The sequence below is a fragment of the Sceloporus occidentalis genome, unplaced genomic scaffold, assembly GCF_023333645.1.
Source record: "Sceloporus occidentalis isolate IW3139 unplaced genomic scaffold, rSceOcc1.0.p SCAF_1, whole genome shotgun sequence".
In the NCBI taxonomy this organism is placed as follows: Eukaryota; Metazoa; Chordata; class Lepidosauria; order Squamata; family Phrynosomatidae; genus Sceloporus; species Sceloporus occidentalis.
Genome location: NW_028316981.1, coordinates 222,977,285 through 223,121,463, shown reverse-complemented (window position 1 = coordinate 223,121,463; position 144,179 = coordinate 222,977,285). Strand labels below are relative to the sequence as shown.

At 41.4% G+C, this 144,179-nt stretch overlaps 2 protein-coding genes across 2 annotated transcripts; both read left to right on the top strand.

The window, feature by feature from the left end:
* Positions 1–6,632: 6,632 nt before the first annotated feature.
* LOC149323541 (C-type lectin domain family 1 member A-like) lies at positions 6,633–18,618 on the top strand. The gene is made up of 5 exons (XM_089478712.1): positions 6,633–6,720; positions 14,862–15,011; positions 15,296–15,447; positions 16,212–16,324; positions 18,441–18,618. The coding sequence occupies exons 1-5, from the start codon at positions 6,633–6,635 to the stop codon at positions 18,616–18,618; spliced, it is 681 nt and encodes a 226-aa protein (XP_089334838.1).
* Positions 18,619–70,580: 51,962 nt separating this feature from the next.
* On the top strand, positions 70,581–125,800 carry LOC149323540 (ovostatin-like). The gene is made up of 36 exons (XM_089511471.1): positions 70,581–71,155; positions 78,644–78,827; positions 81,569–81,725; positions 85,368–85,420; positions 85,533–85,553; positions 86,763–86,931; positions 88,995–89,079; positions 90,421–90,538; positions 90,865–90,994; positions 91,152–91,261; positions 93,180–93,338; positions 93,600–93,830; positions 96,407–96,461; positions 97,431–97,579; positions 101,762–101,911; positions 103,795–103,965; positions 105,893–106,007; positions 106,645–106,741; positions 107,313–107,541; positions 107,974–108,100; positions 108,842–108,933; positions 109,229–109,280; positions 110,442–110,525; positions 111,499–111,675; positions 115,233–115,314; positions 115,442–115,598; positions 116,395–116,469; positions 117,137–117,302; positions 119,465–119,685; positions 121,248–121,463; positions 121,579–121,703; positions 122,410–122,500; positions 123,531–123,593; positions 123,705–123,807; positions 124,474–124,543; positions 125,624–125,800. Exons 1-35 carry the CDS (start codon positions 70,947–70,949, stop codon positions 124,518–124,520), a joined length of 4,470 nt encoding a protein of 1,489 aa, XP_089367597.1. The 5' UTR covers positions 70,581–70,946; the 3' UTR covers positions 124,521–124,543; positions 125,624–125,800.
* The last annotated feature ends 18,379 nt before the right edge of the window (positions 125,801–144,179 follow it).

Genomic DNA, 144,179 nt, shown 5'->3' with positions numbered 1-144,179 from the left:
TTTCCTGCTTAAAATAATCTTTCCATTCCTGGAGCTGCCATTTTCTCTGCATAAAATACCCACTACAGATAGCAAACAAGCTGTGCTTCAAATGGAGTGGGGACCCTTTTCTTTTTAGGCAAAACTAAAACCATCCTACGCCTTCTCATGGTATTTGGCTGGTTTGCATAGTCTGAACTGAATCTCTGTCACTGTCTTCACATACACATGCACACGCGCACACACACTTTGAACATTATAAAGAGATAGCTGTATGTTTTCCCCTACACACCGTGAAGTCAGAGATTTTGACTGAACAGCCAATGTGAGGGCAAAGAACAGGAAAGCCCACCAACCTCCTTCCAGTATTGCAGTTTTAGTGTGATTCCGTACTGATTCTCCCACTTCCAGCTGGTACTGACAAATGTGGAAGATCTGTTTCGAGTCCCCAAGTCTGAGCTTTTAGAAACTGAACAGATGGTGCGACTACAGTTGGGAGAGCTTTATTGAAGGAACTTAGCCAAGGTATGATCTCAAACTTTGACTTTTCTCTATGGAGTTTACTGCATTGGCTTTGCTCCCACAATAGACACAGGATGTAATTTTAAGAAGGTGGATTTTATCGCAGTTCCCTGTCGCTGGGGAGTATGTAGCCTGTTTGCAACCGGGGCTTTTGCCACATCTTTTCAAGAACGGGAAAATCCAATTCTTGGAAAAGATGTGGGAGGAGCCTCAAGAAGCCCATCTTGCATACAGGCTGTGTACTCTGGCAACTGGGAAATGCAATAAAACCTGCCTTCTTAAAGTTACATCCCACATCTATCACAGGAGCAAAGCCAATGCGATAAACTCCACAGATTACATTTTTAACTGCATCCAGAAATTACCTTTTAAAAATGTTTTTAGACATTTTTAGTAGTTGCTGGATGAAGATGATGTGGGGAAAGATTTCCAGCTTGGTGTTGTTATTGTTGTTGGGGTTCTGGGGAACTATGGAGTGCAAAAAACACAATTTTGTCTGGTCCAAAGATTAATTAACCTAGGGGATGTTCCCACTTAAGATTTGAAACGATTTAAAATATAACGTTTTTAATAGATCCGATTCAAAATAACCCTGGTCTTATCCCGCGTTCCGAATCGCTTTTATTCTTCGTTCCCATCTGGTTTTTTAAATCGAAGTTTTTACCTGCAAGCGTTACTTGGCATGAAATCGGTGTTTAAATAAAGCGATTCTTCTCCTCCATACCTTATTTGGAGCTGTCAATCAATAGTACGTCAGAATGACGTAACGTTAATCCAGAATATTTGGAAGCGATTTATCTTTTGGCATCGTTTCCATTTCATTGACTGTTTGTGAATTTAGCGAATTTAGGAAAGCGAATTTAGGAAACTCAAGCTCTTTCCAGAGGAACTATGGAATAGGTTTTCCATGACAGCATCCCCTCTTCATGTCTCCCAAGACAGCCAGGGAGAATCCCTTCAGAGAGCACAGAGATCAATGGGGGAGGCTTCTGGCAAAGCGAATTTAGGAAACCCAAGCTCTTTCCAGAGGAACTATGGGATAGGTTTTCCATGACAGCATCCCCTCTTCATGTCTCCCAAAAGACAGCCAGGGAGAATCCCTTCAGAGAGCCCAGAGATCAATGAAGGAGGCTGCTGGAAAAGCAGGGAGGGAGCACTCTTCCCAAAGATTCTCTTTCCAGGGTTGGAGGAGAAGGCAGATTCCATTTGAGAAAGGGAGGGAGAAAGGCTCTATTCCCCCCCCCCCCCATTGATCAGGGCCCTTCCCTGCCTGGGCGAGATCAGATGCCTCCTCGCGAGGAGCCTTCCCTTCCCTGTCTGGGCGAGATCAGTGCCCAAGCGGGCAGGGAATGTCTCCTCGCGAGGAGCCATCCCTTCCCTGCCTCTCCTCCGTTAGAAATGGGCTCTCCCCACACAGAGGGGAGGTTGCAATCCACCGGGGGAAGCCTTGTACTCCTTTGGCAGATGCAGGCGCTTGAGCAGCCGGGACTTCAGGCACTTAAAGCGCTGAAGAGATTAAGCGCCTTTAAACCATTAAAATAAAAAATAAAAATAATCCTTATCTCTTATTGAAAGACCACTGCGGACAAAGGGGTGAGGGAAGCAAAAATGGCGACAGCCAGACGGATGGGGACAGAAAGGGCAACTCCCCCAAGGACAGCCCCATCGCACTCCGCTTCTCCCATTCATCTAACGCTTTCAAAGGCTGTCGTTCCTATTTAAATGCTCCGGTTCCTAAATCGAATCAATGGAAAAACGTAGGTCAGACCCTAGTGTTTTTTTAACACGTGTTAAATGAGGAAAACTCGAATCAAAATTTTATCCCGCTCTACGATTCGATTTGTAGTGGGGACGATTGCGGGTTGCTCTAGAACCATTCTAGGTTTAAATCGGATCCTAATAGGAACGCCACTCCTTGGATTCGATTCAGAACGCGGGGTTTCACCTAATGGGAACATCCCCCTAGCCTTGCAATGGATGAGACTGACAGGAAGGGCTCTTGCTCTTCATCATTGTACAGTAAACCCTCAGGCTGCAGGATTTTTACAGCTTCATATCAGTATTCATTAACTATTCCTAAAAGCAGAAAAGCATTTGCTATTATCAGCATATTAGGAGGACAATTTAATAAGATCCCAGTTAATGAGCTAATATGTCTATGTGGAGTGGAAACCCAGCAATCACTTGAGCATGTTCTTCTGGACTGTGTTCTGTATAAAAACTGCAGAGAACAGTTAAATCATTCTCAGCCAACAGCCTTTTCTAGATACTTTTTTGCAAATTTAGGCCTGTTACAGACTGCCAAAATAAAGCTGCTTCGGGTCTCTTTGGAGGTATGCTATTTAAATGATGCATGGGTCCTAAGAGTCCGGAGGTCGCGCCAAAGCCACACTCCATTCCTAAGCACTGGAGGGCAGCTTCGGTGCAGCTTCCAGATTCTTAGGTTGCATGCATCATTTAAATAACATACCTCCAAAGAGACCCCAAGCAGCTTTATTTTGGCAGTCTGTAACAGGCCATAGTTTCCTGTTGCCTGAGAGGGTTGTTGTTGTTGTTGCTGCTGCTGCTGTATGCCTTCAAATCATTTCTGTCTTATGATGACCTAAGGTGAAGCTATCATGGAGTTTTCATAGCAAGATTTGCTCAGAGGTTTGCCATTGCCATCCTCTGAGGCTGAGAGCATGTGACTTGCTCAAAGTCACCAGTGGGTTTCATGGCCATGCTAGAAATTGAACCCTGGTCTCCAGAATCATAGTCCAATGCTCAAACCACTACAAGGTTTACTACTCTACAGTTCTGAAAGAGAGGCCATTTTTTTCTCAATTTTTAATTGAGTTTAAGCATAGGAAAAATAAAGAGCTCAATGTTTAAATAAGTATGCAATTGTATAATTGTAATTTTTCTTGCTTTTTGTTCCTTTCCAAATTTTGTATTTAGTTCTAGGTCACTGACTGAAATGTTGTTGTCATTGTCTTAAACTTTTTTCTCAGGGCTGTAGTAAGGATTAAAAGGCAGAAAGAGTTTTCACAACAAAGAGAACTTCACACATCACTTATTTGGAGGAGCTGCAAAAAAAAAAAAAGTAATAAAGTTGAGCTGCTCATTCTTGCTGACTGTAACCCTAACTTTTTGGTTATCAATCTATCTTTTTGATCAAACTTGACAACAGTAGCTGTCTTCTCAGTAGCTGTCAAATGGAAATTGCCAATCTGTGTGTGGGTTTCCTCAGCTGTGGGGCTTTGGGCTTGGAAATGCTGCAGCACTAGAGAGACTATTACATTTCTTCATTCTTGTGGAAATGATCCCTGTCAGAATCCAAATAATGCCACTCAAACGCCACGAAAAACCCACAAAAAAACCAAAACAATGCCACTCAACTTTTCCAAGTTATCTTTTCCAACCGACATATCTCAGTAAATATTCTACACATTGGACCTGACTCAGAAAAGTGCTACCCACTAACATTCATCATTCTCCTTCCCTCTTCTCAGCTGCCAGTTTCTGCTCTGTACTAGGGATGGTCCAGGCTGACATTTTTCAATTTCATCCACATTTTTTCAATCCCCCATGTCTTTTAAAATCTGAATTATTTACACACATCTGTACAGAATTTGGCCTGTCTATACACAGTATGTGATGTAGGAATTTGGGTAAAGTCCTCAAAAGTGAAATAAAATTGTACTGCATGAGTAGCTGAATTTGTACTAACAATTTGTAATTCTAGCATGGAGAATAATTCTAGCATGGAGAATACTGTACATCCGCCCTCCGCATACACGGAAGATCCGTTCCAAACTCCTCCCTGTATGGGGAAAAGAGCATATGCTCAAGCTCCATAGAAATTAATGAGGTGTGTGCTCGCAGTGGCACGAGTACATGCCCATTATTTCTGCTGGGGCTTGCCTTCCCATAAGCTCAAAGCCGTGGAAGGAAAGCCCACCTATAAGGAGGGCTTACTGTATTGTAACTATTGGCCATATGAGATTACAGTTCAGCATTCAGCTTAATATACAGATTTGAACCCTTAATTTTAAGAGTTAAGAACTCAGAACAGTGAGCCTGATTGAATGAATCTGTAAATTCTGATTTCACTCCATATTTTTATTTTCCAAAATGTCATGTTGTTTCCCATTCCAGTTATTAAGAAATTGGTGCATTTTGGTAAGCCCTGAATCTGATCTGAGCTACAGTTAAGATGTCAGATCTGGCTACAATGACACATGCCTTGATTACATCCAGTTTGGATAACTGTAATGCACTCTACATGGGGCTGCCTTTGGAAATGGAACAGAAACGTATAAATAAATATAACAACAGCTTCAGCAAATTCAAAATGCCGTAGCCAAAATGTTGCTGACTCAGGAATAGCAATGGCATTGCTGCTTATCAGTGAACTCAGCACTCTCTCAGCAATCTGTAAGTCAATTGCCCCCAACAAACTGGGTGCCCATTTTACTGACCTACAAAAGTCAGCCTTGAGTTCAATGGGGAGTTCAATTGAGTTCAATGGGGAAATTAATTTAGCTCAATAGGAAGCAGCAAAAACTCTTCAGTAATGAAAAATCAGGATCTTGGCCTGTGTATATTTGTTTCAAACCCAGAGAACTCCAGAGGCAGGTTCTAAATCAGTTTAGTTTATTTTTCGTTTAAAAACAAACAAACAAACAAAGAAAGAAACAAAGAGACTACACACTCACAAGCACATTCTCTCACTCACACACAGAAGAACTCACGATGCAAAGACAGTAGGTAATAGCAAGTTGCAACGTGGCTAAGTGGTAATACTATACCGATCTGGATGTATAAATCCAATTGCAGGGTTACCAGAATGAGGATGGCTCAGTAGCCACTGTAACACAGGAGATGACTGGCTACTGAGGTGCAAAGCTGAAATCAAACAGAGGTTCCGTCTGGCTTCAAACTACACAAGTGTGCTACTGTATTTATAGCAAGAAATGGGTCCTGAGGGCAGTGTTTCAGGAGTTAAATGGTTTTTCCAAGTGTTACATGGCTTTCCCAGAGGAGAAGAATGGAATGAAATGTGCAAGAACATCTGGACAATCAGTGTGAATATCCTCAGACAGAAAGAGTTTCATTCCAGAATGAATGTTGTATGCAGACAATTTCCAAGTCCAGCTCTCCCTCATCAGTCATCTCAGAGAAGGGACTATGCTGATTTCTAGCTTGAGCAATCTCCGCTAACTGCCTTCAGCTTCTCCCATGCTGAGCCATCTGGATATCTTAATATGGTATGCTGTTTTTATGTGCTGGTGATCCCCCTAGTGGTCAGCCACTGGCAACCTCCCTTCTGATATTAATTTGATGTCAAATGGGGTGATTGAGGGCTGGATCCTGGGGTAACAAGTCCATGCTCTAAGGTCTCCTGGAGAAGGCTTTCTCTTGTTTCTGCCACCATCCCAGGCACGTCTGGTGAAGACATGAGAAAGAGCTTTCTCAGTGGCTGCTCCCAAGTTGTGGAACTCCCTTCCCTGGGAGGTCCAGTTGGCCCCCTCCCTGCTACCTTTCTGCCTGAAGGTAAGGATCTTTTAAGGATGCATTTGGTGGCAGCAACAGAATTTTTAATGGGGAGAGGCACTGCGTTTTTATTTTATTATGTTTAAAATATATTCTTAATCCTGTTTTAGCTTCTCTGTTTAATTTGTGTATGTGTGTTTTAAAATCAAGGTTAGCTTAATTATATTTTAACTTCTGTATTGAGACGTTTTGTTAAAAAAAAAATCTGTTCCGCTTTTTCCCAAGAAAACCCTATGATAGGTTCCCCTTAGGGTTGTTATATGTCAAAAATGGCTTTGAGGCATACAACAACAACAACAACAACAACAACAAGAATCCAATACCAGTTCCTTGATCCCCTGCCCAACTCTTTGTACATGAATGGGTGTGTGATGAGACATCTTGTAGTGTTAATCCCTATTTAAAGCCCTCCTCTAATTCTGCATAGTGGAACACACACACAGTCTTTGCCATCACTCTTTCTTTATCTCCAGTCTTTGGGAGGATATGAGTGTCTCATACAAATCACAGATCTTGCATCTGCATCATTCTCTCATGACTATAAAACACCAGTCTGGCTCAATCCCTGGTGAGTTTACTTAGAAATCATGCTAGAGATGGCTGAAGAAGTGACTTATGCTGACCTGAAGTTCATTACACTGGCAAAGAACAAGAATGAGGAGTTCCAGCAAACCAAAAGCAAAGGTAATGAATGTGTGGCAAGTTGTCAAATTCAGCTGTTTTGACACAGATCTGATACATCTGAAGTTTTATCTGCATGTGATTTGTAGGTCTATTTTCACACCTGGAAGTTTTTCTCTTTCGGATAGAGCATTCTAGGGTCCTTTCACTCTGATTCCACATTAAGTGCCATGCCTCAAGTATATGAAATTTTCGGATTTTGGGGAGGACTTGCACACATTTTCTTCTCTCCCCCCTCGTTCTTCATTTTCTCCCTCCTAGGCCAACATTATTTCCTCAGCCCACCCTCTACGCCAGTACAAAACTGTGCAATTTTTCAAGCTGAAAGGCCATGTTCAATTCACTAGCAGAGTCTTCTTTTAATTTTAAAAATCATTAGGGGATGTTCTAGACAGTTACTTTGAAAAACGTAAGCCTATATTTATGGCGAATTGGCAGGCTTCAAGATTAATGTAAGTAAAACAGCGATTATAACCAAAAATATGTCAGAAACAGAAGAGAAAGAATTAAGCAATATTTCAGGATTTAAAGTGGTTAAAAAAGCTAAATATTTGGGTGTATATCTCACAAAAAGGAATATAGATCTCTACTCTAATAATTATGAAAAAGTATGGAATGAGATCAAGAGAGACATGATGAAATGGTCAAAACTGAATCTTTCCTTGTTGGGAAGAATGGAAATTTTGAAGATGAACGTGTTGCCGAGACTCATTTTCCTATTTCAAAATCTACCCATCCTGTGTAAAGAAAAATATTTTGAAAAATGGCAAAAAACCCTTATCAATTTTGTGTGGCAGGGAAAGAAAGCAAGGATTGGGTGGAAGTTGTTAACAGAAGATAAAAAGAAAGGAGGTTGTAATTTACCAAACTTGAAAATATAATACTATGCAGCTTGCCTACAATGGCTTGAAGAATGGGTTTTTTTAAGAAATGAGGAGTTGTTAGAACTAGAGAGTACGAAAATGAGATTTGGGTTTCACGCATTTCTTTGGTATGGAAAACTAAATGCGAACTCCGACTTTTCCCATCATTTTATAAGAAATTCATTATTTAAGATTTGGTTAAAAATTAAAAAAATGTTCTATAATCAATGGCCATTATGGATCTCAGCCCAAGAGGCGTTTTATAAAAGAACTAAACAAAAAAAAACCCAATGTTGGTTAACATATAAAGATCTATTAAATAATGAAAAAGGAAAACTAGTAATGAAACCCAGTGATGAAATAGAAAAGTTGACTAACAGGAATTGGCTATTGCAAAGACAACTAATGGAAAAATTTAGAATTGATAAAAAAGAACATGAACTAACAACTGAAAAGAACGAAATTGATAGCATTATATTTGATGGGAAAAAAGGTCATATATCCAAATATTATAAAATACTAAAACAAAGAGATTTGGAATCTGAAACTGTAAAGAAAAGTATGATAAAGTGGTCACAGGATATAGGCGAAACAATTGAAATGCATTTATGGGAAAAATCATGGCGAGATTCACATTCCTTCACTTTATGTCAGAACTATAAAGAAAATTATATCAAAATCCAACACCGATGGTATTTATCTCCAAATAGATTAAATAAAATGTACAAAGTCGGGAGTGGTATGTGTTGGAAATGTGAAAAGAAAAGAGGTACTTTTTATCATTTATGGTGGGAATGTGAAGAGGCCAAAAATTATTGGGGGAAAATACAGAAATCCATGTCAAGAATATTAGATACTGCAATACCATTAAACCCCTTGTTGTTTCTTTTAAACATGACGGGTATATTAGAGAAAAAAATGGAAAAAAAATTTAGAAGACTAATATTATACATGATCACAATAGCAAGAATTACTTTTGCCAGATATTGGAGATCACGAATGACCCCTGCTATAGAGGAATGGCTAGAAAATCTAACAGAGGCAATGGAAATGGACATACTTACAGCACGTATGAGTGATCTGAAAATGGAAGAAAGAGAGAAAGAATGGGAATGTTTAAAAAGATTTAAAAAATTGGACTTGGATTAAAAAATTAAAGAGTATATGATATATAGAAAAGGATTCGTGATTGGAATCAAGAAGAAATAAGAATTACAGTGGTGCCTCGGGTTACGAAATTAATTCGTTCCGCGGCCGCTTTCGTAACCCGAAAAGCCTTCGTAAGCCGAATTGCCATAGGCGCTAATGGGGAAAAGCCGCGATTCCGTGCGAAAAAGCCGAAAAAAGCACCAAAAGTTTTTTCGTAACCCGAAAAAACATTCGTAACCCGGAACAATAATTCCCTATGGGATTTTTTCGTATCCCGAAAATTTCGTAACCTGGGTATTTCGTATCCCGAGGTACCACTGTATTATGAAAAAAAAACTTATGAGGCATGTTAAAGAGAGGATTTAAATACAAAGCTTTGAGGAAGTCTTTTGTTAGAAGTTAAATGAAAATTAGATATAATTGTGTTTTATGTTTTATGTTTTTGGAAGAATGTATTGTTTTGTTAATTTTGTCCTTTTTTTGGATTATGTGATTTGTATTTTGTATGTCTATTATTATTATAATAATAAAAATTAAAAAGAAAAAGAAAAACGTAAGCCACCATCGTTGCGTCTATATACTTTAAATTATGTTTCAATATTAGTATTATTTAATTATTATTTTTAACTTTTGCAATTAATGTGTTAGTTCTGTCTTTTTAAATTATTTAAGCTGCCTTGAACCCCATTTTGGGAGAGCGGCAGGATATAAATCCCACAATTAAATAAAAAAATAAAATGTAATTTGTCAAAATATTTTAGGTTGTTTTTGTTTTTTTGTTTTTTTAGTTTTTAGGCTTTTTCAAACCAGTCCAAAAAAAGGGAAGCATCTCATGACTTACATTTACTTTAGCCAGCCCAAATAAATGATTGTGCAACTGATTCTTTTTTTTTTAAATGGTCGATTAATGATTTATGTATTTTTTACTGTATTTAAGAACCTCGGTGGTTCCTCCTTAAGGTGGTCTTATCCACTTATGTATGGTCCAAATCAATATTTTTTTTATACCAAAGCTAGACTTTAGTCATTTTTATTGTTATTATCTTAAGACAGTGGTGGCGAACCTATGGCACGCATGCCAGAGGTGGCACTCAGCGCCTTCTCTGTGGGCACACATGCTGTCGCCCCAGCACAGAGTTTGCCAGAGTTCATTACTAGAAAGCCAGAGGGATGTGTCACTTTGCAATAAATAAGTGGGGTTTGCCTGCTTTGTCCTGAAATCAAATTACAAAGGGATCCAATTTATATTTCTTGCTTTAATTCAGCATCTTCCACAGTAAAGCACCATTGGCGATCTGTAGCAGTCTCTCTTGGGATATTATGCTTGGTTCTGCTTGGAGCAGCTGGGACTATGGGATTCAAGGGTAAGTATCCGATGCCCCTAAGGAAGTGAGCAAAAATGGTTGCATGGCTTCCTCTAGGGTTTTTTATAACAACAGCAGCAGCAACAATAGCAACAAATATCATATATTTTACCCAGTCTGGGATTCAAGAAGGCTTGTTGTTGTTCTTGTTAATAATAATAATAATTTGTTTTATTTATATACCGCTATTCCAAAGATCATAGCGGTAAACAGCAAGTAAGCTAATTAGCAAGTAAGCTAATTTGCCCCCAACAGTCTGGGTACTCATTTTAGCAACCTCGGAAGGATGCAAGCCTGAGTCGAGCTTGTTCTTGTTGTTGTTAATTGATCTTGAGTCAACCCTGAGTCATGGCAACCCTGTAGATGAGACATCTCCAAGACCTCTGTCCTCCACCTCTCTGCTCAGGCCCTGCAAATTCATGCCTGTGACCTCTCCTATTGAATCTATCCATCTGATATGTGCTCTTCCTTTCTTTCTACTGCCTTCTATCTTTCCCAGCCTCATTGTGTTTTCTAATGACTCTTGGCTGCTCATGATGTAACCAAAGTCTAATAGCTTCAGTTTCATCATCTTGGTTTCCAGGAAGATTTCCATTTTGGTCTGATCAAGGACCCATTTGTTTGACTTTTTGGCTGTCTATGGTAACCTCAGCACTCTTCTCCAGCACCACATCTCAAATGAACTGATTTTCTTCCTATCTGCTTTCTTCACTGTCCAGCTCTCACATCTGTACAAAGTGATGGGGAATACAATGGTTTGAATGATTCTAATTTTAGTGCTTAGTTGCATGTCTTGACTCCTTAGAATTTTTTCCAGTTCTTTCATAGCTGTTCTCCCCATTCCTGGTTTTCTATTCCTTAGCTGCAGTTGCCATCCTGATCAATGTATGATCCTAGCTAAGGCAAAACAAACATCATTAAAAATTCATAGCCCAAAAATTAAAAAGTAATTCAACCACCATATAATTAAAACCATTTAAAATGCTGCTACGGAAGATTATGCCCAAGTTTTACCTACAGTCTAACACTCTGAACTTTAAAGATGCGGTTTGTAGTGATGAAAATATCATGGAAGCAGAGGTCTATATTTTGGAGAGCTTAAATCTGGGGGGGAAAGCCCAAAGTGGATTCCCTGTCCCGCTCACAGCAGAGTTACAAACTAGTAGCAATTTCATCACCTTTTATTTTATGTTTATTTTGGATTACTGTATATACACATGTCTAAATCTAGAAATTTTATTCAAAAAATTGACCCCCAAAAGCTGGGCCAACTTATCTATGGGTCAATGTAAGTACTATATTTTAACTCATTCCCATCTCTGAGTAGAGTTACAAAAGGTAAGAGCTTAGTCCATCCCAGGAGCACCCAAAAAGAGTACCAACCCCCTCTACTCTTTCCAGCACAATGCCATTTCTGGGCTTTTTGAATGCTTGGGTGGGAAAATGGCAATGGTGGCACCTCTGAATAAAGATATGAATATACATTTATGTATGAAGACAATAAACTTCATGCTTTACATCCTTTGCTACATGCCCCTAAGTTTTATCCTCATCTTATCCATGAGTCATATCAACATTCATAATTTTGGCCCCAAAACCTGTCCTCAACTTATACATGAGGTCAACTTATAGTCAAGTATATACGGCATGCTTTTAACCAGTTGGAATGGGAATAGAAAATCTGTTAATTCTGAAAAGGAAGCAACAGTAGTCAAGAGCAAGGTTGTTTTTAGCTTTTGGACCTGAAGGTCTCCTTCATTCTAATGTTGGGAAGCCATTTCCAGTCTAGGCTGAGAGCTTAGGTTGCCCAATGCAGGAACAATATCTTATCAATCAACCAGTACTCCAGAATATAAGAATAAAGTTGCCTTATAACAGATATATGGAGCACGGTGTTATCAGTATGCTGATGACACCCAGATCTACCTCTCCATGTCTCCGACTGATACAGTGACTAAGGATGGCATCTCTCCTCTGGACGCCTGCCTGGGGTCAGTAATGGGCTGGATGAGGGAAAACAAACTCAAGCTGAATCCAGAGAAAACAGAGGTACTCATAATAGGTACCCCAAGTCCAGACAGGGAAATTTGTCATCCTATCCTTGACGGGGTTACGCTCCCCCTAAAGGATAAAGTCCGCAGTTTGGGAGTACTCCTGGACTCATCTCTGCAGTTATCATCTCAAGTAGATGCGATGGCCAGGAGTGCTTAGTACCAGCTTTGTCTGATACGCCAGCTATGTCCCTGTCTGGACCGAAAGGACCTTGAAACAGTAGTACACGCACTGGTAACCTCTCGCTTGGATTTCTGTAATGCACTCTACATGGGGCTACCTTTGTACCAGGTATGGAAGCTTCAACTGGTCCAAAATGCTGCAGCCAGATTGGTCGTGGGAACTTCAAGATCCGACCATATAACACCTGTACTAAAATCTCTCCACTGGCTGCCAATTAGCTTCCGGGCGCAATACAAAGTGTTGGTCATTACCTATAAAGCCCTATATGGCTTGGGCCCGAGTTACTTGAAGGAACGCTTCTCCCTACATAATCCACCCCGCACTCTCAAAACAACGGGGAAATATTTGCTCGAATACCCCAGAGTGAGATTGACATCAACTCACCAGAGAGCCTACAAGGCAATAGCTCCACCCCATTGGAATGCACTCCCGGAAGAGATCAGACTCAGCCCCACATCGGAAGCCTTTAAAAAGGCACTGAAAACCCATCTTTTTCAGTTAGCATATCCTTTTAACTCTATATAATATTACACCCCAATAAGACCAGGGTGCCTAGCCAAAACTGATAGCGTGACTGTTTGGTGTATTGTTTTTAAGGTTTTTAATCTGTATAAAATTTTTGACGTATTGTACTGTATTGTTAATATGTTACAGCTATGATATGTGAACCGCTTAGATCTGGAGGAAAGGCGGTATACAAATAAAAAGTTTATTATTATTATTATTATTATTATTATTATTATATTAAAATAAACAGGTTCAGCCATGTTAATCAGTGGATGACCTTGGCCAGGTCACATGTTCTCAGCCTTAGAGGATGGCAGTGGCAAACCCCCTCTGAAGAAATTTGCCAAGAAAACCTGATGATAGGGTCACCATAAGTTGGGAAGAAATAAAGGCACACAACAACAACATAAACAGGCTGCAATTTTCAAGTGTGTCCATTTCATGTTTCCTCTTTTTTTCTCTTTATACTTCAGGCTTCATGTATCTCCCCACTTCATTGACTTCCCTCTTGGGACAAGGACTCATAGCATGATAATGTGTCACATCACATCATCTCACATTTTCAGCAGCCCTAAAAGACTGGCTCCCGACAGAATTCTGGAAAGCTGCACCCCCATTATCACCATATGTTCCCTACCTCCTGCAAAATAGCGGGCTCAACTAGTTATTTTCATTGAGAGGAAAGTTTAGAACTTGGAAAAAACTTGCTCCTGTTATTTGTTATTAGTAACCTGTAGCTTCCAAGTTTTTGGAAAGCTCCTGTTAGGTCCAATATCTTCAGGAAACATTTCTCTATCTCCTCATGTCCTCTTTCATTTTTCAAATTTCCCTCTCACCATCTTGTCTCGTCATCCCTCATCTCATCAAAGTAAGGCCTTTGACAAGGTTCCCCATGAAGCAAACAAGCTTGTAAAATGTGGGCTAGGCAAGGCAATTCTTATATGAATTTGTAATTGGTTGACCAGCCGAACAAAAAGGGTGCTCAACAATGGCTTCTTTTCATCCTGGAGAGAAGTGGCCAGTGGGGTCCCACAGGGCTCTGTCCTGGGCCCAGTGCTATTCAATATCTTTATCAATGACTTGGATGAAAGAATAGAGGGCATGCTTATCAAATTTGCAGATGACACCAAATTAGGAGGAGTAGCTAATACCCCAGAGGACAGGTTCTAAATTCAAAATGACCTCAATAGATTAAAAAGGTAGGCCAAAGCTAACAAAATGAATTTCAGCATGGAGAAATGCAAGATACTGGCACTTAGGCTGGAAAAATGAAATGCATAGATATAGGATGGGGGACTTAAGGAGACTACATATGAGGACAGCTAAAACGGTGAAGGGTCTGGAAACCATGCCCTATGAGGAACAACTGGATATGTTTAGCCCGGAGAAGGGATGGTTAAGAGGTGATATGATAGCCCTGTTTAAGTATTTGAAGGGATGTCATGTTGAGGATGGAGCAAGCTTGTTTTCTGCTGCTCCAGAGAATAGGACCCGGAACAATCGATGGAAGCGACAGGTAAAGAGATTCCACTGAATATTAGGAGGAACTTCCTGATAGTAAGAGCTGTTCAACAGTAGAATACATTCCCTTGGAATGTGGTGGGGTCTCCTTCTCTAAAGGTTTTTAAACAGAGGCTGGATGGTCATCCCCATTTGTTGGGTGTGTGTGTGCTTTGATTGTGAGTTCTTGCATGTCAGGGGGTTGGACCGGATGGCCCTGTGGTCTCTTCCAACTCTATGGCTCTATGATTCTGTGATCATCACCAGTCTCTTTTTTCTCCTCCCTCCCTCCTAGTCTGTCAGGAGGTAAAAGAGAAGGAGGAGAGTCAAGCAGGGTTTGTTTGTATTTTCTTGGGAGGAGCAGTTGCAGAGGATGGAAATGCTTTCATGTTGCTAATTTTTGCTGCCTGGACATGCAAGTCACCTTGGTAGCCTTCAGAAATTAGATGCACACCTGTATTCTTGTGTGGCTCAGCAAGCTACTGCTCTATGGGGGAATTAATTTTAACTTTGTTGTGGTTTGAAGCTATGAAGGCATTCCAGAAAATGAGCAGTCAGAATGACAACCTGACCCTGCAGAAGGAGATGCTAGAAAACCTTCTCACAAAGCTGGATGTTCTCCAGGCCAAGAATCAAAACCTTTCAGAGACTCTGCAGCAACTGTCAAACCACAGAGGTAAACAACAATGGAACTTGGGTTTAAGGTATAATTGTGTGAGCATTACTGCACTCTATAAAATAAAATCAGAACAAGTAAGATAGTTGTGCATTAACTGGCTGAACCTATCTAAATACACAATCTCAACCAAATCTCAACCAAATGAGTTAATGCCAGTAGATATGTTTTGGCCAACTCTGTTCTCTCGTGCTCTCCCATTAAACTTGCAAGAGAATTGTGACGACTGCTGTTGCTGTGTCTGGAGAAATGTCCACAGTCTTTCATTTCATTTTATTTCACAGGTCGCCAATGCAGCCCTTGCCCAGAAAAGTGGCTGCAGCGTGGAGAGAATTGCTATTTCCTTTCAGCCAAGTGGAACACATGGGAAGAAAGCAAAACTCAGTGCATTACCCTTAACTCCAGGCTTCTTAAAATAGAGACTAAGGAAGAGCTGGTAAAGAATGTATATCTCCCTCCCCCCCCTGCAATACACAAATGAACAGTTAAAGTGGAATCATAGTGCTATAATTGTTTAGGTTAAATGGTGGTTAAATACCTGTACTACAGCCACTCACTTACAAACCATAAGGTTGTGAGTTCAATACCAGCCCAGGGGCTCAATCTCGACTCAGGTTTCCATCCTTCTGAGGTCGCTAAAATGAGTACCCAGATTGTTGGGGGCAATTAGCTTACACTTTGTAAACCGCTCAGGGGGTGCACTGATAAGTTGTATAGAAATGTACATGCTACTTGCTACTACAGTATGAAAGGGCCTTGGTTATATAAATTGCTGAGCAGCACCTCGCAGAGTCTAAAGATGGGCATAATTACTCACCAAAAGCAGTGTGGATGCAAAAGGTAAACATGACTTGCATAGTTTCTCTAAGATATTTCATAGACATTGACCATGCTAATGATTAGTGCAGCTTATACTGCCCTGCAGAGATATTTACACAGTTCTAACTTTTCCATATTTTTTTCTGTGTTATTACCTGGAATTGGAATCAAATTAATTGGCATTATCACCAGATGTATGTAAGGTGCTCAACAGTGTGAAGGTAAAAGATATTGTGACACAAAACTAAACAAAAATAATGTGGTCCTAGTTGCTTTTTATGAGAACGGATGAAGATGTTTGTATCCTTCTATTTGCTAGTTGCGTCTCCCTCCCCTGCCTCCTAGAAATGTAATTTGGGCCCTTCTTGTGTTTCCATCCAGGAGTTCATACTTGAGTCAGCCCAGTCCTACAATTCTTATTGGATCGGTTTATTCCGCAGCAGAGCTGGTGGGCCTTGGTTATGGGAGGACAACAGTACCTTCATTACTGACTTGTAAGTTCTTTGTACTTGAAAAAAGCAATTCAGAAGTACTAAATGAAATTTGAATAATTCTGATTTTTACTATGACTTTGATGCTTCTAGTAGTGACATCACTACAGTGGGCATCACCCAATGCAGAAATTTATGGTGTCACCCACCCACCCATCCCCACCCCCCACCCCAGACCTTCTCCTATACCACACCATACAAAATCCTTAGTTATGTTTTTTGTACTATAATTATAATTCCCACATGTCACTGAATGTAATGATAACAGTTGTGACTTATTTATTTATTTATTTCATTTTTATGCCACCTTTCTCCCGGAAAGGGACCCAAGGCAGCTCACAAGTTAAAAACATTTTTTTAAAAAAAAACGTTACAGTGAAAATTTTAAAAACAGTTAAAATCATCTATTTAAAACAGTATAAAATTAACATTAAAAACATACAAAAATTAAAACATAACTAAAACACACACCCCATATAAAACTACCCTGTCACGATTTTTATGTTAAAAAGCCTGCCTTAATTAAAATGGTTTTTGCTTTTCGGCGAAAGGCAAACAGGGAGGGGACAGCTTAGCCTCCCATGGAAGGAGGTTCCAGAGGTTGGAAGCAGCCACCAAGAAGGCTATCTCTCGTGACCTCACCAAGCAAGCCTGGAATGGTGGTGGGATCGAGAGAAAGCCTTTCCCTGAATATCACAGGGCTATAACAGGTTTATAAAAACAACCAGCAAAATTAAAAGTATGCCTTTAGATTACAATATTATACACATCACCGAAATGTATTGACATGTACATATAGTGGGACCTCATCATCTCCGGGCTTATCATCTGTGGATTTCAACATCCACAGGCATTGTCCCAAATCGTGGCATGTACATGCAGCCGTGACAGTGGCTGCATGCACAGCGTGGCATCATTATACACAATGGGACATGAGATGCTGCATTTTTTCATATCCGTGTGGGGATCTAGAATGGATTCCCCACAGGTATGAAGGTCTGAATGTAGTTTCATGTGGTTAAAGTGAAAATTTGATAAGATGTGATGGTTTAAAGAAAATATTATATGAATTTAATTTTTGAAAAGGGAGGAGAAAGGGCCTCTTCTTACTTCTCCCAGTGAGCCTTGCCCCACTCACACCGTCACTTCAGCATTTTAAAGGGATGCAAGTGAACATCACAGCCCATATCTGCCAAGGGGCAGACGTTTGGGGAGCAGCGGTATCACCCCACTTACGGCGCCACCTGGTGTGGACTGCACACTCTGTACAACCGTAGTGACTCCCCTGGCTTCTAGCCTCTTCAGCTGTCATTGGCAACTCTTGTGGCCCACCAGAAGTTCCCATCAGTCCCCATAGTGAGGAGACATAGTGAGTTTCAATCCAAGAACAACTGAAAGCCATACATTCTCCATGCTTTATCAGCATACAATATGAAAGATAAAAATACTGGGAATTCCCTATCCCTGGCATGCAACATTTTAAAACATTAGAAAAAAAAATCACCTGCAGCAGTGGGTCTTTGTAATTTATTATTACATAAAATGTTATAAAGTAATTGACAGATGTTGCATCCATGAACATAATCTAATTTTACACAATTTTAGGCACTTGTTGGAACACAGTTGCCTTCAAATTTTGCCAAGTGGCAGCTCCCAGCATCCCTCATCACACACTATGATGACTAAGGATGCTGAGGGTTGCCGTTCAGCAACATTTTCAGCCCATATTATTTTGTATGCCAGGTTGTATGTGGGCATGGTGCTTCAGAGATCTGTTTGGGCCTTTAATCCAGCTTTCTGGCCCATTCGGATGCCTGAACGTTGTCTTCTATAAACTATTCCTGTTGAAGCGCCAATGAAATTCATAAGAATTATATGAGCCATATTTTGAAAAAATATTCCATGTTCCAGCATGATGACCTCATGTGTTGGGTGGGGTGATGGGCTTTGTATTCCAAAACAGGGAATCAGGTTGGGGCAAGCTACTGATGATAATGTCAAAACTTGCCCCAGTTCAACAGGGTTAGATGACCTTGAAAGTGCTTTTTCCCTCTCAATATGGATCTGAAATTCTAATGCAACATATTTAGTATATACTAATAATAACTTTCTCTTGTAGGTTTAACATTCCTGATACTGGATCCAGCAATTATCCCATCTGTGTATCTATTCAGGGTGGGAATCTAATTGCTTCAGATTGTCTGGGATACCGGTTTTGCATCTGTGAGAAAATGGCAAACCAACTTAAACCTGGCCATAAATTAGATGATAACCTCAGCCACAATGCTCTTCATTGATTCCAGTCTGGGGACTTTGATCAGAAATAGTGTTTGTATGTATGCACATGTAATTATACCTGTGTGTGCACACACATACATACAAAGATATGTGTGTGTGTGTTATATATAGTTCCTTACATTTATTGAATGAATACATGAACAGGGCCAATAATCTGTGTTAATAATCTGTGTTATAATTAAAAAAAACCAGTTGGAACCTGATAAAACAGTTCAAGAGTATTTGTCAAATATAAAGGATATAACTTATGAGCTGAGGAATATAAAATTGACATTGGATGAGCAATTAATCAATCCATCCGTTTTTAAGGGATTATCAAAAAAGGTTGACACTTTGGTGATGACTTTGAAAGCTCAGTTTCAGAAAATGCAATAAGATATGCAATCATATGCAATTAGATATGATGTCTTAGATGTGCAAATATGCAATCGTTACTGATCAGTCAAAAATGCCAAGTTACAAGATTATGTGCCATCAGTGAGCAATAAATTTAACAGAAAGTCACACATTGTCAGAACAGTAAATAATGGCAAATTCACAGGAAGCTTAATAAATGACTTCATAAGAAAGCAAGGCATTAAACATGAGACAACTGTCCCTTATTTCCCAGAACAGAATGGAGTGGCAAAAAGGAAAAGTCGCACTCTAACTGAAATGGCAAGATGCTCAATTCTAGATTCAAGACTGCCAATAAGACTTTGGGGAGAGGCAGCAGTAACAGAGACCTACCTGCAAGACTGATTACTAACTTAAACTAAAAGGGTCATACCTTTTGAGTTATGGAATGGACAGAAGCCAAATGTGGGACATCTGAGAGTGTTCAGGTCCAAGACCTATGTATATAACCCAGAAGAGAAAAGAAGCAAATTTGACAACAAAAAAGAAGTCAATATATTTGTGGGATATGCACCAGGAAATAAAGGCTACAGATGCCCAAATTATGAAAAGAGTGTCATAGCAAGAGTAGTGTACTTTGATGAGAGTGAGAGAAAGAAAGAGAGAGACCAAGCACAGAAGTAGTGATAGATGGCAAAATCTCTACTCCAGTTCTTGATTATAAAGAGTAAGAACCCAGCGTAACATTGAAGATTACCAATAAAGCAGTCAAAGCACCTAACAGATAAAAAGGGAGTGCAGAAGTGCAACTCAGATATTAACATAGACCTAATACAGGAAAACCACCCAAACATCTTTCTTACCTTGCAAAACTGGAAGAAGCACCAGATGGCACTATATGGGCTGAATTAGATAAAATTCCAGTAGATGAAAGAGACAAATGGAGAAAAGCTGCAGCAGAAGTAATTGAGTTTCTATGCAAGAACAAAACTTGGACCTTTACAGAACTTCCACAGGAAAAGAATACTGTAGGATGTAAGTTGGACTTCAACATCAAACATGATGCACAAGAAGAAATTCAGAGATACAAAACTATATTGTTTGTCATAGTCTTCTCCAAACAAGAGTTGGGAGAAGACTATGATCAGACCTTTGTACCAGTTGTAAAACACACTACCATGAGAATGCTCTTATACATTACAGTAGGAAAAAGGTTGTACACTCAGTTGTACATATCCACAGATTTTGCATCCATGGATTCAACCAACTGTTACATGGATTTGTAACTGGTTGACCGGCCAAACCCAAAGGGTGCTCAACAATGGCTCCTTTTCATCCTGGAGAGAAGTGACCAGTGGGGTTCTGTCCTGGGGCCAGTGCTGTTCAACATCTTTATCAATGACTTGGAGGACAAAATTGGGGGCATACTCATCAAATCTGCAGATGACACCAAATTAGAAGGAGTAGCTCAGAGGACAGGATCAAAATTCAAAGTGACCTGAATAGACTAGAAAGCTGGGACAAAGCTAACAAAATGAAATTCAACACGGAGAAATGTAAGGTACTGCACTTAGGGCAGAAAAATGAAATGCACAGATATAGGATGGTGGACACCTTGTTGAATGAAACTACATGTGAAAGGGAACTGGGAGTCCAAGTAGACCACAAATTGAACATGAGTCAACAGTGCGATGTGGCAGCTAAAAAGGCCAGTGCAATTTTAGGCTGCATCAATAAAGGTATAGTGTCTAGAGCAAGAGAAGTAATAGTGCCACTCTATTCTGCTTTGGTCAGACCCCACCTGGAATATTGTGTCCAGTGTGGGCACCACAATTTTAAAAGGATATTGAGAAACTGGAGCGTGTCCAAAGGAGGGTGACTAAAATGGTGAAGAGTCTGGAAACCTTGCCCTATGAGGAATGACTTAGGGAGCTGGGGATGTTTAGCCTGGAGAAGAGAAAGTTAAGAGGTGATATGATAGCCCTGTTTAAATATTTGAAGGGATGTCAGGTTGAGGAGGGAGCAAGCTTGTTTTCTGCTGCTCCAGAGAACAAGACCAGGAACAATGGATCCAAGCTGCAGGAAAAGAGATTCCAGCTCAACATTAGGAGGAACTTCCTGACAGTGAGGGCTGTTTGACAGTGGAAGACACTCCCTCAGAGTGTAGTGGAGTCTCTCTCCTTGAAGGTCTCTAAGCAGAGGCTGGATGGCCATCTGTCGGGTATGCCTTTGACTGAGAGTTCCTGGTTGGACTGGATGGCCCTTGTGGTCTCTTCCAACTCTACAATTCTATGATTCTATGACTTGAAAATATTTACAAAAAAGTTGCAAAAAGCAAACATTGATTTTGCCATTTTATATCAGAGACACAATTTAACTATGCCACTGTATATAATGGCACTTGAGCATCCATGAATTTTGGTATCCATGAGGGGTTCTGGAACCAATCCTAGTAGATTCCAGGGGCCCACTGTTTGTTGAACATTTAGACATAAAGATTGCCTTTCTTCATGGAGAATTAGGAGATGACATTTACATGGAGCAACCTCCTGGATTTGAAGTTAAAAAAATAATAATCAGAAAATCATTTATGGATTAAAACATGCTGCCAGAACATGGAATAAGAAATAGAATAAGAGACTCCTTGAGAAGGGATTCATCCCAGGAAAGGCTAATAGAAGCCTGTAATCAAGATACAAAAACAGCAAGCAGCTATTTATTATGACCTATATTGATGATCTGATTGTTTGTTGTGAGGAAAGGGAAGGCAGTGGGAAAGTCATAGATCATTTATGCAAGGAAGTGAAACAGCTAGGAGACATCTTGGAATACAGATTGAAAGAAAATATAATTGAAGTTATTTTCTTAACTGAGTAATTTTCCTGTCTCAGAGTGTACTTCTTATAATAAAGCTTTTAGTTTGTTTCTTCAAGCCATTGGTGGCTTTCCTCCTTAGTCAGGATCCATCAGGATCTCTAAAGGCTGGACAAACTCTCTATCACAATGTAATTAAAAAGGAAATAAAAGCTACTTTTTTGGAGTCTTATTATTTGTGCGTGTATACTATTTACAGGGGGCTTCTATGCCCCAAGGCCCTCAAAGTGATATCCAACATTAAAGATCAGCAGTACAATTTTGACCTCAGTACTGCTCATTTTTCTTGGACTAAGCCTTGCCAAACAAAGAGTATTAGACTTCGGAACAAGCAGGCAGACCATCAAGCTGTTAAGTGACAACAAATACATTGTCCAAATAGATGCAAGTTCAGTGGGCCCTTCCTTACTGTTATTAATCAGCAATAACATGTCAATAAGGGAACACTATGCTTGCAGATGTGACTTCTCCTTCTTAGGCCAGTTCAATGCCTGCCTTTTCACATATCCACTGATATTTTTTATCACATGTTTCAACGTACATGGCCCGATAGCTGTAGAGATAGGCACATTCTTCTGTGTTTTCAGTGTTCCAGACCTTAAGCCTAGGGAGGAAGAACAAGGTTTATCTAATAAGGTTTTGCATATGTAGTACATACTCTGCAAAAACATTTTTTATTGTTTAATACAACAACCAAGTGAACCAAAGCCTATTGAAAACACAAGTAAAAATTTTGAACCTTGCTGATGATGGAGTTACTTGCACAGAATTGTAAGGGCTGTGCCAGGAGGGCTCTGCAATGGAACCCTGTACAATAGTGCTGCAGGAATGCTTGGGAGCCTGTATGGGCACACACTTGTGGCCTTCTCTCTTTGCCGGTTGAGGACAGGATTTTTTAATCAGTTAATGCAGATGAAGTGGGTTGCAAATTTCTGGGAGCTAGGAAGTGGAAGGAAAGCACCAGAATTTAATGGTTTCACCAAACAGCCATCCAGGTGACTCACTATGTGGACAGGCCTTTCTCGTATACACAAAAATCCAGTCTACATAGTGAGCCACATAGCCAGTTATGTCAATACAATTCTGATGGTTTCTCTCCACTTCCTTTTTAACACAATCTCTCAGTGGTATGGGGCCAACACTTATTCAACTAAGGCATTGTTGGGACGTGGGCCTCCCCTGTCCAGATACATTAGAATTCTTTCTCCTGTCTAGCAAATTGTCCAAACCTTTAAGTTTCATTTTCTTCAGCTGCTCATGGTTCTTTTTAACGCCAAGGCATTGCTGCTTTTTTAAATTCAGAATTCAGATATCAGAATTCAGACCACGAGAGTTCTACTGTGAGAATTAAACTGCAGATTGGTAAACTTTAAAAGGACCCAAACTTACCCTTTGGGTAGTTCTGCAATATGTGTTCCATTGGCCCAGATCCACTGGCCACTTTTATCCTCATGTATTCCAATCCAACTATTTGTGTTGAGTCCATTTTTTTGAAGAGTTTTCTTCATTGTGGTTGAAGGAGGTGAGAATGGAAAGAGCAACAAAGTAAGCTTCAAATGATTTTCATGTACATAATTTCCCCAAAAAAGGGAAACAAAATCAAAGCAAATGGCTGGAGGAAGTGGATGCCCAAAACGAGAGGAGGAAGTCAAAAAGGAAAAGGGGAACTGAGAAGAACAGTGTGACACAAAGGAGGGGGCAAGTACCTCTGCAAGCAGTTAGTGGTTTACATTTAAGCAAAGTATGGGGAGAAAACATAGAATTGGTGATGACAAGAAACAAACAGAGCAGGGGAAATGAATGGAGTGGGTCAAAAGTCCTTTGCATGTTCAGAGCTCTGACCAAAGAGTACTGGTAGTAATCTGTTTGTCCACAAAAAGAAAACCACCATAATCCCCTAGTGACAACAACAAATACTAAACAGAAACAGATGTACACTATAGGATAATATGTGTTAGTGTAAAGTTACATTCGATTATAACAAGATCACAATGAAATCATATCAAAGAATGTATAGCCATATTCATCCATTATATATGACAGGAACAATTGGCATAAACCATGATATAATATAACATAGCTGTAGCAATACATAGAGCTAATACTCCATAGGATCCATTGGGAAAGGTTCCCAACTGAAATGCCAAGTTTTATTTTTTATTTTATTTTTCAAATATCATGGGGAAGTCCTGAGGCTTTCATATCAAACGTTGATTTTTAGAGAGCCATAAATCCCCCACTGATGGAAAAACATCAAGTTCCTGAATAATAAACATTCCATAAAGTGGATAAGGAGTGATGATAAGATGAATAGTAGAGTAAGACAGAAGACCCCGGGGATTATAGTCTCCATTTCATCCTTGAAGATTTCATCAGCTACATCCTTATAGTAATTCAAAATGCCAACACTACTATGGTCAAGACTCAAACAGATGTTGCCCTGCCCATTTCTGGCTCCAGTCCTATCAGTTCCCACTTATTATTATTATTTTATTAATTTCTTATTCACCTCTCCCCATGGATTGTGCTGGTGAACAACAACAATTAACAGATATGCCACATCAGTTAAAACATATCAGTTTAAAAGAATAAATAAGCTATATACATATTAAAACAATCCACATTTAAAATTCATCATTTAAAAATCACAATTTAAGATAATTTGTATAAGCCTAGAATCCTAGAATCATAGAGCTGCAGGAGACCACTAGGGCCATCCAGTCAAGCCCCATTCTGCCATGCAGGAACTCTCAGTCAAAGCATCCCCATTCACAGATGGCCATCCAGCCTCTGTTTAAAGACCTCTAAGGAAGGAGACTCCACTACACTCAGAGGAAGGAGTGTGTTCCTCTATTGAACAGCCCTTACTGTCAGGAAGTTCCTCCTCATGTTGAGGTGGAATCTCTTTTCCTGCAGCTTGGATCCATTGCTCTGGGTCCTGTTCTCTGGAGCAGCAGAAAACAAGCTTGCTCCCTCCTCAATATAAGATCCCTTCAAATATTTAAACAGGGCTATCATATCACCCCTTAACCTTCTCTTCTCGGGGTTAAACATCCCCAGCTCCTTAAGTCGTTCCTCATAGGGCATGGTTTTCAGGCCCTTCACCATTTTAGTCACCCTTCTTTGGACACGCTCCAGTTTCTCAATGTCCTTTTTGAATTGTGGTGCCCAGAACTGGACACAATATTGCAGGTGGGGCCTGACCAGAGCAGAATACAGTGGCACTATTACTTCTCTTGATCTAAACACCATACTTTTATTGATGCAGCCTAAAATTGCATTGGCCTTTTTAGCTGTCATATCGCGCTGCTGACTCATATTCAACTTGTGGTCTACTTGGACTCCCAGATCCCTTTCACACATAATCTCGTTCAGCCAATTGTCCCCCATCCTATATCTGTGCATTTCATTTTCCCACCCTAAGTGCAGTACCTTACATTTCTCCATGTTGAAACAACTAATTGAACATCTAAATGAAATTTCTATAGACAAAATCAAGAGCCAGAGTGGTGTATTGGTTTGAGTGTTGAACTAGGGCTCTGGAGAGAAAGGTTTGAATCCGCACTTGGCCATGGAAACCAACTTGGTGACTCTATGTGATTCACACTCTCTCAGCCTCAGAGGGAGACAAATACCCCCTCTGAACAAATTCTGTCAAGAAATTTCCAATGTGAAGTCAAAGGCTTTCATGGCCGGCATCCATAGTTTTTTGTGGGTTTTTGGGCTGTGTGGCCATGTTCTAGAAGAGTTTCTTCCTGATGTTTTGCCAGCATCTGTGGTTGGCATCTTCAGAGAATACTGGAATGGAAGTATTCTCTGAAGATGCCAGCCACAGATGCTGGCAAAACATCAGGAAGAAACTCTTCTAGAAAATGGCCACATAGCCCAAAAAATCCCAAAAATCTCTGTTAAGAAAACTCCAAGATAGATTTGCCTTTGTGTTACCATAAATCAGAAATAACTTGACAACAAGTAAATATCATCTGTACCAAAAATATTAGACTATTTATCATGTTATTAGTTTATGTAGCAAGACTGCGTGGGCTAAATATAAGAAATGTCATGATGAAATGGCTGCAGTGGGACTGTGCAAAACATATAAATTACGATTTGCAAAGAACTATAATTGAAAAAAGTTGTTCAAACTGCTAAACTATTAGAGAATGCCAAACATAACTGTGAGAAAAAGAACATTTGGATTATCAACTGGACACAGAAAACAAAGAGAGGAAAATGACCTACAGTTGGAAGGCCAGCAGCTTAGGAAAAAGTGGGGGGAAACTAATGATGGTGAGTGCTATGGTGATGGGTGCAATTCCACACAAACTTGCAAAACATCTGAATGAAATTGCTATAGACAAGATAACAGCAGCACTGCAAAAAGTGACATTACGTGGAGTATAAACATTATTTAATGATATTCGATTCTTGGGTAGACTCTGAATCATTGATTGTCCAAATTTCTCTGAAACCAATAATAACAATAACAACAATAATTTTGTAAAATACAATAACATTCGAAATCCACAAAAGAGTGATACTTTTATTGGCCAGCCAAAATGCACTAAATACATGTTGCAAGTTTTGGACACTCCATTGGCTTCAAATACTATTCTCACTAGCATTATTATTGTTCTCCGTGTCCTCTTTTTTCTTGATAAGGCCCCCATAGATTGGAAACATGCAGTTAAAACCTCTTTTAAACAGAGAACCAGTGAGTGAGGGAAGGCCTGACTTTCCTTGTAAAATATCTGCTTGTAAGTTTCCACCCAGCTCCTAAATGCACACATGTTCTGAGCTTTGAGTAAAAGCAGCCCACTTTTCTAAAGATTTCTCTGCAGGCAAAAGAGCTGGAGACCACTTTAAAATAAGTAATAAAACAAATGAGAGAGGCTTACCAATATTTTGTCCTCATTTATGATAAGAAGAGTGGAATTCCTTGAATCACAAAACCGCTTACTTTCATGCCAAGACTTAAGGCCTCTTGAAATGTAGTAGCAGGTAACACCAATCAAATGCCAGGTTGTGGGACACAACATGCACCTTGGGTCTAGAAGAAGAGAAAAATAGGATCATTTTGTTTAACAGGAACAGTCTGCCATGTGTTTGGGACTGCTTTATAATAAGAGCGGGTGATCCACTTGTGCCAATATAACGTCTATGTTGTTTGTTGTTTGTTTTATAAATCCCCTATAATAATGGAATTAAGTTATAGAAATTCATTATGGAAATTTACAGCTTAAGCCCTATCCTATGGTACTGCCAGTATGCTTTGGGACCCTGGCTACTTAGCTGTGAATAAAAGAAAGAACTACTAAACTAAACTGCTTGCTACATATTTTGGCCATGTAATTTTGCTCTTAAGGACTAAGGGGTAGGAGACTGAGCTATGGATCAGGAATTTCCCTGGTTTCAAACCTTGTCTCTTCCAAAGACACATTGGATGGACTCTCACTCAGCCCCAGTCCTCCCAAGCACATTATGGGGAACAATATTATTCACAGAATCATAGAGTTGGAAGAGACCACAAGGACCATCCAGTCCAACCCCCTGCCATGGAGGAAATCACAATCAAATCACTCCCAACAGATGTGGACGGCTGTCCAGCCTCTTTTTAAAGGCCTCCAAAGAAGGAGACTCCATCACTCTCCGAGGGAGTGTGTTCCTCTGTCGAACATCTCTTACTGTCAGGAAGTTCCTCCTAATGTTGAGGTGGAATCTCTTTTCCTGGAGCTTGCACCCATTGTCTCTGGTCCTAATCTCTGGAGCAGCAGATATGACATCCCTTTAAGTATTTAAACAGGGCTATCATATCACCTCTTAACCTTCTCTTTTCCAGACTAAACATCCCCATCTCTCAAAGTCCCCATCTCCCCATCATAGGACATGGTTTCCAGGCCCTTCACTATTTTGGTCGCCCTCCTTTGGACACGCTCCAGTTTTTCCATATCCTTTTTGAATTGTGGGACCCAGAACTGGACACAGTATTCCAGGTGGGGCCTGACCAGAGCAGAATAGAGGGGCACTATTACTTCCCTTAATCTAGATACTATACCTCTATTGATGCAGCCTAAAAAAGCATTGTCCTTTTTAGCTGCCATGTTGCGCTGTTGACTCATGTTCACCTTTTGCTGTACTAGGACTCCTAGATCCCTTTCACACGTAGGCGGGGTACATACCGCCGCTTTGCGGCGGTCTGCCGCCGCCGCCAGTAGGTCCGCGGGGGAGCCGGAGCCTTCAGACGGCCCGACTCCCGCGCGGACCGAAAAAGAAGCTCCAAAATGGAGCTTCTTTTACCGTCGCGTTTGCGACGTAGCGAGGCGCCAGGGGCGCGCTCGCTACGTCACAAGCGGCGCGACGCGTACGGACGCTCAGCGTCCGATACGCAAAGATGGCGGCGCCCATGTGGAAGGGGCGCCGCCATCTTGTCCGTATAGAATACGTACTAGGGTTAGGGGGGTGCGGAAGCACCGCCCCTTCCTAACCCTAGTACGTATTCTATACGTACTAAATGGCGGTGTGTATCCCGCCATAGTCTCATTCTTGACTGGCTGCTTCCTTGTCTGGAGGACCCAATGAATTCTAAGGTCTTTTGTGAGAGGTTGCAGTTATATGTTCAGATAGAGCAGTCAACAGACATCCTTGATAGCCCTTTTCAGAAAACATTTTTGTAAAGGGAAAAAATGGATGTAAGGGCAAAAAGAGGGAGAAAGACCCCTGGTGATAATGATCTATGTTGTGTAGGCAACAGCACTTCATCTCTGACAACCAAGGAAACTCATTCTAGTCTTCTGAACGCTAAAAAAGGCAATGAAGAAAAGTCTGCTATCTTAAATCCATGGCAGCTATTGTCATAGCATAGTGACGTGGGATGAGAATGTATGAAGTACAATCTTAGAGATTTGGAAAAGTTACTTTTTGAATCATATTCCCTCAAATTCCTCAGAGCAAGAAATCTAAGTTACTCCCTTTAAACTACAAATCTCTACAAAAAGATACTGTACGATGGAGATATGACAGATAAAGTGGATTCAAACTGCTCCAACCGTGTAGTCTAGATACATTCTTATCATTTACCTTCTTGGCCTAAATTCAATTGTTAGCTCCAACTAAAATCGACCCATTGAGTATATGGAATTTATATACATTTCTCATTCATTCTATGGCTTTGTTCTATTCCACCTGGGACTAACTAACCACTGGAATTAGGCTCCTGTGTTTGACATAGGGAAGACTGACATAAAAAAGCCATCCTCTCACCAGTCTGCATGTTCTGTTCTTCACCTTTCAAACACAAATGTTTTTTCAGGTTTAATATTCTCATTGATGAATTTGTTCTCAAATCTTCCATCATTGACTTGAGATCTCCATATTCTTTCTGGAAACGTGTGGAACCCTGCAAATCTGAGGTCAGGCAAAACATAGATTAGCTGTGTTACAGATCAAAACTGGTGCCATTTTAGGACCTTTTATGCTAAAATAAGAAACCTCAGAACTGGAACTCATTATTTCTACCCTGTTCTTTTGAAATAAGACAAATGCGACATTACTGTTTTCATTTTATTTTGTATGGTAACATGGGTAAATTTATTTCAAATATGTTCTTCAAACAGAAGTAATTCAGTGTTGCTTCTTTCAATTGCTAAGATACTGTTTTTCTTTTGATCCCATATTCACTTAGAGCAATCTTCCATTATTGTCCTAAATCTCTTTTCTTTGACCTAAATGAAAATATTTTAAGGAATTCATTAGACAAGATTTCTAGTCATTGCTACACTCATACGGTAACAACCAAAATATCTTTCTTAAGAAAAACAAATAATTTTATATAGTCATAATACCAGGAATCATAGATAGTTTGAGACGATGAGTGCATCTGCACTGCAGAAATAATCCAGGTTGAGACCGCTTTAACTGCTATTGCTCAACGCTGCAGCATTCTGGGAATTGTAGTTTCGTGAGACATTTGGCGTCCTCTATCAGAGAGCTTTGGTGCTGCAATAAACTACAATTCCCAGAATTCCATAGCATTTAGCTATTTAGAAGGGAAGAGAGGCTGAGCAGTGTGCTGCCATCATGTAAGAAGTCAGGGGGAGCATTGTGAGGATGTGAAGAGAAGCAATAGAGGAAGTGGGGGAAAGGAAGTGTGATTGCCTTATCGCTAGTGAGGTAGACTCAAGTTGATTGATTCAGACTCAAGTTACTTCAATGACTTGACTCAGACTCGATGTGGCAGTAAATGATGCACTGACTTAACTAGACTTGTGACTTGAACATTTTTAGTGACCGGCTTGCTGGCTTAACTCCATCCAGAAACATCAAATATGTTAGGCAATGGAGTTTAGGCAGCGGTTCAGATCTACTCAGCAGCCTATCCTTGATGCACATTGGAGGTAGGGTTGCCATAGCTGAGGACCTCCAAACCGGGACAAATGTAGGACAAGGTTCAAAAATGTAGGCCCTTTTTTTTTATTTCCTGGCCAGGAAATTAAAAAAAAAAAAGGTCCCACATTTTTTAACCTTGTCCTCCTTCTCCTTCCCGGCTTGGGAGGAAGCCTCGGGCTGCTCCCAGGCCGGGAAGGAGCGTGGGGGCCGCCTGTCATCACGGCCATCGCCGCGGTGGCAAGCGGCCTCCTCCTCGGCCTCGCAGAGGCCTTGGAGGACCCCACAGCCGGAGCTCCGACCGCGGAGCCACTTCCAGGGCCTCCAAAGGGGCCTGGGGAGAGCTTCTCCCAAGCCCCAGAGGCCTTGGAGGAGTGCTCCGCGATCGCAGAGCCGCTTCCAAGGCCTCCCTGGGGCCTGGGGACAGCTTCTCCCAAGCCCCAGCCTCCAGGCCCTCGCTGGGAGGGGGGTGTCCCAGGGGCGGGGCCAAACCGTGGCAGGACCGTGTGGACCCGCCCCAAACCGGGAAAGTCCCGCCCCTAGGTGGGATATGGCAAGCCTAATTGGAGGAGCCTTCTAAAGCTTTTCAAAAGCTTTAGCAGGACCCTTCTGCCTCATGTCCATTAACTAATGTGTTTGCTATTCGACTCTGAGGTTTTTTTAACCTAAATTTGTGCACATGTTCTTGATTTTCCAGTTATTGAAACTCCACTCCTGCCCCATACACATCCCATCACCACCACCTTCTTTGCTGTAAAAGTTGGCTTTCCAGACTTGAGAATTGACTTGAAAGTACCTTGCAAGGACTTGTGACTCGACTTGAGACTTGAAGGTAGAGACCTGAGACTTGACTTGAGACTTGGAGTAAAAGACATGAATACAACACTGTTTGTCACATTACAAAAAAAAAAGAGGAGAGGCAGCAAAACAGAAGCGACTAGTTCTGGCTTACTTTCCCTCACAATGTCGTAGTATTTATGTTCTCCCTACAGAGGGAGCCGGCCATAAACATGTCACTTTTGCCAAACAGATTTTGCCAACAGGACAAAACGCACGCATTTATGATCTCCCTTGACAGTAGAGTGGAAATGTTTCTTGAGCATGCAGGAAGATAAAGTTAAAGCCAGTTCTATCTTGCTGCCTCTCCTCTTTCTTTTGCCATGCAATAAGGCCTTAAGTGGTGTGAGTGACAGAGTACAAAGAGCAAAGGGGCTTTAGGGCAGGTTTTCTGAGATGTAGTGATCATAGAATCATAAAATCACAGAAACATAGAGTTAAAAGAGACCACAAGGGCTATCTAGTCCAACCCCTTGCCATGCAGGAAATCACAATCAAAACACCCCTGACAGATGGCCATCCAGCCTCTGTTTAAAGTCCTCCAAGGAAGGAGACTCCACCACACTCTGCGGCAGTGTGTTCCACTGTCTAACAGCTCTTACTGTTAGGAAGTTCTTCCTAATGTTGAGGTGCAATCTCTTTTCCTGTAGCCTGAATCCATGGTTCCGGGTCCTGTTCTCTGGAGCTGCAGAAAACAAACTTGCTCCCTCCACAATATGACATCCCTTCAAATTTTTAAACAGGGCTATCATAGAATCAAAGAATCATAGAGACCACAGTGGCCATCCAGTCCAACCCCCTGCCATGCAGGAAATCTCAATCAAAGTATCCCTAACAGATGGCCATCCAGCCTCTGCTTAAATTAACCGTCTCTTCTCCAGGCTAAACAATCTCAGCTCCTTAAAACCTTTCTGTTGTGATGGCCCAAGGTCACAGGGTGGACACCATGACCTGGTAGAAATTTGGATGTGTTCCAAGTTCAACACTTTGACTATTAGCTTGTACAGTGGACCTTTGTTATACACTGAGGTTTGGTTCCAAGATCCCCCGTGGATAACAAAATCCGTGAATGCTCAAGTCCCATTAAATATAATGACGTAGCAAAATGGTGTCCTTTATAAAAAATAGAAAATCAAAGTTTGATAGTTGAAATTTATACTTTTTTTGAACATTTTCAAATCATGGATGCTTGAATCCATGTATAAGTAGGACCGACTGTACTGGTTCGCTCAGATTGGTTGTAACTGTTAAAAAATGGCGTGAAGATTGAAAGACAGTGAAGCAAAAAACATGCAACAATCGGTGTGCATTATTTACATAATATGCAGACTATTTCCCCAGAAATGGAATATGGTAACTCTATTGTTAGTGCTATGCTTATGTCTTAAAAATCCTGGGATGTGCAGTTTAGAGCGAGACATTTAGAATTCTGAGCAAGGGAATGTCTCTGTTGTCTCTGACTAAACTACAAATCCCAGGATTTGATAGGAATCAAAGGCCCGTTCCGGACGGGCATAAAGTACGTGCCAAGCTCTACTAGGGTTAGGAAGGGGCATCCTTTCCAGACGCCCCTAACCCTAGTACACGCTTGGTGCGTACAAAATGGCGGTGCCCGTTCTACATGGGGGCCGCCATCTTGACGTCGCAGCCGCCTAGCGTTCGCACGCCACGCGGCGGAAGTGACACCACAAGTGCACGACTAGCGACTCACGGCGCCACTTCTGGGGCGCAAAAAGAAGCCGCTTTGTGCAGCTTCTTTTTGTTGCGTCCAGGAACCACGCGGTTTGTCTGCTGTGGTTCCCGGACGCAACAACCGGCGGCGCCGGCAGACCACCATTTTCAGGTAGTCTGTAACGCGCCTTAGAGAACTTAGAGATTCAACAGGATGTTGCCATGGCAGTTAAAGTGAAATCACAATGCCATAATTGTTTCAGGTGTAAGAGCCATCAGTTTTAGGATAAAGTTCTATTAATATTTCTGTCTGTTTGCCTTCTGTTGTGAATTGTTTTCCTGTTCTGGAATCTGTAACCTGTTCTTATAACCTGCTTCATTAAAATTTAATACTTGAGTCTCTTATGTTGAGTCCCAATACTGGTGAAAAAGTTGGATATAAATGAAATAAGAATAATAAAAATAAATATTCTCCATTTGTGGTCAGTGTGTATGCTCTTTTGATGTCCACAGCACAGTTCTTATCCAAATGTAAATATAAATAATTAACTAAATGCAATTTAAGAACATTTATCAAAGCTTCAATTCACATTCATTCCATGGGTTTTGTTGAGCTTATTGTACAAATCAACCCAATCTCAGGAACAGATTCCTTCCAGTACCAGATTCCACCACAAGGGGGAAGCAGTTCCTAGTTGTTTGATTGGTTGTTGTGTGCCTTCATTTAGGACTTATGGCGACTCAGGATAAAATGTAGGTTGAATCTTTGTTGTTCACATGCATTTCAAATGACCTGAGTAAATTTGAAAACAAAGGGCCTGAACAGGTAGGCCAAAATAAAGCTGCTTCAGGTCATTTTGGAGGTATGGTGTTTAAATGACACACACATCTTAAGAGGCCAGAAGCTGCACCGAAGCTGCGCTCCAGTCCTTAGGACTTGGCTTCTGGCCTCTTAGAATGCATGCATCATTTAAACAGCATACCTCCAAAGTGACCCAAAGTAGCTTTATTTTAGCCTGTCTGTTCAGTCCCAGAGCTGCCAAAAAAAAAAAACCCACTTTACCTGGGATAATTGATCTTGGGTTTTTTCCAAGTTTTCCTAAAAGATTTACATTGTCAGCTGTGTGAATAACCGATGCAAATAGACACGGGATAAACCGGGATAAAACTATGCATGCCTTGAATGTGTTTCAAATACATTCACATAGTCAACTCCGTCTTTATTCAAGTGCTGATATGTGTGAGGAACCGAACTTGCAGAGAAGCACAGAGATGAGGTTCTAATAAAAATAAGTAAATAGTGTGAACAACAAAACTGGAATGTGTGAGTGAGATTATTCAGGTAGTCGCACTAGAAAAAGGAAACATCTCAATAACCTCTAAAACGACCCTATCACGGAGTTTTCTTGGCAAGATTTGTTCTGGGTCTTCAATTGAGGCTGAGAGAATGTGACTCGCCCAAGGTCATCCAGTGGGTTTCCATGGGTTTCCAGTGAGGATTCAAACCTTGTATCACAGTCCATCACTCAAACCACTGCAACATACAGGCTTTTAAGAGTGACATATTCCTTACTTAACTGGATTTACTACTTCATTTCCTTAGACAAAGGATTTTGAATCTGAATTGACATTCTCACATACCAATAGCATATATATGTCTGTCCCTGGTTTCCATTCCACCAAAAGCATCTGAGGAAGTAGACTGAAGTCTACGAAAACTCATGCTGCCAACTTCTTTATTTCAGTTAGTTTCAAAGGTGCTACAAAATCTCTCTACGTACTGACTCTACAGACTAACACAGCTATATCTTTGAATATTCCTTACACTTGAAGTTGCAGTGCAACCCCATACATATTTCCGTAGCAGTAAGTCCTACTAGACTCAATGGGGCTTATTTCTGAGCAGACCATATATACCAATATATCAGCCAAAGAGTGTCATATTTGTTGTATATACCAATATATCAGCCAAAGAGTGTCATATTGGTTTTTACTTACATATAAAACCGAGAATTAGGAGGCTTATTGTCAAAAGTAGACACAGAGATAATGAAACCAAGGCACAAAAACGCCATCTAGAGGATGATACCGGAATATCTGGAATATAAGAACAACGCATGAAGTAATTAATCCTGCTTGCAAGTTCTTCAGACTTCTTATTAGTTGTTGTCATATATTTGGTATCAGGGACATAGCCAAGGGGGGGGGGGGTTCTTGGGGTCCGGACCCCCCCCCCTTCCATTAGAAAAATGAATGGTGTGTGCTGCTGCGCCGCCACGGCCAAGCCCCATTATAATGGTGGCACTTAGTCTGGACCCCCCCTTCCTAAAATCCTGGCTACGTCCCTGTTGGTATCACTTCCTATCAGTTGCTAATCGGTTTATGCACAGGAGAGTGTGATTAAAGTTATAGTTTTCTTTACACAGGCAATCTTCCAAGGAGCTTGGGTAGTATGAAGACTTCTGTGTGCCCCTGTTTGCACTCTGAAGTGGAGTGGTCCATCTTAGCTCCTAGAATCGTAGAATTATAGAGCTGGAAGAGACCTCAAGGGCCATCCAATCCAACCCTCTTTGGTCATGCAGGAACACACAATCCAAGCATTCCCAATAGATTACCACCCAGCCTCTATTTAAAAACATCCAAAGAAGGAGACTACACCACTGTCCAAGGCTGCATATTTCATTGTCGAACAGCTCTTACTATCAATATATTCCTCCTAATGTTTAGGTGGAATCTCTTATCCTGTAGTTTGCATCCATTGCTCCATGTGCTAGTGCCGTGATAAAGAACCTATGGCATGCGTTCCAGAGAATTCCCCCCAGCATGCAGTGGGGAGAGGAGGAGGAAGAGGCGTGCGCTTGTTCTTCCTCCTTCCCAACCCTTCCCAGCCTCCAGTTGCCTCTCCAGAGGCAGCTGGAGACCAGGAACAGCACAGGGAGAGGAGGAGAAAGAGGTGCATGCCTGGCAAATTAGGCCTGTTACAGACTGCCAAAATAAAGCTGCTTTGGGTCTCTTTGGAGGTATGCTGTTTAAATGATGCATGCATCCTAAGAATCCAGAAGCTGCACCAACGCTGCACTCCAGTGCTTAGGAATGGAGTGTGGCTTTGGCGCGACCTCCAGACTCTTAGGACCCATGCATCATTTAAATAGCATGCTTCCAAAGAGAGCCGAAGCAGCTTTATTTTGGCAGTCTGTAACAGGCCTATAAGAGACAAAATGTAGCACCACAAAGATACAGAATAGAGGATCTTTCCCTGCATGAATCTACTCAGTTATTAAGATCTTTCTTGGCAGCCCTTCCCTTGACTTCTGCAGGTATTGCCAAAAGAAAGGACCTCTTCTGTTTTTTGCTCTCCAGTTATGAAGTGCTTTGCCCAGGAAAGTCACCTTGCTCCATGTTCAGTAACAGATGAAGATTTTGAAAAATTGTCCATGCTTTTTAGTCTTCATTCTATCCCGAAGTTAGTCTTTTCACTCAGTTGTGATGCTTCTATTACTATATGTATTTTTTCTAAAACATCTCCCCACCCCACTATATACAGTTGGCTGTCCATGTTCATGGGGAATCCATTCCAGAACGCACACCTGAGCAAAAATGGACACTCACGCATATTCTAGACCCCTAGGCCTGAATGGGCACGTGCCCCATTGAAAATAGCAGAGGTCGCCCCTCCGTGGATTTTCGAGGTTGGAGATCTCAGATCCATGAGTTAGGAGGGGCGACTGTATATATCATTTTAAAACTGCAAGATGTTTTGGAAGTTTTGGGCAAGTGGAGTAGAACAAAAATAATATTAACAAACAGACTTATTAACAAATAGTCATCGCAGCATGATGCCAATGGTGTACTGAAGATCATCTGCATGACTTGAATGTTTTCAAATGTCCTACATGGGTTTTTTAATTTGAATTAATAAATCCCCTATATATATTTTAAATAACACCGGAAAGAGAGCATGGTTGCCTTATTGCCCTGATGTCGCACAAAATTTACTCCAATATCTAGGCAAGAATACACTGGTGTACATAGCTCATTGGTCTGGTCAATTTACTGTATGTTGTCCCTTCTTAGATTTTATAAACTGTGTGTTCATGTATTGTGTCTGTGCACTCATACACATTCAAGTTGCTTGTCATGGCAACCCTATGACTTTCATAGTGTTTTTTTAGGCAAGGGATATTCAGAAGTGGTTTTGCCAGTTCCTTCCTTTAAATTTAACCTACCTCACCTAGTATTCATCGGCCGTCTCCAAAACAAGTATTAACCAGGGTTGGCCACACTTAGATTCCAAGATCATATGGATCTGAAACCATTACGGTATTTAAGCCCTCTTTATAAACTTTAATGGCATATAATTAGAATCACTTCTTGTAATCATGAGTGTACAAAATGCAGTCTGCTTCGAATGCAAGAATGAACAAACTGAACATGCAGACAAGGTGATTATCAAGGGCACAGTATATTAAGGATTAGCTGATTCATTTCAATGTCTGATACAGCCCCATTCTCACCATCATATCTCACTAATTTATATCCATGAGAACGTAAAACGTCATACCTTTATGCTTCACTGTGTAACCTTTGGGAATATTTTCTTGCTCTTTGAAAGATTTTTGAAAATTCAGCTCCGCATATGCTATTTCCTCCGTCATCGTTGCTCAAGTGAAAAACTGTATCCTTTTAAAGGAGACTTCAGTTCTAATAGATGTTCTATGAAACACCCAACAGAGAAAAGGTTACCCTTTTAACCAGTTAAGAGAGATGTAGATGTGATATGCTGTGGCCAAACGTTATTTCCTGAACACGCTTTTAAGAGTGGTGACATCCTCTTTAGAAAAAGGGAACTTCTCTCATGGTTAAGGTCTGTTTTTCTGTCCCCGGTCCACATATTCATAGGCAAGTATGCACTACATGTGGATCATAATAGAGTTGTAGGCGCCTTACACACGGGCCTAAGCGGTGCCGTCATTGCGCCAGGAATACGTGCGAGGGGCGGTGCTTCCGGGCGCGCCTTGCCCCTCGTGCGTATTCCGTACGGCAAGATGGCGGCGCCCTATACAGACGGGCGGCGCCATCTTGACGTAACGGACGCACAGCGTCCAGACGTCTAAACCCGGAAGAGCCGTCTTCTGGGTTGCCGGAAGGAGTGCGATTTCTGCACTCCTTTTTTGCAGCGCGGAGGAGTCGCGCGGTTTGGCTGCTGCGGCTCCTCCGCACTGCAACCGGCAGCGGCCCAAGACTGCCCCTTTTGGGCGGTCTGTAACAGGCCGTAGTTATGCTTTTCAAGAGCTTTGTTGGTGAAAGATCTTCCAGTTTAAAGGTAATTCACAGGGTTTTTTTTAAGTTCCTTATTTTTTTTGGAGCAGTACTCTTCGACTCTTCCAGCTGTCATGGCTGTGGGGGTTCTTGAAACTATAGTACCCAAAAGAGAAACTTTCCAGGCTCTAGAAGTTCCAATCCGTGCTATCGGATTGCTATGCATAACACTATCTATCTTTCTTTCTTTCTTTCTTTCTTTCTTTCTTTCCTTTTTTCTTTCTTTTGGTATAGGAATTTCTAACACGCATAAAAGGAACATAAAATGTGTGACATTCTTAAATACATACATGTGGCATCTTTACATTCTTACAGACACTGAAACCTGCTTCTTCCTTACAGCCTCCCTTTCCCCCTTTAAAAGAACCAAAAATATATGTATTTTAAAAATACACATGCACAAAAAAGCAAACAAAAACTCAGAATCATAGAATCATAAAATCATAGAATTGTAGAGTTGGAAAAGACCACAAGGGCCATCCAGTCCAACCCCCTGCCATGCAGGAACTCTCAATCAAAGCATCCCCAACAGATGGCCATCTAGCTTCTGCTTAAAGACCTCCAAGGAAGGAGACTCCACTACACGCCGAGGGAGTCAGGAAGTTCCTCCTAATGTTGAGGTGGCATCTCTCTTCCATTGTTCTGGGTCCTGTTCCCTAGAGCAGCAGAAAACAAGCTAGCTCCCTCCTCAATATGGTATCTCTTCAAGTATTTAAACAGGGCTATCGTATCACCTCTTAACCTTCTCTTCTCCAGGCTAAACATCCCCAGCTCTCTAAGTCGTTCCTCATAGGATGTGGTTTCCAGACCCTTCACCATTTTAGTCGCCCTCCTTTGGACACACTCCAGTTTCTCAATGTCCTTTTTGAATTTTGGTGCCCAGATCTGAAAAGAGTGGCACTATTACTTCTCTTGATCTAAACACTATACTTTTATTGATGCAGCCTAAAATTGCATTGGCCTTTTTAGCTGCCGCATCACACTGTTGACTCATGTTCAATTTGTGGTCTACTTGGACTCCTAGATCCCTTTCACACATAGTCTTGTTCAGCCAGGTGTCCCCCATGATCCTATATCTGTGCATTTTATTTTTCTGCCCTAAGTGCAGTACCGTACATTTTTCCGTATTGAATTTCATTTTGTTAGCTTTGGCCCAGCTTTCTAGTCTATTCAGGTAATTTTGAATTTTGATCCTGTCCTCTGGAGTATTAGCTATTCCTCCTAATTTGGTGTCATCTGCAAATTTGATGAGTATGCCCCCAATTCTGTCATCCAGGTCATTGATAAAGATGTTGAATAGCACTGGGCCCAGGACAGAGCCCTATGGGACCCCACTGGTCACTTCTATCCAGGATGAAAAGGAGCCATTGTTGAGCAACCTTTGGGTTCGGCCAGTCAATCAGTTACAAATCTAGCCCACATTTTACAAGCTTGTTTGCAAGAATGTCATGGGAAACCTTGTCAAAGGCCTTACTGGAATCAAGCTATACTATATCCACAGCATTCCCTTCCCACTTCTCTCAGAATGTACCTTTATATATTACTTCTAAATGCCCTTTTGGTATGAAATAGAAACCAATTTCTTACTTTTTGATAATATAAAATGGCTGGCTACCCATGTAAACCTATGCACCATTATTAACCTTCATTAACACCATTATTGGGTTTCAATCCCATTTTTAACTGTTGTAAGGTACTGTATATACTCATGCATAAGTCTAGAAATTTTAGTCAAAAAATTGACCCCAGAAACCTGGGTCAACTTATCCATGGGCCAATGCACATACTGTAGGAACCATCCCCTTCTCTGTGGTTGCATCTACACTGTAGAAATAATCCAGTTTGACCCCACTATAACTGCCATGGCTGTCAAAATGACCTGAATAGACTAGAAAGCTGGGCCAAAGCTATGCTATGAAACTCTGGGAACAAACTACGGTTTCCAGAATTCCATAGCACTGAGCCATGGCAGTTAAAGTGAGGTCGTACCAGATTATTTCTCCAGTGTGGATGCAACCTTAGTTTTGTAGCAAAAGATGAGAGTTTAGTCTGATCGAGGATAACCTAAAAGAACTTCTGACCCCCCCTCTACTCTCTCTGTTGTGGCACTGCTTCTGGCCTTTTCGGATGCCTTGGTGGAAAATGGCAATGGTAGTTAGTTCTCTCTTCATCCATCCAGCCTTTATGCTGTGCACAAACAGTTAATGCCTTTTCAGAATTTTGTAAGTTCTTTGGCATTGTTTCCCTTTGCTTCATGCTTTACATCCTTTGTTACTTTTCCCTAAGTTTTACCTTCAACCTATCTATGGGCCATTCTTAATTTTGTCCATAAAAACTGCCCTTGACTTATACCTGAGGCTGACTTATCGTCGACTATATGTGGTACTTGCCTCACCCTCTAAACCTCAAATTCATAAGTAGAATCCTCCTTCAAGACATCTATAAAGGGTCCCCAGGTTTTTGAAACATTCTCTACTGATTTTTCTTTAATTACATTGATTAATTTCTCCATTTTCGTGAATCCCCCTAATTTTCCTAAAAGGCGATTCTTTTAAGATTCAGAGGCAATGAGTGAAAAGAATGACCAAATTATTGGACAGACAGCAAAATGTACAGATATTAAATTAAGTAAAATTATCCGAACAAAGGCATACAGATTAACTTCTGTTTCCAGTCAACTCTTGGAAGCCCTTGTGAAGCAATAATGAAGACATCTCAGGCTGGTGACATACAATACCTTGCCAGCATGTCTGGTCTTCACTGAGCTTTCTAAGGCCAATTCTATAGGGGCTTTCATAGACAGAAATCCTTCTGCACTGCATGTACTGTTGCATTCCTTGTCAAGAATACCTGTTGTCTGCTGGACATGTGCTTCCAAATAATGGCACCTGCATCTGATATCTGTGTCTAGATAAGTTAGGCAGGATACAGACCACCAAAAAGAGGCGCCTCCTCGGTGCCTCCCTCTGCTGTGCAGGAGCGCTGCAGCATATAAATTGTGCGGCCCTGCTGTTCAGCAAAGAAGGAGCTCCCAAAAGCAGCTCCTGTTTGCGGTGCCACAAAGTGCCAAAGAAAGCGCGGTTACATCGCAGCTGCACAGCGCCATTTAGAGGCGGTGCAGCTGCGACGTAATCATTGCACGCGCTGTATGTATGGCACGTTGCAACTGCGGCGCATGCATGACGTGCTAGGGTTGTGGTGCGTGTGCATGCGCTGCCCCAAGGCAACCCTAGCACATCGTGGACACGCCACAAAGGGCCCTTCTGGACAGGGCCTTAGAAAGCCAATATGGCATACTGGTTTGAGCATTCGATTATAACTCTGGAGATCACATTTTGCATCCTGGTTCAGTCATGTAAACCCACTGGGTCACCTTGGGCAAGTCACTGTCTGTCAGCCTCAGTTAATGGCAATGGCAAACCCCCTCTGAAAAAAACTGCCAAGGAAACCCCATGATAGGTTCACCTTAGGGTCATCATAAGAAATTACTTGAAGGCACACAAAACACACACAGAGAAGCTAATTAATATTTGCTAAATGTCCAAGCCACTGCATTTCCCCATCACCATGTAGAGATGTGAAAGCTGGACAGTGAGCAAAGCCAACAGAAAAAAAATCAACTCATTTGAGATGTGCTGCTGGAAAAGCGTGCTGAGGATACCAGGACAGCTAAAATGTCAAACAAATGGGTCCTTGAACAGATCGGGCCTGAAATCTTCCTGGAAATTAAGATGACAAAACTGAGGCTGTTGTACTTTGGTCACATCATGAGAAGACATGACTCACTGGAAAAAAATAATGCTAGGAAAGGTGGAGGGAAGTAGAAAGAGAGGAAGGCAGCATGCTAGATGGATGGAGTCTATTAGGGAGGTCATGGGGATGGATTTGCAGGAACTAAGCAGAACAGTGGAGGATAGGGTTTCTGGAGAAGTCTCATCCACAGGGTTGCTATGAGTCAGGGCCGATTCGAGCAACAACAAATGTCCCATTATTCTAAAAACTAGTTAGGAAAGTATCTTAACAGATTGGCTGGTACAAATTCCTCCTTATAGACCAAGGCCATGTCAAGCATGTGGTAATGGCAACCATTTGGTGAGGTGTCAAGGTTATCTAAGTTTAACCTCAGTGAAAGCCAAAAGCTAGCATCAGCTGGAGCTGCAGAGGCTTCTGGGACTAATAAGCTAAGAAAGTTAGTATAATGGGCCAAGAAAGTTGATATAACGGGACAAATTATTATTGTTGTTGTTGTTGTTGTTTCTATTCCACCTTTTCCCAATAGGGAATCAAGGCGGAATATAACAAGTATTAAAACATCAAACAGTTAAAATTATAATCATGATTTAAAAAGAAATAGCATATCCCAACCCTCCCCCCCAATCATAAAGAATCAAAATAAAAACCAGACCCAAAATAAAAACTTAGCATATGTTATCCTAATCTTCCCTGTACAATGCTCTTCTGGTTTCCGTTGGTTGCAGAAAATGCAGATATTTACCTTTGAAAATGATCTGGCATAGACAGAAGGGGCATGAAGTTCCTTAATTTGCTGACCACATGGATTTTATGTGGCCAGCAAATTCCTAGAAGTAAAAGATCGATAGTCTTGCTTTTATAATTGTTTGTTGGCCTTGGCTAAAGACTGCATGACTTAGAGATATAATTACCTGAGACCACTTGGTTCAATTAATGGAACTCACAGACATTTAAATCAATTTCAGACTCAAAAAAAGAAACCATTTTAAAAGCAGTACACCATTGACACTACTGTCCTGCACAGATGTCAAAGACTGACAAAGATATAAGTCTAAAATATTAGTAAAGCTGGGGAGGGGGAGTGGCACATTGAGGCATTTGTGGCTAGAATGCCCATAAGCAAAGGATGCCCATAAGCAAAGGAGCTCTGGAATCAAGTAATAGATTTTATCTTATGCATGACAAATCAGACAATTGCTCTTTCTTGCCAGGGAGAACTATTATTGCTTTCCGTGTGGGTGGGGGAGAGAAAATATAGAATTATGCCATAAGGAGCTAACTGGGATGCTTTCCACAGTAACAATAGCTGTCAAATAGGTATTGGGCTATTTTGAAAATAGAAAAAAAAATTGAACAAACTCTTTCACAACAAGACTGGTTAAATAGAAGTTGGTCTTTAGCTCTCCAAGACGTTGGCCCACAGGCCGAAATATAATAAAGAAGAAAAAGTATCAAGATAGTTTTGAAATTATCTGATTTTAGTTTATTTGATTTATTAAAGAAACTTGTATTGCAAACAGACCTCCATTCACCCAGAGGAATCTGTGGATGCATGCACTCAGAGGATGAAATGCAGAAACACACCTGTGGCAAAAAAGAAGAAAAGAATAAACGTGGGACCCGAGATTCACTGAACCAACTGAGCACACCTTTTGTGGTGAATTTGTACCGGAGCCTCCAACTTCCTACTAATATTATAAATGGGAGATTTTAAATAGTTTTCTTTTAGTCTTTGCATTTATATTATTTCATTATTTAGTTTGATTGGGATATAATTGTTTTAGCAATGATTAATCATATCAATTTTAAAATAAAGGTTCTCTCTTGAATCTATCCTATGCTGTCCCTATACACAGTATTTGTATTCACCAAGGGGTGAATAGTTTTTCATTTATAGCATGAGAACATATTGCACCCCCAACAAATAACTATCATGCTGAATAATGGCATATTTTTCTTCTTTGTGCAAATGCAATAAAACCAACACACATGTGATAAATCAAATGTATATTGTGCCAAAGTAAGTTCATTCCCACGGGTTCTGCTTAATTTTTTCATGAGTTTCCCAACCCAGCTGAATCCAGGGATATATGACATAATAATTAAGAAAACACTGTACAGAACCCAAAGCGAACCTCCTCTGTTACAAAGAGGGGGAAAAGCAACCCTTTATCCAAATGTCAGTTGCTCTGAGACAGCAGAGGAAAGTTTGCTCCAGTCACCAGGCACATTTTTTGTATTGTTCTCATGAGTGGTAGATAGTGGGTATATAGTGTTACTAGAGGAAGGCCACCTGATACTGGAGGAAGTCCACTTGATACAGGAGGAAGTTCACCCAGTGCAGACCGAACACACAACTCTCAGACTGATGCACAGGTCTTTATCACACCATGCTGTTATACACCTTGCTTTTAATCTTATTTTAGTCTAGCTTTGTCTCAGCCTTATCACACGATGTTGTGGTCCTCCCAGTGTTATTGTATTGTACAGTCATTGGGAATGTGATTTTTTTTCCAGGCTGAAAATAATTCATTAATAGCCTCCTTTCCTACTATGATTCAGTTTGAGTGTGGATGCCTCATTCCACTTCACTGTGAGAACCATCAGCTAGTCTGTGGTGTGTGGGTGTGAGTGTGATCTGGTGGTCCCTCCCTTGGGATTTCCAAGGAAATCTTCAGCAGGGACACCTCAGACTACTTCTGGTGCTTGGGTGAGGAGGACAAAACCTCCAAAGAGTATAGTTGTGTTTTCTGTGCTCTATACTCCTTTATCATCCTTTTATAGAAAAGTTTTGTTGTTACAGTGCATTAAAGCTTAGATCCTGGCCTGTTAACCCTTTAAAGTCTCTATTCAGATGCTTTGACTGCTTGGGGGTGTTTTCCAAAGATTTCTTCACTGATTTCTGTGGTACCATTCACCACAATGTTGCTAATATATATATATATATATATATATATATATATATATATATATATATATATTTTAACAATGTAATAATTTATGAAGTTATGCCACAATGGCATTATTAGAGCATAATGAGTACAAATGAAGTACATTTTTTTTAAAACAGGACAACAATGAATTAGCATGATAAACACTTTTGCTTTTCACAGGAGAAAGGCAGCAAAATGTCAGGGGTGGTTTGGTCTCTTTCTCTTCCAGTGCTCCTGTCACAATTTGGGCAGTGAAGCATGTACCATAATGATGTTGTGCCATAATAGCATTATTACAGCTTTATTTTAATACTGAGAGAGAGAAAGAGAGAGACTACTCACAAAGCACATGGTGAGGTAAATGGGGTGGGGACAACAGCATTGTTGTTGTTGTTAACTGCCTTCGAGTTGACAATGACTCATAGGCCTGGTACAGATGGGCGACAAGTGCAGTTCTGCTGGCAGGGTGAGGGCTGAGTGTCCCCACACTCAAAGTCCTCATCTCGCTGCCTGGGCACCATCATAGCATGTGCCTGTCCATATGGGGCATGCAATGATGATGTCCGTGCAGCGCAGCACCCAAACAGCATCATGTCGCATGGACATCATCATGGCACATGACTGCAGCAATGGTGCCCTGCATGCAGGCTAAAAAGAACCCACTTTGGGGCGGGTTCTTTTTAGGCCTCCCAGAGGCCGTGGCATTTGGTTGCCGCAGTCTCCATCCAGGAAAGTGTCTCGCTGCCCCTTTCTATCAATCTGTTTGGCTCCATGGTGATCCTGTGGATGAGACATCTCCAAGATGCCCTGTGCTTCACTGCTTTGCTCAAGTCCTGCAGATTTATGCCCATGACCTCCCTTATTGATTCTATCCATCTAGCATGCGACTTTCCTCTTTTCCTACTTCCCACCACTTCTCTTACCATTATTGTCTTTTCTAATGAGTTTTGCTTTATCATGATATGGCTAAAGAATGACAGTCTCAATTTGGTCATCTTGGCTTCCAGGAGAGTTCAGGTTTGATCTGTTCAAGGACCTGTTTCTTTGTCCTCTTGGACATTCACAGTGTCCTTAGCACTCTTCTCCAGCACCACATCTCAAATGAATTGATGCTCTTTCTGTCAGCTTTTTTCACTGTCCAGCTCTCACAACCATACATGGTGATAGAGATTACAGTGCCTTGCATGATTCTGAGTTTAGTGCTTAGTTGTATATCTTTGCATTTTAATCCCAGGTATGAAAACTCTTTTACTATTTCTATTGCTTCATTGTCCAGTTCAAATTTGTATGGCTTCTCTGTGGTCATTATTTTTATATTCTTTATATTCACACACAAAAAGACTTTCCAGATAACCAAATAATTATTTGTATAAGATTGCTGGGGGGAACAGGTTCAAAAATCTGCAATTTTGCACACACAAAAATGCTACTTGAAAACAGAATATTTTGCATGTGAAAAAATGTGTACAAAACATGACAGTCACCTTTTTAGGTGAAAACAGAGAAAAGGCTAGTGCCAATATTGTATTATGTTTGTCTTCCCAATCCCAGAAGCAAATAGCAATGTGTGTGTGAATGCACACACTTATTTCTGTATGGAATTAGGTGTTTATATGGTTATTTAAATTGGGAAAACAGAAACGCTAGAAGCTTTCTATCTCTTGTGTGAATTTTAAAGCACTCCCCCCAAGAACCACGGCCGTCATCCAAATCCCCCAGCTGCTTTTCAAATATTAAGTAAAGCAAAAGATAACACAATATCCAGGTACATATTTGCCACACTACGTCACTTACTGGCTATGGTCTTAAAAAGTGATTTTTCAGAGCTCTGAGTTGAGCTCTGAATGCTGGATTTATCTAACATCCTTGCCTCAAAGATAATGCGGACGTCAATTCTGCCTTTCTCAATAAGATGCTGTTTTACAATCCACTCTGACGTTTCTTCACAAATGAGGAAATTGCAGAACTGTGAAACTGAAAAGCACATGGTTGTACGACAGTTACATTCCAGGACTGTGTCATTTATCGAAAGTGGTTATTTGGGTCAAAGAGTATGCATGACAAGCACACTCTGAATGTCACCTTTTCCTTCCTACGTTATCACATAGTCTTCCTTACAACATAGTAAAGAATACTTAGTGGAGAGTGATGTATGGGCCCAGAACGGCATACTCTGGATGTGCAATAAAAGATCTTTGGACTCCTTTATTGTTCATATGCCATTCTGGGCACATATATCATAGCCCATCAAGTATATTTTTCTGCAGGGTCCCAGAAATGCTTTGAATGGGGAAGATGGGGGTCATGAGGAGGCTGACCATATGTGCCCAAATGGGATGGCAAAAATGGGTCTGAACTATGTAATATTCCATATTAATTAAAAAGTAAGACAATAACTAAAGTTTTAGTACACAAACCTATTGAGCTAACAATTATTCTCCAGCGACAGAACTCATACAAAAATTTAGGTAGACATAGAAGGAGACTGTATGTCACCACGATCATCCTATGAATATTTCTCTCATGAAGTAATCATACACAGCAAATTTTGGTCTTTTAACACCTTATCATAAAACTTTTTACACTCCATGACACATTTTTTTTTCTTTTTTGACAACCACAATTTCAAACAGGGATCTTCAAACCATTTTCACAACATAACAGGGCATTATTCTTGAAAATGAAACAAAATTGACATTTATCTTAAAATGATGGGACAGTCTGGAAATATATTTTTTAAAAAACAACAGTATTGACCCATTTAAAATGATACATATGGTCAGCCTAGTCAGGAGACCCAAGGTGGTCAGGAGGACATGATAACTGTCAAGCTCTTCCAGACTGATCTAAAGAAGCATTGCACTATACCTCCTTTAGTTTTGCTGGTTGGTGTCAATTCCATACTCATTCATTCCATTCTTTGGTTTAGTGATGATTGTACTGCAGTATGGCTGTCTCCCAATTTTTTTTAAAGGGCTTGGTTTGCTGGGGTGATTCTATGGCTTGAATGGCAAGTTTTCTAAACTCCAAATTCTTAGAGTTACACTGCTATACCGTTGGCCCTCCATATCCATTGATATTTTTTTTTATCCATGGATTCAGGCACCCATGGATTGAAAATATTCCACAAAATATAAATTCCAAAAAGCAAACCTTGATTTTGCCATTTTATATAAGGGACATCATGTTACTGTCATCATTTTAATGGGACTTGAGCGTCCATGGATTTTGGCATCCTGGAACAAATCTCCAGCAGATACCAAGGGTCAATTGTAGTACAGTCGGCCCTTCTTATACACGGATTTTTTATACACGGATTCAAGCATACACGGTTTGAAAATGTTCCAAAACAGTATAAATTTACCTTGATTTTCCATTTTTTATAAGGGACACCATTTTGCTATGCCATTATATTTAATGGGACTTGAGCATACACGGATTTTGTTATACACGGGGGATCTTGGAACCAAACCCCAGCGTATAACAAGGGTCCACTGTACAAAAGTGTAATTTAATGGCTGTACTATAGCACTATAACTCTAAAAAGCGAGAGGGGGGAGACAGAGAAGGAGAAAGGAGACTTTTTTTTGTTGCAGCGTGTCTCAGAATTAAAAGGAAACACAACCTGAGAATGGGAATAAAATGTTGCAGCTGGTGCTGGTTATTGCCCACAAACTGTCGAGGACAACAGAAACATCATTTGGATTTGAAATAAAACACAAAAATAAAATACAACAGCAAACACCACAATTTCACAACCAATTTGTGCTGTCTTGAGGAGCCCATTGCCTCCTCAGGAGCATTCTCATATTCACACACACAGGCAAATTAAAAAGTTACTAGTTTTTCCCCAACATTGTTCTGAAAGGACACACATAACCCCCGGATCTTTCCCTACCAATTTATATATCTATAAATACTAAAGTTAACTTGTTTGCAAAAATGGAACTTTACCATTTTATCTATAATGCAGTATTATGTATTAAAGAACTCTATTAGAACCAATGAGATATGATGATTGAGTAATAATAATAATAATAATAATAATAATAATAATAATGTGAAATAAACCCATAGATCTGAGGAGAAATGGTTTTGTGACATAACTCTGCTCCACAACTAGTTTTTGTTGATTTTTGGTCACATTTACTTAGGAGTAAGTCCCATGGAACTCAGTGGGGCTTACCACTGATTATAAATGCTTAGGAATAGACTGCCGATCTCTTATTTTACCACCATGGTGCATCATAGTGTCATGCTTTGAGTGTTAGACTATGAATATGGGACACCAGGGTTCAAATCCACACTCAGCCGTGGAAACTAACTGGGTGACATTGGGCAAGTCCCATTCTCCCAGCCTCAAAGGAAGGCCATGGCAAAACTCTGAATAAATCTTGGCTATCTTCAGTCAGCATAGTCAACTCGAAGGTTCAAAATAACAATTTGTTTTAATCAATGTACTTGAACATTGGTTTTAATTCATCTGTTTTTCAATTGTGCTATAACATCACACTGTTGTTGCCGGTGGCCATAGTATCCAAACACACCAGATCCCTTCTAGGGAAAAGGTGGTCTATAAATCAAACAAACAAGAAAGAAAAGAAAAGAAAAATTTAGGCTTATGGATCTGAGGGCTGAGGAAATGGTGTTAATCAGCCAAATTGATGCAGAGTAGAAAAGGTCGGTGATTTATATTGGAACAGCTCTGTTGTTGTCATCTAATGGTACTGAGAATCTAAGCAGATATACCAAGACATGCTGATTGCTAGGAATGAACCAGGGCCACTGGTTAAGAATCATAGAATCAAAGAGTTAGAAGAGACCACAAGGGCCATCCAGTCCAATTCCATTCTGTCATGCAGGAAAACAGAATCAAAGCACCTCCGACAAATGGCCCTCCAACCTCTGTTTAAAAACCTTTAAAGAAGGCGACCCCACCACACTCCAAGGGAATGTATTCTACTGTTGAATAGCTCTTACTATCAGGAAGTTCCTCCTAATGTTTGGTGGAATCTCTTTACCTGCCGCTTCCATCCATTGATCCAGGTCCAATTCTCTGGAGCAGCAGAAAACAAGCTTGCTCCCTCCTCAATATGATATCCTTCAAATACTTAAACAGGGCTATCATATCATCTCTCAACCTTCCCTTCTCCAGGCTTAACACACTGAACTCCCTACGTCTCTCCTTATAGGGCATGCTTTCCATATCCTTCACCTTTTTGATTGTCCTCTTCTGGGCACACTCTAGTTTGTCAACATCCTAAGAGGAGCAAAGAGTACATTGCGAGACTAGGACAAATGTGTTATGCATTAAGGAACAAAATGACTTGCAGAATCTTAATACAAACAAGCTAGAGCAGAGCGAAGAAGCCAATGCTTTTGAGAAAGAGAATTGATCAATGCTCTGGAGGTTATGAGGAAGGAACAAGGTGCAGAACATAAGCAGTGCTGATGGAGATCAGAAGATGTCCAGATAAGAGAAAATTCTGCACCAGAGGTTACAGACATAGCAGTCAAGCTTGTGCAAATGCCCAAGGCAGCTTGGCGGGGGCAGGGGGGTCTGTCTAAAGCTAGAGACTGGAAGAGGAAGTTGGGGAGAGGAAGCTGTTGAGTCAGAGAATTTACCAGACAATAAATCAAAATCACCAAGCTTGGAGATTTGCCAGAGAGAAAAGTGGGCCTGGCTTCAATGTTCAAGAGCAAGGGTGAAAGAACAGCTATATTCAAATGTAGTGTTTTAGAGATGCTCAGTTGCAACAGCTTTACATAAATATGTTGCTTGCATCTTGCTTTTATATTGAGGCTAGCCATCAGTGGACTGGAGCTGCCACAGAATGGCTCACCCCATATTAGAGAGTGATGTGGACACTCTCACACTGCTGCCCATTGATTAATATGGGCTTCAGCTCCCACGTTCTGCTTTGGTCAGGCCTCACTTGGAATACTGTGCCCAGTTCTGGGCACCACAATTCAAAAGGGATGTTGAGAAGCTGGAGCTTGTCTAGAGGGGGGACTCCAAAATGTTAAAGGGTCTGGCAAGCACAAAGCCCTATGAGGAGTGACTTAGGGAGCTGGGTCTGTTTAACCTGGAGAAGAGAACATTAAGAGGTGATATGATAGGCCTGTTTAAATATTTGAAGGAATGTCATATTGAGAATGGAACTAGCTTGTCTTTGCCTGTAAGAATTAAATAATCAAGGACTGATGTTTCCTACCGCTCTGCCAACTCTCAAGCTGCCAGGAGCTGGCAGGGCAGGTTTTTCTACTGGGAGAGTTGGCAACTGCTGCCATCCCCACCCACATGTCCTGTTGTTGTAGCACCCAGAGCCATATTCTGGCAGGCCTTTCATGAATGAATTCCAAGCCACTAAAATATGGAAATCTAGCTATGTCTCGCTATGACCACTGTCCACTGTTTACTGTTGTTTATTGTTGTTATAATAATAATATTTTAACATGTTTTAATTGTTAACTGTTTAATTGTATTTTAAGGGGGGATGCGATTGAATTACTTGACTATGTATATTTTAAATGTTGTAAGCCGCCCCTATTGCATTTCGTAGAGGGGCACAGGATATAAATTATTATTATTATTATTATTTTAAGCTCTGTGACCTCTCCACCTCCTCCAGTGGCATAGTTGCATTGGCCAAAAGGACTGTAGCCTATGAGCTATTGGCAAATGGTGCCATGAGTGAGTGATAGTTCATGGCACTGGAATGGAAATGGGAAAAGGATCTGGGTGGGAAAACATGGGACTCAGATAGTTTTTACTGAGCGCACTGGAAAATTGCCTGTTGGATTACAGCACCCAGCCTCCCCAGCCAACATGGACTGATGTATATTGAGATACTCATACAGAAGTCTACCATTGACCATGATTATACCAGGAGCCCTACTCAAAAGCAGGAGATCTATGCATAAACATGAGTGCCAGAGCTTTGAAGGAATCACTTTCTTGCCCCACCGCAACCAGCATGGCCAATGCATTATTACACTTACAGAGCAACAATCACCCTTTGAAACATGGAAAATAGGATGTTGGGGTCCCCAGACACATCAGTGAGGAAGACAGCCCCACAATTACACTGCATGTACTTCCAGCACATGGAGAGGTTTGTGTGAAGCCTTGTTTTTTCTTCGCCTTTGCTGCCATCTTTAGGGAGAGAGGGAGATTTTGGACCAGCTTTTACATCATGTGAGCAGAATGCAATGTTCCTCCTACAGAGTTCCATGAGATCCAGGAGGGTGACTTCAGAAGTCTCCTTCCAGCAATTTCCATCCTATTTGATAAATGCTGTGGCAGTGCACTTCTACACTTGGGATCTGGAAGTGGGGGAATGAACACTGCAGAACAAGGTTTTAAAGACCTTCTATGCAACATCTGAAATTGGTCGTAAACATCTTAGCATCAACAGGATTCTGACCAAGGAACCAGGCATGCTATTTCCACATGGGTTTCTGACTCATGCCTTGCTTTATGTGAAAGATGCTGGAAGCAATGACAGCTGATGGCTCCAGTGTCAATAGGGTGCATGGATTTTAGTCCCCATATCAACAGAACCAAGAAAGGGGCTTAATCTATCTTGAGAATAGAGTTCAGCACCTTGGATAGCAATGTTAAAATCTGTGATAAAACACGGAGTGGACTCATCATCCCAGTGACCTTTACAGCACCAGTCACCACTGGAAAGCAGACTAGCTTGTTTAGTGAAAGAACAATAGGTCTCCAGTGAGCTAGACTGAAAAGCTTGGATGTCTGAAGGGCTGTCTGAAGAAGCCTTTTCACTCTTTTGGGATGCCCCAAAAGCCCACATTCAACCCATATATTTCCTGCTTCCCTTGAACTAACAAACTCATGTAGCCTGCTCCCATATTTTGCCCAGCTGGTGTTCCAATTTGCTATCATTGCTGTGATTTCCATTATACTCCTTTGGGCTCACAGTTTACAATGCCCAAAGTTAGCAGTGCCATGTAGGCGTACTATGGCTATAGAGTCACCTATCGTCTATGGCCTGAAAAACAGGCCAAAATAAGGCTGCTTCGGGTCAGCGTTGGAAGGACAGTGGACACTTGTAATACACTGGGGTTTGGTTCCAAGATCCCCCATGTATAACAAAATGCGTGTATGCTCAAGTCCTATTAAATATAGACCTAATACAGACCACCCAAAAAGGGCCCAGTTTTGCTCCAGACTGCGGACTTCCCCATGGAGCAAAAAGGACCCCGCAAAAAGTGGGTTCTTTTTGCGGTGCGTTATAATAAATAATAATTTGTTTTATTTATATACCGTTATTCCAAAGATCATAGCGGTGAACAGCAAGTAAGCTAATTAGCAATTAAGCTAATTTGCCCCCAACAGTCTGGGTACTCATTTTAGTGACCTCAGAAGGATGCAAGCCTGAGTCGAGCTTGGGCCCTTTTGCTGGTCTTGAACTCGCAACCTTGTGGTTTTGAGTGAATGGCTGCAGTACAGGCATTTAACCACTGCGCCGCCAGGGCTCCATGGCACACTAGAGACATCATAATGGCGCCATGACATGCGGACGCTAGGCATCCTGCACGTAACAATGGCAGTGCCCATCTGTACAGGGTGCTGCCATTGTTACACCCTCATCACGTGCTAGGGCCATAATGACATAGCAAAATGATGTCCCATATAAAAAATGGAAAATCAAGGTTTGATATTTGAAATATATATTTTTTTCGAACATTTTCAAACCGTGTATGCTTGAATCCGTGTATAAAAAATCAGTGTATAAGAAGGGCTGACTGTATGCTGTTTAAATGACACACACATCGTAAGAGACCAGAAGCTGCGGCCAAGCTGTGCTCCAATCCTTAGGACTGGTGTGTGGCTTTGGCACAGCTTCCGGCCTCTTAGGATGCATGCAGCATTTAAACAGCATATCTCCAAAGTGACCTGAAGCAGCTTTATTTTGGCCTGTCTGTTTGGGCCCTATGTTTCTGGAACTGACCAGTAAATACAGTGGGCCCTTCCCTTATGCAGGGGACCCATTCCAGGCCCCCTGGGTAAGAGGAATTCCGTGTATGCTCAAGCCCCATTGAAAATAATGGGGCTCCTGCATGAGGTGGTGGCGTGTGCACCATTATCCCTTCCGGAGGCACCAAGGCTTCTTCCAGCACAGGCTTCCAGTGTATACTGGTGTCCACCTAAGTCACGTCCGTGTATAATGTGGGCACACTGTATATATTTGTTAGCATTTAAAAACATCTAAGACACAAATTCAGAATTCTGCTCACTAATTTCAAAAAGAGGAAATATAGCTGAACATGCAAAGAAAAAGAAACAGTCTAGAGGTTAATAATAAATACTAAAACAGAATTGCCTACTGAGAAACTGGTACATGGTAAAAAGGAACAAACTGTAATACATATTCTCTTGGCCTGTTCCTCTGGTCCAAAGCTTTATGCATATTTCAGGATGGGAAAAATAATGATATCCCCAAAGTGTTTTGTTTGCCCAAGAAAACAATAGAGTCAAACTCAGACTAATAGAAACAATTGAAATTTCAGCCCCCCCCCGCCCCCGCCCCAGGAACCATTTATTTCCAGAGTGCCAACTCACTAATGATGCCCTAAGTGATTTCTCTCTTCTCTGCTCTGTTATGGAATAACCTACCCAATGGGGAAATGATGCAGTATTTAGCTTTGTTTTCCTTGGCCTCTAAATACTCAAACCTCAATGCAGTAACATCCTTAACATTATTTGAATAACATCCAAACAATGATACCATTACTGGGACAGTCAAAATGCACAGTTACATGTTGCAAGCTTTCAGAGTCACACTGGCTTCTTCATCAGGCAAACAGGAGGAAGAAATTGAAGATGTTAGTCATAGGCCTGAATTTTCTGTTTCTGGTCAGTTCAAATTATAGGGAGGGCTATCTGCAGGCTGGCACCTCCCCCTTTGGCCAAGTGGTCACTGGTAGATTTTCAAATTCAAGGAAATTTAATGTCCATTTGCAATTCAAAGAAGCTCTTAGCAAAGCTTGCCAAGAATACTCCATGATTACCATAAGTCAGAAATAACTTGAAGGTACACAACACACACTCCTTCCCCCTAGCATCAGATGTGTGCTTCCTTGTGATTGGGCGGGCTATAAATAAAATCTATTATTATTATTATTATTATTATTATTATTATTATTATTAAGGGAAGGCAGGGAGGGATTTTCCTCGTGCCTTGCAGCATCAAAGAAAATTTCCTGCACCTGCTGTTTAGCAGAAAACAGAAGTCTGCACTTGCACCAAAGCCCATACTTTCTTCCCAGCACCTTCACTGGGATTCTAATGCAAGTACAAAGGATTGTCAAACCATCTGTATGCTCCAGGACTTTGTAGTTCCTATGTGTGGCTAAAAATAACAACAGAAGACACCACCGCAAAAGTTATATTTCATATCACATGTTGTCTGGCCCTTCGTATATCTGAAAAGCAACCTAGATTTTTTCCAGACAGACAGCACAAGCAGCCAATAGACATTTGGGAGCATTCATCCTACCTTCCCTAATGGATCACTTAAGGTAAAAAAGAATGTACAAGAAACACAGAACAATTATAAATGGGAACCAAAATCATCTGGAAAATTCTATGTTTAAGACTAAGCAAGTGCATCATAAAAGCTTTTTTGGCTATGTCACTAACTTGACATAATGATCTGAAATATTGCACTGCTTCTATGAGCCTCTAGATGCTGCTCATTCTCTGTAAGCCCAAATACCATGATAGCAACTGAAGAGATTTCGAACTTTGAAGAATACCATCAGTATAATGAAAGCACCTGGATAATTTTTAGTCATCGTAGGAGTTTAAGTGGTGTTTTACATGTGAGAAAGTAACTATTCCATAGAAGACTGTTGCCTTCATCATCCAACCAATGTTAAATGTATTTGGGTGTCAGAGCTTGGGAAAGATTTTTACAGTACAAGTCCTAGGATACACAACATGGCATGGCTGGTGAATTTTGGAAGTTGAAATCCCAAACTGGCCATGTCTTTATGTGAATGCATTTCCACAGGAGAGATGGATCCAAGTTTATCTCCCAAAGAAATCAGTTGGAATTCAAAGTGCTTAACTTCAGCTGAATTATACCCATCAAGTGAACATTTACGATGGAGTTATAGGCCAAAACAAAAATAGAACCAAACCACCTTCCAAGGAAAACAGCATAATGCACACATTACATTAGAATGGCTTCTAAATATATACAGGCACACCTCACTTATCAAAGTCTCTGACCAAAAAAAAGTCTTTTTACAATGTCTTTTTATCTCTCCCCAGCCTCCCTTTTCTTCCTTGTCCTCTGCCTAGCTGGAAAGACTTTTTAGCAGCATTTGCACTGAGAGGATGTTGATGGAGAGATAAAGAAATACAGACTTTCAGTGCTGGGTGGCAGCAGCATGCCTGTAGAAAATAATGCAATCATAGACTCATAGAATTAGAGAGTTGGAAGAGACCACACGAGCCATCCAGTCCAACCCCATTCTGCCATGCAGGAACTCTCATGCAAAGCATCCCTGACAGATGGCCATCCAGTCTCTGCTTAAAGACCTCCAAGGAAGCAGACTCCACTACACTCTGAGGGAATGTGTTCTACTGTTGAACAGCCCTTACTGTCAGGAAGTTCCTCCTAATGTTGAGGTGGAATCTCTTTTCCTGGAGCTTGTATCCATTGCTCCTGGTCTTGTTCTCTGGAGCAGAAGAAAACAAGCTAGCTCCCTCCTCAATATGACACCCCTTCAAATACTTAAACAGGGCTATAGTATCACCTCTTAACCTTTTCTTCTCCAGACTAAACATCCCCAGCTTCCCAAGTCGTTCCTCATAGGGCATGGTTTCCAGGCCCTTCACCATTTTAGTCGTCCTCCTTTGGACACGTTCCAGATTCACAACATCTTTTTTTAATTGTGGTGCCCAGAGCTGGATGCAATATTACAAGTAGGGCCTGACCAAAGCAGAATAGAGTGGTACAGTGAAGTTTGATCTGGGAAAGAATGATATTCTCCTCTATTTAGTTCCATCATGTCTATTTTGTATCTGCTTACACCAGGCATGGTAAACAGCAGCTGCTTCCAGAAACCTTTACTGAGCATGTGTGAGCACCAACAGAGAGAGAAATGGAAAATCAGATAAGCCTAAACCCCTAGCTTCTTACATTGGATCTGCTTTTTACTAGACTTTGTGTAAGAGGTGTTTCAGAGGAAAGAACTGGCAAAACCACCTCTGAGAATTCCTTGCCTAATAAAACCCAAAGAAATTCATGGGGATCAAACGTCTTGGAGGTACACAGACATTTTAAATATTTCTTATTGCTCTTTTAAACTTTCTTATTTTTTTCTTTTGTTTGCCTGTCTTTTTACAAGAGGACTTTGTACAACAAGAGGAGCCAGAAGGCTCATAAATTTTTCCTGTTGTGAAACATCGCTTTACAATAAGAGTTAGTAGGCTGTGGCATTAGGAGAGGAAGAACAAATAAATTCCTTAGCCACTGTGCTGAACTGCAGATCTGGCAAACATTTTATCTCAGGAAAACCACTGAGTCTGAGGGGTCATTCAAATTTTTTTTTTTTACTGGAACGATGTGAATCACCTCACATTCTGAGTTTCTTATTCACACCATGGAAACGCATCTCTCCGCAATCCACATCAATGCACATTTTTGTGAGTTTGGTTGCTCACATGTGCATGCACCCTTTCCTTGTTCCCACACTCACTGGCACCTCTCAGCTGGGCAGAGGCTTCTCCTTCCACCACTCAAGGGGGTCGGCATTCCTTTTTCTCTTCCCCCTTTTCCTCTCTCTTTCCTCTCCCCCCCCCCCCCAGTAGCTGCTGTTCTGTTGGGAAGGGGTGATGCTTTGTGGGCCATGCAGTCAACCGATGATGTGAATACATTCAAAATCCATTCAGAGCAATGGAAAGTTTTCTACCAAGTCTACTCGGGTTTATTTGGATTGTTATTCACAGTCAATAATGCAGATCTTGTTTAAAAACTCAGGGGAAAGCCAGATATCGATTATCCTGGGGTAAGTGTTTTTTTTTTTTTTAAGGAACACCCTCCCCCCTAAAAAAAAACTTAATTGAGTGCATTCAGGATGTATGTGAAGAACAGTTATTCAACCCAAATTCATCCTGAATTATTTTCATTGAGTGAATATCCCCTGAGAAACTTCTTGGCCAATCATTACAGCAAATTCCAAAATATCAGCTCACAGCGAGGTTTGGTCAATAAACCCCTTTTCCTCCATTACTGTAGGTATGCTCCATTCAGGATTCAAGGACCACTCTAAGGTGTTTTCACAATTAACAGTTCACATATTTTGTACAGAAAATGTGATTGTTAAAATAGTAGTAGTAGTAGCAGTAGCAGTAATGATAATAATTTCTTTCCTACTTCTCCCTGTGGATCAAGGCAGGGAACAACAGTTTAAAATTCAGTAATAAATAGACATATAACACAGTTAGAAACATGAATGCTAATTAAAAATGCACGATCAGTTGAAAGAAAAGAGTATAACATTAGTTTAAAAAGCATACATATTAAAAACAATAAATTTACAATTTAAAACTCATCCAATGCGCCCGTGCCATATGCGAGTGCAGTATACACGGCTTTCAGCTTACACTGAAGCTGCACGGCAATAGAATGAATGGCATGCGCTGCCGTACTGCAGCACCTAAGCCCCATTATATTGAATGGGGCTCAAGCATTCATGGGTTTTGGCTTACATGGGGGTGGGTGGGTCAGGAACGGATCCCCTGTGTAAGATAAGGCTCCACAGCTGGAAGAGATGGTTCTTTAATGCTATTTTAAACTCGAGACAACATATGCAGATTAAAGTTGGACTAAAGGCCACTCATAACCCCCCTGGCGTGGTGGACCTATTAAAATGGTCTGCCCTCGAAGGCTAATGGAACCCAAAAGGTTCCAGGAAGTGCTAGAGGGTGCAATGGCTGGTAATGTCGGCGAATCTGTCGAAGTCTTGGTGTCCACCTGGAACAACGATCTCACCAAGGCTATTGACACAATTGCTCCCAAGCATCCTTTTCAACCCGCTTCGAATAGAAATCCTTGGTATACTGAAGATCTTAGAAGGATGAAGCGGGCTGTACAACAACTAGAGCACCGCTGGAGAAAGACTCAATCCCTATCCGACAAGACATGTGATAGGACTTCACTTAAAGCCTTTCGAGTGACAATAAATGCATCAAAGAAATCTTTCTTTTCTGCATCTATTGCATCTTCAAAGTCTCGCCCGGCAGAGCTTTTCAAGGTGGTTAGGAAGCTAACTGAGACTCCTTCCACCTTGAATCTGTTATTACAACCCATGGAGGCCTGCTGTGATATTTTTAACGACTATTTCGCAGATAAAATCTCTCCGATAAGGGCCGACTTAGACGCCAGCCTTAACACAGAAACAACTAGAGAGGTGTCCAGCAATTCTGTTAATGAGATTAATTTGGATCAATTTCAGTCTTTGAGTACTGATGACGTAGACATGCTGCTTGCTAAAGTCAAAAAGGCCACCTGCCCTCTTGACCCCTGCCCTTCATGGCTGGCCATCCAGGAAGGCAAGGCAACTATGAGTTTGTTAAGATCTAAAATTAATTCCTCCCTCAGAGAAGGCAGCTTTCCAGCCAGTTTAAAACTGGCTGTGGTTAAACCTATTCTTAAAAAGCCTTCCCTTGATCCCCTGGAGAAATCTAATTATCGGACGGTATCTCTTCTTCCGTTTTTGGGCAAGGTGACCGAGAGGGCAGTTGCCAACCAATTCCAAGCAGTCTTGGATGACAGCAATTATCCTGATCCATTTCAAACTGGCTTCAGTTTGGGATACGGAGTCGAGACCGCCATGGTCGCCTTGGTCGATGATCTCCGTCTGTGCATCAACAGGGGAAGTGTGGCCCGGTTGGTGCTCTTGGACCTCTCAGCGGCCTTTGATACCATAGACCATGATATCCTTCTGGAATGCCTGAGAGGGTTAGGAATCGGGGCACTGCTCGGCAGTGGTTTCTTGGGCAGATTTCAGATGGTGTCACTTGGTGACAGTTGTTTGGCCAAGAAGGAGCTCAAATCGGATGTCCCTCAAGGCGTGATACTATTTAACATCTACATGAAGCCGCTGAGCGAGATCATCTGGAGATATGGGGCGGGGTGTTATCAGTATGCTGATGACACCAAAATTTGCTTCTCCATGTCTCAGACTGCTTCGGTGACCAAGGATGGCATCTCCCCTCTGAATGACTGTCTGAGGTCAGTAGTGGATTGGATGAGGAAAAATAGACTTAAACTGATTCCAAATAAAACGGAGGTAGTCGCTATATCCTAATCTGGGAATGGTGATAAACTCTCCAGTTCTGGATGGAGTCACACTTCCCCTAAAGGACTGTGTTCGTAGCTTGGGGGTACTCCTGGACTCATCGCTTCAGGTATCATCTCAGGTGGATGTGATGGCCAGGAGTGCCTGTTATCAGCTTCAACTGATATGCCAGCTATGCCCTTTCCTGGAATGGGAAAACCTAGAAATGGTTGTACATTCACTGGTAAGCTCTCGTCTCGATTTCTGCAATGCGCTCTACATGGGGCAACCCTTGTGCCTCAGTCGGAAGCTGCAACTGGTCCAAAATATGGCAGCCAGATTGGTTACAGGGAGTTCTAAATTTGACTCTATCACACCTATTTTAAAATCCCCACACTGGTTGCCTATTAGCTTCCGGGCACAGTATAAGGTGTTGATCATTACCTATAAAGCCAAACATGGCTTGGGTCCAGCTTACCTGAGGGAAGGCCTCCTCCCATACAATCCTTCCCACACTCTCAGGTCCTCTGGGAAGAATCTCTTGCAGTCTAAGAAAACCAGATTGGTAATGACTTCCCAGAGGACGTTTTCTGTTGCCGCTCCAAAAATCTGGAATGACCTGCCGGAGGAGATCCGCCATATAACATCTTTGGAGGCCTTTAAGAAGGCAATAAAAATGGATCTCTTCCGGCAGGCCTTCTCAAACTGACCTCCTCAGAATGTTCACTCTCCAATGGCATAGCTGTTCCCAATGGACTGTGATCGTGACTGATTTTATTGATCTTATTGGGAGTATTTTATTGGGAATTGCTGTTTTAACTATTTCAGGGTGGGAGAGAGTTTTAGGATGTTTTGCTATGTTTTTACTTGAGGGTTGTTGTGTAGCGTTTTTATTTTTCTCTTGTTTGTTGTTATTCACCTCAATCCAATACAGGGAGAGGCGGGATACAAATTATTATTATTATTATTATTATTATTATTAGAAAACAAGGAAATTGAAATAGTCAAAGAGATCCCATATCTTGTATCAAACATTGATCAGAATGGAGAATCCAGTCAAGAAATTTGAAGACAATTAGGATTGGGAAGGACAGCTATGAAAAAACTGGAAAAGATTATAAAGTGTAAAGACATAACTCTGAACACTAACATGAGGATAGTCCAAGCCATTGCATTCCCAATAACTATGCATACATGTGAGTGCTGAACAGTGATGAAAGCCGATGGAAAGAAAATCAACTCATTTGAGATGTGATGGAGAAGAATGCTGAAAATAGTATAGATGCAGGACCTGAGCAAAGGAGTGGAGGACAGGGGCTTTTGGAGATGTCTCATTCATGGGGTCACCATTAGTCAGGCAGTTAACAACAACAATGATCCTCTTTATGTTCAACTTCTACAAATGACAAAGCACAAGTTTTCAGGGTACTTTCTCATATTTGGTAGGTTGCAAATAATAATAATAATAATAATGTTTATTTATAACACCCTTTCCACCATAGAGTGGTACATCAAAACATATACAATAAAAAGTGAACAATAAAACACCACACCATAAAATACTAAAATAATATACTAATATACTAAAGCCAAAACAAACAAAATCTTCTTCAGTCATCTCCCATCTCAGCCACCTTAGACATGCTCAGCAACTTAATCCAGCAAATCAAAGAGGAAAGTCTTCAACCCTTTATGAAAGTGGATCAGATCCTTCTCCACAAACATGGAGCCAAATCCTGAAAGGTTTGTTGCTGGAACTGCTAATAATCCTTTGTCTGCAGATCTTAAATTTCTAGATGGTACATACCATGCTAGCCAATCTGCCAAATATGGGGGGGAGCTTAAACTACAGGGCCTTAAAGGCTAGGGCCAAAAGCTTATAATGATCCCTAGTCTGAACTGGAAGCCAGGGGAGGGATCTACGAGAAGAGACATATGAGTATTTAGGGATATTTAAAACGACCTAGACAGCATTGTTCTGGATTAAAACCAGTGAGAGTGTATGACTTGCTCAAGATCATCCAGTGGGGTTCCAAGGCTGAGCAGGGATTTGAATCCTGATCTTCCAGAGTCCTGCAATAAACTAAGGGGAACTTTCACAAGGACCAACTCTTTATGTTCTCTTCCCTTGTGGCCCATGTCCTATCTCTGCCATGCCCGTGATACCCTTTTATGTATTAACACAGTACAAGAATAGCACAGAAAGAAGAATCACTGGACAAAAAAAATGCTCTTTTACAAGAACCAAATTCACTGAAAAAAGGAGGTTCCACAGCATGTTCATTGAAGGATGGGGAATGATGTCCCTTGTGATATGTATGGAGATATTATTACTTCTTCAGTGATGCAATATCCAGGACATCACCTTACAGCTCCACAGTTATGGATGGCTTGAGAATATTATTATATTCATTTTTCTCAAAAGTACCTTTTCATACAAATCAAATCCAATACCATAAAGTGATCTTTTCAGGACAAGATCATAAAGAGATTTTGTACAGTGATCCAAAAGGCCCTGTCCTAAGTCCCTAAAAAGCATAAGTGTTGAAAACAAGAGGACTCAGAGCAAAATCTCCTTTGCCAGTCTCAGAAGACAGGAAGGAATGGAAGAAAGCTATTCCCACAAGATGCACAAGCTAACTGGCAGCCATTGTACATGAGCCGAACAAATGTGGCATGTGGAACCTGCAATAACATGTGGTGGTATATTCTCAGTCCCCTGCAAAGATGCCCTGTTTAGGATTCCTGAGAACACAACAGCCAGCCATTCCTGTAAACTTTAATGATCTCAAATAGGGCATTCCAATCTTCTCCTCCTAGTTTTTGTTTTCCTCTTCTCTTAATACTCTATATTCTTGGCTACTGAGCATGCTAACTTCTGATTTCACATTTGGGAGACTTGCCATGATATTGAAAATGGGAAGGATTGGTACTTTTCATATTCTGCAAAGCACTCCAATACCTTCTTCTTGGTAAACTTGTTTTGGGTTGCCATTTCAATCACAGTAACAGTTGATACAAGCCAGCATGGTGTGGGCAAGTCACATAATCTCACCCTTAGAGGAAGTTAATGGCAAATTTCCTTCAAATAATTTGTGGTAAGGAAACCCTATGATGGGGTAGTCATATGTTGGAGATGAGTTGAAGATACATAGCAACAAACAGTTGACCAATATTTTTAAGAGCCCCTCCTTGTAGGATGTAAGGTCTGATTCTGGAAGGAAGCGCTGCAATAACTCATCCAAGGATGATGGACCCAGAGACCTGTCCTCTGCCACCACTTGTGAGTCAAGCATCAGGGCAGGATCCAGGACCACACCCCAAACATGAGCCTGATCTACCAAGGGAAGTATGATTCCATCTCAAGCAGGAGTGACTGAAGTGCCAAAGGTCTTGTATATACCAGTGCAGACTAGTAAGAAAATGCTATTGCAAAATCCCTAGAAGCAGTAAAGAAATGGAACCAAGTTTTGCAATGGCATTGTCTCACTGACTTCCACTAGTATAAACAGGGTTTTCCTTCTGCTGTAGTTATCCAATCAAAAGGTCAAAGCTTGTAATTGTCTATTTAGCAATGTTTTTACAAAGTTGCACTAAAACTATCCTTCTGACCTCACAGAAATACATTTTAAGGTAAGTGTGGGGAGACTGCCAGAGAGATTTCATACCCTATAAATTTCCAATTTTGCATCTGCATGTTATACCCGCCTATACTTAAGTTGAACCTCATCATTTTAATAATGTCCCTCAACTACCTCATTCTCTGAACAGTCAGGCAATTTTGGGTGTCTTGTACCTATATGAGTGTAATATTTTCACCCACTGGCATATTGAACTTTTAACTAAGGCGGGTTACAAACCGCTATTAAAGTACGCGCAGAGCGCGTACTAGGGTTAGGGAGGTGCGGTGCTTCCGCACCTCAATAACCCTAATACGCGCTCTGCGCGTAAAAAATGACGGCGGCCGTTCCAGAAGGCCGCCATCATGAGGACGTCACGGCCACGCCGCCTCTACATGGGGCGGTGCGGATGTGATGTCCTCACTCCACGCCAGGGCGCCTAGGGCGCCCTTTCCACGGACCAGGAAGGAACTCCGTTTCTCAGCTCCTTCCTGGTTTGCGGCAGCGCTTTGCTTCGCTGGGCGCAGCCTTCAGACGGCTGCACCCAGCGAAGCAATAGAGAAAGGGGCCAAGCGGCCCCTTTCTCCCCCTCCCTGCCACCGTGGGGTGTCCTTGGGGCTTGAAGCCCCAAGGACACTCCTTTTCAGGCTGCAGGGAAGCGGCGTTTTGCCGCTTCCCCGCAGCCTGAAAAGCGGCGGATCGGGGCCTCAGCAGCTGCCATTCTGGCCGCTGAGGCCCCGATACACCAGGGGAAGGGGCCGGTGCAGACCGCCCCAAATGGGCGGTCTATAACCCACCCAACTTTGCAGTAACCTAAGCAAGCCAGGGGAAAGTGGGAGAAGGAGACAGAGAGAGATTGGGGCGCTTAAAAAGGAGCTGAGCAACTGAGACAACAGAGGATTAATTGAGACCATCCCTGCTAATGAACTACGTATTTGTTGCACCAGATATACCAAGTATTTCCAGTGCTTGGTGCACTGGGTGAATGGGTCTGAACCTCCATGGAAAACACTCTCACTGCAGCCACAGTGTAGAGGATTCCCCTCTCCAACCCCCATTTTCAGCTGGACCAAGACTGTAGCGTACTCCTTAACATAAAAAGTGTTTCAGAAACAATTGCAATGTTCGCCATAATGAGTATTACATTATTCTTTATCACTGTAACTGTAAAGCCGTTGCTCATATCTATTCCAGTGAAGTACAGGAGTCAAGTGCTAAAAAGCAGCAAAAGGTCTATTTATGTTACTCGCAGGGCAAATCCTGCAATTAGGTGGAAGCCTGAGTTAACATCCTAGGGGGGGGGGGGGGGGGGAATTTGGGATATAATGTTGTAAATGTGGATATTTTAATATATTGTGAGCCACTTTGATTTTTACAGTAAAGCGGGATAAAAATAAAAGTTATATTATATTATTATTATTAGGTATCTTTAAAAAAAACCACACACCACAAAAATGAAATAAAAAGAAAACCGCAATCCTAGATTTTGTTGAAGCCAACGAGAAGTTATTATTCTGAAACAGAATCAATGGAATTCATCACGTTATCGAATCTTCACTATCAAAACAACAGTTTCCATATGGCCAAAGCAGGAAAAACAATATTTTCTTACTTAGAAAGATTTCACAGCCTTCTAAGATGTTTTAGAATGGAAGTTAAGTGTGGACAGATTTAACTTGTTTCATCTCCATCAATTCTTGAATCTTTTCAAATTAATCTTTCTCCTGGAAATGTTGCATGCTGAAAATAACATTTGGAATGTCTTTGTCTGAAAAGGTAGGTGCATTTTTAAGCTGTTGCCTTACATTGCAATGTTTACACAGGGAGCCTTAGCAGCATGTATTAAAACAATGTCCTACTAGTAAGATGCAGAATGGCCTTTTCATGAAAGGAAAGCATATTATGTTTGACTCTTAATCCTCTTATGCTTAGCATGGCTGTTGTCCTCAAACCATTTCTTTGTTTAATTCTAAGAAAACTATTTTTGTTGTTGGGTTGATAGCTCTGCAACTCCATTGAAAAACACATTCCCTGAAAAGGTGTGTCTGGGAACTGGGTAATTCCTAGATTTCATTACAATATGGAAATCGTACACATCAGTGCCCTTCAAACCTGCTCTGCAAGGTATTGGCTGAAAAAAACACCTTTTGCTCTGCTCATGCATCTCGAAAATATTTCTTCAGTGGTTGTGTCTCTGCTTCCTTTGGATAGTGACCTTCTCAGAAGATTCATCAGACCAGCAGCAACTTATTATTTCCAGTTGCACAAAATAGCTTGCCCAGGCATGGAACGATGTTAGCAGAAACATAATGCCTTGTCATGTTCTTCTGAAAGGAATTGTGTGAGGAACTGGGCCCCCAAATTAGGTTTCTTTCATTCCTGCAGAAACAGTACAGGGAAACACATGAGGATATGTCTAATGGTACAGATGCAGCAAAAGGCACTGAAGCATTTTCCAGCAGGCAAGCTATTCAAAGCTCCAAAGTTTTCACAACCAACTCCCAGAGCTTGGAATTAACTAGCCCCTTCTTATTAGTTACTTATACCCTCTGTGTAGAGATGATTTTACAGTCCCTCTAAAGAAGTATGAACACAGCCTCCAGAGGAGCAATCCCCCAAGGAACCAGCATCACAGGGATCCTGGCAAAGAACAAAAGCAACTACCCAGGTGAGCCCGGGAATGTTAAAAAGATCATTAAGCCAGTTTGTCGGCAATGCCAAACTCCTACAAATCAGTTATGAGGAACAGATGTGAATTTGATTCATTCAAGGCAGCCTAATTACTCATAAAGTTCCTGATCGCACTTTCTTTTATATTCATTAGAAGCATTAATTAGAAACCTGATCCATTTAATTTCCATCTGTTACACACCTACAAAATTTTCTGTTCTGGGAGGTTCTCCCTAACCATTTGCTGTTTACAGCTTAAGACGTCATGCCTTAGCATTCCTATGTGGAAAGTATTTTTCTCTCTCTCCCACAGGGGTTATTGCTAGCTGAAGTGCTTTACGCAGGCCCAGAGAGAATTCTCCACCACCCCACAAGGAATCTATGGTGCTTTCTGTTTCTTTTCTCATGTTTTCTAGCTAAATTATAACTGGATCTTCTATGGCCAACATTCAACAAAGGTCCATGGAAACCACCTATTTTTAACCTCAGGAATCCCATCAGCCGTATCTCAGAGGGTCTGCTCTTGTTTTCCTCCCTTCTTTCTGTCTTTGGGATCTTATCAGCACTGCCTCTGAGATCGTTCTCCTGTTTTCCAGCCCTTCAAATCATTATTCATTGAATTATAGGTGGGTTACAAACCGCCATAAAATACGTATTGACTACGTATTAGGGTTAGGAAGGGGTGGTGCGTCCGCACCCCCCTAACCCTAATACGTAGTCAATACGGAGAATATGGCGGCAGCCGTTCCACACGGCCGCCGCCATATTGACATAGCGGACGCTGTGCGTCCGCACATCGTGCGGCGCTTATGATGTCACGAGTGTGCCATTGGCGCCTCGCGGCGTCATAACTGCGCCGCAGGAAGAAGCTCCATTTTGGAGCTTCTTTTTTGCTCCGCGAGGGAGTCGCGCAGTTTGGCTGCTGCGACTCCCTCGCGGAGCAAACAGCAGCGCCGGGAGACCACCGCAAAGCGGCGGTTTGTAACCCACCATTGTACCCACCACTTTTTTTTACTTCTAGAAAGCCCTTTGTTTGGAATGTCAAGTTGCAGCTGTGCGCTGCAACATAGCTGACAAACAAAACCATTGTGACAGATTCCGAGTCATCTACCATGATGTCCTGATGGGTTTTGTGATTTTCAATGATCAGGAATCAATAGCTTAGAAATAAGGGCTGTAAACAGATTGTAAGCAGGTCACAGCACTAGCTTCAGCTGACACCAGGTCTATAGCTCTTTTAGGGAACCTGCAGCAAAAGTCTTGTCCCAGCTATGTTTTAAAGGGGAAACATACTATTCCTCATGTATTTTGGGCCTGCAAGGGACCTGCAGTTAACACTGTGAGCTAGCATGGAAGCTTATTGCACTCATTTCCCTCCCTGTTACAGGAACGGGACAATCGGAGCCACGCGTCACTGAGAAAAAACAGATTTTATGGCACACCAAAGTATCCCCGAAATGGCCCCATTCCATTCCCCGGCCCCAAGCCGTCCCCATTCGGTGCTGAGGGGCACCATTTTGCTCATCTGGAAGACTTCCAACCCGAACATTTAACATCCCTCAGCACTCAGTGGGGTCAGATTGGGGCCGGGGAACACAATGGGGCCATTTGAGGACACTTTGGTGTGCGGTAAAATCTGTTTTTTCTTGGTGATGCATGGCCCCGAGTGTCCCGTTCCCGTAACAGGGAAAATGAGTCCAGCAAGCTTCCTAAAAGGCTCCACGGAAAAGCTTTGTGCTATGACATAAAAGTCAAAAGGTTATTGCTAGGCAAGTGATTGTTTTCTCAGTAAATGTGATTGATCAAAAGGGATTTGAGGAAAGCCTTGGAGCTTCTCTGTTAAGATTATAACCTGAAAATGCTTTGCTTGATGGTTTGAGCTCCTCCTGTTGAAATTGTTCTCCACATACAGGTGTTTTTTTTTAAAGGGGAATCCTTGCTTCAAAGACAGTTTCATTTTCAGTCGACTTTGAAATGACAGCTATGGCTGTCAAAGAGAGACATTATTTTATTACTGTAGATGGGGAACAAAAAAGGGTGTATAGAAGAACTGTACTCAGAAAACAGTACTTCTTCCTCCAGCTTCTCTTACACCAATGTGCTGCCTCTACGTATATTACTTTATTGCACAGAATACAGAAATATAGCCCCCAAATGTTATATTTCGCAGTATTTCCCCCCCCCTTTTTTTTTTTTTTCAAATGCAAAGGGATAGCATTCCCAAGTTCTGGTGAGAGATTTATGTTCAAGTAAGCATGCATAGGATTGCACCCTTAGTCCCAAAAGCATCACCAAGAGCAGCCCTCTAAACCAGTCCTTATACCCAAGGAGCTTCCTAGGAGCTCTACCTCTTCCAGTTTCACTGTCGGCCCTCACTCAGAGCAATCTGTAGGGAGAAACTGGTTCAGAATCATAGAGTTGGAAGAGACACCAAGGGCCATCTATTCCAAATCCCATACTGCCATGCAGAAAGTCACAATCCAAGCACCTCTGACAGATGGCCATCTAGCCTCTGTTTAAAGACTTCCAAACAGAGAGACTCCACTACTTTCTGGAGGGAGTGTGTTCCACTGCCAAACAGCTCTTACTGTCAGAAAGTTCTTCCTAATGTTCAAGTGAATATCTTTTCCTGTAGCTTGAATCCATTGCTCGGTGTCCTACTCTCTGAGACTGGAGAAAACAGGCTCAATATGATACCCCTTTCTAGACCTTTCACCATTTTTGTTGCTCTCCTCTGTTGACACTTCAGCTTTTCAACATCATTTTTGAACTGTGGTGCCCAGAACTGGACAGAATACTCTACGTTAAGTCTGACCAAAGCAGAATAGAATGTTACAATTACGTCCCCCGAGCTATACACTATGGTCCTATTGATGCAGCCTAGAATTGTATTGGCTTTTTTAGCTGCTGCATCACAATGTTGACTCATGTGCAACTTGTGGTCTACTAGGACTCCTAGATCCCTTTCACATGTACCGTTGTCAAGCCAGGTGTCCCCATCCTATATCTGTGCATTACATTCCCCCCCCCCCCCCCAAGAAGATGTGTGCCATCATGACTCTCAGCTTTCCAAAGAGCTGTTAGGGAGGTGCTCATACTTCACCTGGTAGGAGAGGTTATGGGACACCACCTAGGAGGAGGAAATAGTTTTGTCATTTTGGACACAAAGCATCGTTGATAATGTTGAAACTTGTCATTCTTGACTCAGAAATATGACTCCTGAGCTCACCTGAAATGTGAGGTGAACCTGGTAGCCCTTAATTTTTCTCCATCCCGGACATTAATCCAATCAGACAATAATTTTGCATATGCCTAGAGGGTTGTTTCAAAACTTTGGTCCTTCAACTATTGTGGGCTTCAACTCCCAGAGTTCTTGCATGTAGGCCATGTTGGTTGGGCCATCTGGGATATGAGCTCCAAAACACTTGGAGGACCAAGGTTTTGGAACCACTGACCTAGAGTGTCAGAGCAATGGTGGGAGGACAGGAGACACTGCTCTTTCACAACCACCACAGCCTTTAGCAGAACTAGAAGCTTTCTACCATGATGGATATGAAACAACAAAATCTAATTTGCCTCAAAGTCAGACCTGAGTTTCACGTGTTTGAGTTTTACATGTTTGTATGTGTGTTGTTTGCCTTCAAGTCATTTCCAGCTTAAGCTGATCCTAAGGGGTCCTTATCATGGGGTTTTCCTGGCAAACTTTGTTCAGAGGAGCATTGCCATTGCTTCCCCTTGAGGCTGAGAGCATGTGACTCACTCACGATTACCAAGCAGGTTTCATGGCTGAGCGAGTAATAGCATCCCAGTCTCCAGAGTTGTAGTCTAACACCCAGACCACTTCTCCATGCTCTTCTCTTGAGCTTTCCGCACATAAATCCAACTATTTTCCAAGGTGTGCAAGACGATTTGGTTTTCTGGAACAAAATATTGTCTCTTATATTTTGCTTCCTGTTACTTCATAACATGTGCCTGCAGGCAAAGGCTTTCTGTTTTCAGGTTTTTAAATTCTTCTAGAAAGCCTAGCCATTTTATCTTTAGACAGCATGCCTGGAGGCAGGGCCCATGTTATTTCTAATTCTTCTGCAAGGCCTAGCAATTTTGAGTGCCTTATAAATAAGCAATTGTTATAACTATGAGTGGGTGAGGACAAGGTCACCATATTACTTTCACAAATCCTGGCTCAGAGGCATTATAAGAAATGGTTTACCTCTCTAACCTCACAATGTTAGAGTAACACAAGCTGCCTAGACTGGAAAAGGCATTGTACTCCGAAGGGGGGGAAAGTTGATTAAAATGTAACAGGGCCTTTGGAACGGTATTCCTTTTATCCCTTGTGGAATTATCTTCTGTCTTAATTGTCCTCCAGGAAAAGAGGCACACCATGTTTTATGTAACTTGGCTTTTCTGCTGTGCTTGTCTCAAACATCAGCCAAACAAAAGTTGGACAGGTGAGTCACTGGAGCACTCAGCTGTTGAGAAATCTTTTGGCAAAGAAGGCAGATATATAAGTATGACGTATGTGGGAGAGAAAGCAATGCAGGAATCTTCAGAACCCAATGCAAGGAGCAGCAGCAGAGGAACCTAGAGAGTCAGGAAAAGCATGGTAGTATGCAAATCTTCTTCCTGACTCCAGCCACCTGGATTTTAAAAAAAGAGCAGGTGGAAGAGGAAGAGGAGGAGCAAGTGGTTATGAGCAGCATAAAAGAAAGGGAACTCCTTCTCTTCCTTCACTTTTCCCACACCACAGCCAAGATGGGCTTCTGGATTTTCCTTGGGTTCTTCCTTTTGCATCTAAGTACTGCGCAGCCTCCACCGCCGTAAGTAATCACATTTATGTATGTGTATTTGCTTGTTTGGGATTCAAAAGCCTAGTAGTGACAATAGCTCAAAACCTATTGGTGGTTCATTGGTGCATTTATGGGAAAATGTTTGTGTGATAAAGGATCTGGTGGCTCAAGCTGCGAGTCCTTAATGTTCACACATGAATTTATGGTATGTCTGAGAGTCCAAGAAAGCTTGTCTCTAAGGAGTATGCAATCTAAAAACACAACACAAGGAAAATAACTAATTCAATGGGTAGACTTATGGAAGGTTAACACTATATATACTCATGTATAAGTCTAGAAATTTAGGTTAAAAAAATGGACCCAAAAAACCTGAGTCGACTTATCCACGGGTCAATATAAGTACAGTATTTTAATTCTTATTTAAAAGAAGGAATCATCTCCTGGTGAAAAGCAGGGGTATAATCTGTCCTGGAAGCAGTGACCTTCTCTACTCTATCATCTATCCAGCCTTAAGAGTAAGCACAAAGAGTTATGTCTGCTGGAATTTTGCAAGTTCTTTGATATTGTTTTGCTTTGCTTCATCCTTTAAATCCATTGCTATATGCCCCTATGTTTTACCCTTGACTTATCCACGAGTCATGGCAAAATCCATAATTTTGGCCCCAAAACATGCCCTCGATTTATACATGAGGTCAACTTATAGTCGAGTATATATGGTATGTTTTCATCTTCCTGCTTTATCGCTAAAGTGTCCAAGGGTGTTTGTATGCTTATAATACAAAACAATTGCATTTTTATAAAAACAACCACCCAACCTTTGTTGTTATAAACTGGCTTGGATCCCAGCCTGGGAGAAAGATAGCATATAAATAAAGTTGGTAAATAAATAAAAATCATTTTTGTTATAAATGAAGGCCTAAATCTCAAGTGCTTATTCCAGATGGACTAGCTGTATTGAATCAGTTGCTGAATGGTAAGCCAACCCCTTTGTAAAAACCCATTGATTCAGGAGCCTCTGCTAAATAGGGACAACACTGCAGAATTTCAAGTTATGGGAAAAAGTAGCCCAAAAAGGAAGCTCCTATATAAGACGCTGACTCTGTGTATTACAAGATTGGCAGGGTGGCATTTCAAGGTCCAGGTGCCACGTGGTGGGGTGAGCTCCCAATACTAGTCCCAGCTTCTGCCAATCTAGCAGTTTGAAAGCATGCGAATGCAAGTAGATAAATAGATACCACTCCAGTGGGAAGGTAAACAGCATTCTGTGCATCATGTTGGCCCCATAATCATAGAGTAGTCTCTGACAATACTGGCTCTCTGACATGACTTGACAACTTTCTCAGTGGGGAGTACCTTTACTCTTACTTTTATAAGATAATTAGAGGAACTTACTTGTAAGTCAACTTAGGTTGGAAATGTGAGCTCATTTGACCCAACCAGAGTAGGCCTATTTAATCAATGGCAATCTAGTCAGTCAGCACTTATGTGAACTCCATAGGTTCAGTGAATCTGTTTTCATTGCATCTACAGTGCAGAATTAATGCAGTTTGACACCACTTTAACTGCCATGGCTCAATGCTATCGCATTCTAGGATTTGTAGTTTTGTGAGCTATTTAGCCTTCTCTCTCAGAGAGCTCTGGTGCCATAACAAACTACAGACGCCAGGATTCCATAAAATGCAGCCATGGCAGTTAAAGTGGTGTCAAACTGCATTAATTCTGCAGTGTGGCAGCAGCCCTAGTTGGAACTAACAACTGGGTTTAGGTTATAGTTAGGGTTCAGTTTAGAGACCTGCAATGTCATCGCTACAAAGAAAAGAAATATCTTAGTATCCACCCAGGGAGGTTCAAAGGAACAAACAATGTAACGATATGAATTGTTTAATTTGCCAATTACTTGAGCAGGAGCAAACAGTTTAAACTGTGAAGCAGAACTCAGAGGGAGCAGAGCTGCAACGAAAATGGATGTTACCACCAGTTTATGTCCTCTCTAATGTCAATCTTGGGCAACAAATTAAACAAGTGAACAATCATATAAAAACAAAGTCACATTTTAAAAGCAGGATGGAGAGATGGTGTAGAAAGAATGAAGGGATCTGTTCAGTTAACAGCAACTAGGAAAATGGGACTAAAATGGACATGAAACCCAGTCTTAACCATGTTTACTCAAGAACATCCTAGTGATTTTGGTAGAGCTTACCCAAGCAGCTGTGTGTTTAGGATTGTAGCCAAATATACAACCAAGAGTGTACAAGGAAATAAAGGTAACTTGTGTTATGCTAGTCCACCGTGCTTTCAGCAGGTAGATCAAACCTGGAGACTAGCTGTTGTGAAAGAGACAAAATGCAACAGCAATGACCTACCACGCCTAGACTGTGCACGCTTGACCCACTCCCAACATCTCTATTTGCAAAGAAATGAGTTTCAAACCTTTGGAAATTGTGTATACTGTCGTAACAGAGGGTCACTGAACATACTCTGAAAGCAATAAGCCAAGCATCCCTAGAATGCGAGTTGTAAGACCTTCAGACCTCCACAGTGAAAGCATGAAGGTTGAGAGGCATCATATTTAGTACATGTAACTCTACTCCCCTTCTCCTGTTCGTTGAAAGTAAGTTCACAAATGTCAGGTAAGGATCCCAGTTTGTATAGAATGGTGCTTAAAAGTCGAAGGGCCAGAACTCCATGGTAATCCATGTCTGTCTCTGACATTATTCCAAGATCATGAAAAACTCAACACCTAGAATTTGGCATGCATACTAGCAGAACCTTATAGGCCTTTATCCCAAGGTTAATAATATTAATTTAGTGTTCTGGGCTACAGGTGGATTTAAATAGATCTTCAGTCACTAACAGAAAAGAAAAGAAACTGCTGTCAGATCTGACCAATGTGCCCACCCATCCATCACTGGGAGAAAAGGGCCCTATCTAACTTCTTTCATAGGGAGGCTATATCCCAGGGGCCTTGGTCAAAATATGTAGAATTTCACTGGTGTAGGACAGATGTGGCTACTCAGATTGGACCATCCCTTTAGGAGACACTTTGGCCTGTTACAGACTGCCAAAATAAAGCTGCTTCGGGTCTCTTTGGAGGTATGCTATGTAAATGATGCATGGGTCCTAAGAGTCCGGCGGTCGAGCCAAAGCCACACTCCGTTCCTAAGCACTGGAGTGCAGCTTTGGTACAGCTTCCAGATTCTTAGGGTGCATGCATCATTTAAACAGCATACCTCCAAAGAGACCCGAAGCAGCTTTATTTTGGCAATCTGTAACAGGCCTTTGTGTTTACTGGTTTTCAATGAAAATGTAGTTGGCCCGAACATTGTACTGTGGGCAGTACAGCATTGCTTCTTTTCCCTGCCCTGCAGTAAAGGATTGCTTCTTCCTGCTGGAAGTAGTTCCTCTGCCAGTACCTTTGCTACAGTACATGGGGCTACTGTTTGTCTTCCAGGTTGCATAAGCTGGAGGGGGTAGATGGTGGAAAGAATGTGTTGCTGGATAGACACACCTTTGGAAGGAGTTGAACCTGGTGGTCTTCCTCTCTGGAGACAAAGAACTGTAGTTCCCTATCTTAAGTCTTAAGTCACAGAAACAAGCAACAGTGCCTAGTGGAACTGATATTGGTTAGATCAGTGGTTCCCAAATTTAGGTCGTCCAGATGTTTTGGACTTCAGTTCGCAGAATTCCTGACTGATGGCCAAGCTGGCTGGGGCTTCTAGGAGCTGGAAGACCAAAGTTGGGGAATGACTGGGTTAGATGGAAAGAGGACCAAAGTTTGGGAATCAAGTAAAATCAATAGAAAAAGGTGTGTCTCAAGATGTTAAAAAGATGATCTTTATTGGCTAAGAAGTATGATGTGAGGGAGATACTTGATAGATTGACAGAATCATTGAGTTGGAAGGGGACCCATAGGTCACTGAGTCCAACCCTCCCTTATGGTGAATCTCCAGCTCTGTTTTCCAAACTTTGGTCCTCCAGATGTTTTGGACTTCAACCTCCAGAGGCCCTAACTGGTTTGAACAATAATTAGGAATTCAGGGAGCTGAAGTCCAAAACATCTGGAGGACCAAAGTTTGGGAATCACTGAACTAGAGCTTTTCCAGTGGATAGCTGTCTAGCATCTTTTTGAAGATGTTGAAAGAATTAGACTCCCCCCCCCCCCCAATCACTTCTCTAGGCAATTGGGATTTCCTTCTAATGTTCAATCAAAATTTACTCTCCTGTAACTTCAGAGCATTAGATCTGGTCCTATTCTCTGAGATATTGCAGAACAGGCCTACCCACTCCTTTCTGTGACAGTCCTTGAGACCCAACTCTAAATTCTTCCTTGTATGTTTTGTTCTCCATACCTCTTATCATCCTTGTTGTCCTTCTGTGAACCCACTCCAAATTGTTTCTGTCCTTCCTAAAATGGGGTGCCCAGAACTGAACACAGTACTCAAGATCTGACTAGGGCAGATATAGTGGGAGCATTACTTTTCTTGTCTTGGAAACTATGGTTCTATTAATGCAGGCTAAAATATTGTTTGCTTTCCTTGATGCAGCATCATATTGGGTCATGTTCCCCTTCAGTTCAAAGCTGTAGAAATTTCTGAGTGAGGACATCCAAAATGACTTACAAACAAAATGAAAGCTTGCAACTTTGATTTGCAGTGTGCTTCCCCTGAAGCAAGTTTAAATAGCATTCATAGGCAGAATTTTGTCAGGCTTCTTAGCAAAGACCAACCTTTTAACCTTCTGAGAAGTGTCTCCTTTTGGAGTCAATGGGACTACCCTGGATTTTTAAACTTAAAAAAACCTATCCAGACTGCTGGTCACTGCCCCTAAAATAAATATAGCACCCTAGATTGCTCCTGGACTGATCATTCCATTGACATTGGAGGTACCAGTTGCCACTGGGGGGGAAATTAAAACCATTAGGGTGAAATTACACAGCACATTGCATAGTCAGTGTGAGTCTCTACAGACTGTTGTTTCTTAGTCAAAACTGTGAGTTTTTGAGTATTCATTTGGAGATCATAACTTTTGGGGAAGGTTTATTTCTTCCATTCCATTGTGCAACCAGACCCAAAATTAATCTCTCCTACATGCCAAGTAGTGAAAAGGGAAGACAAACCCTTTGAGTTGTCAATGGGAGGGTTGTTTCTAGTCACTCTTTACTGTGTAGCCAAGGGTCCGTTCAGGGGAATTTTATTATTGTTGTTATTAGCTCAACTATTGCAAGAGGGGGTCGGCTACGACAACCCTAAGAAATTGCCCTCCCGATATTTATACCAAGAGACCATGGTGTTCCAATAAATAGAGCTGAGACGGATTTTAATAACTAGATATCTAATTTATTGAAATAGGGGAAACACATTCGCTGCACATACACACACACACACACACATGCATTCAAGACTCAGGAAAATCAGGGTTGAGGTTTGGAAGAGGTTTCAGGCTTTGCTAATGGTGATACATACCAGAATGTAGACTTCCTCCGGGAAGCAAATGGGATGTGGGATTGTGGGACATGTCTGCTCCGCAACCTGGGTTTGAGCAGAAATGCCGGCAACCAAAGCAGAGGTCTGACTGACATGGAGTAAGTAGACATTTAGAATGGTGCGCCGACTAGCCAAAGCCTGGACTCTTTATAGGGCGAAACCTCACCTGAGGCAAAGATGTTTGATGGCCGAAACAAAGGTGTTTGATTACTTTCTTTTCATCTAGGTGTCTGTCTGATTGTCTTAAGCTGCTTGGACAACACACTCGAGAAGGGGGCGATAGCTTCGGGGAAGGCAGACATTTACTCTTCCTGGTCTAAGGATAATCCTCTTATGCGACTCCCTATCTAGAATGTTAATGAAGGAATTTCCCCACTGGGGTGGTGTACATGTCCCCTTGCTTTGCTGGCAATGGCAGACAGGCTACTAGAGTTCATCTAGGGTTCATTAAGGTCTATCATTTATACCAAAATTTATATGGAGCAGCCAGGGTAACACAAGAGTTATCTGGTGTCAGGGATATTTTGACTGGGAAACATAAGATAAAAGCTACCCACTCTGCAAATTGTCTTCCCAGTTTAAATTGACTTACCACCACTTAATTTCTTTATTTTGTTTTTGAATGGAGTTGCACATTATATATTTAATGTGACCCCTCTTTCATTCTGCAAAGTTTTCCAATCTGCTGATTGTTGCTGCTTTCCAACTACAGTTCTTGGCACCAGGAAGAGCCTTCTCCCTGGGGGTACATTCCATGTATTTGCTCCAACGTTTCTTCCTTTGATGTAATCTTGGTACAACAAACTCTCTGTCTTTTAACAGGTGTATGTATTTCATCTGTGAAAGAACACTCTTCTCTTGTTTATTTTCTCTTTCTACTTCTCTGTTCCTTCCCAGTCTAAATCTTCTTTTGAGCACTTCAAGTTGAAACTAACTGGATATATAATTTTGTAATGTTTCGAAGCTGTGGATGCTTGAATCCATGGATAAAGAATCCATGGATATGGAGGGCTGATGTGTATACACACACACACAAACAAGATTTCCCTAGAACTGCTTGTTTTGGTTTGTGGGGAGGAAGCTAAGGGTGGTAGGTGACATAGCCTTTTTCAATGGTCTTTGTGCTTGGTCATGATGACTTCCTGATAGACCTGACTCCAGAGAAGCAAACAAGAAAGCACTTGTATGTTGACAGGTGATAGGTGAGGCCAAGAAGGAGATTTACAAAAATAATCGCTCAAGTCATCATCTGGTAATCTCTTCTGTTCTCTTGCAACTCCTGTCATGGAGTTGACTGCCAACTCACTCTATGTACCACCCAACTCAAACAACTGTCTGTAATACAATCTTATGAAGGAATGAACAGTCTGAATTGACCCATTGTGAATCTGACTAAATAGAGAAGTAGAGTGGGTAGATACTCCATAAGGTTTAGTAGAAATTATATTGCTATATCAGTGTGTCAGCAAGTGTTCATTCACAACTAAGCTCCTAGATTACTCCTGGTGTCAGTCCAGGAGTGTGCTGATGCCTGTCATGCTGCTCTACATTATTTCTCTCATTGTGAGCTTTCTGACCTGTTTGACCAGAGGTAAAAATTCAAATAAATGCAAAATCTTTCAGTCATTAATGTCTACCCAGAGTGAGGAAGTATCAACTTGCCCTTATTCTGACTCAAACCATGCCCTCATAATCCATCTGAAGAACAGATAGGGTGGGTATACATTCTTAAAATACAAATATCTACGGGCCTGAACAGACAGACCAAAATAAAGCTGCTTCAGGTCACTTTGGAGGTATCCTGTTTAAATGACACCTGCATCTTAAGAGGCCAGAAGGTGCACCAAAGCTGCATGGCTTCCAGCCTCTTAGGATGCATGCAGCATTTGAACAGCATACCTCCAAAGTGACCCGAAGCAGCTTTATTTTGGCCTGTCTGTTCAGGCCCTACATTTCTGTAGAGTCTGTCCTAATTAGCTTGGTTGTTTTGACACGATGTGTTTCAGTGCTGACTTGGGATCTTCTCTCTTCACAGCCAATATGCCCTGATTGTGCCTGCAGTGGTGGAGAACAGCATTTCCAATAAGGCCTACCTGCACCTCGAGAATCTGGAGGAGACAGTCTCTGTGAATGTGACACTGGAGTACAACACGGAAAGCTATCTTTTATGGGAGGGCACTGTGACAAACAGTCACTTCTCCCACTGTTTCAATTTCACGGTACATAATCTTTCATCTTCCTTATATTGCACTTCCTACATTTCCCTGAAGAGAAAGGAGGACTTGTAAAAAAAAGACGGAAGAAGAATTTATAATTTGAAATTATTTCGGTTCCACTTGGACTAAACTGGGGTGGACAAAATGTGGCCCTCCAGGTGTTGCACTCCAGTTCCCAGCATTACTTACAGTTGACCATGCTGGCTAGAGCTGATGGGAGCTGCAGCTGAACAACACAACACATGGAAGGCTTTTTTTTTTCCACCACACCCATGCTAAATTGTGCATTTGTGCCATTTAGACTAGGCCCACTAAACTCATTCAGTTAAAACCCATTTATTCTCAGCATGGCACTAACTTTCTGTGGTGGTGGAATTGCCTTCTCCAATGAGGAAAGAGGCCATGCTGATGTTAAGCAGTGCTGCTGGTAGGCTCTCTCATGTCAGACAGGCTTTTGCTGAGGAGCCAGATTCAATATGCCAAACAGCTAATGGGCAGCAGCAGTAGTGGCGAGGTGGCATTGAAAGAGGATATCTCAGACAGCAGCAGTGGCACCATAGCTAACACTTGTTAGGACTGTACAGGAGGAGGCATAGTAAACCCCCTTTGAATGCCTTTTACCATGACAAACCGTGGTGAGATGATCAAAAATGAAGCAAGAGATAGTGCCAGAGCATGCAGTGTGGACAGCAAGAATTGGGGGAAGCTAGACACAATAAAATAAGAAAGGAAATGTATACACATTGCAATACTTGGGGTGAGCAAGCTAAAGTAGACAGGAGTGGGACATTTTCATTTAAGTAATTACACAATGTTTTACTCATAAAATGAAAATCTATTTTTAAAAAATGTGGTGGCCTTAATGGTGAAGAGAGATGCAGCAAAAGCAGTCCAAGGATACAATGCAAAATATGACTGAATAATATCAACAAGACTTCAAGAAATACCCATTATATTATCATGATCTGTATTTAAGCTCCCGCTACAGAGGCAGAAGAAGATGAAATTGAGAGTCTATGCTGGAGTCCAGGAGGAAACTGATCACAAACAAAAACTGGACTTGTTGTTAATCATAGGTAATTGGAAATGCACAAACAAGAAACAGAGCAGAATCAAAGATTGTAGGAAAATGTGGACTAGGATCAAGAAATGAAGCAGGAAACAACTAACTGAATTTTGTGAAACCACCAGTTTGTTCACTGCAAACACCTATTTCCATCAATCCAATAAGTAACTGTATAAATGGACATCACCTGATGGCCAATATAGAAATCAGTTAGACTACATAATTGGAAGCAGAAGCTAGAAAAGCTCCTTTCTGTCTGTGAAGTCGAAGGCTTTCATGACTGGCACCCATAGTTTTTTGTGGGTTTTTGGGGCTATGTGGCCAAGAAAATATTCTAGAACATGGCCACATAGCCCAAAAAACTATCCATTCTGTTTGCTGAAACAAGCGCATGAGCAGATTGTGGCACAGACCATGAACTGCTGATATCAACAATTAGTGTAAAACTAAAGAACACTAAACCAACCATTGTGCCAAAGTACAACCAGAAGATCATCCCTGTGCAATTTAAAGGTATCAAGCCTAATTGACTGGGAGCCACAGACACTGTCATGAAGGAATGAAACAGACATTATCTGTAACCAAAAAGAAAGCGAATCCTCAGCTGATGACAGATGAAACTATTCAAACAGTTAAGGATAAAGAGAAGCAAAAACAAAAAGTGACACAAATAAGGTTAGAACCCTGAATGCAGTGGTTCAGTGACTTGTGTGTACAAACAAAAAGAACTACTATAATAATCAGTGCAGACTTTAGAAGATGACAAAAGAAGAAGAGACTTCTTCTACAAGATTTGAGAAATGAAAGGGAAATGTAAACCAAGAATGGGGATGCTCAATGGGTTGACTCTTAGTCTAACTCTGGATTTAGATCAGTTTTCACTCGGCACCAGGTTTACTGTTAAGGATGGGTGTCACTATCTTTTCTGATGCCCATTATCCTAAACTCCCATTTACATATTTCTCTTATGGAAGTGGGGTGGTGGTGGTGAATTAACTACACAAATTTTGACACACACACCCAGGAAAAGATCAAGGGGAGGCCAACTGCACATAAATCAGAAAAGTCACCTAAAGATTGACTCTTTTCATGAATAAAAGAACCAATCCAAAATCATTTTATCTACATTTTTAATGAGGAAAAGATTCAGTGATGTTTTGAACTTTGCTCCAGAAAATGAAAAATAATGGCAGGATTAGCATATCCATCAAATTTCTCCCAATTTCCTTTGCCAGGAATAAGATGAATGACAAAAGGTTGTTTTACAAGTTATTCTTTCGGCACATGCTGGCACAATGTTTTACTCTGTCTGAAAGCTTAGCCTTTTGTACTAGCAACCCTCTTGCTAGCTTTCTTTAAGTAAATAGGAATGTTAAAATTAATATACCAGAAGGAATCTATCCTTGTTGATAATGTCTATTCTTCCTTTGCTCAGTTTCACTCCTTCCTTGGTTGGAAACAATCCAATCATCACCAAGCTTCTTCAAGGATGTTAAAACATTAGGTGCACGGCTTTCCTATGATTCCATCAGAAATAATAGATTTGTCTGCTTATCAAATGACAAATAAAAAGGCCTGTAAACCTGACTGATGAAAACCAGTTTGTGTTCATTTTCAGGAGCAATAGGGTTCCTTTTTTACTATTAAGTTTCTTACATGTGTTTTTCTCCATACACAGGTCCCCCCAGCTGGTTCTAGTGCATTAGCATTCATACATCTTTCTGCCAAAGGCTCCTCTGTCAGCTTCTACAAAAGGAAGGCAGTGGCTGTACGAAACATAACTTCAGCTGTATTTGCCCAGACAGATAAGCCTGTCTACAAACCTGGCCAGAAAGGTAAGTGAAGAATGCCTTGTGAAACCTTGTGAAGGCTCAGGGCTCAAAGCAAACAATACAGGAACCCTTGGGTGAGACAATTGGTTTAGGTCAGTGAGTGCCAGGTTTCAGAAAACTCATCTCTTGCTAAAAACAAAACAAACAGAAAACCTATTTTTTCTTGGCCTGTAAGTATTTTGGCCACTTGTCAGGGGTGCTTTGATTGTGAATTCCTGCATGGCAGGGGGTTGGACTGGATGGTCCTTGTATTCTTTTCCAACTCTATGAATCTATGATTCTATTTACTGAAATTCTCAAAATCAAAGAACTGAAGCTGTTAGGTGATTTGGGGTAATTGCCTCTGCATTTTTGAAAGGCATTATCACAAATCCTGCAGCTGGGTACTACATCTCATGATATAGTTGGTGTCTGCATGCAGAATTTCAGTGGACAGTCAATCAATTCCATGTTTTATATCTCAGCTTTATATGAGCTATCCAAGTTGATATAGTTGGCATCTGCATGCATATATAAGAGATTATCACAATGGGTAAGGAAGGATTGCTACCGCCTTACCCCATCCTTATCACGTCCACACTTATCCTGTCCTTCTCCCGTCAGTGGCACCCATAGTATTAACGGGAATTTCCATTAATACACAGTGACGGGGCCATGCCACTTCAGTGATGGGAGAAGCATGACGTCATTTGAAAATGTTATCACAATTACATGATAAGAACTACTGAAGGATGAGATAAGGATATGGACAGACAGCATCTGATAATCTTCGTGCAATTGCACCAAAAGGATGAGTTAAGGACAGGAGTGTTCTGTCCTTTACCTCACGTGATAATCTTCATAACTGGTGCCTGCAAGCAGAATTTCAGTGGAGCAGTCAATCTATTCCATGCTTTAATTTCAGCTTTAAATAAGCTATCCAAGTTGTGCAACCTGTGTTGGGAACAGAATTACACAACCTGGATAGATCCTTTAAAACTTGGGTTAAAATCTGAAGCCAATTCCCTGTCCCACTGATATGAAAGCTGCCACTGCTGTGATTGCAAAAATAGGTTCAGGGAGAGATCAGGTTCAGTATGTAAATACAGTGGGCCCTTGGTGTCTGCTGAGGTTTGGTGCCAGAATCCTCCATGAATACCAAAATCCATGAATGTTTGAGTCCCATTAAATACAATGGATGGGAAAATGGAGTCCCTTATATGAAATAACAAAATCAAGATTTCTTTATGGTTTTAAAAAAATATTTTCAAGCTATGAATGATTGAATCTGTGGATAAAGAATCTGTGGATACAGAGGACTGACTGTACTAGCAGCACCTGAGAGCTGGCACAAGAATATTTTTCTAACACCACAACCCCCTGAAACAACTAAAAAAAGCTGTTGCAGGCTATCTCGATATGGCCCTCACACTTCCTCAGAATTTTGGACAAGCATAAAGAACAAGTTGTCAGGAAACAGGGTGGTGAATGAGTCTGGAGGGATGCAAATGGCCTACATCTCAATTCCCTTCAGTCTGGGCTGGGGCCAAAACCAAATCTTTGCAAAATCCTTTTAAAAATATGTACAGGATCATGTAGCCTGCCAGATGCTGTCAGACTGCAGTTATTTCCAGTCCTGGCAAGCAGAGCCAGGGGTAAGGGATTCCACAGTTCGAGTCCAGCAACATCTGGACAGCCATACATTCTTTATCCCTGTTTTATAATATGAGCAGAATGAGTCAGTTGAAAGAGGCCAAGGACAGGAGAGGAAATGGCCTGAGGAGCAGCCCCCGTCCCAAGGATTATTCAAACACTGTTGTTTTTAGCACAACTATGCAAATAATCTCACACATTTCAGTTTTGCTGTTCACACTATTTTTTTCTAATCAGAACCACACCTGTGTGCATCTCTGCAAGTTCTGTTGCTCACACATGTCAGCATTGTAAATATGGAGTCGATTATGCAAATGTATTTGAAACATATTCAAGGCATGTTGTTTTATCCTAGTTTATCCCAGGTATACTCACATCAGTTATCCCCACAGCTGAGAATGTGAATCTTTTAGGAAAACTTGGGGGGAAACGCCGAGATCAGTTATCCTGAGTTAAGTGAGACCCCCCCCCCCCGAAAAATAATCTGATGCATTTGAAATTAACATGAAAACAAAGGGCCCATTCCCACTATGAAATAGAGAGCAAATTGCCAATTGCTGTAAATGATCCTTGTTCCCATTTGAAACCAGTTGCTGTCACAATGTGACCGAATCCAGTCGTAATAAAGTGAGGAAAAGGCAAAAACACTTGGTTTTTCCTGAGAGTAATCTCCATGCAGTTCTTTTTAGAAGAACCAGTTCTGAAGCGAGTTCAATAAGTGGGATGACAGATCAGAATCTATTCATTCTGGAGGAGAGGGACAAATGGCAGTGGGGTGTTTACCATTCCTCCTCAGTTTTTGACAGATCTACCATTCCCCTCCCTGTCTGCCAGTGCCTCCTTTGTGCTTGTTGTGCAACCGATGGGTGCATGTTTGTTTGTTTGTTTTAATTAAATTCATAGAAAATTTGATTCACTGATGTTGCAACTACTTGCAAAATCAATAAATCAAATTTTCCATGAATTAATTTTTTTTAAAAGACCCCTGCCATGCTTGGATCGTGGGGGTACCCCTCCCTCCTTCCAAGCTTGGATTGGGCAATCCAAGGATGGCAGGGGTCTGGATGGGACCCGCTTACATCACTGATGATGCACAGATGATTGACATACATTTTGAAGAAGTGCAAACAAGTGAGGATGACAATCTTACAAAAAAAAAGCAATTCCACAGGAATAATGAAAAGATCCATTTTTATAGTGGAAACAAAGGACCTTTTGGAATTGATAAACAGCACAGAGCAAAGCCAAATCAGAAATCAGATTAAACTGCAAGTAGGAATGAGCCCAAAGCTTCAGCCCACATTCTACCAGGATTATTTTCACCATCCAAAACCCTTCCCAGTCTCTTCAGTGAATAGCTTCAGGCAGGGGAAGGAACAGGCTTCCCACATTAGACACACTTCACTTTTCTTGGCCAATATACCTCAAGATCAAGGTGACCAGATGCCCTAACTACAAAAGAGGACAAGGCACTGCAAAATGTAGGACTTTCAAGAAAAAAGGACATGACCAAATAAAAGCTAGAAACACTCATATAAATATAAATTCAAGTTTCTTAGTTGTGCTCAAAATGAAGGACATGTTGTAATTCCCCCTGGACAGAAGGCTGAAATGTAGGCCATTCCTGGAAAAGGAAGATATCTGGTCATCTTCTTCAGGAGGTTTCAGTGCAATGCGTTATGGGAAGAGCGCTGTTGGCCATCCCCTGAGCTCAAACCAAGTCCTTTGGATGCCTGTAAGGACCTGCCTCTCCCTCTTTACTTTAACGGCTGGAAAGCTGCCTTTCCTAGAAAGAGCAGAGATTATTTGAATATTCCCAAAGCCATTTCCATGGAATTGATTATTCAGATCCAGTTAAGAAGATGAATATGTGGATGAACACATTGACATCCACACCCTGGAAGCATTACAACTGCTACCAGTTAAATCTCTATAGAAATGAAATAATTGAAACTATTGTATTAAATTAATATAAAATAAGTTACATTTTCCCCCCTCTCCTTTTCTTTCTAGTGTTGTTTAGAGTCATTACTTTGGACACAGATTTAAAGCCAAAGAATCGCGTGGTGAGTGAAACTGGGTGCTTATAGATGTCGAAGCAACTGAGATTTTAAAAGCATAATGATCTTTTCTGGTTTTGTCTTTCAAATCTGATTTTTTCTTTCTTTTACTTTCCAGTATCCATTGATCTACATCCAGGTAAGAGAAGAATAACAGATTAAATCATTATTAAAAAACACTTACATTAATGCTTCCATGACAAAAAAGGAAGCGTAGCGCCATCTGCGATCCCACCAGGAGGCTCCCATCGCAGATCGGTGACGTTTACACAAGGGGAGCATGGCAGAACGTAAGGCGTCTGATAAACTTCATAGATCATATTGTTGGAAGAGGCCCTCTGGGCCATCCAGGTCCAACCTTCTCTTCAGTACAAGATCTCCTGTTAGAGTACCCCAGCAGATAACCTCCAGCCTCTTTCTGAAGACATCTTGAGTAGATGAGTAGAGCAGACCATCTCTCTAGGCAATTGCTTCCATTGCCAAACCATTCTTATTATCCAGAACTTCCTTCTAATGTTCAGTCAAAATCTACTCTCCTGTAACTTAAAGCCATTAGACCTGGTCCTACTCTCTGGACAGCACAGAACAAACCTGCTCCTTCCCCTCTGTGGCAGCCCTTGAGGTGTTTACAGAGTGCAGTCATATCTTCTCTTCACCAGGATGAACATGCCCAGCTCCTTCAACCTTTCATCATATCTTCCTTCTTGTTCATATCTTCATATCTCTTACCATCCTTGTTGCCTTTCTCTGAACCTCAAATCCCCACTCAGCATGAAAACCTACTGGATGTCCTTTGAAAAATCACCTCTCTCAAACTAAGAGGAAGGCAAAAGCAAACTTCTCCTGGACACATTTTCCCAAGAAAATCTCATAGCTTTCTTGGAATTGTTGTAAGTCAGAAATGACTTGAAGGCACACAATCACAACAACCTGAAAGAATGGACAGAAGATTAATTCCTGTGCAACCCTCTCATACGCAAAATATTGGGCACATGAGCTCTGATATTAACATAGGAAAGGAAATCTAAGCATTGTCTCTTTTAAGCTTTCTGCTTATTTCTTCAAATCACACTGTAGAACTTCCATTCCTCTTCTAGAGGGAGATGGTCATAAAAGCATGGCTCTTGCCAAACAGATTTTCCCAGAATGACAAAAGATACACTTTCATGACCATCTCTCTCAGGAAGAGAACAGAAGTGCTTCAAGGACTTGCAAAGAGGTAAGCAGAAAGCCACTTCTCTCTTGCTGTGTATCAACTTACTTTTGTAATGTAATAAGGTTCTAGGTTTTGCAATATACTGTACTGTAAATACAACACCATATGATTTTACCTCCCCCTGCCCTGCAGGATCCTCAAGGAAATCGTGTTGCTCAGTGGTTGAATCAGTCTGCTACCCATGGCATTCTCCAAAATGAGTTCCAGACAGTCCAAGACACAACCCTGGGAACCTATCAGCTTGTAGTGGACAATAAACCAAGCTATAACACTTATCACTGGTTCAGCATGGAAGAATATGGTGAGCATCACTATGACATTCACTTGTGAAGCTGATATCATACCAATATTTTGTTTCATTAAAAAGTACGTTCTCTTCAATATTCTCACGTCACTATCCTACAAAACCTGAGCATGTCTTTAATAAATATGTTTATTAAATATATATGTTAGTTTAATAAATATATTTAGACTCTGTGCATAAGAGAAACTGGAAAAATTGACATAAACTAAAATAAATCTGGAGTCCTAAGAAATTTCACTGGAGTAAATAAACTGAGCAGTATCCCTAGTCAGATTTCACAATGCCAGGGAAGGTGGGAACCTGAATCACATGTGATAGGGAATCCTGGAAAAGTAGGGTCATCACCATCATGTGAAAGACTCCTGAGTGCACATCCAGTTGTCACACTAAGAAAGTTGTGAACATCAGTGTCACTCTGATTCTCTCTTCCTCACATTAATGTGGGATTGAGAAATGGGGTGATACACTGGCTTCATGTGCCCTTGCTGACATTTTTATGGTCCTGCTTCCATTCCCCACAGGATAGAATCATAGCATTGGAAGAGACCGCAAGGGCCATCCAGTCCAACCCCTGCCATGCAGGAAGTCTAAATCAAAGCTTCCCCTACAGACAGCCATCCAGTCTCTATTTAAAAACCTCCAAAGAAGGAGATTCCACTATACTCCGAGGGCATTTGATCCACTGTTGAACAGCCCTTACTGTCAGGAAGTTCCTTCTAATGTTGAGGTGGAATCTCTTTTCCTGGAGCTTGCATCCATTGTTCCGGGTCCTAGTCTCTGGAGCAGCAAAAAACAAGCTTGCTCCCTCCTCAATATGACATCCCCTTCAAGTATTTAAACAGAACTATAATATCACCTCTTAACCTTCTCTTCGCCAAGCTGTAGGATGGACAGCTCCGATCCTTGAATATTACAAATATATCTGAATAGCTCAAATATATTATAAAACTAGAAGCCAATATCATTAATCTGATTTGATTATGTTACTCTTTATGAATTATATTTTTGTGTTACCAGAATTAGGGATGGAAAAATATTCACCGTTATTCATTTTTTGGTTGAAAGTTGGGTTTTCCGGCACTAATAGTAGCAAAAACTGCAATTTTCTCCTAGTATTTACACATCCCAAAGGACATTATTCTGTGCAGAAATACACATGGGTTTTGTCTGAGAGAACTGTGAGGGTTAACATGTGTACGCCCATGGTTTCCATTAGAGTGTGCATGTGTTTGTGTATGCAAGATTGTTTTATTTTGTGCAAAAGAAGCACAGAATAAACAAAAATGTATACTGAAAAGAGCAATCTTGTACAAAATGAGAGAGAGATATTGGTCTGTTGTGAAGGGTGCTGTATTCTGTCTAAAATGTTTCTTGTGCAACATTGCTGTTTTCTATCCCAGAAAACAACATTCTTGCACAAAAAGTACATATGGCTACCTGGAAACAATGAGCACAAAATCCCACAATTCCTATGCAAAAACAGGGTACATGTACAGTGGTACCCCGGGATACGAATTGATCGCGTTACGAAATTTCCGGGGTACGAAAAAGTTAGATTGGAAAAAACTGTTCCGGGTAACGAAAGATTTTTCGGGTTACGAAATTCATTTCGGCGCGTTTCGGCGCGAAATTCAAATGCGAAGCGCGGCTAGCGGCTTTCCAGCGCTAACGGAAAGCCTTTTCGGGTTGCAAAATGTATCGGGTTACGAACGGCGCCGCGGAACGAATTAATTTCGTAACCCGAGGTAGCACTGTATTTCTGGGCAGACTAATGTCCAAAAACTCTTCAAGAGGCTTAAATACTGGGTGAGAACTACACAGAAATATTTGTTTTCTGTACAGCGGAGAAAAAAATTGTGGAAATCATTCGCCCTCATTTGTGAGAATAAAACAATTGAATTAGGTTTCAGTAAATTATTCATTTTCTCTGTGTCATTTTTCCCACCCAATAATCATCATGGTGGAAGTATTTCCTCCAAGTAGAGCTCCGTTTCCTGTTGCACTTCCAATCTGCTATTTGACCAAGCTAAATGATTTTAACATTTGACATTTCCCCCCAGTGTTGCCAACATTTGAGGTGAACCTCAAAGCACCACAGAGGGTCTCTGCCTTTGATGAAGAATTAAAAGTAGAAATGTGTGCTCGGTAAGTCTTGAAGCCAGGTAAAATGCCTGTGGTAACATCTTTTTAACACCTAAATTTCAAAAAAGTGATAAGGTTTTGTCCCACTAACACAGTGGAAATGGGGAAATGTAATTGCAAAGGTGTTCTTGTTGTAAAGTTGGGGAACTGAGGCTGGACAATGTTTTCTGATCTAGAAATTATTCTAACTTGTACCTTAGATGGAATGTAGGAAGAAACATTGGGAGTTAGTTGGGGAGGAAACATTGTCAGATCATGACCCCACTGTTTTGATGTGAATGTCAACTTGTTCCCCAAAAATGACTTGAAGAAGTCTCTTAAAGCACCCTGGAGATATTCCTGAGCCACATTCCTGGGCCATGTTTCACTCTATCTCAGAGGATCCCCAAAACAAAATAAGCACAGGTCTCTTTGATAATGGTCCAAAACACACTGCAGAAATAATCCTGGGAACTGTAGTTTTGTGAGACGTTTAGCCTTCTCTGTCAGAGAGCTCTGGTGCCACAACAAACTACAGTTCCCAGGTGGTCTCAAACTGGATTATTTCTGCAGTGTGTTTTGGACCAATGTCTTGAATGAATTTTGGACTCTTGACTTCTGCAGGTAGGAGTATAGCTACTGGGTGGTGGTGGTGGGGGAAATAAGAGCATTGCCCCAGTAAGAAACCTGCCTCCCAATGACATTTTCAATCCCCAAATTGCTTACATCATAGTAATTTAAAATAGCAGATGAGCAGTTAGAAATAGAGTGGAGAAAGCCAAAGAAAAAAGGCCAGCAGTGACCAAACGAATGCAAACTTAGTGAATTGCAATGTTCTAGGTATGAATGGTTTTCATCACCTCGCTCTCTGCAATGCTAGAACATTGGGACTGATGGAAAGTTTCACAGGTGGGCAGAATTCCTATTTGGGGTGGCAATGTTCTTAATTCACCACCATTAACCTCACCTCCCACCCCGACATATTACACAACCGTTACAGGGAAAGTATGGATCCATTCTAAGCATTGTCAGATCTTTGTGGAGCAGAACCTCCTGGACTTTCATAATCTCTAGGGTCGCCTGAGCCTTCTAGGGCTGTGTCCACACTGCAGAGATATTCCAGGTTGACACCACTTTAAATGCTCAATGCTATGCAGTTTTAGGAATTGCAGTTTGGTGGGGCAGAAGGCTAAATGCCTCCCAAAATGAAAGTTCTCAGAATCCCATAGCATTGATCCATAGTAGTAAAAGTAATGTCTACCTTGATTATTTCTGTAGTGTGAATGCAGCTGTATGTGACTTGAAAGCTGCTCTGAATTTTTCCATCCCTCAATTAATTTAGTTTGTTTGTTGCTATCTTCTCAGGTATACCTATGGCCAACCTGTCCAGGGAAAAGCCCAGCTCAGAGTGTGTAGACAACGCTATTTCCATCCAAGGTGTGATGGAGATTCCAATGGGATTTGTGAGGTTGTTAATGCAGAGGTATGACTGTGAAAGAGGAACTATTTTTTTCTCCTATAACTTTGGTAATCGGAACAGCTGTAGAGGTTCTGAGTGAGAAAAAGTAAAACAAGCTGGTCTGCCTTCTAAGTCTTATCTGAAACCTTCCACTCAACCTCTGTCCCTCCTATTTTTGCACAGAGAAACACAGACACATGCAAGCATGCAGACCTCTGAGATAATAATTTCATGCATTTTATGAAGAGACTTTCGCCCATAAAGGCTGAGGTCACGATAATGTATTTTGGGGTAGGGTGTTGGCTGGTTTTACTACAACAGACTTATCACAGTTCTCTTTCCCTTTTCAGCTGGGCAAAGATGGTTGCGTTTCTGAAATGATCAGTACCAAAGCCTTCCTCCTTTATACAAACCTGGGTGTGACTCGCCATTTCTTCGTGTCCCTCCAGGTAGAAGGAGTTGTCACAGAGAAAGGAACAGGTACTCATTATATCGCCAGGAAATACTTATAACATACTGCTGGCCTGAAAACAAGTCCCTCAGAGTGTTTTCTGCAGCACTACAGGACTCTTCATGACTGGGGTGGTTTTTTAAACATATAAATGGATTTTTACAGGTGCTTCTGTTTATTTCACAGGTGTCCAGATTTCCAGCTCTAGCTATATCTCTGTTTACCAAGCAACAAAATCTGTAGCCTTTGAGAACGTTGCTCAATACTATAGAAGACAGATTCCTTTCACTGGAACGGTAGGAAATGGGAATACATACTCTGGGGCTATACAGACTGCCCCTAAGAGGCTGGATAGGGGCTGCAGCAACCTCATGCCGTGGCTGTGACCTGGGCTTTGGAGGGTGCCATATCTGTGGCAGCGCAGCTATATGGTGCCCCTTCAGCACTGCGTCATCTGGATGCAGCACCAGAGATGCATCATGATGTCGTGAGCCATCTGGAGCAATGCACGGCATCTTGGCATCCTAGGGGGGCTGAGTCGGGCGAGCGTTGTCAGGATGCTCTGCCCCCAGGCTGGCACTTTGTGCCAGTCTGTACAGGGCCTTACTAAAGAATGAAACCTTGCAGATGTCCTATTCTGGAAACACTCATGACACAGAGAAGTAGCACCTAAAATAACAGTAGAAATGTTGTTCATTGTATGAAGAAATAGATATCCTATACACCATCAGCCTGATATAATTTACCAGGTTTGGACAGTACATGTTTTTTTATTTCTTCATCCCTGAACCCATTTTTATTTCTCAGTTGTGTATTATGTGGTCCTCTTTCTTGCTTCCCCTCCTTTCCCTTCTCTGTCTCTTCATTCTTTTGTTAGTTCCCCTTCCTTTCCATTTCTTTACTTCCATACTTTTCCTATTTGCCTGCCTGCCTGCCTGCCTGTCTCCTTTACAGCTGTTATTGTTATCACTTGACCTTTGTATGAAAGACCAAAAGACAACCAGTTTTACTCTCCACAGAGCAGGCCTGATCCTTTTGGAGTGGCATATTGGAGCGGCAGGCATGCGACCCAAGTTGGTAGATTGCTGCTGCTGACATGGCACTGTCTAGGATGGTTCTAATTCTATTGAATGGATAGTTGGTAGGCAACTATGTGGCTGCTGTAATCAGGCAGTGCATCAATGCAAGCTGGCCCTTGTTTCACAATGTCCATCTAACCATATTGCCATGCCTGCTCCTCCCAACTCCCTTTCCCTCAGCAATCTCCTCTTCCTTTTCAGCTAAACTTACTTGGGCCCAAGTCAATACCTGGCCTTCCAGTGTAGCTTTATGTAAAAAATGCTTGACGAATTCTATCTCGGTGAATTCTGTTATGAATTGACCTGCATAGACCTTAGTTGCCCCCTGGCTTTTGCAATTTTTCTGATGGAGTTCTTGACCCCCAAAACACTCAAAGTTCATTTTAAAAAGAGATGTTTGAGAGAAAATACATTGTGTGTGATACTGGGTTTTTTGTTTTGGGGGGTGGGGAGGGCACAATGAAGCAGATTGTTACCCAAATGCCATGGTCCCAGAAGGGCACTCACAATTATTATTCAATGGGTGAATTTTAGTAGATCAGTTGAAAGCAGCATGAGGGCTCAGGTAACTTCAAGTGAGGATCTAGCTTGTGTATACCAGCTCTGAAAAGTAGAACTCCAGAGTGCAATATTCAAAGGACTATCACTCCCAGAGGGAAGTATTTTTGGATTTCTGTTCACTTGTAAGGAAAAGGTCCCTTGCTTCAATCAGGGATTGCTCCAATCAGGGATTAAGGAATTATGGAGATTCTGATCTTGTTTAATCCATGCTTAGCTACATGCTCTTGTGCATCCTCATGCTGAGCCTCCCTGATCCCCAAACATGGACCCAGATCTCCTTATATGGTATATCTGTTTTCCACACTGGGGATGCCCTCACAGCTACATGCCTTAAGACAATCTTTTTATATCAACTTAATATCAGAAAAGTCTGTGGGTTTTTTTTTAAAGGTGGATGGATCTTGGGATAAAATAATAGAGATTGACAAGAGAGTATATGTAAATGTGACATTGACTGAAACAGACTGATCCATCCACAAGGGCCTTTTGCAAAGTCCTTCCGATCCCAATGCCAAGCACTGTCTCTGAATATATTTCCTTAATGTTTTTGCTTTTCCCCACTTCTTTTTCTTAGCTGAAACTGAGAGATGAGGATGGCTTGCCGCTTGCCAATGGACTTCTCTTTCTAGAATTCGATGGGGTGGTTGTAGCTAACTACACCACAGATGAGAATGGTACTGCTCTGTTTTCCATCGACACCTCTGATCTCTTCGAGCCTCGCTACAAGTTGAGAGTAAGTCCCAAAACTTGAAAAAAGGGAGTAGCCAAGGTGAATAGAGATATGATCAAGGAAACATCTTTCTTTGTTTGGTATCTTATCAGGGTCAGACCCCCCCATGCCTGGTACTGTTATTCCTCATAGGCTGTACACCACAGCCCTGTCATGGAAACACCTGAGGGTATGATCAAGCCGCTTATTTTGAAAAATGATTTGTCTACCTGCCTCATTCACTAACCTCTAGGATATTTTTCCTTTCCACCCTTCTCTTAACAGGCATACTATCAACCAGATCAGTGCACTGACTATGGCTGGTTGGAAACAAACCAGCCAGAAGCCATTTACCACATCCAGCGCTTCTTCTCCCGGAGTGGCAGCTTTGTGAAAATAGAGCCTGTGCTGGAAGAACTGCCATGTAGCCAGCAAAGGCCAGTCACTGTGCACTTTATCCTGAGCAAAGATCAATATGAGGATGTCCAGACTACCAATGTTAACTTCCATTATATTGTAAGTATAAGAAGGCAATATATTGTTAATGTTTTAAGCCTTATTAAATATCGTATAAGTAATAAATTCCTGTAGCTTTAAAAATCCAGTCAGTGCTTTACAAAGGACTGGGAGCTTGAGGAGTGTGCAAGAACAGACTAACTCTTGTATAATTAATAATGTGTTGTTGTTGTTTGCCTTCAAGTCATTTCTGATTTATGGTGACTCTAGGGCAAACCTATTACGGGGTTTTCTTGGCATGTTTCTTCAGAGGGGCATTGCCATTGTCATCCTCTGAGGCTGAGAGAGTGTGACTTGGCCAGTGTCACCCAGTGAGTTTTAATGGCTGACCTGGGATTCAAACCCTGGTCTCCTGAGTCATAGTCCAGTGCTTAAACCACTACACTACACTGGATTATAATCTATAATACCAAGTAATATACAGTCGGCCCTCCTGATCCACAGATTTTTTATGCAGAGTCTCAAGCATCCATGGTTTGGAAATTTTCCAGAAAGATATAAATTCCAAAAAGCAAACCCACTGTATTTAATGGCACTTCAGTATCCACAGAGTTTGGTATCCACGGGGGATCCTGGAACCAAACCCCAGTGGATAACAAGGGCCCACTGTATTAAGCTCGCATATTTATTAGTATTGTACACACAATAATATGCTATGCTTGTAAGAATCACTTAGAATTTAACAGATCCAAGCTAAAAGAAAGGTGAGGCAGGAGAAGGAAAATTCAGGTAAATTGAAGTTACAAAATGGCCAAGCACATTGGCCATTGACAGAGTTATTGCTAGGAAGGGAAGAGCCTTATATTTGCTTTGTCTCGGTCAGGTTGATGGAGACTTGCTTTCAAGCAGAAAGTCAGAGTACAAATACTTTAAATGAACTAGTGAAAGGAAGGGAGATTGCCCTTGGGGTGTCTAAATATTCCCAGTGCTGTACTGGAGACATAACTACTAGCTGCGAGCATACTGAGCAGGACTTAAATGCATTTGCACTGCTGGGTGGAAAGATGTGGCTAGAATACTGGGAGTGTCATGTTGCAAAACATCAGAGGGGAGCATGGGCAGTGCTCTGTGACATCCTGAGACACAAGATGTCTAAGTAGGAAAGAGAGGACCCCAGGCTGAGAATCTGTTCCTGAATGTGTCTACGATTCACAACTGCTTTGTGACCATAACATATTCTCCAAAATGTAGGATTTTAGCATTCATATGCAACAATATGTATGAATTTGAGAGCTGGACAGTTAAGAAAGCAGATAAGAAGGGAAACAATTCATTTGAGATGTGGTGCTGGAGATGAGTGCTAAGGATACCCTGGACAGCCAAGAAGTCAAACAAATGAGTCCTAGAACAGATCAAACCAGAAATCTTCCTGGAAACCAAGATGATGAAACTGAGGCTGTCATACTTTGGTCACATCATGAGAAGGCATGGCTCACTAGAAAAAACAATAATGCTAGGAAAGATGGAGGGAAGTAGAAAGAGAGGAAGACCACATACTAGATTTTTATTTATTTAATTTGTATGCCACCTTTATCCCAGAAGGGACCATCTATCTATGGACAGACTCTATTAAAGAAGTCATGGGTATGAATTTATAGGACCTAAGCAGAGCAGTGGAAAATAAGTAATCTTGGAGATGTCTCATCCACAGGATTGCTGTGGATTGAGATCAACTTGAGAACAGTTGACAATGACAAATGTTGAGTTGATGTAATGGGCTCTCCTGCTTTTGAGTAGAAGAGTGAACTCCCAAAGACTATCTAGCTGCCAGTGCCACCTCCACTACTTCATCCCACATGATTCAGTAACCAAATGGGAGTAACTGAGGGGTTTAACTTGCTTTTTTTCACCTCTGACTCTGCAGAGACTTTGACTCCCACTCCTATGTGAGATGAAAATCCTGTATGCATATGCATGCATACACCGAGCAAAGGCATATGAAGAGAACACAAAAAAGAGAAAATCATTAAAGAAAAGCTTTTGTTTTAAGCAAGCAATCTTACATTAGCAAAAGAGTATCTTGTACATGTCCTTCATGTATTACTTAGGAGCAGTTCCAAAACCCGTTTAAGTCATATTCTGCTGAGGTTAGCGTAAATATAAGTCACAATCCAACTAGTTGAACTTTCCTATTCTATTCACGATACAGATGGTAGGTCTTGGACAGTAATGGGAAGCTGGACCCCTTGGTCCACCCTACGACCAAGCTTCACTAGGGAAGGTGAGGCCGGCAGCACCCCCCACATCTCCCCATCAGTCCCAAAGTCTTAGTCTCCTTGTCTCTCTCTTCATGCCTTGTGGCACCTTGAGTTTTATAATCTCTTTCTTGGAAGCATCTTGAAGCTTCCACACTTCTCACCAAGGTTTTCATCCTCTAGGGCAGTTGTCTCATGATCTCTGTTGCTCCCCTATGATGTTGATCTCATCATTGACCCTTTGTTTACCTGGAGAAGAGAATATACCCCTTAGCTGTGTGGTCCAGATGGGACAGCCCATTATCACACATGGCAAAACAAACAATTTACTTTTAGCTACTACATGTCTATGTTTGTTTTTCTTTCTTTCTTTACATGCAGCTGATGAACAAAGGCAAAATTATTGATTGCAACACACAGCAAGTGAGAATTACACGTAAGTGTTTTGGTTTCTGTGCTAGAGAATGGTAAAATGAAGGAGTAAATTGCTCAGTATAAGCAATATACTATTGGTGACCACAGTGATTCAGTGGTTAAGACATTGATTCTGTCAATTGCAATAGTGGCAGGTTGGCAGGTCAAGGACCAAGTGCCACGTGAGATTGTCGCTAGTCCCAGCTTCTGCCAACCTAGCAGTTTGAAAGCATGTAAAAGTGGAAGTAGATAAATAGGTGGGAAGATAACAGTGTCCTGGGCAGTAATGCTGGCCACATAACCCACAGAGTAGTCTTTCCCAAAGCTGGTTCTTCAGCTTAGTAATGGAGATGAGCATCACCCCCTATAGTTGGACATGACTTGACAACCTGGTCAATGGGGAAACCTTTACCTTTATATTCTTCAAAGAAAAAGCAACCACCAGGCTTGAAAGTCACCTTTATCTTGCTAAATTCAAGTCACAGAGTAACTATTTGTTATGTAACCTAGCTCTAAGAATGAAGTTAAGAATTAGAGATACCATTCATTTTGAACTTGAATCAAAATTTCAGAGTGAATTCAGGGACATGTCCTCCTTGGGTAGAGCAATTTACAAGGAAAGACAGGGTTTTAGTAAGACTAATTTGTCTCCTGCACATTCATCATTATAACAGTTATAAATTGATTTTCATAGCATACTGTATATTCAGTTTTTGCTGTAGTGTGAAAGGCAGGATTTTGTTATGTGGGTATCTTTGCTGATAAGGAAATTTGTGGTTTTGAAGGACCATCCAAGTTTCAAATAATCTTGCATATCAGTTGGTCCCTTCTGAGGCTGGGGCACAAAAACTGAGGTCCATAGTCACATATATATCATCTCAGGCTGGCTTCAGCTTTATTTTCTCCTAGGCAATGACTTTACTAGCTAATTAGATTTGCTTGATGAATTCTGTTGTCTCCACCCTTTAATTCCACATTTTTCCCCACACAGCTGGGAAATATAGCACATTCTCAATCACACTGAATGTTGATCAGAGGCTGGCCCCAAGAGCTAGACTCCTGGTTTACTCCTTGCAGCCCAATGGTGACCTGATTGCTGATAGTATTTCTTTGGAAGTTGAAAAGTGTTTCAAAAATAAGGTAAGAGCTGGTCAGCACATGACTCTGAATGAAGCATGTTGCTCTTCATAATTTCATGCTCAAAGTGGCTCACAATGATAAGGAGCTGTTACCTAAATTGAAAGGGGTCCCAAGAGGGCCACTCATATATTCAATGAGGAACTTAATTTAGCTCAATAATTTAGCGGTGAGAGGGCCAGGATAACTGTAGCCGGGACAGAAGCCTATTTTTACCAATTCAAAAGAAACTAGAACTCCAGAGTACTCAGTTTTATTATTTGAACAGTAAGAGGGATGTCAACATTCACACGAAGCACTTACACACACACACACACACACACACGGACTAAGAAATAAAAGGTAGGAGTGGACAGCAAATTAAAGGATTGCAATGGGCAAGTCTTATCAGTTCCAGAAGCCAAGATCCAATCTCAGGGAAGGCTGGGAGTTGAAAGTAACTCAGACTCCTTGCCATGTGGCACAGACAGCAGTAGTGAATGATCAAGCTTGAATCTGACATAATTTCTGCCTTATTCTAAATGGGACAAAACTGGGAGTGCCTAATCAGGGGTGTTTATGGGTCAATTTGACTCGAGGCCGTTTGAGTTGATTTTCCAAGAATCCCAAAAACTATGAGACTCCCATCTGGTTGGTGGTTTTAATGTCAGAATTACAAAAGGAATGGATCTCGTCCGGCACGCCATTTCATAAAGTGGGAGCGGCTGCAGAAAATGCTAATACTCCAGAGGACAGGATCAAAATTCAAAATGACCTGAATAGACTAGAAAGCTGGGCCAAAGCTAACAAAATGAAATTTATCACGGAGAAATGTAAGGTACTGTACTTAGGATGGAAAAATGAAATGCACAGATATAGGATGGGGGACACTTGGCTGAACAAGACTGCGTGTGAAAGGGATCTGGGAGTCCAAGTAGACCACAAGTTGAACATGAGTCAACAGTGTAATGCGGCAGCTAAAAAGGCCAATGCAACTTTAGACTGCATCAATAAAAGTATAAGTATAGTGTCTAGAACAGTGATGGCAAACCTATGGCACGCGCACCAGAGGTGGCACTCAGGGCTCTCTCTGTGGGAACACATGCTGTTGCCCTAGCGCAGAGTGTGCCAGAGTTTCTTACTAGAAAGCCAGAGGGACGTGGCACTTTGCAATAAATGAGTGGGGTCTGGGTTGCAGTTTGGGCACTCGGTCTGTAAAAGGTTCACCATCACTGGTCTAGAAGTAATAGTGCCACTGTATTCTGCTTTGGTCAGGCCCCACCTAGAATATTGTATCCAGTCCTGGGCACCCTAATTCAAAAAGGACATTGAGAAACTGGAGTGTGTCCAAAGGAGGGCGACTAAAATGGTGAAGGGTCTGGAAACCATGTCCTATGAAGAATGACTTAGGGAGCTGAGGATGTTTAGCCTGGAGAAGAGAAGGTTAAGAGGTGATATGATAGCCCTGTTTAAGTATTTGAAGAGATGTCTCATTGAGGAGGGAGCAAGCTTGTTTTCTGCTGCTCCAGAGAACAGGACCCGGAACAATGGATGCAAGCTGCAGGAAAAGAGATTCCAACTCAACATTAGGAGGAACTTCCTGACAGTAAGAGATGTTCGACAGTGGAAGACACTTCCTCAGATTGTAGTGGAGTCTCCTTCTTTAGAGGTCTTCATGCAGGGGCTGGATGGACATCTGTCAGGGATTCTTGGATTTAGATTTCCTTCATGGCAGAGGGTTGGACTGGATGGTCCTTGAGGTCTCTTCCAACTCTAGGAGTCTATGATTCTATGTCCTCTGGGATGCTACCATTAATCTGGTCTTTAAGGGCTGTAGTAAATTTCTCCCAGAGGACCTGAGTGTACGAGGTGGATTATATGGAAGCAGGTGATCCCTTAGATAGGTTGGGTTCAAGCCATGTAGGTCTTTAAAGGTGATAACCAACACCTTGTACTGTGCCCAAGAGATTGGCTTGCTGCTTTAGGCTAACATACTTCTTTGTCTTTGACTTTCAAGAGGAATGAATATGGCAGGGGGTTGGGAAGCAGCAATCCTCACAGCCATTATGTGATATGGGCTCTCAGGTCTATGCGAGCAGTAATCAGAAATTCATTTAAAGGTTATCATGACCTTTCTAGGTTCGTGCTTTTTGGCTTTCTGTAACTGCTATTATAACAAAATATTTGTACCTCAAAATAATGCAGAGTATGCAGGGTGTGGTAACAGAGCATAAACAGAATGCTAATAATGACTTCTTGAAAATAGGATGAATGAATGGTAGTGCTTGAGAAGATAATATGAGTTTATCCTGTGATCTGATCATGAAAGCCTGGGAAACTACCAAATACTACAGAAATTGTGTTGCTTTTAATCTGCATATCATCACATGCTTAAGGACTTTGAGTCAGGCTTTGACAGGGATTGGTTGTGCTTGGTGTCACAGAACAGGAGAGTTATAAGGGCCCAGGCAGAAAAATATAGTTGTCTGGCAAAGGAGACAGCAGAGGAGTGAGAAATTGCAAGTGAAGGTGAAATGGTAAGTCTAGGAAATGAATTGGGGTAAAGTCCAAAGAGAAATATGTCAATCCTGAGAGTAGAACAAAAGCTAGGAGACAGCGGGAGGAAAGAGGTGCATGTGGCCACCAGCTAGACAGCTGAAGAAGTCCAGAGTTCATCCACACTAATTTGAAATGTACGATAACATCCAAAGTCCTCAAAACAGTGGAGTAGTCATGTTGGCCATATAGCAAAGTATACATTGGCCATATAGCAAAGTATACATAACAAGGTACAATAACATCTAAAATCCTCAGAACAGTGATACCTTTAATCTGAAAACCAATATACACAAAATACATGTAGCAAGCTATTGAATGTTCAATGGCTTCTTCATCAGGCAAAGCTGTTAAGAATCATGCAAGAAAAAAGAATTATAAAATAATGGTGTTAGTCACAGGATTGCATTTTCTCAAGGTGTTGTTGGTGTTCACTGGAGAGGTATCTATGCAAGCAGGTCCCTCCTCCTTCTGACCATGTGGCACTGGGAACAATGCATTCCAAAGTCCAAGAGATAAATGCTGCTTCTGAATATGTTTCATTAATCTGAAACATGTGTCTTTCTGTGTGTGTACCTTCAGGTCATTTGTTGACTTATGGTGACCCCATGAATGTTATGGATTTTCTGAAGAGTTTATCACACGAGGGATAAATGGAAGTATAAACGGTGATTAACCTGTGATAATACTGCAATTGCATTAATGGTTTTAACATGGCAAGGTCATGTTCAAAGCACTATTATCTCATGAATAATGCATGATAATCCCACAATTGCACAAATGGTTTTCACAGAACGTCAAGATGAAACATGATTAAAATGCCATTATCCCGTGAATAACAAGACAAGAAACAGCAGCAAATCATTCATGGATTACTTTTTGCTGTTTATTGCCTGTTATTCACGGCATAATGGTTCTTGTGTTAATCTCATTTTAATCACATTTTAATGTCAATTGCACGATTTTCATGGGTTAATCACTGTTTGAACTCCTTAGGCAAGGAGGTGCTTGCTAATTCCTTCATCTCAAGTATTGCAAGTTTCTTCCTCCAAAATATAGCCTGCAGCACCTGGTATTTGTTGGCAGTCTCCCATCCAGGTACTAATGAGAGCTGACCCTGCTTAGCTTCCAAGTTCAGGCAGGATCCAGTGCCTTTAGGATATCCAGTCAAATATTTGGCTGTAGGTCTAACTTGCTCTTCATGGTTTTTGATACAGGATTCAAAATTTTCAGTTTCCGAAGGGCATTACGCATTCCTTTAAAGAACCAGAAATTTATTATTTCAAAGAAAAGAAGCTATTAAATGATTTGGGTGATCTGCTTATCTTTGCATAGTTTAAAATTCTTTTCAGACAAATGTGCTATTAGTGGGGTCCATTCACTACCCCCCCCCCAAAAAAAAACCTCCTTTATAGGGAGTAAAATCCCACTACGTAGTGAACTATGATAGTACTTGTGGAGGTGTTATATAAGCTTTACAGTAGCTGCTGTTTTCCTGAGATTAAGCAGAGTGCTGGAGAAAAGAAACTATGTAATACTTATCATCCCATAGTAGACTGAACAGCTATGTGTGAGGACTCTACAAATGAGAAACGAGTCCTTCTGAGATGGTTTTGTGGAAAGAGATTTGAAATCTCTGTTCAATTCCAGGTCAGCCTGCAGTTCTCTGAGAAAGAGGCATTGCCAGCTTCGAGTGTCAGCCTCTTCCTTGAAGCTACCAGCAATTCCTTCTGTGCCTTGCGAGCCGTGGATAAGAGTGTGTTGCTTCTGAGGCCTGGAGAAGATCTGTCTCCTGACCGTGTAAGTCTTAAAATATTCACTGTCCCTTGAACCCAGAGCCATGCAGATGGAACTATGACAGTTAAAGTGGAATCATAGTGCTATAACTGTATAATGGGAAAGGGCCCTTTGATGGTACAGTGGATAGAACAGGAGGAAAGCCACAAGGAGCAAGAGGAGGTCTATTGCTTCCTTCAACTATATCAAAAGAAGAAGAAACTAGATTAATTCTGGATCCACAGATGCAACTGCAAATCCCCCCATCTTACTCACGGTCAATGAAGGGCAAGAGAATTTATCAGACAAACAATTCCATTTTGAGGGGATAAAACTTGGGCCCCATCCAGACAGGCCAAAATAAAGCTGCTTCAGTCACTTTGGAGGTATGCTGTTTAAATGATGCATGTGTCCTAAGAGTCCAGAAACCACGCCAAAGCCACACTCCAGTCCTAAGGATTGGAGCACAGCTTTAGCACAGCTTCCAGACTCTTAGGATGCATGCATCATTTAAACAGCATACCTCCAAAGTGACCCGAAGCTGCTTTATTTTGGCCTGTCTGTATGGGGCCTTGGTATTTAAAGAAAGATTCAACAGTGCAATACCATTAGCACAGTGGCAAAACAATCACAAATTTTCAAAATGTAATAATTTAAAAGAAAATTACTTTAAAACATTTTCCAGGTGGTATATAACACCTACAAAATTGGCAAAGATCCGGAAGAGAAGGGGGGAAACTCTTGAAAATGTAAGGGAAAATTAGGCATACTATATCAAACGTGGTGTCAGTGTAAGGTAGCAAATAAGTTCTGGAAAGATATACACGGAATAATGAAGAACATAATGCAAAAGAATCTATCTTTAGTTCCAGTTATTCCTGTTAAATATAACAGATGCTGTAAACGACAATTTAAACCAGGAAGAGAAAAATATATTAATATATACGATAACAGCTGCACGCATTGTATATGCAAGAACTGGAAAAGTAAAAAAAACAACAACCTACAATTGATGAATGGAGAATAAAACTACATGAATTAACAATTATGGATAACCTTTCTATGATGGCTAATGGGAAAGCATTACAACAGTCCGAAAAGAAATGGGGGGAAATATCAAAGTTATGGCTTAATGAAGGAGAAGAGACATAAAAAAGCCTTGACTACCAGGTTATGTGTCCTTCTCCTTATTTTATTGGATAAAAAATAAATAAATACAGGTTACATAAACACATAAAACAAAGCTAAGGAAATTAGTATTATAAGAGGACTCAACAGATATGTAAAATATAAGTTAATTTAAAGAAGTTATATGTGGTCAAAAGAGTTAAATGTTTGTTAAAGAAGAAATAAAACTTAGGCCTGTTACAGACTGTCAAAATAAAGCTGCTTCGGGTCTCTTTGGAGGTATGCTATTTAAATGATTCATGGGTCCTAAGAATCCGGAAGCTGCACCAAAGCTGCACTCCAGTGCTTAGGAATGGAATGTGGCTTCGGTGCGACCTCCGGACTCTTAGGACCCATGCATCATTTAAATAGCATACCTCCAAAGAGACCCGAAGCAGCTTTATTTTGGCAGTCTGTAACAGACCATTGAGAAGTTGAAAGATATAGTCCCAACCAAACTGTGAACTAAGTGTTGATTTATATGAGGTATTCTGGCTCAGTTAGATACTGATTAAAAAAAAAAGATTTATGTATTTTCAACTAAATTTTTTGAAAAAATAATAAACAGGAAAAAGGGGGGAAAAGAAACATTCTGCCTTTTATGTTCCTCTGAACAGAGTTACTGTATATCCATCTTGAAATATAAATGTAGCATGACCTTTATAGTATAACATACATATTTATAACTCTTCAGTGTCTTCCCATTTTTTCAAGTAGTGCATTGTCCCCCTTTTCAACAGGTGTACAACCAGATGCCTTATCTAGAACTTTTTGGTTATTATTACATGGGACTGGACCTTGAAGATGACTCTAAAGAACCATGCATTGAGCTGAAAAATACATTTTTTGATGGCATGTACTATGTCCCTGTGAATGTTACCAATGATGGAAATGCCTATGATGTTTTCCAGGTATGTTTGTCTACCTACATGGGGCCTGACACTATGGCACCTTCTTTTTGTTTCCTTTGTGAACAGCATGTTTGCTGTCAGAAGCCCTAATGAAACATAGGAAGCAGAGTGAGAATGTTTTCTCATTTGCATGTTACTAAAATAACGACTGCGGAGAACTTACATAAATTCAAAATAGACAATGAGGGCATAGAAATAGTAAAAGAGTTCCTATACCTTGGATCAAACATTAATCAGAATGGGGACTGCAGTCAAGCAATCAGAAGAAGACTAAGAATGGGAGGACAGCTTTGAAAGAAAAAGATGAAAGCATGAAAGTTAGAATAGTAGTAGGAATTGTATTCACTGTTATCATGTATGGATGTGAGAGTTAAGAAAATGGACAAAAGGAAAATACTGTGGACAGCAAAAAGAACAAACAAATGGGTCCTAGAGCAGATCAACACTGAAATTTCCTCGGAGGCAAAGATGACTGAACTGAGGCTGTCATACTTTGGCCGCATCATGAGAAGGCATGACTCATTAGAAAAGACCACCATGTTGGGAAAGGTGGAGGGAAGTAGAAAGAGAGAAAGCCCACATGCTAGATGGATGGACTCAATTAAGGAGGTCAGGAGTATGAATCTGCTAGAGCTTAGAAGAATAGTGGATGATAGGGAGTCTTGAAGATTTCTCATCCACATCAGTTGAAATCAACTTGAGGGTGGTTAATAACAAAAGGGACCACAGCTAACAAAAAAGGTTCTGTGATATGGCTATTAACCAAATTAGGGTGGAATATGTTGGTGAGCAGTCAGCTTCTATTTCACATATATACATAAGGTTTTAATGGTTTTTAATAGAAAAAAATGGTTAAGCTTTGTTGTTCAGCTTGTCATGTAAATTTATTGTTCATGGCCATGGGCCATTACAGTTCACTGCACAGAGATATAAAACACAAAGCACATCTAATAGCATAAATTAGCACACAAGAATCCGGAAGCTGTACCAAAAGCTGCACTCCGGTGCTTAGGAATGGAGTGTGGCTTTGGTGTGAACTCTGGACTCTTAGGACCCATGCATCATTTAAACAGCATACCTCCAAAGAGACCCGAAGCAGCTTTATTTTGGCAGTCTGTAACAGGCCTAAGTCATTTATTCAAAGGCATAGCCATGCTAGTCTGGAAAATCCATTTGCAAAGGGATGTTGCAGCACCTTTGAGACTAACTGAAAGAGAAGTTGGTAGCATGAGCTTTCGAAGACTTAAGCCTACTTCCTCAGATGTCATTATGATCATCTACCAACAACCAATAGTTGGTAGATACATTAAGTAAATACCAAGTATTCTCAGTAAAATTATGTTGAAGGAGTGAATGGATCTGGAAAGTGCAATAGTGAAGTAGGGGAGTGTTGTTTTGAAATGGAGTTCTAGCAGGAGATGTGTTCTTATAACACCAATGGATACCGCAAGACCTGGTTGAACATGTGAGGGTAGGAATATCTGGAACCAAAGGGGATGCAGCCAGTGACATAGCTGGTGGAAAGGAGAAGACAGAGCTGCTTGAAGGAAGCCTCTTCCTTCCAACCTAAGTCTTTTGCAGTCTCTGTAGCCCAGCTTGCACCTCCCTTTTCCACCCGCCCCGCCCCCAAATTGTTCACTGTGCACTTTCTCAATTAGTTATGAATGCTATTTTGTATGGCGTATGTCTTTTGTTTCTTAAGAGCAATTTATCATAGTCACTAATTTAAGATCCACTGAGAGGTTGCATAAAATCTTGTGCTACTCCTGAAAAATAATTTATGTGTAACTGGAAAAGAAGGAGTGTCTGACCTCCCTAAATGCCTAGTCAGAATGCAAGAAGGTGTGCCAAATCAGGTAGCTAACCATTTCTTGCGAAGTTTGTGTCTGCCAGTAAAGAAAAAAACATTTTATCTATCCATTTGCAGAGCATGGGTCTCAAGGTTTTCATCAACTCCACACTACAGAAGCCGGTTGTATGCCAAAGTGACTTTGAATGCAAGAAAATTTCCTCTGATGATGAGCCTGGTGTTGGTGGTCTTGGTAGGTATCAAGGTGATGAGTTAATTAGAATTGACTAAAGATGGCAAGAATAGGAGCAGCATAGCACCCAAACAGGTATATTCCTTTAGCAATAGAATAGAATAGATGGCTAAGCTGGGTTACACAGGTCTACCTGGAACTCCCAACACAGCATTTCTAGAACACATCAAGCAAGATCAACCACAGGAGGCCCCTTGTTGATGGTTTTAACAGTTGAGGGCAATTTTAACATCTGGAGAAGCTGAAGATCTCAGCTGGAGATCTCTTCAGTAGAAGAGCTGAACTGAAGATCCCTTCAGTTGATTTCCTATACTGATGTAAAAAGCACACTTAGGCCTCCTAAGGACTGGAGTGTGGCTTTAGCCCGGCTTCCAGACTCTTAGGATACATGCATCAAACAGAATACTTACAAAGTGACCTGAAGCAGCTTTATTTTGGCCTGTCTGTATGGGCTATTTGTTTCCAAAAGGAAACAGCTGGCAATAGGTTTTACAACATTCATGCTTGATGCAGTTTAATGCAACACTCCGTACATTCTGGGCTTAGCATTCAGTGTTCTTGAGTAAATATTAACCTTTTCCAATTGCACTTCTTGAGTTTACAGGCTTTATTATGACTTTGCTCTGCTTTCCTATAGCAAAGGAAGTTGCTTATGCCGGATCTGCTGACAGCGTGGTGGAGACCATGAGATCCAACTTCCCTGAAACCTGGATATGGGATATTCTTCCAGTCGAGTGAGTCTTTCACCTGCTGTTCATTACTTTTAGTATCCCATTCAAGGAATACCTATTTTGCTTCCTGTCTCCACAAAAACCATGCAAAGGATTGTATGTACAGTGCTGTGTAAATTTACAGCGCTTTATAAATAAAAGTTAATGATAATAATAATATCAACAACAAAACTGTTTTTATTGTTAATATTGTCTCTCAGTCTTATTTACCTGGAAAATTAGTTTTACAGCAATAACTTCCTTATTATTTTTATTTGCTAGTTTTATTTTTATGTATTTATGGGACTTGTTAAGAAAAATCCTCAAATGCCTAGACTTTTCTTAAGTGCTATTCTAGAATTAATAAAGTTAAATCAAATAAACTTGAAAGTGCTGGTCATAGCAGTAGTGGCTTTCAGGGGCAAATCCATTCAACATATTTTATTTTGAGAGATATGTTGCAATATCATTACTAGGGGGCTCTTATCCTATCTCCTCTGATATATGGTTAAATGGATGATCTTTGTAATACAGTTCAACCCTGGGAGCAAATGGCCTCAGAAGACCTCTACATTTACCTTCTTTTCTGTTTTAGTTCTAGTGGGAAGGCCACTCTCTCATACACTGTACCTGACACTATCACTGAATGGGAAGCCAGTGTGTTTTGTCTGGAAGAAAAGGATGGCTTTGGCATGTCAAGGCCTGCCTCTCTGAGAGCTTTCCAGCCATTCTTTGTTGGTGTGACACTACCCTACTCCACTATCCAAAAGGAAGAGTTCCTTCTTAAAGCCAATGTCTACAATTACCTGAACTACTGCATTGAGGTACAGTATGTTCTACTATCTCCAGCTGCCACTGTTACAACACACATATTGTATTATTACTATATTTTATGACTTACAAGTAGGGTTCCGAGGTGTCCCATTTTCTAGAGGATATCCCATATTGAAATCTAGCCCTTGTACTGGGCCATATGGGATGCCACAAATCCCATATTTCTTGATATGTTTAAGGTAGGCAACAACTGCATTCACCTCTGCTCTGGTGCCACAACAAACTACAATTCCCAGAATTCCATAGCATTGAGCCATGGCAGTAAAAATGGTGTCAAACCAAATTATTTTTGCAGAGTGGATGCATCCTAGGAAAGGTAACAAAGACCTAATCCTAGTCAAGCTAGCAGTACTAGAGCAGAGGTATGAATTGGCATTGTGGCACTACCTTACTTACATTCCTCTTGGTCCTTTGCCTCTCAGGTAACTGTTGCGCTAGAAGAGTCTGCGGATTTCAAAGCAGAAAGTCTGTCATCAGAGAACAATCTCACAAGCCTGTGTGCAAATGAAACAAAATCCCATACCTGGAGAATTATTCCTCAGCGGCTGGGTAATCATCTTCATTCTCCTCTTGTAACATTTGTATTGCTGCCCCTGTATAGGTTCTCTCAAACAGTGTGTCTCAAACAGGTCTCTTATTGGATTTCAACTCCGAGGACCCCCAACTAGCATGAAGAACTCCAGGGATCCTAGGAGCTGGAAGTCCACTGACATGTCCAGCCTCTCTGGTTGAGAACCACTGCACTAACATTTCTTTTCTAAAATACTACTTCACCTTAGGAACAAACACTCTTCTTCATGTTAAATGAGAGATGGAATGAGAATCCCTTATTTGCTTTGAACAAAATTGATTTTTTTAAAAATGGTAACATATTAGCTAGCTTTTCATTAGAAATACCTGAAGTGGTGTATAAATGATTTGTGCTTTGCCTAGAACATGCAAGTTAAAATGGAAGGTGTTCTTGTTTATTTTACTTCTATATCTTTGGGCCTGAACAGACAAACCAAAATAGAGCTGCTTTGGGTCACTTTGAAAGTATGTCGTTTAAATGACACATGCATCTAAAGAGGCCAGAAGCTGCACCAAAGCTGCGCTCCAGTCCTTACAACTGGAGCGTGGCTTTGGCGCGGCTTCTGGCCTCTTAGGATGCATGCATCATTTAAACAGCACACCTCCAAAGTGACCCAAAGCAACTTTTATTTTGGCTGTCTGTTTGGGCCCATAGCTTTGCAAACTGCTACTTTGGCAAAAGGCTTGCTTTTTTTATGTGCATTCTGGATCTTGTTTCAGGCACCTTGAACGTCACCGTCACTGCTGAAGCCAAAGCAGGCGAGCGAACAGTGGGACGAAGGGACACAATCATCCTGCCACTCTTGGTTGAGGTAATTTGAAAAGGCATTACTGGGATCTGCAAGAGATGAAAATAATAGTTTATGAACTAGTAGTAGTGTTACATTAGTTTGCATGTCTCTGTGAAGAGGATGCCCCCTTATATTTATAGACACAGATGGGAAGAAGAGCAAGGGTGTACTGTCAATATATAAGTACATGTATGACTTTCTCATCTATTCTGCATTACATGTTAGTGGCTTCCATTTTGTTAGTGTTGAGTTATTATGTATTTTCATAACTGTGATTCATACAACCTTACCCATCTTTCCCTTTTCTGCCCTTCAGCCTGAAGGCATCAAAAAGGAGGTGACCCAGAGCAGTCTTATTTGTACAAAAGGTAAAGAAAATTTTGCAAGTTATAATAAGTGAATATGCCAGTTTTCTGCACTTGTTCCAAGACTTTAACATCCATTGATTGGTTTTATATGAAACCTCTGGACGTGCCAACTGTCAAATACTGGTTTATTCCATTAGGATTCTCTATTACCTTGTTTTCTTTGTGTTTATGTCATTAATTTACACAGCACAACAGACATTAAACAATATAAAATCCCATTAAATTCAGTAAACAGTGTAAACCAAATACAGCTTTAACAAAGCTAAGCTGATGTTTATAATTTATGCCTTTCCTTAGAAATATACCAATTTATGACTATAAGTAGTTCCACAAGAAACCATGGTTGGGGAATTCATAGATGAATTCTGATTTGAGTGGTTAACAAATGGGTGCAAGATGGTGGTGGTGGTGGTGGTGGTGGTGATGATGATTTCATTGAAGTTCTGGTAAATTACTTTCTACAAAGATATCAGTCGCCACTGTAAAGTCTTTTCTATTGCCCCAAGGACAGCTTCAATTTTATTGTTGACATAATTGGCTACCCTTTTTATGTTAACAGAGAGAGAGAGAGAGAGAAGTGCTGTAAATAAATCTTAATACAATTGCATGTTCTCTTTTACCTGGAAAGGTGATATACAATTATTATTATTATTATTATTATTATTATTATTATTATTATTATTATTGCTATTGAGCATAAGAAACTGACCTGCCACAATGCAATGGCTTAGACATCTTTGCATGTTCTTGTCTTTAATGCTGATCACATATCATTTGTTGTTTTGTGCCTTCAAGTCATTTCTGACCTACAGCATGGGGTTTCCTTAGCCAAATTTCTTTACCATTGCCTTCCCAAAGGCTGAGAGTGTGCCACTTGTCCAAGGTCTCTCAATGGGTTTCATGGTCAAGCAGGGAACTGAACCCTCCAGTCGCAGTCCAACATTCAAACCACTATGTTATGCTGGCTCTCATTGGACACCAGATGCCCACTGGGTATTCAGCATCAGAATATTGGAAACACATTCATCTCACCTCTACCACTAACCCTTTCCAGTTTTCGTATCTGTATTCAAATAGCTTGCCGGAGGGACATTTTGTTCTTATATAAAGAATTTTGAAAGCGTGACCACGGTCCCATTATTTATTTCTATCACTCCAAAGGTACACCCATCTCTGAGCCAATAACCTTGAACTTACCTGAAAATCTGGTGGAAGGCTCAGCTAGAGCTGTAGTTTCTGTCCTTGGTAAGTTTTCAAAATTTTGAATTTTCTCCTTACTTGTATTTTATTTATCTAAGATTTTTGTGAGACTTCATAATAATGCAGTGGTAGGTTTTTTGCCAAAGAAAATTGCCTACACAGTGTGCAGAGAATAGCAAAAGGTGTTTCTTTTGTTCCTCTTGGTCTTTCTAACTTGAAAGCCTCCATCTGCTCTGGGCTCAACCTGAAGATTTAGGTTACAATAAGCCAGTAATTAATTTTGGATGTGATAATCTACTTGCTGGTCTCAGCAGAGCAGTTTGCAACGATGCATTAATGGCATTTGCCATAGTAAATGTAAAAGATTCACTCCGTATTTGGGTCTAAGTATAAATGTGTCTGTTTAAAAGACACTACACTCCTCCACTTCAGCCTCTTATAGTGCAAAAAAAGTATGTAAATAGTCTGTCTAGTAACAAGGGAGAATAAATTCTGCCTACATAGATGAAGTGATAATCCATTTGTTTCATAATCCAACATGTGCGGACGCTAAAGATTGCAAGATATAGCCGTGTTAGTCTGTAGAATCAGTATGTGGAGAGATCTTGTAGCACCTTTGAAACTAATTGAAAGAAAGAAATGGGCAGCATGAGCTTTCGTATAGACTTCAATCTTCTCAGAATGCATCTGAGGAAGGAGACTGATGTCTACAAAAGCTCATGCTGCCAATTTATTTCTGTTAATCTCAATGGTGTTACAAGATCTCTCCACATACTGGTAGGAAGTTGGACAGAGTACCTGATATGCTCTCTGAAAGTCTCTGAAAGAAGGCAAACTGAAATAGTGGGAATCATCACTGGAATATCATTGCAATGCAGAGTATGAAACAAGATTTTGTAATCTAAACTGCTGTAATTGTCTAAGATCTGTAAAACATTACATGCAAATAATATATGTTTACAGTTTGATGGAAGAAACGGTTTGGTTAATTAAATAACTACCTTATCTTGGTCAACAGGTGATGTTATGGGCACAGCAATGCGGAACTCTGAAAATCTTCTCCAAATGCCCTATGGATGTGCAGAGCAAAATATTGCCATGTTCCTATCCAACCTTGTCATCTTGACATATCTGAACAACACCGGGCAGCTGACAGATGAAAAAAGATCCAGGATCATTGGGCACTTAACTAGTGGTGAGCAATATTTGTTTGTTTTAGTAACAAGTCACTGTCATTTAACAATAAAATAACAACTTTAAAATCTAACACTTGGGGAATAATGAATGGATTTTAATGAATCATTTCCCAGCTGTGATCTACTCTGTTTTTCTATAATGTTAGCCCTAGCATATACAAATCAGAAATGTGGTTTCATCTGTTGTTCCCAAAACCTCAAAGCCACTGGCTACACCATGATCACTAGAGTTTCTTCTTCATATCCACACTTCTCTTGCCATTATTGCTAAAATAACTGACACGAATCAGAGATAATCTGTGTAAAGTCTGGGAATCTGGGATAATGTGATTAGAAATGATCTCTGATTTGCAGCTAGGGAAGTTATTGTATGGAACAGGGACCCTGAGAAGTTGATGCATGGAACATGGTTAACAGAAAAGGGAAAGGGTGTTCAACCTGAGGATAATGGAACAGAAGACAGATTAGGGGAATTTGAGTACAGAATAAGTAAAGAGATAGTACAGGAATACCTTGTTAATCTAAACAAAGTCTCCAGGACCAGATGAACTACATCCAAGAGTATTAAAAGTACTGGCAAATGTAATATCAGAGCCATTGGCAATGATCTTTGAGAACTCCTGGAGAACAGGAGAAGTCCCAGCAGACTGGAGGAGGGCAAACGTTGTCCCCATCTTCAAAAAGGGGGGAAAAGAGGATCCCAACAATTATCGTCCAGTTAGCCTGACATCCATACCAGGAAAGATTCTAGAGCAGATCATTAAACAGAGAGTCTGTGAACATCTAGAAAGCAATGCCATAATCACAAAAAGTCAACATGGATTTCAGAGAAACAAGTCATGCCAGACAAATTTGATCTCTTTCTTTGATAAAATTACCAGCTTGTTAGATGAAGGGAATTTTGTGGATATAGTATATCTTGCTTTCAGTAAGGCCTTTGACACGGTTTCCTATGATATTCTTGCAGACAAGGTGGTAACATGTGAGCTAGACAAGGCAACTGTTAAATGGATTTGTAATTGGTTGACTAGCCGAACCCAAAGAGTGCTCAACAATGGCACCTTTTCATCCTGGAGAGAAGTGACCAGTGGGGTCCCACAGGGCTCTGTCCTGTACCCAGTGCTATTCAACATCTTCATCAATGACTTGGAGGACAGAATTTGCAGATGACACCAAATTAAGAGGAATAGCTAATAGCCCAGAGGACAGGATGAAAATTCAAAATGAACTTAAGTGAACTAAAATGAACTTAAATTCAAAATGAACTTAATAGATTAACTTCAACAGGGAGAAGTGTAAAATACTGCATCTAGTTAGAAAAAAAATGCATAGATATAGGATGGAGGACACATGGCTTAAGGAGATAATGTGTAAAAGGAATCTAGGAATCCAAGTAGACCACAAGTTAAACATGAGTCAACAGTGCAATGCAGCACCTAATAAGACCAATGCTATTTTAGGCTGCGTCAATAGAAGTATAGTGTCTAGATCAAGGGAAGTAATAGTGCCACTCTATTCTGCCTTGGTCAGACTTCACCTGAAATACTGCGTCTAGTTCTGGGCATCATAATTCAACAAAGATGTTGACAAATTGAAGCATGTCCAAATGAGGGCCACCAAAATGATAAAGGGCCTGAAAACCATGCCTTATGAGGAAAGGGGGCTGGATATGTTTAGCTTAGAAAATAGATGGTTAAGAGGTGATATGATAGGGCGGTTTAAGTATTTGAATGGGTGTCACATTGAGGATAGAGCAAGCTTGTTTTCTGCTGATCCAGAGACTAGAACACAGAACAATGGATGCAAACTATAGGAAAAGAGATTCCACTTTAACATTAGGAGGAACTTACTAACAGTAAGGACTGTTTGACAGTGGAACACACTCCCTCAGAAAATGGTGGAGTCTCCTTCTTTGGAAATCTTTAAGCAGAGGCTGGATGACCATCTGTCAGGGATGCTTTGACTGTGAGTTCATGCATGGCAGGGGATTGGAGTGGATGGCCCTTAGGGTTGCTTCCAACTCTATGGCGCAGAACAGATGGGCCTTTCGTAACGTCGTCATCATGTGCTAGGGTAGACTCAGGGCAGTGCACCCACATGCCCCACAACCCTTGCACGTGATCAGGGCCTAACAATGGTGGCGCCCTGTATACGTGGGCACTGCCATTGTTACGTAAGCGTCACGTGGCATCTGCATGGCACTACACGGTGCTTACATAATGAGCGCACCAGTGGCACACTTGTTACGCCGCCACCGCAGCATAAAAAGAACCTGCTTTTTGAGGATTCTTTTTCCACCGGTGGGAAGCCACGCGGTTTGGCGGCTGCAGCTTTCCTCTGGTGGAAAAACAGGTGCCAGCAGGGTGCCCTTTTGGGTGGTCTGTATCACTTCTATGATTCTATATAAATTCAGTAATTTTCAAACTTGGGCTGCATCTACATTGTAGAAATAATGCAGTTTGACACCATTTTAAGTGCTGTAGCTCCATCCTTTGCAATCTTGGGAATGATAGTTTTACAAGGTGTCAGCCTTCCCTACCATAGTATGCTGGTGCCTCAGAAAACTACAAATCCCAAGATTCTGAAGAATAGAGCCATGGAAATTCAAGTGGTGTCAAAATGGCTTTATTTTTACAGTGTAGATGCACCCTGGGAAAGACCTGTGTGAAAAAGCAGCTGTCCTTTTGGCCTTTTCCATGTGGCTTGATAGATTGCCATTATCTTGTCCATACATTCTGTACAGGGCACCCCATGGCTGATGACAGCTTTGACAAGTTGACAAGACATTTCAGTGACAAAATGGGTTACCTCCTGGAATGTTGGCATTATTGACAATGACATTTTCTCCCCATCATACTGTACCACCCATACCCGCAACCAAAACAGTGTCACACTATTCCCTCATTTTACTTTCTTTCAAACGTAGAAGCATTAATACATATGTCCATATTTCTCCCCACATTTGCTGTTGTTGTGTGCCTTCAAGTCATTTCTGATGTATGGTGATCTTAAGACAAACGTATCCTGGGGTTGTCTTGGAAAGATCTGTTCAGAGGGGGTTTACCATTGCCTTCCCCTGAGGCTGAGAGTGTGTGACTTGCCCATGGTCACCCAGTGGGTTTCATGGCCAAACTGAGAATCAAATCCTGGTCTCCAGAGTCATAGTCCAATACTCGAACCACTTCACCACGCCTCCTTTTCCCCTATATCCATGCCATATAATTATGGATTGGCTACAAGCTGGTCTAAATGAACTATGCAATCAAAATGTCAGCTGAGCTCATTATCTATTTTAATTCCTTGAAATATATTGTACAAGACTTGTTCCAAACCTTAGCTTGATTTTGAAAATGATAGGAAAGCAGTCAGCCTTCACATTCTCTTTAACATTTCAATAGGGCCAAAAGTCACTGGCAGTCCTCATATTGACTGGAGCCTTAAGCTAATTTAGGAATGATAACTGAAGCCCAAGTATCTGCTGCTTAAAATGCTGCTACAATTAAAGGTGGGGGAGAGCACCTGCAAATTGACTTTAGTATCTTTTCTTCTACTTCAGGGTACCAGAGGCAACTGTCTTTCAGACTTATTGATGGATCCTTCAGCACTTTTGGCAGCAAGAAAGCAGAAGGAAACCTTTGGTGAGAACTAAGACTGCAAGTAGATAGAATAGCTTCTGCTTTAATGCTTCACATATCCTGCCTTTGGCTTCTCTGCCCTGCCAAGTGCTGTTTTCATTCCAGCTTCCTCCTATCCTTTTCTTCTTAGGCTCACTGCTATGATCTACAAAGCATTTGCGCAAAGCAAGCCCTATATATTTGTAGATGACAATGTCCTGAGCCAAGCACTCATCTGGATTGCAAGCAAACAGGAAGGAGATGGCTGCTTCCAGCCACAAGGGAACATCTACAACAATGCCTTAAAGGTAGCATGGGAATTCTGGTTGGCCACACCTTCACACACTGGTTTCTGGGTAATTTCCGGGTATAAAATTTCTGGGGAATTTCCAGGGAATTAAACCTTCTCGTTGGGTAATTAGAAGCCTTTCCGTTTATGGGGAATTATTTCACTTCCCTCCCAAAAAATGGCCAAAAATGCCTTTCCGGCCCAAAAAATGGCTGACCCAGAAGTCCCCACCACCCCCAAAATTGCTGACCCGGGGGTCCCCATCCTCTTTTGCCTTTGCAGACCCTTGGCCTGGATGTACCACTCCTGACCCAGATGGTCCTGGGAATTTGGGGGTGTTTCAGGGATTTTCAGGGGGATTTCCTTCGAGGGTGATTGGTAACACTGCTGGCAATCTTTTCCCCCTTATTAGGGAAGGAACCTTAGTGATGCCTGCACTACATAGTGCTGTACTTGGAGGCTAGATTCTTTCTACACTTGGAAGCTGAAGATTGCAATACAGCAGAAGGGAATGTTGGAAACAGTATAAGAGTCTTATTCTTCCATCTAGCCAAGTCCAGGATATATACAAAAGCACACTAAAAAAATAATAATTTGTGAATGATTAAGATACTATCATTAAACTCAGCCTAAAATGAAATCTATGAATTCATATTTTGGATGGGATGTAATTTTACTCTTACTTTGGATTTTGAGAGGAACAAGAACAACAAAGATAACCACCCGCCTTCTCATCCCCGTCACCATTTGGAGTGAAGAATGTGTGTTCCTGTTTGCACCTTGGTCTGAATTATTTTTTTCCCTTTTATAAATAGGCTGGAACAGATGACAGAATTGTAATCACAGCTTACGTCACTGCTTCTCTAATGGAAAATGGACTTCCCCAATCGGTATGGATTTATTATGACAACACACAGTATCTTTCACCAGTTCTGCACTTGCACTGCAGATTCCTGAATCTCTCGTTCTGACTTGTACTCCCAGTCCTCCAATTTGGGCATTAAGCCAATTTTGAATCTCACTCACCAACTTCAGTTTAGATAGAATTAAACCTTTCCCATGGAGGCACCCATGCTATCTGAATTATCTACAACAATATGTAGTATCAGGATTGTGCATGTCCCTCGTGTTGTTCTTGGCTGTTCGTTATAAACAAAGGGCACAGTCCTTTACAATTCATTACAAAATAATCCTGAGCAAGCAACAGAAGGTTCACAAGAATAGTTTTGTCAATTAATTTGGTGTGTCTGTGCCTTCAAGTTGCTGTCAACTTATGACATCCTCTGAAATTCATAAAGTTTTCTTAGGCAAGGAATACTCAAGAGGTGGTTTTGCCATTTCCTTTCTCTGAAATACAGCCCACTGCACCTAACATTTATTGTCAGCTTCCCATTCATGTACTAGCCAGAGCTGACCCTAGTTCTAGCAACTGGAGTGTGCAATTCTTTATTTAATTCAAATGCAAGTATACTAACTATGTTAGTATCCATTTAAGTTATTCATTTATTGAGAAATGTCTTTATATAGTGTGTCTATAACATGTGTCTTAAACTACAGGATCCTGTGGTGCGGAATGGTCTCTCCTGCTTGGCTGCTCTTTCGGACAGGGATTTTGAAAACATCTATGTCAATGCTCTCTTGGCCTATACCTACAGCTTAGCTGGCGAAGTGGAAAAACTGAACCATATCTTTGATATCCTGCTAAAATCTGCTACTAGAACTGGTAAAAAACAAGGCATCTATGTTTGGTTTTAAATAAGGGCCATAACTTTGTTGAAAACTGAAATGATCTGCAATCAGAGTGACTAGATGTCCCAACCACAAAGGAGGAATAGGCATCGTAAAATGTAGGGCATTCAAGAAAAATGGAGGACATTACAAGGTAAAAGCTAAACACACACACACACACACACACACACAGAGCTATAAATTCATGCTTCCTAGGCATACTCAAAAATGGAAATATTTTGAAATTCCTCCTGGACAGAAAGCTGAAATGAGGGACATGTCCTGGAAAAGGAGGATATCTAGTCACCCTGTCTGCAATCAACTAATGCTGTAACACCTCTAACCATGCCTGTGTTGGTATAATGACTGCTTAGGCTGAGATGTCAAGTGCCAATCATCACCTGTTACAGACCCAGCTTAGACTTGGCCTACTGTGACTCGGAGCCCAGGGTCAAGAGTAGGAACAAATAATTCAAGCTTCTTCTCGTGATAGTTGAAGATGAACTATGGGAGAACCTAAATCTGATATGCACCTTCACCCACCCCAAAGGTGGGCAGACTGTCTGGTATAAACCATTGAAAAACCTGTGGACATTATAGTCCATTGGAGGAGTCAAAACAAAAACAAAACAAACCCCTAGCTAAGGCGAGAACCAGTTTCACCATGGTGCAGAGCTATTCTATTGCAGTTTTGCTGGATGTAAGAAAACTAGAGTGGGTCCTTGGTATCTTCTGGAGTTTGGTTCAGGGACCCCCAGTGGACACCAAAATCTATGGACGCTCAAGTCCCATTAAATATAGTGGCACAGTAAGACGGTGTCCATTGAATAAGATGGCAAAATCAGAGTTTGCTTTGTGCAATTTATATATATTAAAAATATTTTAAAACTTTGGATGCTTTAAACCATAGATAAAAAAATGTATGGATATGGAGAGCTGATATGAATTCACCCAAGGAGGAGCCAAGGACATAGAGAAATGGGGGGGGGGGGAAGCACAGCTTGCATGTACACCCCTGTTCCTACCACAATTTCAGTCCTTGCATGAGCAGACCAAACATTTACAATTTTCTCAATGCTAGAAAATGCTACAGTTGGAGAGTAGCCTGAGAGCACATGAAGTATCCCTCCCTTTTTATTAAAAATGACCCAGGGGGTAAGCGTTTGCTGAACAGGAGATTCTTCAGAAGCACAGATGCAGCGAGAGAGAGAGTGGATTTCTGGAAATCTTCTGTTAGCAGAGGGCAACTACTTGGGTTTCACCATGTACCTCAGTGCCATATATATTCGACTATATGTCAACCTCATCTATAAGTTGAGGTCAGGTTTTGGTGCCAAAATTATGGATTTTGATATGAGCCGTGGATAAGTCAAGGGTAAAATTTAGGGGCATATAATAAAAGATATAAAGGATGAAGCAAAGGAAAACAATGCTAAAGAACATATAAAATTCTGGCAGGCATAATTGTTTGGGCTCACCATAATGGCTAGATAGCTGAGCGATTAGTGGGCGAGTCAATGCTTCTAGAACAGATTACACTCTTTCACCAGGGGATGGTTTCTTTTTAAATAAGAGTTAAAGCACAGTACTTACACTTGACCCATGGATAAGTCAGCTTAGGCTTTGGGGGTTAGTTTTTTGACTAAAATTTCTAGACTTATATATGAGTATATACAGTAAGTAAGAAATAAGATTGCTTTAAGGGAAATTAAAAATAAACAGAAGTAGTAATCAGATGGTCCATGAGTTTAAAAGGAGGGGGAATTAGGAAATGGGTCACTGCTTTGTGTGCCTTTGCAGTCAAGTCGTTTCTGACTTATGGTGAATATAAGGCAAGCCTATCATGGGGTTTTCTTAGCAAGATTTGTTCAGAGGAGGAAATACCTTTATTTAAACTGATCAAAATGTGAGAGGGTAGTGTGCGCTTTTGAATTTTCTAGAACTCTTTGAGGCTAAGTGGTACAATACCACCACCACCCTTTTTAAGATAGGGTTTGCATGTGACACTTTCTTTAGACTCAGTCTGTGGGGTATGTCTGAGAGAATGCCTACTTTGGCCAGGGTGAAAGGCAAAGAAACTACCTATGGACAAATATCCAATTGCCACCAATGCATTCTGCCCATGCCATTTCTCAATATTATCTTCTGAATTCCTAGGGGGTCTGGTGTACTGGGAAAGGGAGAAGAGGCCTGCAGCTGAACAGTTTTCTTCCTTCTATCCTCGTGCCCCATCTGCTGAGATTGAGACCAACGCTTACATCCTGCTGGCTTGGCTCAAACAACCCAACCTCTCCCAGGCGAACCTGACTTTTGCCTCACAGATAGCACATTGGATCGTCAGACAACAGAACTTCTACGGAGGCTTCTCCTCCAGTCAGGTGACTATTAAATTAATTGCATGCTCTGGAGGAAATTGCACCCTTTCGTCTGTCATAGAATCATCACTACAAGGGCCAACTAGTACCTGGCAGTTGAGAAATCTAGTGCTATATCACCTGTGAAAGATGGCCATCCAACCTCTGTTTAAAAACCTCCAGAGATGGAGAGGTCACCACCTACTCCAGTGTAAAAGAATTTATTCTAATGTCTGCATACAGTCTATTTTCTTATCATTTGAATTGATTGAATTGATTCCTATTCTAGTCTGTTCCTGTTCTGGAGTAGAAGATGTTGGGGAAATGCAATGCTTTCAAGAATGCATATTTTCCCATACGTAATACCCAACTAGCAACAACAAAAACAAATTTTATTGATTAGCTGACCATATCAATAAAAGACAAAAGACAAAATACATAATACATAATACAAAATTATGTTAGACTATCCAAATACATACAAGGATAAAAAATTGATCATGCCTAAAAACTTGTATAAAATTAACTAAAAAGTTAACTAGCAGAACATATTTGTGTGGTGAATAGCATTAGTCCTCTCCTACTCTTGGGGTCAGACGGCATTTTGAATCAAAATAAATGTTTGCCATAATGGGCTAAAAGCTGTATGGACTAGTGAGAGACTGTGTTTAGTAAACTACTTGAAATGGCTCCCAGTACCTCCATTTCAAGCTCTACAAATAGATTGGTAGTATTCTTTTATGATGTAAAAAGCCTTTTTCGATTTTGCATTCACACTGGTTTGCCAAACACCCATGGAATTAATTGTCAGGGAGTTAATTAAACTGTCCACATGGCTTAGTTATTGCTCTATTTTGCTCTGAAGGCTAATCAAGGCCAATCTTTATTATTTTATTTTCTCTTCTTCCTTAGTACATGCTGGGAAGAGACAGGGCTGTAAAATGGAAAATGCTAGGTTTTGACTGGAGAGACCTGGCTTCAAACCTCTGCTCAGCCATGAAGCTCACTAAGCCTCACCTAGCTTTCAGAGTTGTTGTCAAGGCAAAACCAAATAGCCTCCGTGTATATCACCTCGGGCTTCCTGGAGTGGGATGGAAATGTGATGAATGAGATGCCTCATATGGTTTTCTACTATTAATAGAATATTTATAATATGATATAATTAATACAGTGGTGGTAATGTGTGTCTTCATGTTGTTTCCAACTTATGATGACCCTAAAGGAATGCATCATGGGGTTTGCTTGGCAAGATTTCTCCAGATGAGGTATGCCATGGCTTCCCCCTGAGGCTGAGAGCATGTGACTTGCCCAAGGTCACCCAGTGGGTTTCATGGCCAAGCTGGGAATTGAACTCTGATCTCCAGAGCCATAGTCCAACACTCAAACCACTACACCACCATGGACTTAGACATTATTATAATTAACATAATATATTATAATATAATTAATAATATTTATCATGAGTTTTGTGTATTTTGGTTGGCCCAATGAGGATATAACTGTTTTGTGGCTTTTAGATATTATTGTACTTTGCTACATGGCCAACATGGCTACCCTTAGATATTTTCTAATACTGCTTTCTCCAGGACACTCCTGTGGCCCTCCACGCTTTATCTGAATATGGAATCCAGACTTTTCAAAAAGATGCTGAAAACACAGTAGATATTAGTGCTGGGGAATCTTTCACGAAGCAGTTCTTGGTGAATAAGGACAACAGTGTCCTACTGCAGCAGGTTGCACTGCCTAGTGCCCAAGGAAGCTACAGCGTGAACGTCAGTGGCTCTGGATGTGCCTACATACAGGTAAATGATTTGGTCAATGTCCTTCCATAAGTACCTTGGCTACTTAATGCACAGCATCACAACCAGTGATGCAACTGTTGCTGATGCTATCTGATCATTTTTCCTCCTCTTTCAGACAACCTTGAGGTACAACATCATTCTTCCTGCACAGGCCTCTGGCTTTGCTCTAGCAGTGGAAACAAAAAATGCTTCCTGTACAGGCAATTTCCTGCCCAGATTTACTGTTGTTGTGACAACCAGGTAATGTCCCATTTGAAATGTGGATGAGGGAATGGGAACAGATGACTGGTATTGATTAGCATCTGTCCTCTGCTTGCTGCATTGCCATAGAGGCAATTCTTCGACTTCACAGTTTTATTCCTGGTGTATTGTTGGCAATCCCTTTGTCTGTGTGAGATGCAAAATCCAAGCAATAAATTTGCTTACTACTCAGTGTAGGTTAGGGCAGCCATGTGGCACATATACACCATGATTCCATGGAAGCACAATAAGTGCAAAACTGAACTTTGTAAGAAAAACTTCCAGCTTCTATTTAAAAAGCAAAACTGGTCTCTAACGCTTAATGGATGCAAGGAGGCATCTGGAAATGGATAGATTCTGTGAAATCTTGGAAGTAGGAAGGGAAGGGGCTGAGGCATATTTCCACTACTTGGTATAATACCAGTTTTTACTGCTAATGACAATAATAAATAATGGCAAATGCTGGAATAACCCAATCATTTATACAAAATAAACAAATGTGCATTTTAAAAACAAAAAAATGTATTAACTTCCACAAGATGAAAGTTCTTTTCTCATGGCAAAACTTGAGTTAACTTGCTACAGAATTTTTAACACTGAATTTGAATTTCCAGATGTTATGAATATTTTAGGAAGCTCTTGACAATACATTTTCAACTAGGCTCAGTCAGAATACAAAATGACTCAGGTTTGTTTTTGTTTCAAGTTACACTGGGGAGCGCAACACATCCAACATGGCCATTGTTGATATGAAGATGCTGTCTGGTTTTGTTCCTGTCCAATCGTCCCTCAATGAGGTAAAGGCTCAGCTCTAAAAGAATGAATTCAAAGACATAGCCATTTTAGTCTGGAAAATTAGTATGCAACAGGATCTTATAGCACCTTTGAGAATAAGGAGATTATCACCCGCAAAATCCATGCTGGGTTATATGTGGGTTGTAACCAACAGTGACGGACCTTATCGCATTTCCCCATGCCCAGGCAGTAGGCAGTCATATCCAACCCAGCCTTCTCCCACAGCTTTTAATGAATGGGAAAATCCCATTCATGAAAAGCTGTGGGAGAGGCCTGGGTTGGATACAAGCAACCTACTCCCTGGGCATGGAGAAATGTGATAAGATCCGTAGCCATTGGTAACAACCCATGTGTTACCTGGCGTGGATTTCGCATGCAATGATCTCCTAACTGAAAGAAAGGCTGTTAGCATGAGCTTTCGTATTTTTCGTATAAGGCAGGGAACTAGCATGTCAAGGAGATGTTACCATGTGGCGCAGGGCCCCTTTTATGTTATTTCTGAAAGGGCCATGAATGGATTAGAAAATATTTTATTTGCTTATTTCCATAGTGGAGTGGTAATAACCACATGCTACATGCAACACTCACTCAAATGTGCTGAGCAGGACTGGGGAACATACGACCCTCCAGATGCTTTAGAATTCCAGCAACCATTAAGCCCAAGCAAGCATGGCCAATGGTCAGTGCTGGTGGGCGCTGTAGTCTAGCAAATTTAGGAGGGCCACACATTTCCCACCCTTGCAGTAGAGTATCTACATCCCAGCAGCCCTAGGCCAACAAGCCATTTCCCCCCATCTTGCCATGGGAAGCTAATGTGGGTAGAGGCTCCTTGTTAATACACTTAGAGATTTCAGCATGGAAGTGAAAGAGCTCCCAAGGAAGAGCTTTTCAGAACTGGCATCATTCCAACTAGTCAGAAGCAATGACAAAAAGCAATCTATAGGCCATATTTTTCTCACTTCAGTGTCATAGGCCAATGCCTCAATTCCTGTCAGTAAAAATATATTTCCTTTTACTTTTTGTCTCATGCAGCTCCAAAACAAAGTGATGCGAGTAGAAATCAAGAATGACCACATCTTCTTTTATCTGGAAGCTGTAAGTACTGAGTAGGAGGGAAAGGGCTTTTGTAGGTTTATTGTTAAGCTGCAGCTTCAAAACATGTCAAGAGAAGCTATCTCTAATATCTCCTGTTTTCTTATGCCTCAGGTATCAGCAGAGAAAATTACTTTTGCATTAACTGTAGAACAAACACATGCAGTGTCTAACATCAAACCAGCTCAAGTTGAAATATACGATTATTATGAAACAGGTAAGAGATCTGGTAGTCGCTGAATAATATATTTGTACACAGGTCACTGTGTACAAGTGGGACAAACAGATCCACATTGAAGATGTATTTATTTGGTATGAAATAATTGAAGAGTTTCCTTTCAGGGCTAACAGGTGGAGCCATTCCTTCCAAACTGCATGATAATTCCTTTGTATGAGCAACTATGAGACTGTAGTTATAATTTTCTCTTTAATGGAAAGCCAGCTATTTCACAGTTGACATGATTGTATTCCATATTTGGCCATTACATTACATGCTTCACAACCCGTGCATATATGCAAACACAATTCCTTGTAGTCCTCTGAGTTCACCTATGCTTTCTTCAAAATTATTGCCTATGTCTTTAACATACTGTTAATATAACAGACTGATCTACAGATTCCAGTATGCTCTTGAAAGCTTCATCTGCTGGTTTTTGCAGGGGAGCTGCTTTTAAAGGCAGAGAAGGGAGGTCATAAAGATCCATTTTCAACCTGAAGATTCCAAAGAATGGGATAATTTTGAGTATCCTGTGTTTGCAATCCAAAGGTGCTTTAATTCATTTCCCTAAAATTAAAGTCACCCCTCTCTTGCTAAATATGTGAATGGATCCATACATTGTCCCATTTATACTTCTGTGACCCATCTTCTTTCTCCCTCCACCAGATGAGTTTGCCCAGGCTGAATATACTACAGCTTGCCAGCAAGACTGAGTTTGAAAGCAATGGAGAGAAAGGTAAGGCAAAGCAAAAGATGCTAGCATATTTAAAGGGCAGAAAGGTGGGTAGCATGAGAGTCAAAGAAAAATAAGAACTTCATAGACACACTCTTCCAGGTAAGTACAAAAACAGGACTTTTCACAACAGAGAGCTTTGACTACTACTAGTTGTTGCCTCTTGAAGCTTATCCAGTCCCTGCAAAAGCCAGCACACAAGTGCAGGAGGATTACGCTGTATTACACTGCAGACAAATGTCCAAATAAAGTCATCCCTGCATATCCATAATGTCTTTATCTATGAATTAAATTATCTATGGCTTGAAAATATTATTTTTAAAATATTCCAGAAAACAAACCTTGATTTTTTTTCCACTTTATATAAAGGACACCATTTTCCTGTGCTGTTGTTTCCAGTGGGACATCCATGGATCTTAGTATTGACAGGGGCTCCTAGAACCAAACCCCAGTGGATCCAAAGGGCCCATTGTAATCATTTGGATCTCACAACACTGTAAACTGTTTGGCCAAACACCATTCAGATTTCTTCAGTGCATTTTCTCACTGTTGGCTCTGGATGTTGTGAGACCCATATAGCCATGCCTTCTTTTTTTTTTTTTAAGGAACAGTGTTGCAATAAATGCTAATAGTAATATCAGGAAGTATTCCTTCTCCCTGATCCCATCTAGCAAGGAGGAGAACCAATAGCCAAGGAACCCAGTATGACGTATTGAACCATACAAGCCGTTGCGGGATATCTTCTGTAATGTATCTTAGATTTTTTTTAAAAAAAATAATAATCTGTGGGTGGGAATAAAATGTTGATTCTGGTGCCAGGAATTGCCACTGGATGCTTTGGGACTGAATGCTTCTTCAGATGCTTTTTAAAAAAAGAACTATACCGACAAATTACAGCAACCAACAGCAGCAGCTGTGTAGCCATCTTTCTAAAGTAGCAAGTGGTGCTCTTTCCACTCGTAGGAAGCAGAAGAAATAGCTGAAGGCTTGTTCAGCATGTTAATGAAGATTAGCTCCAAAACCAGTTTTAATTTACTAATTTTTAATGTCCGTTCTCTAAATGAAATTGTTCCTTTATTTCAGCAAGGAAGATCAGCTGTGTCTCTGAGAATCACCAGTCCAGCAATTGCCCTAACAACTTGTCAAGACTGGGGCAGCTTATATTTTTTTACTGGAAACTAGCTACACATTTTTAAGGTTCAAATGGCTATTTTGAATATCTTGATTACAAAATAAAATATTACTTGTTTGCTACAGTCATTTGAGTAGTTCTCTTTAGTTGTAATTTTATTTGATCGTATGTTTTGCAATACTCGCTAATATTCCCCACAGAAAAAAACCCTAGCATTCTTGTTAAAATGGACTATTCAGTCAAACTACTGGGATATTATTATTATTATTATTATTATTATTATTATTATTATCATCATTATTTTATTTTCTTATATCCCTCCTTGCTCCCAATATAGGGACTCAAGGTGGCAAACGAGTATAGAACAATACAATTTAAAACAATACAAAAATATTAAAATACATAAATATAAAATTTAAAAAGCAAACAATTTTAAGGATTAAAACAGTTATAAATTAAAATATAACATATTAAAATACAAACCATTAAAATCTGGATAGCCCAGCATTAAAAACCCAGTCCTTCTCAGCTTAATAGGCCCGACTGCACAGGAATGTCTTTACCTGGTGTCGGAAGGATAGTAAGAATGACGCCATCCTGGCCTCTCTACAGAGGGAGTTCCAAAGCTTGGGAGCAGTCACTGAGAAGGCCTTCTCTCTTGTTCTCACCTGAGAGGGTGAGAGAAAAAGCCTCTCCAGATGATCTCAGTACTCTAGTAGGCTCATACAGAGAGATACGGTCCTTCAAATAGCCTGGACCCAAGCCATATAGGGCTTTATAGGTCAAAACCAGCACTTTGAATTGTGCCCAGAAACAGACTGGCAGCCAATGGAGCTGTTGCAACAAGCGAGTTGTATGCTCCCTATAGCCAGCTCCAGTTAACAGCCTGGCTGCAGCTCTTTGTATCAGCTGAAGTTTCTGAACACTTTTCAAAGGCAACCCCACGTAGAATGCATTACAGTAATCCAGACAGGATGTAACCAAGGCATGTACCACCATGGACAGATCTGACTTCTCAAGGAACGGGCGCAGCTGGTGCACAGGTTTTATCTGTGAGAAAGCACTCCTGGTCACAGCTGATACCTGGGCTTCCAGGCTCAGTGCTAAATCCAGATGTACCCCCAAATTACGAACCTGAGTTTTCAGGGGGAGTGGAATCCCATCTAAACAGACCAAATAATTACTATGCGTGCGCTTTCACATGGATTAAAGACTGGATGGACCTAAACAATGATGATTTATTGGCATTAGAAGGAACAAAACTAGGGAAAGGATGGCACGCATACCTTTGCTACGAAGAGAAAGATCTCAAAGAATGGAATAGACATATAATAAGGAGAAGTATAAAAAGTACTTTTACTCTAAAGTACCAAGATGGACTTTGGTCCAAGAAGCCTTTTATAAAGCAGAAGAATCTATAAAAAAGAAATGGATTACTTATTTAGATATCCTAACTAATACAGGAAAAAGACAGGAAGTTAAAACTCCAGAACAACTGGAAAATGATGGCTTCTTTATTATAAATTAAAAGGGAGATACTATAAGGATAAGAAGGAAATTGGTATTGATACAGAATTAAGTATTTTGGATAAAGTATTATTTAAGAGACAAAAATATATGATATCAAGAGTGTGTAAAATTTTACTAGATATTGCATTCGAAGGTGAATTGGTGAAAGATACAATGATTAAATGGATGCATGATATCAAAGAACCGATTCCATTAGATAACTGGGAAAGAAAATGGAAAAAAGACATAAGATTTACCAAAAGTGCCAATCTAACTGAAAATTACTACAAATTGCTATATAGATGGCATATGTCTCCATTAAAATTAGCTAAAATCCAAAATTCAAAGGAAAGTAAATGCTGGAAACATGGGAAAAATGAAGCAACATTGTTCCACAAGTGGTGGGACTGCACAATTGCAAGAAGGTTTTGGGAAAGAGTACACAGGAGAATTCAGAATATCTTTCAGTTTGAACGAGGATTGAAACCCCAACTATACTTACTGAACATTACAGCTGACCTTAAAGAGAAAATATATATGAATGAATAGATGTTATATTGCATTTAGTAACAGCAGTGCATCTAGTGTTTACTAAATATTGGAAAGGGGGGAATAATTTATTGGAAGAATGGTTGATTAAGGTAATCGATCTGAAGGAGATGGACAGAATAACAATGATGATCAACGAGAAAATAGATCAAAATTTTCAAAAAAAATGGGGCAAAGTGAATAAACTTTGAGAATAAAAAAAAAAATCGCTTATTCACCCTACTGCTTGAAGGAAAGCAACAAGAAACCTAATAGAAAAATGACTTCGCCACGCACAAAGGAGTAAATAATGGATGATGACAGAAAGTAATGTCAAATATCTGTGAAAAGAGGTCACCATGCCCCTATAGTAGATGTATTTGGCTTACAAATATATATACAAGCATGTGTGTGTGTGTGTGTGTGTGTATGTATGCATATTTCCATTTCTTTATGTATAAATTTGTATCATTCTATATATTTGTATGTTATGCAAAGTTAAATAAAATAAACAGGCCAAATCCATATTCCTGGATCTGTCTTTCAACTGACCAGGAGCACCTCTGTCTTGTCTGGATTAAGCTTCAATTTGTTTGCCCTCATCCAGTCCATTACAGCAGCAGACACTGGTTTAGGACAGAAACAGCTTCCTCAGAATTGGGTGGAAAGGGGTGATAGAACTGGGTATCATTAGCGTACAGATGACACCTTACTCCAAAACTCTGGACAACCTCTCCCAGCGGTTTCATGTAGATGTTAAAAAGCATAGAAGACAGGACTGAGCCCTGAGGGACTCCACAGGCCAATGGCCAAGTTATCCCCCAGCACCACCTTCTGAGAGTGGCCCTCCAAGAAAGAATGGAGCCACCTCCAAGCTCCATCCCAAAGAAGTGACTCAGGAGGATCCCATGGCCGATGGTATCGGAAGCTGCTGACCAACAAGGACACACTCCCGCTGCCCAGTTCCCTGCATAGATCATCCACCAAGGCGATCAAAGCAGTTTCTGTCCCATTGCCAGGTCTGAAACCCGACTGACATGGATCTAGATAACCCATCTCATCCAGGAACTTCTGGAGTTGAGAGGTCACTACACACTTTAGCTCCTTGCCAGAAATGGGAGATTGGAGACTAATCTGTAGTTATCTAATACAGTAGGATCCAGGGAAGTCATACCACAGCCTCTTTTAGCCATGTTGGAACTCATCAGCGAAATGGTGGGCAAATTCTTCACTATTGAGTGGCTTAGGTTCTCCGCAGGACCAGATTGCAACAGATCCCTGACCACTCGAAACAGCTCAACTGATTGGTTCTGTGGAACTCCAATAGTTTTAGTCAACACATCCTTTTTGCTGCCTCTACTGCCATTCCATAGGGATGGAAAACAGCTCTTTCCTATCTGTGTTGCAAAATCTTGCAGCCATATTTCATCCATGGTAACAAATCCTTCTAACCTCAAATCAATATTGTAACACATCAACACATATCTCCTACCATGTATCAAAATACATATAGGCTGGTGTCCTGTGGTCATAAACGACTGGACATGATCCCCAAAACAGCCTAGCATCACCCTGACTAAAGTATTTCTGAAGTGCTGGTGATTAGGGCATTGGGGAATGACATCTGCAGTACACCCCTGGTTGTGGAGTGCCTTGGAGAAAGCAGTTGCAGCAGGGCCCCACAACTAGGAGTGTACTATGGAAGTCATTTTCCAGCACCACGATCTTCAACACATCAGAAATGCTTCGTCAGGGCATTAACCAGCCAGCAAAGGTGGTTGTGGGTCTCAGTCAATCACAACTACAGCATTGGAGCTTCATTGTTGTAGTTACGAGGATCTTGGAATGCCCTCAAAGCCTATATGAGAAGCAGGACAACACAGTTCTCACCATGCCGGCAATAGCTGGGCCTGTTGAATTTGGCCAGCATAAATAAAAGATAATTTAGTTTCACTTCACTGAAAAGAAGATATCAAAATTTGCAAATGTCTTCCAGTTGGAAAGAACAAAAGACTGCAAATATATGAATGGGGGAAAGGAACAGTGAGGATCCATCTACTTCCCTTCCCAGTGTAGCCTATTTCTATATGTACTAAAAATGAATGCAAGAAGAATTCTAAATATACTGTTGCCCTTCACATGAGTGCTTCTTTACCTCCTTTGTGTCAACTGTCTTTGAAAATGCCATAAATGAGGTTGGTGCATAAGGTTGGTTTACTCAAGGTGTATTTTGTTCTTTTGTTTTTGGTGAGTGGCAGTGGTAATAATTCATCGATCTGGGATAAATTTCAATAAGAAATTGGTCTTTGAGGGCTTCCTTAAGGGACAGGCTATCATAACACCTAGAGCCAGCATAGTTCTAGTGGTTTGAGCCTTGGACTATGACTCTGGAGGCCAGGGTTCAAATCTTCAGTCAACTGTGGAAACCCACTGAGTGACCTTGTGCAAGTCAAAATCAAACCCGGTCTGAACAAATGTTGCCAAGATAATCATATGATAATGGTGGCTCTAAGGGGAACCTACAATCACCTTCACCCATGTTGGAAATGACTTGAAGGCACACAATAACAGCAACAAATTGTGATATCTAGTTGTCATTTTGTTGGCCTCGTCTTGTTCTATCCAGTGAAGATCCAGAGTCTGCAACATTTTTTAAAAAAAACAGCAACAATACCATCCACAGTGTAAGCTTTCCCACTAAACATCATACATGTTATTGCACAGCCTCCAACATTTCCCACATGAAAAGTGAGACATGTGTGGCCAAGCATCACCAAAACACGGTCAAGCTGGCAAAGTTATTAAGGAAGATTAACAGGCCAGCTAGGAAAGGCTCCAGCACAGGGAAGGAAAAGATTCCAGCTCCTCCTTCTCTTACTCCTGTTGAACATGCATTTCTTTTACATTTTGGGCTCAGTTTGCAACAACTAAAGTAAGCTGTGGAGGAAGGCAGAAGGGAAGAGAAGGAGAGACAAACAGAGGCATTGTAAAAGCAGCTAAAAAGTGGAAAGACATAAGATTGCTCATCTGCAGTTACATTTTTATTAAAAGGGCACACAACTTGCTTCTCCTCCTTGCTCCCCTACATTCCTTCTTGCTGCCAAAGATTGGCGCTGCAAAGCAGGTTTTGGGAGCATGCTAAGGCAGTGAAAGAGGAACAGCAGAGTGAATACTAATAAAGTTGAACATTCAAAGTTACAGCCCATATTATGGAACTGGAGAGTCTGACAGAAGTCTCATAATCAAGCCCAGTAATGAGTAAATCTCTGATGGGGAACTAGAAAATGTGTCTGTCCTACTCATTTGGGCCGGTCCAGTTGCTGGGGGGGAAGCCATTCGGCCACCAGGCTGCTCTCCCAGCTCAGCAGGGCCTTGGCCTGTTCTCAGCATGTCTGTGCCAGTTGGTGGCGGGACTTCCAGCAACTGCACAGGACTCCAAGTCCCAGCAGCCTTTGCATCCGGAGATCCTGCCAGTGACTTCCAACCAGCAGTCATGCCTATTTCAGGCCATCTGGCTAGTCTGTCCGGTGTCATTCCTGCTGGGCTCTCAGTGAGAGAGCCCATACAGGTTCCTCCAGCACCGGGGGCCTCCCCTTTTCCAGCCGCATCGTGTTCGGCCTGACAGTTGGCCTGGGGGTGAGGTCTGGACTCGCACAGCACTCCATGCAGACCCCCCCTCTGGAACCATGAGGCTTCAGATCTGGTGTAGGGGGCCCTCACCGGCAGGGCCTTGGGCCAAGGCCTCCAAGCGGTGGGGCACTCCCACTCTCTCAGGTGGCCAGGAAGGGGCATAGGACACCAGCTCTGTTCCCCCCTCCCCACTTAGTCTTGCCTCCTAAGAAGGCAAGTAAGGTGGCAGAGCCTGCACAGCCTGCCACCAGGGGGCAGGCTGGGCAGCAAAGGAAATCATGGGCTGCCCTGGCTCCTAAGGGGAAGCATGGGTAGCCAGCTCTGTCACCAGCAGTGGGTCCCTCCTCATAATGAGTCACCAAAGGGGTAGCGAGGGCAGCAGCACCAGCAGGTCATTGAACCCCAAATTGGTTAGTGCTTCCTCTGCTGCCAAGAACATGACGCACAGGAGGAAGCAAAGCAGCAAGAAGGCCAAGAGGTCACAAACCAGGAGGGATGGGGTTGGTGAGTCTGCTGATCTAGTCAGCAGGAAGATTTACTGGTTGGAACATGCCCTGGCCCCTGGGTTCGCTCCATGTGCCATCAGGTTCAGGGCTAGATGCCTGGGTTTGGAGGGAGTGTGGGAGGACCCCCAGACAGCCACTTTTCCCATCTTCACAGACATTGAGGAGCCCCTTGGTCTTCACTTGTCCAAGAAGACCAGGAAGTGTATCCTCAGATGATACTACGTGGCTGTTTTTACCTTGCAGATAAAATCTCTCGGATAAGGGCTGATTTGGATGCCAATTTGAGGACAGAGACAACTAGAGAGGCATCCAGTGCCTCCTCCATTACTGTTAGACTGGATCAATTTGAGTTGGTAAGTAATGAGGATGTGGACAAGCTTCTCTGTAGCTTGAAAAAGACGACTTGCCCTCTAGACCCTTGCCCAACCTGGCTGGCTACCCAGGGGGGAGAAAAAATCATGGAGTTGCTGAAAAATATAATTAATGCATCCCTCAGGGAAGGCTCCCTGCCTCCCTGTCTCAAGGAGGCAGTAGTTAGACCACTCTTTAAAAAGCCCTCCCTGGACCCCCTGGATAGAAATAACTACAGACCAGTCTCACTACTACCATTTTTGAGCAAGGTGATCGAGAGAGCGGTCGCCAATCAACTACAAGCAGTCTTGGATGAAACGGATTTTCTGGATCCATTTCAAACCGGATTCAGGACGAGATACGGAGTTGAGACTGCCATGGTCGCCTTAGTCGATGATCTCCGTCTGGGCATCGACAGGGGAAGTGTGACCCTGCTGGTGCTCTTGGACATCTCAGCGGCCTTCGATATCATTGACCATGATATCCTTCTGGAACACCTGAGAGAGTTGGGTATTGGAGGCACTGCATTGCAGTGGTTCCGATCCTACCTTTCGGGCAGGTTCCAGATGGTGTCACTTGGGGACAGCTGTTCAGCCAAGAGGGAGCTCAAATCGGGGGTCCCTCAAGGCGCGATTCTCTCCCCAATGCTATTCAACATTTACATGAAGCCGCTGGTAGAGATCATCCGGAGACATGGGGCGGGGTGTTATCAGTACACTGATGACACCCAAATATATTTCTCTATATCTCGGACTGAAGCAGTGATTAAGGATGGCATCTCTCCTCTGAATGCCTGTCTTAGATGAGGGAAAACCAACTCAAGCTGAATCCAGGTAAGACGGAGGTACTTGCTATAGGAACCCCAAATCCAGGAATGAAGTTGTGTCAGCCAGTTCTGGATGGGGTCACACTTCCCCTGAAGGATTCTATTCGCAGCTTGGGGGTGCTTCTTGACTCGTCGCTCCAACTGACAGCTCAGGTGGATGCGACAGTCAAGAGCGCCTGCTATCACCTTCGTCTGATACGCCAACTGCGCCCCTTCCTGGAGCCGAGGGACCTGGAAACAGTAGTACATGCACTGGTAATCTCTCGATTGGACTTCTGTAATGCGCTCTACTTGGTGCTACCCTTGTGCCAAGTTCGGAAACTTCAGCTGGTACAAAATATGGCAGCCAGATTGATCACGGGCACTTCTAGGAATGACCATATAACACCGGTCTTGAAGTCCCTGCACTGGCTGCCTATTAGTTTCCGGGCAAAGTACAAGGTGTTGGTGATTACCTTTAAGGCCCTACATAGCTTGGGCCCAGAGTACTTGAGGGAACGCCTTCTTCCCTATTGTCCGTCCCGCACACTAAGGTCCTCTGGAAGAAATTTACTACAGCCAAAAGAATCTAGGCTAACATCTGTCTCCCAGAGGGCCTTCTCTACTGCTGCTCCAAAACTATGGAACGACCTGCCGGAGGAGATCCGTCACATTTCCACTCTGGCAGCTTTTAAGAAAGCACTCAAGACAGATCCCTTCTGGCAGGCCTTTCCAACTTAGTTACCCTCCCCAGATATAGAGATATTTGTCCCCTCATCTGTCTATTTTCCCCTGCCAATGTTTCTGTCTATTTTTTGTTTGTTCAATGTTTTAAATGTTTTAAATGTTTTAAATGTTTTAAATGTTTTAATATTATTACTGTTTAATTCTTTTTTAGTACTGGGAATGGGGGGGGGGGTAGGTCTAGGGTTTGATTTTTTAACTCTATTCTAATTTGTTGTATTTTATTGTTGTAACCCGCCCGGATTCTTCGTGATTGGGCGGGCTAGAAATAAATCTGTTGTTGTTGTTGTTGTTGTTGTTGTTGTTGTTGTTGAAGCCAGAAGAGGAGAGTTATTACCCTGGGTCCAGAAAGAAGGGGAAGTGGGAGGCCAGGGAGACAGTCCTTCACTATTTGGATGATGGGCTTTCCCATTTACTGGGGGTGATCATGATGTCATATCCTGAGAGGTGCTGGCACTTCAACAATCACAAGGTGAATGTCCTGAAGGCATGGGACATTGCGGGGAAGGTGGCGGCCATCACATATGATATAGCTTTCCGCAAGTGAGCCTCCCAGAGCCTCAGCACCAGGTGGGACCTCATCAACAACCTGATCTGGCGTGTTGAGGTGGGGCACCACATCAGGACAGAATGGGAACTCTCATGATCATCGAGGTGGGCGGGAAGGAAGGATCCTTGCAGGCTGCTGTGTTAGGAGTTCAATCTGGGGAATTGTGTGCGGGTCATCTGTTAAGTATGCCATCCCCCCAGAGCTGTGCTCCATGCATTATGATCCCTTTGACCATGCTGTCCGGCTGTTCGGACTTGCGGTCGGGGTGCCCTCCTGGCCAAGTGTGACGGACAAGCAGGTGGCTGCTTGTCCACCTAGATGATTTTGGCTTATTGGGTTTCAAATTTGAGGGACAATGGTACTTTGACAAGGCCATGCCTATATGCTGCTCCATCAGCTGTGCAGCTTTTGAGACTTTCAGTTTCTTCCTGGAGTGGGAGGCGAAAGGCCATGCCATGTCCGCTTTGGTGACTCATTGCCTTGATGACTTTCTTTTCATTGGGGAGGATAGGGGGAGGCTTGTGCCAAACCCTTGGCCACTTTCCAGGCCATGGCTGCTGAACTGTCTGATTAAAAATAATAATTGTAAGCCGCCCTGAGAGCCATTAGGGCTGAAGGGCGGGATATAAATACCTAAATAAATAAATAAACTGGAAGTTCCATTAGCATCCAAGAAGACACCACCTCCTTGGGACAAGGGCTACAGGTCCACTCTGATATGGCAGGGAGCCTGGGTTTGAGGATTCCCCCCCCCCCCCCCACAAAGGCCACTGGTATGCCCAGTGATGGCCCGCCCACTTGGAGAAGAAGGGCATCCTCAAGGACCTCACTTTTCTATAATTCTTTCCCATTTTGGTAGCAGTCCGCATCTGAAAGGAGATCTTTGCCAGAAAGGTAGTTTGCTTTTGGTGTGACAATCAGGTAGTGGTCAATGTCCTCACCCACCAAACCTCCAAATCAGAGCGGGTCATGCTCCTGGTCCGCCACTTGGTTCTGCTGTGCCTCCACAACAACACCAGATTCAGGGCCCATTTCGTGCCTTGTCCTGGAGAATGGAATTGCAGATTCTCTCTCTCATTTTCAGGAGGCCATGTTCTGACAGTTGGCACTTGAAGCAGACCCCTTGCCACATGTTTCTCAGAGGAACTGTGGGAGATTGGAAACTTGCTGTGATGAAGGGCATGTTGTCTTTGCTGGTCCCAACAACCCTCAGGGCCTACAAAAGGGAAGTTTCCAAGCTTGTCACCTTTTTGGAGGCATCAGGCATCAGAGCCCACTGGCCAGTCCAGTGCCGCACTATCCTGCAATTCTTTGTATGTTTTGAAAGAGTCTAGTATCACTCCCCACATCATGTCACTCACCTTGGCTGGGATTTCATTCTTTTCCAAGCAGAACAGAGTGGAGTCTTCATCTGGCCTACTTCTGCTCCCTATCACCAGTAACCAGCTACTCCTGCTTCTACCCGGGATTTCCCTGAAGTGCACAAAACCTTGCAAAGACTTCTGGGAAGGGTATATTTGGTCAGCTGAACATGGCACTGGTTCAGACAACCCTTCTCACTGTGACCCACAAAGCCTTCTTCCCAGTATGTCAGGGAAATGCCATTTCCTGTTTGACAGGTTACACAAGATTACTACTAGTTATTAGAAAAAGTGTGTTGAGGCTGCAACACCATCTGTCACACCAGAATAAGGATATCATCATGGGGAATCCTAGCTCACTGCACAAAACTGATGAGACTAATTAATGACCCAGTGTTATAACCCATTTCTGCTTAAAACAATATATCAAAAGTTGACGTTTCCTGCTCTGGCAAAGCATCTCAGAGATTTTGAGAGAAACAAAATGAATTTCACAAATACGAACCAATTTCTATGGGTGGGATGAAAGGAGGTTGCATGCCTTGTATCTCTGATTACTCTATCGCTCTATTTTTAAAAAGAATTTCCCCTCTTTTTAAAAAGTTTGCAGATAGTTGCATGTAGGCCTTCTTAGATAATCATGCCTCTTGTTCTTCAAATGTCTAGAAGGCATGATCTCCCAAAGTGGCCTCTGTTCCTGGGCAAGGACATTTTCCATTTTCACAGAGGATCATAACACCACTAGTTCCATCCATAGAATCATAGAATCCTAGAGTTGGAAGAGACCACAAGGGCCATCCAGTCCAATCCACCTGCCATGCAGGAACACTCAATCAAAGCAATCCTGACAGATGGCTATCCAGCCTCTGCTTAAAGACCTCCAAGAAAGGAGACTCCACCACACTCCGAGGGAGTGTGTTCCAGAGTCGGACAGCCCTTACTGTCAGGAAGTTCCTCCTAACGTTGAGATGGAATCTCTTTTCCTGGAGCTTGCAATCATTGTTCCAGGTTATATTCTCTCGAGCAGCAGAAAACAAGCTTGCTCCCTCCTCATTATGACATCCCTTCAAATATTTAAACAGGGCTATCATATCACACAAAACAATTCTGTGCCTATAGTGGCCATGGGCCAATCAGAAGTGCAAACAAAGGTTGCAAGGAAAGACAACATACACAGTGGTGCAAACAATGGCAAATTGCTTTAATTATGAACAGTTAAGACAGTCAAATAAATCATGTATACTTTAATTCAGTCCTTGTGATTATTGCAGCCTAAAAAAAATCATTGAAAGCAATACGGTAACAAAAGAGATCTTATCAGATAAACAATAAAACATTTAAAAAATTGCTTTCTCTGACAGTGAAACCAGAAAGAAACGAAGCAATTATGTCCTATCTGGCATCATGGTAAAGGTTACAGTAGAGCAAAGCAAAGAGTTTCAGAGTCACCAGGTGAAAAAAGACAATAATCTCATTAGCAGAGTGAGTCTTGTACTTATAAGGAAGCCAGAAGACAAGCAGTCCTGTGAGCCCCTGAAAATGAGGCTCTGTTCATATAAATTTCTTAATTGTCCGGCTCTTGCATTCATACATGGTAATGGGGAATACAGTTGCTTGCATGATTCTAACTTTCACGTTTAGTTGCATATCTTTGCTTTTTAAAACAGTTTCTAGCTTCCCTCCCCATTCTTCTTCTGCTGCTGCTGCTGTCTTGGCTGCAGCCCCTTTTCTGATCTATGCTTGATCCAAGGTATAGGAACTCTTTTACTATTTCTACTTCTTCATTGTCTAGGTTGAATTTATGAATAACTTCTGTGGTCATTATGTTGTTTTCCTTATGTTCAGCAGTAAGCCTGCTTTTGCACTTTCTTCCTTGACCTTCCTCCGTAGATCCCATAGATACTTTATCCTAATTACCTTTGTTAGCATATAGTATTTGTAGTTATATTCACACTACAGGAAAAGAGATTCCACCTCAACATTAGGAAGAAGCTCCTGACAGTAAGAGCTGTTTGAAAGTGGAAGATGCTCCCTTGGAGTGTGGTGGAATCTCCTTCGTTGGAGGTCTTTAAACAGAGGCTGGATGGCCATCTGTTGGAGATACTTTGATTGTGAATTGCTACATGGCAGAAAGACATTGGAGTGGATGGCCCTTGGAGTATCTTCCATGACAATAAGAAATCTAGGTATGATATAACTGGTTTTTCTTCCTCTTTATGAGGGTTCTTTAGCTTAATCAACTCATTCATCGCTGAACAGCTCCATTCCTATTACACAGTGGAAGTATTTACATGGATGGGAATTTTAAACCTACAGAGAGAAGGAAATCATTCTTGGCTGTATGGTCTTTGGGAGTTGTTAGCTGAAGCATTCCTTCAGTCAGAAAATCCTGTGGTGTTTGTTTTTCTTTGAACCAACTTCCTTTAGCATGTTCAGAACATTCTCTGCCAAGCTGCTTAGGGACTAGAATGCCTTGTCATCCACCTGTGTAATATCACACACACACCTGGGCTGGGAGCAGGGAGTTGAATCCTGGGAGAGGAACCCTAGAAATGCACCTCTCCTTGGGGACTACAGTGCTCCTGCGTTATACGCGGCTGCATTCCAGCATACGCTGGTGTAACAGAAATTTCAGGAAACTTAAATTTCTAGGATTTGCAGAGCAATAGGATTGGCAAGAGGACCTAGTAATTGAAAATCCATAAGTTTATTTCCAATTGTCGACAAAGGAAAACAATGAACTCAGTAGAATTCAAGTTCCAAAAGCTGAGACCCCGAACAAGACAAAATGGCTCTTTTTATATTATTCAAGACAAAGAAGCTTCTTCAATACACCTGATTGGCTAATTACAATTTAAACATACAGAATTCTTACAATCAGAACAGAAATACATGCATACATTAAAACTGCATCATCACTCCTAACCCTCTCCTGTAGGAATTCAGTGGCTTTCCTCCTAACCTTGCTTCTGAATGTCAACTATGTGTCCTTATCTCAGTAGTTTATGTTATGTCTTTTTACTGGTGCCAGCTTCCATCCAGGTCAAGATGCACTCCTTATTCCTTTGCTCTAGTTTTTCTAAACTCCAAGCCTTTATTTCAAAAACCATCTCTCTGGCTGACAAAGGTGACTCCATCTTTCTATAGCTTTTTTATTTCAACAAGGAATATTTCCACCACACTGGAAGCCACAACTGAAGTCACAGAGGCATACGGTGGAAGGAAGCAATGGCCACTGCAGGCACAAGCCCCATTTGTTTGAATGGGGCTTGAGCATCCGTGCCTTTTCCCTTACATGAGGGGGGATGGATCCCCCACGTAAGGGAAGGGCAAACTGTATATTTCTTCCACACATTGTCAGAGATGCCTCCAGGAGAACCATTCTTATTCCATAATGGTGGTGATGGTGTGCCAGGAAAAAACTTTGGAAAAGTTACTTTTTAAACTACAGTTCCCAGAATCTTCCGGCTAGCTCAGCCAGGGATCAGAGTCCACCCTACCATAGTGATCATACTCTGTCTTACTCAGGTTGGGAAGCTAAGCAGAGTTGGCTCTGGTTTTATTATTTGGGTAGGAGACCACTAAAATATATTGCAGTGCTTCAGGTAGGACTGGGGAAGAATCTGCCTGAAATCATGGAGAGTCATTCCTACCAACATTATTAAAGTTGACAATACTGGGCTGAATGGACTATGGACTGAATGTAAGGACACAAGCCTTGGTCTCACCACAATCATGTCATTAAAAGAGAACAAAAATGTAACAGATTTGGAGCTTTTATTACAATACAGCTCTTCAATAGCGCAATGAGACTTTTTGTGCCATCAAGGATCCCTGCACTCTCTCTTCCTCATTCCTCCTTGTCTCTGCCTCCATGCCCTATGCCTGACTCAGCATGCCTTCTCCTCCAGCATGCCTGTCTCCTGACAGTCTCTTTTTTCCTTTGGCAGGGAGGGGACAAGGAAAAAGAAAATACAGTTTTAAAAACCCAATCTGGTCTAGAATATGGAGGGAGAGGGGAGGAAGGAGACACTGATACCATGTGTCTGCTCAATACTGAAATTGCCACCCAAAGAGTTATTGCACTGTGGATATAGTATATCTTAATTTCAGTAAGGCCTTTGACAAGGTTCCCCATGACATTCTTGCAAACAAACTTGTAAAATGTGGGCTAGACAAGGCAACTGCTACATGGATTTGTAACTGGTTGACTGACCGAACGAATGCAAAGGGTGCTCAACAATGGCACCTTTTCATCCTGGAGAGAAGTGTCCAGTGGGGTGCCACAGGGCTCTGTCCTGGGGCCAGTGTTATTTAACATCTTTATCAATGACTTGGATGACAGAATTGGGGGCATGCTTATCAAATGTGCAATGATACCAAATTAGAAGGAGTAGCTAATACCCCACAGGACAGGATCAAAATTCAAAATGATCTGAATAGACTAGAAAGTGAGGCCAAAACTAACAAAATGAAATTCAGCACAGAGAAATGTAAGGTACTGCACTTAGGGCAGAAAAATGAAATGCACAGATATAGGATGGGGAACACCTGGCTGAATGAAACTACGTGTGAAAGGGATCTAGGAGCCCAAGTAGACCATAAACTGAACATGAGTGAACAGTGCAATGCAGCAGCTAAAAAGGCCAATGCAATTTTAGGCTGCATCAATAGAAGTATATTGTCTAGATCAAGGGAAGTAATAGCACCACTCTATTCTGCTCTGGTCAGGCCCCACCTGGAATATTGTGTCCAGTTCTGGGCACCACAATTCAAAAAGGACATTAAGAAACTGGAGCGTGTCCAAAGGAGAGCAACTAAAATGGTGAAGGGTCTGGAAACCATGCCCTATGAGGAACGACTTAGGGAGCTGGGGATGTTTAGCCTGGAGAAGAGAAGGTTAAGAGGTGATATGATAGCCCTGTTTAAATACTTGAAGAGATGTCATAATGAAGAGGGAGCAAGCTTGTTTTCTGCTGCTCCAGAGAACAAGACCCAGAAGAATGGATGCAAGCTCCAGGCAAAGAGATTCCACCTCAACGTTAGGAGGAACTTCCTGAGAGTAAGGGCTGTTTGGCAGTGGAACACACTCCCTTGGAGTGTAGTGGAGTCTCCTTCCTTGGAGGTCTTTAAACAGAGGCTGGATAGACATCTGTCGTGCATGCTTTGATTTAGATTTCCTGCATGGCAGGGGGTTGGACTGGATGGCCCTTGTAGTCTCTCCCAATTCTATGATTCTATGATTCGTTGACAAATGCTACAGGAGTGTTTTGGGGACCTTATTGACAGATGTTCCCTAGCAATGAAAAGGGACACTCTAGCAGCAAAGCAGCAATGAAACAACCACAATATCATGCAATAAGTGTTACCAACAGTGCTGTTCTCTAGCTTTAACATCTTGCGTGATAAAGTCATAAGAGAGCTGCTTATTTCTCTTTGTCCTTCTTTATGTTCAATGCTGGCTAGGATACTCTGTGAAAAAGAGAATATTTTGTGCAATGCTAAATTCTGGCACTAGTGTGTCTCCTTCAGCACATATTTATAAATGTCATCTTTACCACCTACACCAGCGCCCACAAAACCCCACCAGATTTGCCAGTGTTCCCAATATAGCTCAGGAAAGGAGAATTTAATATTGTTTTTTTTAAAAATGCAAAACCCTAGAACAATTTGCTCTTCCTGTATATTGAGCTAGCACAGCCAGTTTTGAAACCTTTTACTACACCATTTCTTTAACATCAGGAGAGGAGATTGCTTAATCCTGATTGTCAATTAGATAAGAGTGATCTTCTCTGCTCATCAACTTTCCCTCCACACCACTTCTCTGTCTTTTCTGTTTATTATATCTATGCATTCCATCTAATCTGTTTCTTTGCAAAGTTCCCTGGATAGGGGACGGGTGGGGTGTCTCCCAAGTTCTTATTTCACCATCAATCGCTGTCCCATCAGTCTTCATGGAAATTCCCCCCTTTTCCCCTCTGGCTCTACAGCTTCATGACAACAAACAGATTCTTTAAGAGCATGTCCTTTGTGGAGAAAATTCCTGGACTATCAGAATGATGTTAGCTAGAAAGACAAAGTTTCCAGTTGATAATGTAAGATCTCAGAAGTACATTTGGACCTCTGTATCCACGGATTCAAGCATCCATGGCTTGAAAATATTCAAAATCAATATAAATTTCAAATTTCAAATCTTGATTTTGCCATTTTATATCAGGGGTGCCATTTTCTATGCCATTGTGTTTAATGGGACTTGAGCATCTATTGATTTTGCTATGCACAGGGGGTCCCAGGACCAGGGACGTAGCCAGGATTTTGGAAAGGGGGGGTCCAGACTAAGAGCCACCATTTTGCGAGGCTAAGAGCCCCCACCAGACACAAAAGGAGGGTCGAGTGTTTACCTCAGGATGGCACCACTTTAACTTCCATTATGGCTCCGTGCTATGGAATCTTGGGATTTGTAGTTTTGAGGAGCTGTTTAGCCATCTCTGTCAGATGCCGCAACAAACTACAAATCCCAACATTCCACGGCATGGAGCCAAGGGCAGTTAAAGTGGCATAAAACTGGATTATTTTTTCAGTGCAGATGCAAACTGAGTCCTTCCTCTGAAGGTGTTTACATCAGATAAATTCAGGTCGATAAATCAAAGTGCAGCTGCTCAAGCAATGAGCGGCAGCCACTCTGTTCATGCTCAGAGACACTCTATTCATGCTTTGAGACACTGCATTCCAACCTCTGAGCTGAGCTAAGAACCCAGGCTGCAGCCACACAACATTTCATTCCACTTCCAAGAAGGATTTTTAATTCCAAGACATACACGCACACACACACACACACAATTTTTCATTCCAAGACTCTATCTATCTATCTATCTATCTATCTATCTATCTATCTATCTATCTATCATAATTTGTATTTCAAGACATTATACAGTCCTTTCTTTTTATAAAAAACAAACCTCTTTAAGAGAAACCTATTTTGGGAGAAAGGCAGGCTATAAAATCAATCAATAAAAATTATAGTGCAATAGTCCATCAGTGCATGGCTTGCATTATAAGATTTTATAACTTTAAAACTTTATAAATTTAAAAACAATTAAAATCACAGTAGGATCATGGAATCATAGAGTTGGAAGAGACCGCAAGGGCCATCCAGTCCAACCCCATTCTGCCATGCAGGAAATCTAAATCAAAGCATCCCCAACAAATTATGTGTCCAGCTACATTGTAGAAAGACATACTTTAAATTAATGCTATGGAAAATCACCACCTTGAGTCCGTCCGTATACTGGGAGAAAGGCGGGATATAAGAAAATAATAATAATAATAACAACAACAACAACAATATCTGGGTATTGTAGTTTTGTGAGACATTTAGCCTTCTTTGTCAGAGAGCTCTGGTGCCACAACATACTACAAGTGCCAGGATTTTCCATAGCATTAAAGTGGTGTTGAACTGGATTATTTCTGCAGTGTGCAGCCTTATTAGACTGCAGTTCCCAGCAGTCTGTGGTGCTGCTGGATGATGGGGCCTGCAGTCTAGCATTGCCTGAAGCAGGGCCATAGGACTCCACAGCCCCGATTCATCCTTTGGCAGAATTTGGGGGAAACTCCTTTAAAAAGGCGAAAATAAGGAAAATAAAAACTCCTTGCAAAGTAAAACCCAGAGGTCTGCCAATGGACTTTGCTTTCAAGGCAGGAGGGCAGAGAGGCCCAGACCTTTGCAGCCAACCTTTCATTGACGACCCACTTAGATTGATTCCTTATGTTAATTAATTAATCATAGAATCATAGAGTCAGAAGAGACCCCAAGAAGGGCCATCCAGTCCAACCCCATTCTGCCATGCAGGAACTCTCCATAAAAGCATCCCGATTGACATGCTGAAAAGGGGCCAGCTAACTGTATTTTATTTTATTTTTATTTTTAAAAAGAGAAAAAACAAAGCTGGAAGGAAGCTTCTTGCGTTTTTGCATCACAGACCAACCTCTTTTTTGTTGTTGCAAAAATCCAGAAATGACTGTGTTTGAAAACCTGAGTTCATTATCAGAAGAAATGCAGATAGTAGAGTCTGAATCTCCTTTATCTGGACTTCTGAAATCTGAATTATTCCGAAATCCCAAACTGACCATGAGAGCCTCTGGTCTGACCCCAACTCAAGGAAGGTTTAGATAAATTACTGAATTATTGGTGTGGTCTCAGGATTTTGCTGGCAGCTAATTTTAAAAAATATTGTGTATTAAATTACCTTCAGCCTATGTCTGTGAGATGCATATGAAACAAAGATGGATTCAATGGCTGGACTTGGGTCCCATCTCCAAAATACCCCGTTATACATAGATAAATATATCAAGCTCTGAAAAACTCCAAAATACATCTAGTCCTCAGCATTTTGGATAAGGGAGACTCACCCTTTAGCTGATAAAAAATTATTATTGTTATTGTTATCATTATTATTATTATGTACATTTTACTATATTGTATATGGATATAACTGCTGAAAGGAAAGTCAGAAGTCACCTTTT

Bases quoted from the DNA above. Each gene is read 5' to 3' on its own strand.
- LOC149323540 (XM_089511471.1), top strand. From the start codon at position 70,947: ATGCAAATCTTCTTCCTGACTCCAGCCACCTGGATTTTAAAAAAAGAG. The intron at 71,156-78,643 runs GTAAGTAATCAC...CTCTCTTCACAG, and splicing joins ACTGCGCAGCCTCCACCGCC to CCAATATGCCCTGATTGTGC. The intron at 119,686-121,247 runs GTGACTATTAAA...TGCTTTCTCCAG, and splicing joins GAGGCTTCTCCTCCAGTCAG to GACACTCCTGTGGCCCTCCA.
- LOC149323541 (XM_089478712.1), top strand. From the start codon at position 6,633: ATGGCTGAAGAAGTGACTTATGCTGACCTGAAGTTCATTACACTGGCA. The intron at 15,448-16,211 runs GTAAAGAATGTA...GTTTCCATCCAG, and splicing joins TAGAGACTAAGGAAGAGCTG to GAGTTCATACTTGAGTCAGC. The intron at 16,325-18,440 runs GTAAGTTCTTTG...TTTCTCTTGTAG, and splicing joins AGTACCTTCATTACTGACTT to GTTTAACATTCCTGATACTG.